This window comes from Aquila chrysaetos, chromosome 21 (assembly GCF_900496995.4).
Source record: "Aquila chrysaetos chrysaetos chromosome 21, bAquChr1.4, whole genome shotgun sequence".
In the NCBI taxonomy this organism is placed as follows: Eukaryota; Metazoa; Chordata; class Aves; order Accipitriformes; family Accipitridae; genus Aquila; species Aquila chrysaetos.
In genome coordinates, this window is record NC_044024.1 from 21,163,314 (window position 1) to 21,266,670 (window position 103,357).

The window sequence follows — 103,357 nt, forward strand, 5'->3', positions numbered from 1 at the left end:
GGTGCTACTCGGGAATCTCCCCCCTCGCTGCTGTTGTGGGAACAAGCAAGTGGTTAACTGGGATCCTGAGCAGCTCCAGAGGCTGGAGGATGACTCAGCGTTTGCACCGGGCTCTGAGAACTCAGTTGATTTTGTCCTTGTAGGGAATCGGTGTTATCAGCCTGGCTTTTGCACATGACAAGCAGTTTTTCGAACATTTTGTGCAAAAGTTCATGGTAGGACAGTTATATTTTTGGATCTCACAATGAGTGAAAATTTGGCAGAGGGAGGCAGAATTTGGATGGAGGAAATCAGACAGGGCTCCACCCTACGTCTCTCCAATTTGTGGGACTTTTGGACTTGACCATTGACGCCTTTGTGCTTTGCACACAGTGGACCTTTGTGACTGAAGTCCCAAAGGAGGCATCGATAAAAACAATGCTTAGGAGGCCTTTGGGAGAGTCGCATTTCTGCCCGAAACCCCTTTAACACCCCTCTGGGTGTCACTGGGAAGGGAGAACCCCCACCCTGTCCCTTCCAGCTCACACCAAGTGCGAGGTCATCCCAAATCCCACCGAAAAAATACCCCTGCGGGATGATGATGGCAAAACCTCCATCCAACCAGGAGCTCTGCTGCCACGTCTATATCCATCAGATGCACCTTGTTGGAGGGGAAAAGGCCTGTAATTAGATTGCACTGTAACCTTCAAGAAAAACTGCTTTTTGATGACAAAAATGATTAATTGCTGTCCCTTCTGGGCAGATCACATCTGTCTGTGGCAGCGGCCAGCAGTCGGAGCCATTCTGTACTCTGCGGCTGAAGGGGATCAATCAGTAGAGTGGAGACTGGTAGTCATCCAAGGGAGGAAAAAAAATCTCTTTTTTATATATATATATATGTGTGTGTGTGTATATACATATATATACACATACGTACATAGGTATCTTGAGCTTGAAACCTGTTTTCTGCTGCCCCAAAAGCACCTGTTTTCCATTCAACAACCCTTTGCGAAATACCCTGAGATCTCGCACACTCCTGCTCGTGCCTTTGTTTGCATTTGATGTGTGCCAGATGGGACGCCGTGCGGATGACGCGGGAAGTTAATGACGCCCCAGATAATGAGGTTTCACCAACAAACTGTTCGTCTGTGGCAGCTGGGTGACGGATTTTCCCCAGACTGCGGCTAGGCGAAAGCAGGTATAAAACACACAGCCCTCTCCCCGGCCGGCACTGTGGTTGAGAACTTCACGGAGAAGCAAGTGCCAATTATGAAAAGACGTGTGCTTTTAAAGATAAACCAAGCTCGCGTTGCAATTTCCAAGGTGACTCTTTTATTCTCGAGCCACGAGCTGAAAACTGTTTCGAGGCAGGCTGGGTGGGATGCAGGGGAGCTCATTCCTCCTCCTCGTGTAGCTGCTCCCCCGCGGAGAGGGTTGGCCTGGGAAGAGAAGGTGCTGCACTAAAATCTGCTAAAGCCTCAGCAGGTTTTAGTGCTGCTCCTCATTTGTGGTGGCATTTGGCTGACGGCTGCAAGAGCTGCTCTGGCCGCGTAGTCTGTTTGCTGCCTGGGCAGGTTGCTGTGTGGGAAGGGGTCGGGATATGCAAAATCTCCTCCAGCAGCACTACAAGAGGTTGTAAAATATTTATAGCACCAGCAAGCCATGCAAGACCGGGATCCGTCATGACACAGGCATTTCTCTTTCCCAAATAGAGGAAGAAATCAGCATTTAAAAACTGCAGCGCCTGCTAAGGTTGGCTGTTGGGATGGGGTGCTATCGGGCAAGTGCCGCCAAACTTCAGGTCTTCTCCGTATCTTTATCATGGCCTTAAATATTGCCTGGAGGTGGTCATTTGTTTTTAAGCCATGTCATTGATCCCTTGGACAGAAGCGGCCAGGAGCATCTCCCGGAGGCACCACAGCCCGCACTCGCAGAGCTTCGCCGTTACCTGAACAATCCCACTGAAACCTCCCGAGTCCTCCAGGAAGGCGCAGGACCCGCCTGAATGGGTAAACGCTGCGTACGGTGATGGAAGGCGGCAGAGCTGAGCCCCGCGAGGTGAAGGTGCCGCTTTCAGCACCAACACAGACTCTGGTTTTCCACAATATACCAGTCCTGCTCGCATGTGATATGCAAAAGCCGGCCACAGCCACGTAACTATTACTATTAATCATTTTCTGCTAGCAAATGCAATTATTTGTATGAGTCTAACAAACACCAGTTCTCACCCTGATTATTTTGCTCTGAATAATTCATTTGCCAGCCTGTTCAGAAATGCACAATGCAACTGTTTTCACGTGTGAGGATTTTCACGGCGGTTTCTTTAGCGCTTGCGATGATGGCTTGGCCCCACGTCCCGCGTTCGCACCGGTCCTGCCCCGGACCCTCGCCGCTCCTCGCGGCTCCCGGCACCGCAGGGTCACGCCGTGCAGTGGTGAAGCACGGCAGCGGGCATCTGCACCGCCTTGGCTGTCGTACCCGAAAACACCTCTCACCCTGCAAAGCCCTGAAAGGTGCTGGTCTGTGTGCTGAGGGCTTCTCTTTTCTCCCACCATGCCCAGATTTGCTTTCATAAGGTCGTTCATGGCAGCCTTGCTCTTACTCAGGACCTACATACATCTATGCATATATATATATATGTATGTATGTGTGTGTGTGTTTGTACATGCATACAGAATACACTAGAAATTACTGCTCTTCTGACTTTGCATGCCTCTGGCACATCAGGAGGCAGTCCCGTTTCTCCAAGTACTGCCACAAGACATGTCCCACAGCCGGCACAAGGGCAGTTGCCAGCATCAACAACCAGCTCCTGCCCCATTTCCAGCAGCTTTTCTCCCACACGTGGCCAAAGACTCGTTTCCCTCACTATCTAGAATACACTGGGGCTGTAATAAATAAATCATACGTATTCAGTCTATACTGAGTGCCTTACTCCCAGATTACTGAGGTTGGAAATCGTGGTCTGCCCATGCACCAAAGCCCGTTTCCATCGGGACGGGACAGCCCCGGGTGCCCAGCGGATGGCCTGGCTTTGCTGCTGGTGATGCTGGACCCCAAAGCTGCCCCAGCGAAGGGGGATTCGCCCATGCTGCAGCCCCGCATCACCGGTACATCACTGGTACATCACCGGTACATCACCGGTACATCACCTCCCAGGAGCCGCGGCAGGGATGCGGGGAGCTGGCAGCTCCGTCGCCCATCGCATCACCAGCACGGTGGTGGCCTCCGGCCGTCCCTCGTGGTCTGCCTGATGTCACCCCAAGAGCATCGTCCCCGTGCTCCCCTCCGTAAGCCGATGCATTTTTCTCCCTGCGAATGAGCAGCGTTTGGAGATGTGCAGGTGCCACGCTGTGCCAGACACCCCCGGAGCCTATTTTGCACCACATCCCTTGAATCTGGGGACATTGCTGCTGGGCAATGTCATTGCTCCCCTGGGAGGTGCTCGTTTTGATCGAGGTTTTAACTGTGAACCATCCCCTTCAGCAGACCAGGTAATTCACTGTCTTCAAAACACAATAAATTTGGATATGGGCTGTCTTTTAGTTATAGACCTAACAAAGAGTTTTGGGCAGATAGTTTATAAAGGACGGCAATAAAACAGACTGCGCGGTTTAGATCTTCATAAAACTGCGATGCCTTGTGTCTGATTTTATAGACAATTTTTATTAACTTAATACCTTTGTACCAGAATGGTCTGACAGGTTTCTTACGGCCGAGGGCTCTCCCGAGCGTGTTCAGTGCTCGATGGCGGGAGATGACAAACCCCTCGCAAACGCGTCCTCTTTCCGCGGGTCGGGGCCGGCCGGAGCTGCGGGAGAGGGGCCGTGCCGGGAAGCGCTGCTCACCGTCCCTGGCGGCACGCCGGCCGCCGGCGAAGCCTGGCATCGCGCGCCTGGGACAGCTGGTGCCTGAAAGCGCCCGTAATTAGAAACGGTTTGCTAACAAATTTCATTTCCAGCCGTAATCAGCAGTACCCAAACACCCATCCCAAGCATCCCTCTGCCCCGGGCTGACTGCCTCACGTCAAAAAGCGTTACCGAAAAATAAGGAAAGATGTCCCGGGCTATGCTTTGTAGCTGTGACAGAGAGGGATTTCCCAGCCGGAGTGTGCGTGGGGACGCGCGGGTGTGGGACGAGACCCCGGCAGACCCCCGGCCGTGCTGCGGGTGGGAACCCCTCGGGACGCTGCCCGTCCCGGTTTCTCCCTCCAAGGAAACAAAATCCAGGTGAGAGCAAGGGCTCGCAGCGCGGTGGCCTTCTGAGTCACACTTTGTGCACAGATGTGTTTATCTGCTACTAATTATCCAAGTGATTTGCATCTTCTCTAGGACTCGGCACAACTCCCCTTTGTGAGTGAAGCGCTACCTATTTTTGCCTCGCTCGTTAAGTTAATTGGTTCAGTGGATGAATTTGCGGTGCTCATTTGGAAGGACACTCTTGTATAAGACCCTGCACCCTCTGCTGTGGCTGTGAGATGGGGGAAATTACCTCCAGGAGCATTTCCACCAGAAATGCCCATGGGGCTTATGTTGTTTTTCTCGGAGAGCCTTCATCCCAATGCACGGCTCCAAACGGGGAGGACGGGGCGGCCGTGTTACACGCGTGCAGGGTCAGTACGAGGTCCATCGCATTTAGCTAAGGGATTGTAGCATCTTCTGGAGTTTTGCTACCAAAAAACCGGAGTGAGGGAAGAAGCAGGGCTGCTGCAGGTGCACAGTGCCACTGCTACAAACAGCCCCCAGCAAAGGCAAGTCTTATCCCTAGCTCATCATCCCAGGCTGATTTTTCTGTGTTCAGGAGAAATGCAAATATGGATTTAAAAATAGTCATTAACACCACCGGTGGTAAATATTTAACCCATAAACCTTGTCCTTTCTCCTCCCTCTGTTTCCCTGGGTGCATGTGCAGTGAAGGTGAGCTGGCAGGAGAAAGTGCAGATTAATGCAGGTCTTGATAGATCATTTTAGTTGCTTTACTAAAGCATATTTATATCTGATTTATTTATGCCCTGCTTCAGCTGTTTCACTGCCTAAGTTGGCCCTTACCCAGTGACATGTGCTGGGTTTTTCTTTTACAGCGGGGTTTTCAAAAGTTTTAGCATCCCATGGGTGAGGTCAAACTCTTCAAAGCTGTCTTTGGGACACAGCATTAGAAGTCTCCCTAAAAACCTGCTCCCACGTGGACCACTCAAAACCAGGGCCTGGCTAATGGTGGACCATAGCTCTGGCTGCTTTTCCTAGCAGAAATTAAGACAATTTGTATGTCTGAGTTCTTAGGAGGCCATGACTTGGAAGTAGCGTTCAATGAATGGAGACAGTCTTGAAGAGCCCCTTGCAGACCTTATCTGCTCTGCGCTTCACTGATTTTTATTTGCTACACGAGCTGCTGGCTAATTCAAGCCAGAATTGTGGCTTTATTTCATTCTCTAATTTTTATCTGCAGCTGACGCAGAACAGCTCCACATTCAGACTACTGGAACAAGTTTTTTCATGACATACATGCCTTCAGTCCTGGAGGCTTAGATGAAGGACCGTGCTCCCGTTGCTGTTGATAGAAAAAGCCACCTAGTAGGTTTCCTATGGAAGCAGCACAGAAATGGGGATAAAAATGATCAAAACAGATAACAAGGCTGCGAGGGCAATGCAATGAACAGAGGACGGTTGGTTAACAAGGCAATTAGAGCATCTGGGAGCAGGAGAGGGAAAGCTGTCCAAAGGGGTTCCAGTCTCAGAGATTCCTGGTGGACCCTTTTAGAGAAGTTATTATGTCTGCAGAAATTCAAATTTTCCCCGAATAGGTGGAAGCTGCTCCTCCACTGGCCCAGGTGCTCCCTGTGCCTCCCTGCAGTGGGCTGGTGCGGGACGCTTAAGTGGGATAAAAGGATTTTCCGGCAGCCAGCGATGAGCAGCTTTTCATTTACCCACTCAGGCATGTTCAGTGCTAAAAAGGTCACATCCAGCTTCAAAACCAGAGTGACGTGGCCCATATAAAGAGATCATTTGAGGGTTTTGCTCTGCTCTTTCCTGCATGTAGGACAACGCTGACAGACGTGGGAGCGCAGTGGGGTTTGATCGGGACCCAAACCCCATCCCAAGGCATCAACACCACCATCGCTGGCTGCTGGAAGACGTAGCCGGTGTCATTCTCCCTTGTACTCCAGGGTTAAAAAAAGAAAAAAAAAAGGAAAGAGAGAGAAACCGAGTTCTCGTTTTGTTGCCATAGCAGCCTTCTGGATTATTTAGACTGATAGCATTTGTAAAAATTCAACAAAGGGTAGAGGATCTCTTGGAAATGGGAGCAGATGTAACATTGCGTGCCATATGCCACTGGGAAAAAATCTATTGGCAAAGGCAACATCATCAGAACGAAAGCCTAACCCATATTGTGCAGTGGAAAATGTCACTTTCCCTAGATTACAGGGTAGAGCTATAAGCAGAGAAAATTACGTTCACATATATAATTGCTAAAAGACATTCTCAGCGAAGAGCTGAGCTGCTGCTGTGGGAAGGTGGGCTTTTTTTCCCCTCCAGAACTTGATGAGCCGCCATGTGATACAAAGAAAAGGTTGTTAACATTAAAAATTAATTAACCCTCACACGCAGCTTAATGGAACTCACTCCGGAGAAATCCTGCCCGCACAATAGATGAATTATAAGGGTCTCTGCAAGACTGGTGAGTAATAGCACCCTTAGAAAGCCGCTGGCTTTATACCCCAAGCTGCTGGAGCAGCAACCGCTGGAATAATGACGGTGCCTCTCGGTGCACCAGGTCTAACCAAAGAGCTGCTAAAAGGGGTTCGAAAGACGCCGCTGTCCTGGCGGCGCTTTGGCGAGTTCTCCTGAGCAGGGGTCGGGGCAAAAGCCTGCCAGAGAGGGGGAGCGGGGGGCTGGAGGCTGCGGGCGATGGGGGGGCTGCTCCCCGGCTGTACCCTCGTCCCGTCGCTCCCAAAAAGCCCCGTATTTCTGGCTAACGCACGGGTCGTGCCAGAAAGGCACCGGACCATCCAATACTTGGGAGGGTGGAAGCCCGGCGGGGGAAAAGTTGTAGTTCTCGGGGGTCTCTTCTTGTTGGGATGTGATGCTGATGAGGAAAGCCCTGGGCAGCTGCCTGCCTCTGGCATTTCCCACCAGCAGCTTCAGGGGGCAAAAATTCCTCCTTTCCGTAAGATTTCTCGTTGCTGGTGTTTGCTGGAGGGTGGCAGGGTGACTGAGCACCCCCACCCCCACTTCGGTGTGCTCTCCTCTGCTCTTCATTGCTCAGAAAAAGGGAGAAATTAATAATAATTTTTTTAAAAGGGGTAGAAAATTGTTAGCCCTCAGATTTTTTGGAACGGGAGGCAATTCCCTGGGGTAAATGAGAAGCGGGGGAACGGAGGTGCTGGTTTTCTGCCTCGACTGCCGGTGAGCGCGGGGGCCTGTCCCAGTGCTGGCGGTGGCCGGGTTTGTCCTCCCCATGCCCAGGCATCACCCTGGGCACCGTGTTTGGGGGAGGAATGGGGCTTTTTCTTCTGTCTGCTTTCAAGGGGAACATTTCTACCTGCTGGAAGTCTTAAGGATAGTTTGCAATTTGGAGCGTAGCTTCGGTGCCGTTGCAGCCATTCTCCCTGTGCCTCCCCGGGAGCAACCGCCTCACATCTCCAGGACCGTTCCCTGGAGCTCCCTTTGACGGAAAGGCAGATAAGCAAGAGTTCCCATCACCTCTCACCCCAGGATGCGATAATCAGCCCTTCAGTTATTAAACCCGAATGCAAATATTGTACATTTCACCAGCAAAATAAATAAATGGGTGTAGCAGCAGAGCCTTACCGGCCGGCACTGCCGAGCCCCGCCGCGCACCCGCTCCCTCCCCATTGCATTCGCCGCACCTGGGGCCATTTGCTCCTAAACCGGGTCCTCTGATTCCCTGCTCTCATAGCAAATCCGCCCGCTTCCAGGCACGATGCGATTTCGCCCGGTACACGAGAAAGCGTGAGCCGATCGGGGCTTTCGGAAGCCAGGCGGAGCGGTGGGAAACCCCGGGCGAATGCCGCGGCCGGCTCCGTGCCGCCCCACGCGCGGTGCCGCGGGATGAAATGAGGGAAATCAATAGCTCTGCTGAAATCACCAGTCTCTGCATGAACACAGCCCTGTGTCAACTGGGTGCGGATGTGATTAGTTGCTTTGTCCTACACATGTATTTATAGGAATCAATAGCTATCATCTAACCAGAGCACACCTTAGCAAAGCCTCATAAATCATTTTTTCCTTGGAAGAGACAAAGAATGGAAGTTTTCTTGCTGCAAGGAACATCCTGAGCACCCCAAGCAGGGGGGGGCTCCGGCTCTACCAGCACCCCACGGGTCCCCTCCTGACCCTGCACCCCGGGAGCAGCAGGGGAGCAGCCTGGGACCTGCTGGGACAGCACCTGGGGCTGGGGGGCAACTGGGAGAGGAGGTGACAGGGACCCCGCTCCGCACGCCAGCGCGTCCGTGGGCGGCAGCCGGGGGGACAGACTCTGCTCAGCCTTCCCAGGGGCTCGCCGCACGCCCGGGGCTTTGCAGGAGCTTCTGCTCTGCTGCAAGTGACCAAAGCCCCGGTTTCACTTCCCCGCTTCCACAACTGCAAAGACTTGTCCTAAAAAAAAATTATGATTTGGAATGAAGAAATCACAATTAAAAACCGCTTCAGTTTGCAGAGGCGCCAAATCAAGTGCTGTTGCGCTGGTATCACACCGGTCCGCCCTAGATATTTCTCTCATAATACTGATTTTTGGAGCTTGGGTTTTGCCTGGACAATGTCCCCAAATGCAGTCTCAGCTCAGGTGACGCTCCTGCCGTGTCCTTCAAACAGCCGGACTCTGAACAAAGCTGAAGCTGGGCAGAAACCAGGGACAGCCTCGGCAGCCTGGCAGGCACTTCGTGTGCGGGGAAGAATAAAAGATTAATCCCCACTTGGGCCGGTGAAGGGATGGAGCTGCCGGTCGGCACGAGCAGGATGGATGGGAGGTGGGAAATTTGGGGACGAGCAGTGAGGCGGGTCTGAGGAAATGCTCACGGTCACTAGAGAAAAACCTTTTTCTCTGCAGCAAAATGTGCTTTTTATCCTGCCTCGGCTGTTCAGATGCGTCGTTTCATGTGTCTGTTCCCAGGGATGCAGGGGAACAGCAGCATCGCAGAGGCTGACGCGTCCTGGCAGAGCAGACCCCGTGGCCTGGCACCTAAAAGTGCCACCACCCCCCCACTGTGGGACTTTTTGTTTCCCAGGGGACATCCGCAGACCTGCGGGAGGGCTTTCGTGGAACCCCCGCCAGCGCCAAATTCGGGCAGGTCTGAAGGATGCCGGGCAGGCGTGGTGGGCTGCCTCAAGTTCTGCCGGGCGCTGGGAAGATATTGAACTGAATTAAATCAACTCAGTGGAGCGATGCTGGGAGCTGAGGTCAAATAAAACTACCACAGCTTTTTCTGGAAACGGGGATATTAAAAGGGCAGGGGGTTAAGTTGAGGATAATTGGACAGCTTGTCCTAAGTATATATATAAAAAAGGAGATGTGGATCATTTGCTGCAGAGGAGCAGGGGGAGAGACTGGAGCTCTTCCCTCAGCCCTTGCAAAGCTTTAAACAAGTGAAAGATCCTCACGGAAAACTTCCTTTGGTGGGTTTTAGCCCCTTTTTCCCTGCTTGAGAGCCAGCTACACACACACCACCTCTTCAAATGGTTTCTGAGCTATTCCCATGTGCTCGTGCATAAATAGTGCTTTTACAATACTCACCTTTAGCAAGTGACTTCGCTGACAGCACTCTGCGGTGCTTTTTGCCGCTTCCCGGGTCTGTGAAATGTGGCCGAGGAAAATCAGTGGCGTCTCAGTCCAGGAAACTCCTGGGGATGCGTGGAGCTGGGCACCCCCAAATTGAGGATGCTCGTAGCCAGGGCACGGAGACACCCGCTGCTCTCCGGTGTTTGCCTGGTGTTAAAGGGATGCTCTGCAAGCTGGAAAGCCTCTTTTTAGTTACAATAATGAATTCATTCTGAATCATCATCCCTAACTATGTGGTTAAAGGCTTTTCCATGGATGGGGCAGGCCCTGGAATGGCCCTGCGCGGGAAGGAGAAGGGCTCAGATCCAGAGGAGGGACCGGCACGTCCCCGGGGCTCGGCCGGCACGGGGGGACCCTCGGGGCCCCCCATCAAGCGATCTTTGGGGTAACCTGCCACAGCAGCTACATGCCGTGGGGCTTAAAGGGCATTTATGGTCACTTATCTATCAGTTCCTTATTACCAAAGGGGCTATTAAATGCCCAGACCTTCCTGCCGCTGCTCGGGCGGTCGCCCCGCACCGTCCCAGCCGGGACGTCCGTGCTGGCAGCGTTTGACCTCGCAAGCGGCAATAATTGCCGTGAGGGGCCGTGGCTGGAGGAGCCGCCTGGCACCCAACGCTCGTGGTTGTACCAAAGCGTTTCGGCGGTACGATGTGATTAGGAAAATGATGCGCAATGCCGTCTTGCATACCTACGGCTCCGATGGGAGCAGGGAGAGTTGACAAGGAGCCTGTCACCCCTTGCTTACTGCTGTTGCAATTTAAAAAAATAAATAAATTAGAATGGTCATGTAATTATAGCAAATGAAGACGTACGTTAAGCCGGAGCAGTGGGAAGTAATTATTTGGTAGCCTTCAAAGCACCAAAGCAAACAGAAGTGGAGGGGAAGCTTGCTGCAGGTGGGAGCAGGGGATGCGGCAACCCTGCCAGCCTGGAGGCCAGCAAAAATTACCTTGTCTGCACTTTCCAAAAGAAAAAGTTGCTTTATTAAATTACCAGCCTGTGAAAAATGTATGTTATGTTCCTCTCGAGAGGAGAGAGCCACATAAAATTTGAGCTCATTTTGACAAGACACCTTCAGCGAGCGTAAATCACTCGTAGGTTAGTTAACCTCTCTTCTTGGGCAGTTCTGCAAGTTAAATGACAAAGTTTCCCCTCATCCTGAGGTCTTTTATAAAACTTGTAACGGGTCCAGGTATGCTAACATCTTTTGGTTTTTATAGGGCCAAAGCAGCATGGCGGCTTTATTGCCTGGAAGCTCTTTGCCATCAGCACAGGACATCACTCGCTGTTTACCTTGTTTTGTCCTCAAATTCAGAAAATTAAAAAAAAGAAAAAAAATCACAGAACGGAAAAAGAATTTTATCAGCCGTGGCAAACGACGCCGTTTTTGGATGCACACCCAAAGCAGCAAATTAGGCATCTGCTGATGCTCTTCCATGTACCACGCGGAGGGGACGGGGCGCTGGATACGGCCTCTGGCAGCGAGCAGGGGCCGAGCAGCAGCACAGGAGGGAGGGAGGGTCACGGCCGCTCCACCGAGCACACACTGAGCACGGACAGCACCGCCAGAACCAAACTATGGAAAAGAACTCAGAAATCCCCCCAAAACTCAGAAATCCCCCAAAGCCTCAGAAATCCCCCCAAAGCGGCCACAGCCCCCTGGTTTTTATCCGCGATAGCAATGGCACTAAAAGCTCCCGGGGCTGGGAGATGTGCAGCCCCCCCAGCCCTATCTCCGATGGGGTATCGGCCTCCCGGCCCCGTGCCGGCTCCCACCTGCACGGCTCATCCCTGCTGAGGCGTCGAGGCACTAAAGACGAAATGCTTTGCAGACTGCTCGGCAGCTATTTTAATTCAAGGCGTAATTATTCGAAATGGCAATTATGCGCTCGGCGAGACTCAGACACAGACGTCTCCAAACTCCTGTCTGAAGGGGAGGCTGCTGAGCGCCGCGGGTTATCGTCCGTGGCATCCCGCGACTGTCCCGACATCCGAGCGGGTTTTGCCCCCTTTGCGGCCAGAGGAGGAGGAGGATGAACGTCCCCGTTGGGTTTGAGCCTGGGAAGCTGCCTCAGGGATGGAGGAATCTCCTTTTGCTCCTCAGCTCCTTCTGCAGCGTTTTGCCTATGAAATCACAGTGGTACCATAAAAAAAAATCTTTATGAATTTAGGTTTGGTTTACTCATGTCTTAAAATCTGCAATGTAAAGTCATTTTTAAGCCCGCTTGTAGCAATGTTTCTCTGCATGCGGGACAGAGAGCTGGGGCTGGGCCTGCTCCCCCTGCTCGTCACCCCTACAGAAATTCAAATAAAAGGGGGAAAAATATCCCCCAGCTTCCAACAACCAGGCTCAGCAAAAGCGGGAATGCACTGTCAACATGGGGAGGTGATCTTACGAGATGCTGAAATGTTTTCTCCAGTCGACTAATAATAAAAGCTAATTTTGCCAGGCTCATTAGAGCTACGGTGCTAACAAGAGTGGGGGATGAGTGCCCAGCCCGGACACGGGCAGTTTCTCGGCCAGGCTGGCAATGCCTCTCGCATCACATACAGAAAGTCCAAGTATCTCTGTGATGCGTCGGAAAAATGATGGAATGCGTCCTTAAAAATAAATGGTGTCAAGGAAAGCTGTGCGACAAAGCTGTTAGCAATAAAGGAGTTATGAGAGGAGCGGAAATTTGCCATTCAGAGAAAGATAACCTTGCAAATACGCTGTATTCCTGCCAGAAAAGAACAGAAACAACACGCTCCCTGTTCTCCCGCCTAGCCATCCCTTTCTACAAAATGCAAAGTTTCCTGCAAGCTGTGCAAGGATCATATTTTATCTGCTCGTTCCCAGGTTCAGCTGAGGTTTCCATAGGAGCTTGCTGAACTGTCGCTGCCTGCAATTAACACTTGCAACTATTTTTATAGCGGGATCTGAGCTGGGTGTTTGAAAGTCCCTGGCTAGAGGCTCAGACGTTCACTGCGGCGAGCGTGGCTGCGGGAAGGACATCGCCCCGAGCCCGCAGGCTTCCCCCTGCCTTTCACCCCCCCGGTTCTCACTGAACCCTGGAGAGCTGCAGAGCGACGCGGATGGGTACACGGGTAAAAGGGAACCAGGGCTCCGCTACTCCCTTTCTCTGCAAATCTTCGGTCTCAGCCTAACCCTTAGGCACAGCCCCGCTTGGCACCCTAAAACCAGGGCTCAGCGTGGTCCTCGCACCCGGCGGCGAGCACGGCCGAGTCTGCTTCTGCCCTCTGAATGGCATCACCAGAATAGAGCAGTCTGTGACTTCAAGTGTCTTGAGGTTGGAAATTTGTCCCAAAAAGCTTCCAGGTGTTATTTGTGCTGCAAGGCAGCCAGAAATGGGGGGCTGGAGCCAAAGGGCTCTGCAGCAAGCTGAGGCGGGGCAAAGGCTTTGGGGTGTGCTGCTATGGGCTCTCCCAATAGAGAATAAATGCTTTCAGGAGCAGAAGGAGGCTGTGTGGAAGATAGCTGGGGAAGGCTATGAAGAGCTGTCCTAAGGACAAGATCCCGATTTATTTTGTAGCTGAGTAAATGCAATGTGGCTTCACTGAGCTCCCCGGCATTACTCCTGTCCCTGTAGCCCAGGACAGGCTGCCCACGGCAAATATAAATGTGTCCTCTTGTGACATGTCCCATCTCTGCATGGTCTGAGATATAGGACACTTTCTATAAGCAGAAACAACAGTCTGGACTTGAAAGCTCTTGAGCTGTGAAGTCTGGAGTTGAATATACCTTTGGCATCCCGAGGTCTTCTCTGCAGGTACCAGAAATCTGCTGGTGTTACCTGGGCTGTGGTGAGCACGAAACCTACGGTGATGTCTGGTGCTATTGCCCACGCCGAGGGTGTGAAGCACAGCATTTTATTAGTTAATTCCTGGAGTGAACCAAGTGTAGATGGCAGGTCGTCTTACGGGTTACTTCATAGCCACGACAATGACATTTTTTTTGCCTCTTTCTTTACTGCATGCTCTGCAGAGCCAGTGATCACCCACCCTGCCCCAAAGGGTACTTGCTGGAAAGCCACAGTCCTTCTAGCAGATGTAAGTCAAAAAGCTTTCAGTATAGATTTTTTTCATATAAACCCAAGAGAGGCTGCTTTGCCAGCGGAAAGAGGCAAGAGTGAAGCCCCACGGGATGGGAGGAAAGGCTCGGGGCTGCTGCGGGCATCGCTGTCCCGCAGGAGACCTGCAGACACCGGCCTCCAACAAATTTAATTTGGGGTGGGGAGGGGCTATTTTTGTATTTGCGACATTATTTCACCCCCCTTTGGTGGCAAGAAGGGGCTCGCTCTCCTGCCTCAGCAGCTTTATTCCCTGGAAGCCATGATTCAATGCTTCTGCTTTTTAAGCTGCTTGGGAGAACGGGGATAATTAGTAACGAGGCACACGTGTTAAGAACATGCAATTATAACCCATTGGGTTATAATTTATGTCTTATCCTTCTGTGCAAAGTAATTAATATAGTAAAAGATTATTTATACCTAAGTGCCTAGAAGGCAAAGTTAGCTTTGCAGCAGTGATGAAACCCAGCTAAACGACTGCCCCCTAAAGAGGCTGGAGGCTAGAAACCCAGCATGGACAAGGAGAGAGATTTCAGAGGAATTCCTGATTGAACAGAAACCGATGTTCTGGAAAGCCTCTTTTTCTGGGCACCTTGAAGTGGAGGAAAAATGCTGCTGGAGGCACATGGCTGGTCCCTGCTCTGCTCCCACTGCATCTCCTCCTCGGGGAAGGGGCTGCCCATGCCCTGTTGGACGGGTGCCTTGACCCTGCTGAGGTTTTGGGCAATAGGACACTGAGATTTATTAAAGAATAATTTTAGAGACCTTGTTTCCATCAGGTAGCTGCTTTTTCTTGTCTCCTGGCCATGACCCTGGAGCAAAAAAGGCAAAAGCTGGCTCGTCAGCAGGCTCTTCCAGCAACCACCAGCAAGGAGGGGTCGGGCAGAGTGTGCGGTGTGGGGCAGCCGGGACAGGGGACTTCAGCCAGCCACCAGTGCCAGGAAAGGAAAATGAGACCAGATCTCAGCTCTAAATACGGTCATGCCTATGCCTGTGCAACAGTTTGAACAAATTAGCAGGGACTGATTTTTTTTCCTGCGGATGTGCAAGCACTTGAGACCCCACGGTTTAATGAGTTTTCGCTCCTCGGCTCCGTCCTGCAGCTGGCTCCCACCAGCGCAGCAGCAAGATGCAGCATCAGTCTGACGCGCACATTGAAATTGCTGCAAACTCCTGCCGGGTCACAGAAATAGGGAATTATTAACCCTGAGTGCCCCGGGGAAGGTTGCAACATGCCCAGGGAGCTCTTGGATGAGGTTTCCTTGCCCCGTCCCTGCTGTTTCTGGAGCTGTAAGCCCCTGGATGAAGACAGCAGGGATGAACGCAGCCCATCCCCATCCAAGACCCCCTCAGTGGCTGCTCAAAGGCAGATTTTGTTTGCCTTGGCTCTCTGTTTCCATGGCAATTCGCTTGGGAGAACCACCGCTGAGAGAGCATCCGCAGGGGATGCACCTGGGAACAGCATGGGCTGCAGGGACGGACGCGGGGCGAGACAGGGCCACTGCGTCCGACGCAGGCTGCTGGTGGGTTTGCCCTTTAAATTACGGGGAAATAGCACAGCCTTTATAATTCAACTTCCAAACTGCTGCTTTTCTCTTGTGCTGGCAGGATTTACAGCTCCGTGTTCACCCCCAGCTCCCACCAGGCGGGTTTCTCCTTTACGCGTCTCATTTGGGCATCGAGGAGCCGTTTTAACCAGCAGGTCCCAAACCAAAGGATCAAACGCTGCTGCCAGCCGCCAGCACGGACAGACCTGCTGGGCAGGAGCACGAAGGCAGCGGCTCGGGTACCAGAACAGCTGAGCGGGTTCACCACTGTCACCATCCACGTCTATCCAAGGCAAAACCTGGATGCTCAGGGAGCCAGGTCTGTCTGGAGCAGCCGTAACGCAGCTGAGGACGAACGCAAAGTCTCCTCGGGGCTGTGGCCTCGTGCAGAACCCTCCGAGCAGCTCAGGCAGGACGGCTGCAGGTCCTGCAAACAGGTTCGAGTCTACCTAAGCTAAGAAAAAAAAAGCCTCTGCAGGAGGCTTGGTGGCCAGAGTTGGCACGAGAGACCCTCAGCTGAGCCGTGTTGGAGCGAGTGTAAAAGGGCAGGGTGTTTGCAACAGCCCCCTTGAAAATGGGAAGCTAGAGAGGTATTCCAGGGTTTGTCATGCAAAATAAAGCTGTACTGGGAAAATAAACCTCAACAGCAGAAGCCACATTGTACACCGCTGTACCCAGCAGCGCTGCTGCCATGAGGAGAACGGAGCTCGAGCCTCCGCCCAAAATGCACTTACGCAAAGAGTCGTTCCAAGCGGCGGTGGGTTTTAGCCCCGTTTGGGAAGGAGTAGAGGTTTGCACGTCGCTCAGTGTGCGCCCATGCCTGCCCTCCAGCAGCGCCGGTGCTTTCAACCATCTCCAGCCCTGCGGGACACCCCTCTGGCACGGGGGCTTTGCCAGGTCTGGCAGCAGGATCCTGCAGGGGAGAGGAAAAAAAGGGACAAAAAGGTGTCTGTCCTGAGACAAGCTGGCCCTGTGCAGGCGGACGTGGTGACCGGGGTGGGGGGTTCGTGGCCCCCATGGAGGTGGCAGGTCCCCCCGTGCCCCGGCTCTGCAGAAGCCTGTCCAGCCGCGGGCTGCTGCTGCTGGAGTTACCCCGGGGCAGGATGGATGCGGTCGGATGCTCTGGGGAGCCTGAGGACGGGTTCCTGCTCCTAGATCCGAGCTGAGCATTTCATCCCTGGAGCAAAAACGGGTATGAGAAAGCAAAAAAAATAAGTCATTTACCAAAGGCACCCTGGTGCTGGGTCCCTGCGATAAATCTTTTTGTACTTACACTCACCGCTTTAGGACAGGAGCTGCTCTGGATCTTGCTAGAGATCTGCATGGGGCACTAAGATGGCCCGCAGCCATATAGTAGGACTGAATTTGCAGAGAAGGAGCCCAGGGGACAGCTCTTCTGCCCCTCTGACAGAATCCGGAGCTCGGGGCAGACGGCTGGGGAATAGCCAGGCTTTGCTTTTTTTTTTCTGGCACAGCCTATACGCAGAGCAATTGCCAAGAACCCTTTGGCAGTCATTCACCCTCCAAAAAAATTGCATTTTTTTATGGACGTGAAGGACTATTGCCCTTTGACAGTGCTGTAAACACTCAGGTGTCGCTGCCGATGTCGGTGCAGATTAAACAGTCGTGTCCATCTGGCCGTCAGTCTGCCTTGGCAGTACTGGCCCTGGGATGCGGCGCTGGACCGGTGGGCAGAAGCCTGAGCATCTTCACCCATCTGAACAGCGCTCGCTCCTCAGCGTGGTCCATCGCGGCTCTCGGAGGTCCATCACGGCTCTCGGAGCTCATCGGCACCACGGTGGCACTCAATTTTTTCCTTAATGGCAGCAAGACCTCATGCATATATATATCTCATCTGGGGTACTTGTGCTCCTCCTAAAGGTCACTGTAATGAATTAGGGGGATTACTTCTCCCTTCAGGCAACATGAAAACTTGGGGAGGCCTCGTGAAATGCATAAAGCTGATTCTGCAGGGAGAGATGAGCATTAAGCAGCGCAAGAAGGCTGTGCCAAATACTAGCAGCGAAATTCATATTTAAATTTCTTTCTGGCACTGTAAAGATGGGGAATTCGGCAGCGGGCTCTCAGGGACCCCGGCTGGCGGTGATTTATGTTGCTGCGTGATGGAGCGGGATTTGCAGAGACACAGCCGTCGCCTCTCCCCCTTCCTTTCTCCTGCTCAGTGAGGACGTAGTCAGGAAGGATGAGATACTGAAAGCCGTCCAGCTCCGTGTAGTGTCTCTGCTCAGCTGCTGCCCTGGGCTCAAGTGCTGCTCGACAGTGCTGGTGGCCATGGAAGGTGCTTGTCGGCAGATGCTCCTCACGACTGCTTCCAGAAATTGCGTTATAAAACGTAGTGCAAAGCGCTGTGATGAAAAAAAGAGTAAAAAGAGCCCTCCAAACACCGCTCTGCCAGCAAATGCCGGCTCCGGAGGCCACCTCCCTGGAGCACGGGAGAGATTTGTGCTGCGGAGCTCAGTGCCGGTGTCTGTGCTGGAGAGCGGGGAGCCCCGGGGAGCTGTGGCTGCGTGATGCTCGACGCCGTTATTGGCAGAAGCCACACTTGGTGTGTTTCGCCGTCGCTGGAGCTGGATGGCGATGGGGGCTTTGATGTGCTGATCCGGCCGGTGGAGCATCCCTGGTACCAGTGCGGTGCCGGGTACCCTGCCCCGGCTGCGCGCACGAGGGGAGGACTGGGCATCGAGGGCATCCCGGCGCCCTGCCCAAACTGGGGCGTCCCTCAATCCTCTGCCCGCTGGGGTGAGCGGCCTCGGTGCCACCCTCTCCGTTGGTGACAAAGCACCTTCTCCCCACGCCGGGAGGTGGATCCGCTCCCACCGCGTCCTCACTTCCCACGAGCGCTCCTGCGAGCAAGCGTTTTGGCAGGGCTGTGCGCGGCGATGGCAACTTTTCAGAAAATACTGCAGAGTATTCACATTTTTCACTCCATAATCACAAATATTCCCCTTGTAAACCATTGGAAAAAGGCTCCTTGAAGCTGACTACAGATGGAAAGCAAGAGAGCCTCATCGTGGCCGTTCAGGTGCATCCTCAAACAATGCGGGGGAAAAAAGGAAAAGCATCTCCTCCTCCCTCTGCCCTGGGAAGGGGCCCTTTGGATGTGGGATTTCCCTTTCTGCCCCCAAACACCAGCCCTGGGCGCCTCGCTGCCACGCTTGGGTCTTGCGTCCCTTGCAAGGGGAAAAGAGAGAAGGTTCCCCCAAGGACTCGCCTTTCCCGAGCCGTCGGGAAGGGGTGAAACATACCTCCCGTCTCCGGACCGCAGCCGGCACGCTGCCGGCGAGTCACTGCCTGAGCGGCGAGACCGCCTGTGAGGCGTTTGCCTGTAAAAGTTATTAAATCATCGCTCAGCACCGGGTCTGATGTTTCCATCAGAGACGGCTTTTATCCCTATTTGTGCCAGGGAAGCTGTGCTGCTGCCCACTCCATTTTCCTTCGCTTTCACCTATTTACTCAAAAATCACTGGTTTTTTTCCCTAAATCCCCAATTCCTGTGCTCAGCCAGGCTTGAGCAGTGAGAGCTCAGATCCCAGAACGGTTCCTTCCCCGGCGCTGGATGGTCCCCCAGGACTCCTCCTGGGATGTGCCCCAGCATCCCACCGGCCCCAGGGATGCCTTCTGCCGTGCTGAGTTCCAGATGGATCCCGCTGGGTCTCCCCTCGTCTCCTCCAGCCAGCCCTCTGAGGAAGGGCCACGTTTTCCTTTTTCTCTTGGAAATGGCCGAAACAAAAACTCAACAGCTTTTTCAAGGCCATGTTTTTCAGGAGCAGGTCTTGGAGCACCAGAAAGACCCCCAGGTGCCCAGAGGCTGGTGGCCCGTAGCACCCCGTGCCCTCCCTTGCCATGTCAGGCTGTGGCATTTTTTTCCAAAAAAACCCTGTTTTTTCTCCAGAAAAGAAATAAAACAAAAAATCTGTTAAAATAGCCAAAAAGGGCAATTGAGAGCTATTTCTGCAGCATCCCTGGCCTGAGCATCAGCCAGCGCAAGCCTCCCCCAGAGGACTGGGGACATCCCGCTGGCAGGTCCCTGGTCCCAGGGCAGGATCTCCACCTCACCCTGCAAGGGCTGAAATTTTTAGTTTTAGGGAGGTAATTTCAATTGGGTGGAGTTTTTTCCTACCAAAAAGTTAAAGCTCACCACAGACTGGGGGTACAGAGGTTTTGCAACAGCTGTGTTCACTAGTGGCCGACTTGCGGGGAAACGAGGCACAGGCAGCCTCGTCACTGCTGATTAGACCGTTGCTCGGTGTATAATTAACCTCACGCTAACAAAGTGTGCCACAGCAGCAATGATGGCAGTGGGTGGCCCTTTCTGTGCCCCTGTTTTCATACTACCAAGATGGGGTTTCTTTCTTGTATTGGGTTTGTGTGGCAAGGTTTTGGTAGTGGGGGGGCCACAGGGGCGGCTTCTGTGAGAAGCTGCCAGAAGCTTCCCCCATGTCCGACAGAGCCAATGCCAGCCGGCTCCAAGGTGGACCCATGGCTGGTCAAGGCCGAGCCCATCAGCAATGGTGGTAGCCCCTCTCTGATAATGTATGTAAGAAGGGGGGAAAAAAAACCAACCCAGCAACTGCAGCCAGGAGAGAGGAGTGAGAAGATGTGAGAGGAGCAACCCTGCAGACCCCCAGGTCAGTGAAGAAGGAGGGCAGGAGGTGCTCCAGACGACGGAGCAGAGATTCCCCTGCAGCCCGTGGGGAAGACCATGGTGAGGCAGGCTGTCCCCCTGCAGCCCAGGGAGGGCCACAGTGGAGCAGATCTCCACCTGCAGCCCGGGGAGGAGCCCATGGTGGTGGATGCGCCCAAAGGAGGCTGGGACCCCGTGGAGAGAGGAGCCCGGGCTGGAGCAGGTTTGCTGGCAGGACTTGTGACCCCATGGGGGACCCACGCTGGAGCGGTCTGTGCCTGAAGGACTGCAGCCCGGGGAAGGGACCCACGCTGGGGCAGTTCGTGAAGAACGGCAGCCTGTGGGAAGGACCCACATTGGAGAAGTTTGTGGAGGACTGTGTCCCATGGGAGGGACCCCACGCTGGAGCAGGGGAAGAGTGTGAGGAGGAAGGAGCAGCAGAGACAACGTGTGATGAACTGACCACAACCCCCATTCCCCATCCCCCTGTGCCACTGGTGGGAGGTGGTAGAGAAAGCAGGTGTAAAGTTGAGCCTGGGAAGCAGGGAGGGGTGGCGGGAAGGTGTTTTAAGATTCGGTTTTATTTCTCATTATCCTACTCCAATTTGATTGGTAATAAGTGAAACTGATTTCCCCCAAGTCAAGTCTGTTTTGCCTGTGACAGTAATTGGTGAGTGATCTCTCCCTGTCCGTATCTCAAGCCAGGAGCCCTTTGGTTTATGTTCTCTCCCCTGTCCAGCTGAGGAGGGGAGTGATGGAGCGGCTTTGGTGGGCACCTGGTGTCCAGCCTGGGTCAGCCCACCACCTTACTTCAGCCTCCTTTCAGACGAGGCGTCCCAGACAGTGTCGGTGGTGCTGAGCTCCGCACGGACCCGGCTGCTGGCCCCGAGCGCACGGATGCCACCGCGAGTCCTCGCACCCAGGGCCAGCCGTGACGGTGTCAGGGGACTCCCAGGGCTGAGCTTCGGCGCTGAAAGCGGAGAGCTGGAGGGAGAGCAGCGCAGCCGGCACCCGCCTGGCAGGGCGGCGGGAGCACCCTTCATCCAGCCCTCCAACAAGATGCTTAATCGCAGGGAATCTGTGCAAACCCCTAAATTTCCCAGCAAGCACCCAGCTTTCTCCTTTCCAAGGAGGAAATTATTGACAAGAGGCCCGTGGCAGGAAGAAGTGAAGCTCAGAAGAACAGCTGATGTTTTAAAGGAAGATCTCTGACTTAAAATAGAGTATGTTCAGCATCCAAGATAATCACAGTGGGCATCAAGGGCCTTAGAGGAGGTTCAGCTGGCAGTTCAACAACCCCAAATCCCCCAGGCACCAGCAGGACGAGGCAGGGGGATGCCGGGGTGAGCCGGGGTGCATGCCCGGGACCCGCACCCAGCGTGGGAGAGCCACCGCGGCGGAGAAGCCTGCAGGCATCAGCTCCCCCGTGACACCATGTTAGCAAGGAAAAAAAAGCTGTTCAGGTGCGTGCTGCCTCCGGTTTAGATTCCCAGATCCCGGCCTTCTGTTTGGTTTGTTGGTTCAGGTTGGGGTTCAATTTGCCCTTATACCATAGCTGTTTGGGGGAGCTGTGTGGAGAGAGGCTTTATGCAAGTCCTGCCCTCTCGCTCTGCCTTCTACTGCGGCCGCTGGCTGCTGCAAGCGCCTTATTTTGAGCAGAGAATAGCAATATGACAAACCGTGGACAAGGATAAACCCGTGGTTTTCCAATTCTTCCAAGATGCTGGAGCGGGCGAGAGCTCTCACGCTGGGTCCGTCCCCCATCTCGGGCATTTAATGCCGCAAAGTTGCTTTAAATACCTCCTCTCCTCCGGGGCAAGCGCCGTCCGCTCTCTGGCGGGGCAGGGGGGATGATGTGCAGGCGGCAGAGGTGTCCCACCGCCCGGCAGGGATCCCCGGCTCGCAAAGGACCGCAAATTTCCCCAAATCGCATCGTTGCTCAAACGCCCCTGCGCATAATCCCCAGCCCGTGCTCCTTCACAGCCGGCTCACGCGCGTGCTTTGCACGCCACCGCTCCGCGCGAGCGCTTTGCACGGCCGGCGTCCCTGCCTGCGGGCCGGGGGGGGCACTGCTGGCTTTGGCCCCTCTAAGGACCGTTCAGCCTCCCGGGAGCGAACCCACGGCAGGTTCTGCTGCTTTACGGGGGGAGCTCAGCGCAGGGCGAGCCGCAGCCCGTGGCATAAAAATCCTCTTTCTATTCACAGCCCTGCCGGGAAGCTTATTAGTCTGTTTTTTCCTGGAATAAATACATGGTAGAGCTTGTGGGCTCCGGCATGCGTGGTCCTACAAGTGAGTAGGGAGTAAATGACTCGGTGATGCTCCTGCTGGGCATCATCTTCCCGTCCTTCATCACGAGCTGGGTTTTTCCCGTGTGGAAACTGGGGCAAAGCGATCAGCCAGAGCCCAGCGAGCCTGGGATGAAGGATGGAGAAGCAGAAAGAGCCGATGTGCCTGGGACAGCCTGTCACTCCTGCTGGTCGATAAACACTCGGCAAATCGATCCAGAGGGAGAGGAAAGTCTGTTAGGTCTGGGGTTTAATGGCCCTATTTTCTCAGCCATGCCGCGATTGCTCCGACCCCGGAGTAATTGCTCCCCCCGCAGCCCCTCAGCCAACGCACCTCCTGCCCAGAACCACCCGCGCTCGCTCCAAAACCCACTCCTCGCCCGGGGGCGCGCAGCTCGTACGGGTCGGTGGCCGGGCACCGCGCGGGTCGGGCGCACGTCGCGGGGCACAGCACCCCGTCTCGGGGTGGATGCGATGGGGTTTGGTACCCAGGCACGGCCTCCGCTCCTGCACCCTCTGTTCTGACCAACACCCCCCTGCGCGTCCAGCGCCCAAATAGCCAGAAAACCACCGGGAAGGGAAATATTTTGGAATAACGTTTTGGAAGCGGCTGCAGGGGGAGGCTTCAGGGCATCGGTGGGCGGGCGCAGCAGGAATACGGCCACGGCTCGGAGCGCCGGCGGCGAAGTTTGTCCTCCCGGCCAACGGCACCGAGAGCCGCGGCTCCAAGAGGAGTCTCCAAAGGCGGCGGCTGCCGATGCAAGGGCAAAAGCCAAACAGCGCTCGGAGCTGGTGGCTTTGCATCTGGCTTCTGCTACAAAGGAAGTCATTAGCAGGAATAATCACACAAGAGCAGCAGCACGCTTGGGGGTTGAGCAAGTTTTATCATCCCCAGCGTGCTGGACAGGGGGACGTCCGCCTTCACGGGGAGCAGTAATAGCAAAAAGGAGATGAATGCAAAAAAGCTCTGTAAAAGGAGAGACCGAGGCTCCAGGCAGCGCTTGGGGAGTTTCCCTCCACAACGGACACCGGGCTGATTTTTTAGAAGAGATTAAATAATTCAGTGCTGGCCTGGCAGGGAAGCAGCACTGCAATTTTCTAAATCTTTCCCCTTGCAGAGCAGTGATAAACTGCCCCAGTTACTGGTGTGGGGAAAGGATTACAGCACTAAGAGCAAGATAAGGTAGATGAAAAGATCCCTGTGGGACTGCCGGCTGTCCCCATCACTGTGACCCCCTGTATTGGGTTTTTGTGGCAAGGTTTTGGTACTGGGGGGGCTACAGGGCTGGCTTCTGTGAGAAGCTGCCAGAAGCTTCCCCCATGTCCGACAGAGCCAATGCCAGCCGGCTCCAAGGTGGACTTGCTGCTGCCCAAGGCTGAGCCCATCAGCGATGGTGGTAGCCCCTCTGGGATAATGTATTTAAGAAGGGGAAAAAGTTGCCACACAACAGCAGCCAGGAGAGTGGAGTGAAAATATGTGAGAGGAACAACCGTGCAGACCCCCAGGTCAGTGAAGAAGGAGGGGAGGAGGCACTCCAGGCACCGGAGCAGAGATTCCCCTGCAGCCCGTGGATGCCCGAAGGAGGCTGGGACCCCATGGGAAGCCCATGCTGGAGCAGGCTCCTGGCAGGACCTGTGGATCCGTGGAGAGAGGAGCCCAGGCTGGAGCAGGTTTGCTGGCAGGACTGGGTCAGCTGTCCTGGCTGTGTCCCCTCCCAACTCCTTGTGCCCCTCCAGCCTTCTTGCTGGCTGGGCACGAGAAGCCGAAAAATCCTTGACTTGGTATAAGCACTACTTAGCAACAACGGAAAACATCAGTGTGTTACCGACATTCTTCTCGTGCTGAATGCAAACCATAGCACTATACCAGCTACTAGAGAGAAAATTAACTCTACCCCAGCCGAAACCAGGAGTGGGGGCCAGTCCTGGCCCCCATTACCTGTTGTCCCATTTGCTCCCCAGCACGGCGGCAGCTCCCCCCGCGCTGGCCCTGCTCTGCGGTCACAAAACTCCCCCCCGCCTGGGTGACATCTGCCTCGTCCACGAGGGAGCCGAATAATCCTTATAAAATTAAACGAAAGCACTTAAAGCGTTCCTGGGAGCTTGCAGGAGGGGCTCAGGCTCCCCTGTTCGTCGCCGACTGGGAGGTGGGCGCGCTCCCCCCGTGCCACCCCGCGGGGGGACACCGTCTGGTGCCGGCAGCGGGACCCGGGCTCCTGCCCGGGGACACGGAGCCTTCCGAGGACAGGCAAGGAGCGGCAGCCGCTCTGACTCATCGGGCTTGCACAGAAGACTCGCAGATGGATGTTAAAGGCATTTAACTTTTAATTTTTTATGGCGTCTGACAGTTTATTTTTTAATTAAAGCTGTGCTCGAGCAGGGAGGGCTGGAGCTGTTGTTTCTACGGCTGCTCTGCCCTGGCAGATGCTCGTGGTTGCATTTCACCCATCAGGTTTGGGAAAAGGAGCGGGATGGCCTCTGGGGGCACAGCCCTTTCCTATTTATTTTAATAAAAATGCTGAGAGCGACATCTGTACCAAGTCAATTTGCTAAGAAAAAAGGAGTGAAGAAACTTCTCCAGGCTCCACTGCCTCCAAGATACCAGGTAGGACAAGTCATTAAACCCCACCTTCTACACTTAGAAATGACATTGCACGCGGCGTATCCCTGGAACAGCCTTTCTATCGCTTCTGTGGGGAAACAGGATGAAAAACCAGCCCAGGGTGCAGCAGCAGCTGCAGTCACAGGTGAACAAGCGTTAGCAGATCCGAGCGGTGAATTGTTTGGCCGCCCTAAGCCCCGCTCCTGCCAGCCCGGCTCCGCATCCCGCGCTCCTGGGTACGGCCTCACCCCTCCTGTCCAAACCAGCAGCTACTGGGGAAACTCAACTCCTGATGCAGAGGCTGCGGGTTGGATCCAGCCAGAGCCAACCTGACCCGTTTCTGGGAAAGAGAAACCAAAAAGCTCCTGGTTTGGGTGGGCTGACACGTCGCGGTGGGGCTCGCTGAGTCAGTTCCTCCTTGCTTTGCTTTTCGCAAGAGCCCTGCTCTCTGCCAGTCACTAAAACCAGGCATAAAAGCGGACTTAATTACGTTAGCAAATGGCTCCCAGGAAATAATTGCCTCTTTTTATGGAAGTGACCTCATTAGGCACCGTTAAATCGGGCAGTAACGGAGACATCTGGTGTCTCTGACATCACTGCACCAGCAAGGGATGGGACGTGACCACGTCCGTGCTGTTATTCCCAGGGTTCAGCATTGGGTTATTTTTCTGTCCCTACGGTCTGATCCTAACGTGCGTGGCCACGTCTGTGCCGAAAGACACAGGAGTGCCCGGCGCTGGCATAGGCCGGTCTGTGCCGGGGAAATACGGGACTAGTTCCCGGTCCGGGAGACTGCGAGTCCCGCACAGCCCTGCAGCACGGTGGGCTTTAACAAAGGGGAGATGGAAAAACACAGATGAAACCCTGAAGCAGTCAGGGCTGAAAACACATCTAAATCAATAACCAGGCATCACAACATAAATGGAGACGATTAATTACCTCTTACTGCATTATTTATCATTGTAATGATTTGCCATTTTTTATAATGGTTCATCATTTTCTACTTGCTCCCTTCTGCGGTTCTCTGTCCTCGGTGTCGAGTGAACTTCCAGCCCTGGGCAAAAGTCTCACCAGGGAAAAAACCAGTCCTCCAAAGATGCTGCGAAAGCTCTTCGGTGCCCAGCAGGCCATCCTGTTTCTGACCCGGGGTGAACGAGCAGCCCCTTTTTTTTTTTGGGCGTGTGGGGGGTAATTGGTGATTGTGCCCAGCCGTGCTGAGCGGCGTGCACCGGGCTGCTCTGCTGCGGCTCTCGCTGCGTCCCACCCCGACCGACACGTGCTACACCTTCGCCTGCAAATGGTTCTCATGGGGGTGAAAAGAGGGGATGCACCTGGGGGGGGCAGAAAGAGCCCGGGCACCTGCCTTGAAAAATCTGAACCCGTATTTGCAGAAAAGTTGTTACCTGGGAAACTGAAGGCAGCGGGATGAGCCGGGGCTGCGGGACGAGCCGAGCCTTGTCCTTAGCTGGAGGTAGGATGCAGCAGCTACAGCAAATCGAGGGTCTTCATGTGAAAACCCACTGTCTTGCTGCCAGCTCCTGCAGCAGCTCAGTAACCTGCAGAAAGTAGAGACGGAAATTAGAGAGCAAAAGCGCCCGTGTATAAGTGTGAGCATGCAGGAAACAAAGCTGGAAGGTGACTCTTGCTTTTCCCCATCTCCCATCGCTGAGGCTGAAATAAGCCGTGATTGTATTTTATCAGAGAAAACTGGCAATATTTGCCATTCTATATGCCTGGCAGCTGCTGTGAGCGGTCCCCTGGGCTGGACGCCCTCTCCTTTCTTAACACAACAAATGCTATTTACTGCATCCATCGCCGGGGACCGCCGGGGAGGGCTGCGGTGCCGCACGCGGCAGCGCTCCGGTCGTGTCACTTCTCTTGACGATGCTCTGCCCAGCCCCAAGGGAGGTCGATATTTGCTGTTGCCTGGCTTGAAGCTGCGCCAGTCTCACCCGTCCGCAGCAGGACCAGCTGGCCCCTGCCCACCACGGCCCCACACGGAGCACCCAGCGAGCTGCTCCTGGCTGGGGGGGGGCCAAATCCAGGGTGTCCTGAGCTCAGCCCACCTCGGCACCCGCTGCAGAGAGACAGCCTGCAAGGCCTTCCTCGCTTGGCCGGTCACTCTGCCCTTAAAAAGATACTTTTAAGTTCAGCTGCAATGGCAAAAACCTTTTGTAGCCAGCTAGGAATAAAATGGGTGATTTAATTATTATTTTTCTCCAGGTATGCTGGGCCCCCGCGGGACACAGACGCCGGTGCTGGGGCTGATGGCAGGCCTGGGACGCGCTTTCCAGCGTGCCCTCCTGCTTCTCGCTCCCAAAGGACAGCGTCGGGAGCCGGGTCCCCGGGCAGAGGTGCTGCAGCCGCGGGGAGGTGCCGTACCCCTCCCCGCACGGCGAACCAGCAGGTAGCAACACAAAAAGGATGCTGAAAAATAACACCAGGCTCAAAGCGTTGTTTTTTTTCCCCAAGCGGGGCGCAACAGCAAGGGTCATCGGCAATAAAGCCACAGTTTTCCCAGCGAGCTCCATGTCGGCAGCCGGGAAGAAGCTGCGCTGCAAGCGATTGCCATCTAGAGGTTTTTGAGAAACGAGTGGCCTCAACCCCACGAACACAACCCGAGCCCGGGGAAGAACCCGGTCGGGGTGACACGGGTTGGCTCCTTCCAAGGCTGGAGGTGACCGTGATGCCCCACGAAGCCCAGCCCAGGCGATGCGCTCCGGCTGGGACGGGGCGAGGAGGCTGCGGCGGCGGCGAAGGGGCTGACTTCAGGCTGTGTCGGGTCGGACGGGGAAAAAAAAACGGACCGATTCCGGCTGGATTCGGCAGCCACCCGGGATGGACCCCAAAGGGCCGCGGGGAGAAGAGACAAACTGGTAGAAGCCCTGGGTGACGCGGCCACAGCCCGTGTGCTCTGTAGCAGGGATGCTTTTGCGCTTGTGCCCGAGCCACGGACAGCTGGTGGAGCTTAATATCTCTGCCCAGGGATGGCTTGCGGGCTCTGCTTCATGGGATGGCAAAGATGCTCCAAAAAAGATCAGGTTGCAAAGCTGCAACCCCCCAGCAAAATGCTTCATTTCAATATTGCATCACTTCTAAAGTTTCTTTTGCGACACCGGGGCAAAACTGCATCCGTCCTCCTGCGGTCTGCCTTGCCTCTCGTTCTCAGGTTTTGACGTGCTCTGTGAGAGAAGGGTGTGGGGTTGGTTTGGGTGTTTTTTTTTTTTTTCAGCTAATTACATTTTACATTTCCCTGCTTCTTGGTCTTCCAGCAGAGCCCCGGGCTGCTCTCCCGGGGCAGCATTGCGTTTTGTGCCTTCTGCAGACCAATATTTTGTAGCTACGTGTAACCCAACAAGGCACCAATTGTTTTCAGAGTGCAAATGAATTTAATAAGGGTCTCAGCAAGTTTTTGAAACCACGGTTGCCTTGTCGCACCTCCGGCCCCTCGGGCTGCATTTTCTTATCGATCTGTTCATCGCCTGTGCTGAGAGCTCTGTCCATCACCGCCGCCAGAATCCAGCCAGCAGCACGGAGCGGACACTGATAGCGCTATTTAGGTGATAAATGAGACGTGCCCCTCATTCAGCATGTTTATGAAGCATGAAATACTCATTTTTTAAAGCACCAATGTCTAGGAAAGTCAGCAGTCGGTTCCTTTATGTCTCTTGCCGTAGGTAGGTAGCAGTTGTGCTGAGCTGCAGGCGGAAACGCCCTTGCAAGCCCAAATGCTGCTGCTAAACTTCGGTGTTTTACTTGAACCTCTTTGGAATAAATGCTGCTTTCCAAAATCCCAAACGCCAGCTCCAGCGGGCGCTCTGCCTCGGAGCGGAGAAGCGCTTGCTTCGAAGGTGCTTGCCCAGCGAAGCACAAATAGCTGCAAGTCAAGATGAGGTTCGTGTCGCTGCCGCCTCTGTCCGGAGGGATGCGGGGACCCGTCCCCGGGTGGGCGAAGCAGAGGTGCTGGGAGAAAGCTGGGGGTGGGAGAGGAGCCCGCGGCTCGCAGAGGAAACCCAAAATGGGAACTGGAAAAATTGGCAATTTGGGCATTTTTTAGAAGTACAGCAAAGCTGGAGGAAAGGGAGGGGAGGTTCAGAGGAGGAGCAGAAATGATGGGAAGCCAGAGGAATACCTAAGTATGAGATAAATAATAAGAGGAGATCAGACAGCCGCCGGTAACAGTGCTCTGAATTAGCCAGAAACTCCTTGTTTGGGAAGCGTAGCCACTTTTTATATCATCTCTCACCAGGCTGGAGATTTCCTTCTAAATGATGTTTTTCTGTGAAAATCAGGAGGGGAACCAAGAAGGGATTTTTTTTTTTTTTTTTTGCAAAATGTGCTGGGCTGCACCACCCTCCCCTCCTGCCCGGGCTGGTTCAAACACACCAACCCCGGGAGCTGCAGCCCAGCTCGAACACAAGGCACCTTTCCAGGGAAATCACCGCTCCTGGAGGGGTCTCGCCTTAGAGGCTTTAGGAAATTTTACAAGAGAAATTTAAGCTCTCCAGAGAAGTTTGGGACTGGGCTTAAAACCCACCGTAATTAAGAAAATAACAATTATTTCAGCACAGCTCTGTGCCTCAAAGATAAACGTTGCTTTCTTTCCCCAATGGCCCCTATGCAAAGGGGGGGGGGGGGGGGGGAAGGGAGGATGAATTTAGCCGTGAAAGCTGCTCAAACGCTTTGTTGGAGGTTTATTTACTTTGAGCGCTGTGGATAACCACGATGGCCCACTTAAAACAAAGACCAACAATACACAAACATACACACACGGAGACAAAGCGCCAGTGAAATGTTTAACGTTAACCCAGAACAAAACTTTCCTGGAATCCATCCCCGACCTCCCCAAACATATGGTTTCATTCCTCCCTTCACATGAAAAAAAAAACAAAAAGGAGAAAAAGGCACAGCAGGCACAGACGGGCGTCTCCAGCCGTGCCGGAGCAGCACCACGGCAGGGGGGGCCCTCGGGGTGACCTGTCCCAGCTCGGTCCAGTCTCTCTGACAAGCTGGACACTGGAAAATGTGCCTTTTTGCTGGTGCCATGCCTGAAAGTTGGCTAACGGCCATCAACATACCTGCCCCGCGAAGGAGGGCAATGGGCTGAGCGCGGCAGAGCATCGTCTTCTTGGCAATGCCTTGCTCAGGCAGCGTGCGGCCCCAGCGCCCTGAACCCCTGGTTTATAATTATAAAGAATAAATACATGTGCTGGCATTGAAGCCTGATTTGCTCAGCCTCTCCATAAAGCATTTTTTTTTTCTATCCAGACCTGGGGTGCCTTTTTTGAAGACTCGGCAGCAGCATTGGAGGGTTAAACCACCAAACTGCCACGCACGAGCGGAGGTGGCATGGCACAGCTGCTTATCCTCACTACACCGGGCATCTGAAATAAAACAGAAATTCAGGTTTCGTTATCTTAGTAGGCTGTGGGATGGGCTCAATTTGGATTTCAGGTTTGTAACCGTAGGGTGTCACTCAGCAGCATTCATTTAGGGCTGTACGTGGAGGAGAGCACACGCTACCCACTGTGGCCGCACAAGCAACCTAAAACGGTTTTCACTCTCCAGGTTAAACCTGAGTTTCATTTCTAACGCGTGGCTATGCCGGCCGTTGGGTCTTTAACTGGTATTGTTTCCTTAGTCAGCTTTAACCTCCTGATTTTCCACTGGCGGGTAATTTGCAGTTGGCACTAATGCAATTACATGGCAATTCTTTTTTCCTTCTAGAATTGGGATGCAAAGATTCTCATGTGTTCTCAAACTTCTGGAAACACTCTGGCATCGACGTGGAGAAGTTCCTACCATGGAGTGAAGGCAGATGCTGTTTGCCACGGCCAGCAAGAGCCTGCGGCACCCGGGGAGAGCCCAGGGCAGGGTGAAAGCTGCTGGGGCAGCAAGGGCTGGGGGCTCGGCGGGGACGGGACCCCACCTGCAAGGGCAGCGAGGGGATGGACCTGCCGGGAAGGGCCGATTCCCTGCAGCCGGCGAGAGAGAGCGGCACCGGGGGTTTATCAGCTGGCCCCGGAGCCAGGCTGGGGAGCTGGCAGGAGGGGTGGGCGCTCGGGGACAGGCACGCTGCAAGGGGTTGAAGGCTTTGGAGGGGGTCTGCAAAGCAGGCTGTAGGAGGGAGAGGGCCTCTCGTGTGTGATTGAGTAGATTCGCGTTAGACAAGCTGCTCTGGAGCATATTGAAATGGTGTCGTGTCTTCCCGAGCTCCTGCTGCCGCCAGCCTTTCGTGTCTGTCCCGTACACCCCCGGCTCTGAGAGTGCTCACCCTTCACCTTAACCGCGAGCTCACCCTGTTGCCACGGCCAGAGCGCGGGACTAGGGAATATACCCGTTTTCTCCTGTTCTTCTTTGTCTTCTCTTTTGGTTCTTGGCTCTGAAGCACGCCAAGAGGTCGCCCATCCCAGCGCCATGGCAGGCTGGGCTGCAGCGCCTGCGGTGGGTGATGGCACGGTGTGTTAGCAAGGGGCTGGAGCTGGGGCTCTCCTCTGCTGCTGAAAGACTTGCTGAGGGTTATCGAGTCCAGAAGGAACTCCCTCTCCAAACGAAGGACTGGGAGATCCCTTACTTCAGCATCCTGCAACCCCCCACGTCACTCCTTATCACCGAAAGGTGCCTTTTACCTTTCTCACTACAGCACGGCAATACTTTACTATCCAAACCCCCTTACCCTCTCTGCGGGTAGAGCAATAACAACGTCACGAAGCAACAAACCTGGACAGAAAGGCTTTCTCCCAGCCTCTTCGGGACCGAAACATCAGCACCTTGGCCCGGCTCCGGCTGGAGGACCTCCCGCAGACGGCACCTTTCCTCGCCCGCCTTGGGACACACGCCGAAAGCACCCGAAGGCAAGTGGCCTGAGACGGGATCGGCACGGTCGGGAACGCGGGCAGAGTCCCTGAAAACCTCAGCCTCACCGATCCGCGGCTGCCGGTGCGCTTACCCCAAACTTTTAACCCTCCGCAGCCGAGTTATCCATGATGCAGACTTCGAAGAAGTAAGATCTGCCTAGAGAGAAAGGCTGGAAGACTTAATTAGCTGCCTGCTGGCACTTAGCAATTACTGCTGTACGGTATGCCCCAATTATGGTACTATTAACTTTAGTTCTCTGGAAATTCAGTGATTAATAATACTAATAATTCTACTGACCTCAAAGTAATTGCAGAACATTAAAGGAGAAAACTGTTTCTAATTAAGCAATTCCCAATCCTTCTGTTTTCTCTTTTTCTAAGCCTCTGGTGCCCTCTCGGCTGTCCCGGCATGGGGCTTGCTTGGCCGGGGAGCCGGGACGTGCAGCGGGGCAGAAACTGCTTTCCCCCACCCCCCAAGAAGTGACATTCCTGGAACTCTTCAGCATTTAAAAACCCAAAGCCTGTGCAAACCATAATCCCGCGCTCCGTAAATGACTTCTGATGGCAAGTCTTTGTTTCGCTGCCTGATTAACCCCCCTGGAAAAAGACCCGGCAGCCTCCCCCCGGCCCCCGAATCTGTCGCTGCGGGTTGGAAAGCAGCAGAGATGCTGGAACACCAGCTCAGCACTGGGGTCTTTCCATCAACTCAGGATTGAATCACGGAGCTGAATCGAAAGGGTAAATATTTCCTTCTAGGAAAGCTCCTGAAGATGATAAAAGGGTCCGGACTGCTCTCGGCTTTGTGTGGGGAAGGTGAAGGGATGGGAAGGAGTTGAATGAAGATGGAAGTTTATCTGGAAAAAAAAAAAAAAAATCAACTGACCTACCACGTTTCCATGGGCTTTCCCAGAGCAGGACGGGCTGAAGGGATGCGTCCCGGAGCACGCAGGATGCCAGACGCAGCGGTCGCACAGCCCTCGCCAGAGGTTGCCCCTTTGATGCTGGTTTGCTCCAGGAAGAAAAATGCTTGTGGTTTCTTGTTCCTTCTGCTGCAGCCAGCGCCGGGGCTGGGGTCTGGGCTGGGACGGCCGGGCAGGGAGCAGAAATGCAGCTCAGGAGCTGCCGGGAGTCACGCTGGGAGCTTTCGCAAGCAGGGAAATAGGCAGAAGCGTTCCTCTCCTCAAACCGGGAACAGCCTCTCCCTGTGGGGTGGTCACGGAAAACCCAAACCCTTTCAAACAAAGGAAACAAAAAAGCCCGCGCTGTTTGGAGGTGAAGAAAGGGCTCGGTCCCTTTGGGGTTGCTGCCGCGTAGCATCGCTGCCGGCTGGCAGGGCTCCGACTCAGCCCCGGGCAGCCCCAGCGCGTGGCTTCTTCCTGCCAACCTCCGAAAATGGTAATTTAATAAAAATTGATGCTAGGTCTCGTGATCTGAATGCGATGCCTTTCAAAATGAGAAACGAATGGAAGTAGTCCAGCCCCAGTCTGCGCTGGGTGCTTGCAGTGATGCTGCGTGAGGCCTGAAGCAGAGCAAAAAAGCAGCCTAGGTGAGCCCCGTTAACACTGAAACCTAATGAGGAAAAAGGCTGTGTGCTGCTAAGCGCTTCGCTCTGGGCACTGCATCTCAGTGAGGACCAAGCCCAGTCGTGCTCAGCGCATGAACAGCCACAATCGCCCTGTCTCCACACGCCCCTTCGGCAGGAGGCAAATCCCTGTCCTGTCCTCTTGTGCTTCGACCCATCAGCGAGGGAAAAACAACCAAACAACCCCCGAAATACTGAAATACAGAACTGAAATGCTGCACACAGGTGGTGTTCTTCATGGTTTTTAGTTCTAAAATGCAGCAACAGAAAACAGAAGGGTAGAGAAATAATGAAGTTCCAAACCTGACCATTTTTTGTTTAAAAAATGACTGGGGAGGAAAAGAAAATTTCATCTTGTACAATGAGATTCTCAAAATTACATGACAGTTTTCATATACTATATGTATTTATATGTATATGTCTGTGTATGTATATACATAAAGGCCTTATCTTTAAAAGGTTAGTACTTCCCTTGGCAAGGGATCAATGAAAATTTTCCTCTAAAGTTTACCTCCAAAATACAACGTGAAGATTCTCTCATTCAAACATGTCACTATATGTAAATATGACTTTAAAGGCACCTTTATGAGGCCAGTCTTTCGCTGCCCTTTTATATTACTCTTCCTTAAAAAATTCAGAGGAATGTTCCAGAATACAGAAAATGCTCACATTTTGTTTGTCTTGGGGAGCAGGAAGGGGAGGCAGAGAGCTGCCTCTAGAAAGGTCCTGCATTATTATGGAATTTTGCTTTTCTTCATAGGTATTTAAAAGCAATGATAGGCAGCGCTTTACAATAAATAAAATAATGCAACTGGTAGTGCAACTCTTGGGACCGTGCTGCGCTCACAGTGTGCTGGGAGCAGCGGGACTGACGGGGAAACAGCTCACCACCAAGTTGCGCTTGGTGAGGATTTGGAGCAAAGGGGCTTTGTCATTTAAAGGCTGAGCCAGCTGAGAGTTAAAAACAAAACAAAACAAAACAAAGCCCAACCTTTTAATCTTTTTCTCCCCTTTTAAGCCCCAAATCTTGGCACGCCGAGTAGCAGGAGACGGGATTGAAGATGTCTTTACCACGCACGCGTCCAACAGCTGCATCGTGCGGAGCGGGGACCAGCGAAGGGACAGCCTCTGGGAGATGGTTATGTCCGAGCGGGCTGCGCACCAGGCTTCCAGGAAAGCTCAGGGGACAGGAAAACCCAAGTCATCCCCGCGCGGCTTCTCGCTGCTCCCCACGGAGCTCCAGCCTCCTCTCCCGGCAGACAGCCGGGCTGAAGCCGCGCTGATCGGCTCGTCGTGCTACCAGGGGCGTTGTGAAACGTCCAAACGCTCTGCTCGCACCCGTGTGCAGATGGGCCACAGTTGTTTTGTTAAATAAGCCGGCTATTAGCAAGCTTCTGTAGCTTTTTTTTTTTTTTTTGTCTGGCCAGGTTTTTTTGGTCGTCTTGTTTCTACTCTGGCATGCCAGAGAGATTTATAGAAACAACATCAAAAGGCCTGAAAGCGTAGGGGATGCATGTGCTAAACTGACCACCGGCCCCCGGACTTGTCAAGCTGGTATTTATTACAGCACCGGCAACCAGGCGAGGCGACAACTATGTTAAGATCAGATTCAAAAGTCAACAGTGAAAACGCATCAAGGCTGACCACTTTCAACCAGCTTCCCCGTAACCCCTGCTCCTTCCCTCCGACAGCATGACGAGAGAGGAAAGATAAATCGGAGGCAACAGAACGCACCAAAAATTCATGAACAAAAAGCACATCGGTCTACTGAAGACTGTGATGTAGAAAATACTCACATGACTGCGGGTTACTCACGTGGCATTACCCTTAGATGTCTGAAAAAACGGTCCAGCCAACAAAGGAGAGATGACTGGCACTGTCACCGTGGCTCAAAGTTACGGTAAGCAAGTGCTGTTAATACGATTATTAAGAAGGTGTGAGAGTGTGCAGAGTTGTGCCCAGCTGCAGTACCGGTCAGAGGAAAAAATAAAAAGTGATGCTTAAGGGAAGAGACAGGAATGACAATTATTTTATCCTGCAAAATCTCCCATGAGGAGTTGAAAACTTAAAGATGGAGGCCAAGCAGCAGCGAGGACTCGATAAGGTGAAGATTGGTTTTGTTTTATAATCAATAAAGCTTTCATACTAAGAAAATTTACTGTAAAGCAAGCAAATCAGTGGAAAAAAATTGGAAACACAAGATCCATTCTTTAAAAACACAAAAAATATTTTTATAGCTAGCTACAAACATAACGATAGACATTTACAAGTTCTCTTGGTGCATATTTAGACTTACTTTTTGGTTTTCTTTCCTAGAATTAAAGCTGCCATAATCTTCAAAGACTTTAGGGCTGTTTCAACAGTTGAATTACAAAACAGCTCAGTCACAAATTACAAAATAAACTTGATGGTTTAAATAAAGAGGAAAAAATAATCCACATGATTCACTTCAATATAGATTTATATAGGAAAGATCATTCTCTTGACACATTTTCTAAGGTTGTGAAATGGCAAACTTCTAGTGTTTTAATTTATGCTTTGCTATTTTGGATCCTAAAGAGAAGCAGCTAACCGGTCACTCATTTCTCCCCTTTTAGACCACAACTCTGCTGAAAGGGAAACTGGGTTGAAGCCATTTGCCCCCAAAGCTCCTCCTCTGCAAACGGAGGAGACCTACATGACAGGACGAGTCCTGAGCGACGTCTCTCGGGGATGAACCCTGCTCCAGGGTCAAAGCAAAAGGGCAGCTTTTTCCCCGCTCTCCCCGGAGGCAAGGCTTGGAAGCTACTTTGCTCCAGACTGTTCTCCAGTTATTTCAGCATCTCCATTGCTGATCCCGAGCAGCGCCCGAGCTGAAAGAGAGCGAGTGTTCAAATACTTCAGAACGGGGAGCAACACAGGTTCTGCTCAAGTCAGGAGGGCAGGCGGTCGCCTTTTTCTCAATTCTCAATCGTTTAGCACAGCCCTAACGGTATAGCTGGGGCAGCACAGTGCAAACCAGGTGGGTTTCAATGCTTCTGAAAGGTAAGAGATGATGTTGGAAGTCAGAGTCTAAAACCAACTTAGAATAAGATCTTTTTGAAAAGAAATGTATTTTCTTCATAAATACAGTACAATTACATTTTACATTGTCTTTTTACTTTCTAGACATAAAAATGCTAGCTTTTAAAAAAGAGTTCCTATACAAATACATGAAAAGAGACCCCTCTCCCCATAGCCCCCGCCCCTGGCACGGAGCAAAACCATCGGCCACGGCGCGAAGAAGCACAGTGAATCCCCAGCTAACCTGTGCCAGCCCTCGTAGGGAGGGAGAGAAAGCCAAATTGCCCCCCGGGGTTTTGCTTGCCCTGACTGCACTGAGTTTGTACCGCCACTTTTTTTATAATCAATGGAAAAAGCACATTGTCTGGCCGCGGTTGTCGGGATTCACTGTACGGGTGTCACGGCTCACGGGATGCGGTTGTTACACGTCTCACGCGCTGCTGGTCATCGGTGTGGGCTCCTGGAGCAGGAGGTGTCCTTGGAAACGGTGCTGGCCTAAAACTCTGCAAGTCCCCTCACTCAGGCAGCCTCAAAACCAAAGCAAAGCGAATGCCAGTTTTCAGCTTCTCACTCTACAAACTTGCCAACAGAGGCAGAGACCACACATAAAGAATTTCAGCCCCCTGACAGTACTTGCTGACCTCAGCCACCCTTTGCAGACTCACGAGGAGCAACTCACAGATCCCCATGAGTCTTCAGACCACAGACAGATAATTGCTGCTCTAGACCCCCCAAGAGTTGCCAGGTAGGAGCTATTTTAAGTTAATAATGACATACAGCCAGATGGGAACAAAAGCCTCTAGATCTCAGGCAGTTCCCTGAACCGTCAAATCCCAAAGGAACTGCTCAAGGGAAGGACTTGTGAGTTTGGCCATTCTGTAAGCAGTGAAAGGAAAGAGGAAAAATAACTAAACTTGCTTTTCTTGTTTTGTTCTACAAGGAAGAATATGTGGCTTTCTTTATAAAAGCTACAATTCTGCTTCTAATACCCGAGTTTAAGAAAAACTCTTAGTCTAAAATTTTGGTTTGCAAAGAAGGTCATTGCAATCATTGTGTTAAAAATCACTTTCTAATAGAAATAAGCTCTACAGAAGGAAAAGGAACTAGGTGTGCAGTTTGTCTCCTTAAAGCAGTTTCTGTTTCAAAAACAAAATAAAAATCTGTACAGAGAGACTGAAGACTATAGTACACATCTTCCTCAAAGCAAGCAGCTCTTTTACATTCACATCAGGATGGCTCTGAGGAAGCTCGAGGGAAAGAATACATTCCTGATGGCTCCTAGTTTGTCAGCACAGAAAAATTACCTCAAACTTCCATGTCAAAAGTTCTGGGGGTTTTGCTTTTGCAAGAAATCAAAACTACAAAATAGGGCACAGAACCTGACCTAAGCAATGTAAAACTCCACCATCTTCTTCCAAATTTACTTCCATGGGCACAGAACTGTTAAGGCTCCTGCAATCCTGATGGCTTGGGCTGTCAGAGACCACCTGGCTTCCATTTTTGGAGGAGACAGTTGCTGTCCATAATCTGTATTTTCTTCACAGAAAGCTATTATGTCCTTTTTTCTTTGTAAAAATAGATTACAGTGGCATTCAGTTTGAAAACAATGAGCTGCAAGGAGGATAAACAAATTATTTTTACCAAGTATGGCTGAACAGCCAATATAGATTGGGAAAAATCAGTTTTCTAAAACAGATTTTATCTGTAAAGAATCCAAATTTTCCTAGACGTTTTAGAATTAATGTGAATCAAGCGAGTTGGAAATGTTTATCAAACCCTGCAGTTGCAAAACTTCTTTCCTGCTGCTGAGAAGTACTTGTAAAGATGGAATATCATTTTTCCTGACTTTAAAAGAACAGAAAAGCACTCAAACATCCGTCCCCCTCTCTCACGCAGACACTCAATGGCATTTGATCTCCCTTATTGTTCATTCTAAGCCCAAACCACAAAATATAATACAGAAAATCATGCTGAAATGGCAGAAAGATGGACACCTTAGAGTTAATGAGAAAAGCTTCTCCTGCATTTCCAACAGCTGCGGAGGAGGAAGAGAAATCACTTCAAATCATCCAGAGTGGGCATTACTTCATATAATGGGATGGAATTAAGCCAAGAGAAGTAAAAGTAAGACATTCTCAGGGATGAGAATGAAGAGGCTGTGAACAGTTTGTCTAGAAAAGGGTGGAGGACTAATTCAGACAGATTATTAGGATACACTTAGGGAGGGACTACCACAGTGCCCAGAAGGATGCTGTCCCCTATGGCAGAGACAGTCAAAGCCTTAGAGCGCAGCTCTGAAGTGTCTTAAGTAGTGGTGATGGAAGGGAGTTTGTGCTGCCTGTTAGAGCAGTCACTGGTAACGCCAGGCTAGTTAGACTTAGTTCCTATCTTACCATATGCATTTTGCCATCTCCAACTTGTGTGGGTCTAGGAATACAGCCTGAAGAACATTAACAAGCAGCAAATCTGCTAGAAATGATTGAAGTGTTTTCCTTGGTTTTTTAAGCGATTATCACTAGAAGACAAAGAGAATCCAACTCATGGCTGATCTTTAGGCACTGCTACGTCACCCGTGCAGCAGACAGAAGGGACCTCCTTTCACCTCCCAACCCGCCACTGTGAAATTCATGTTACAATCTGTTGATCTGGTAAGGCCATTTCAATTGGACACTGTATCAGTCGTGTCAGCTAAGTAGGAATTGAGGACATTCACTAACTGTTCCAATGATGGATTGCTGATTTTCCTTATTTCTGGGGTGAAATGATCTGAAATGAAAATCTGGCTACTTTAATGTTGCACAGAAAGCTGAGACTAGCCAGGTTCCCAACGTGTGACCACTGGCTAATTAGGTATTTTAACATTCAAGTAAGAAAAAGTAGTTTTTAACAGAAATTAATATTGAAGTGTTTTAATAAAATGCAAAGACAGTAACAAAAAATACTCATTTACTTCTATTGGTCTTAATATCTCATTATAGCATCTGCAATCAAAGCATTGCTGCATCTGTGCTAGTTCCCAAAAATCTGAAAGTGAACCTGATGATTTAAATGTGCAACTTTCTTCTGTAATGCCTCTGGGACTTTCTTTAAGCTGCTCTCTCCAGTTAGATGAAGAAAAAAAATATTTTGGAAGGAGAGAATTTGCCATCTGAAACTTTACACAGAGCTTCTCTTTAAAGCTCTACCTTTGAAGCTTTGCTATATGAAGAAGAATCTAGTATCTCCAAGAAGGAGAGGCATACAAAGTAGAAGGGCATTTGAAATATAGAAAAATCTGCTACAGAGAAAGATCTCCACAGATGCAGTAGATTAAGTTGCTAACACTGAAAAGCAACAGGGCTTGCCACTTGCACTATGGTAAATCTGGAGTTCCACTAAAGCCAATGGCATTACAATGGCAGAAATCTGATCTAACAGATCAAGACTGAGCCTGTAAACTCTCCTTTTTTAATTTACATAAAACATGAATGCAATATATTATTTACTATCCACTGTATAAATTATTGAAAAAGTACTTAAGTATAAAAGTGTGGCAAATCTTTCAATGAAACTAAAAATGTGAAATGCGACATTAATCACCGGAGTCATTTTTTTTTAATAAAGAAATAACACAATTTGGGAAGTTAAAAAAAAAAAAAAAAAGTTACCACACTGAAAATGAAAATCTTTCCAGCCTATGAATGTGAAATAGCTATTCTGAGTTCTTACACTGAGTGTAAAGAGAAAGTATAAAGAGAAATCTCCCTTGATCACAGCTCAAATTTATAAAAGTTTCTCAGAACACCTGTATTCTAAAACCATTAAGTGATGGTCACAACTAAGTCCCTGGTTCTGATCGTTTTAAGGCCATTATGCTTACCTTACTGTGTTCAAGCTAGACATTTAACCAACAGCTGTGAGAGCAGGTACTTCTGTTTAAGAGACTTTAAAAATACTGAAATGAAGTATCAGATGTAGTGCACCTAAGTTCTTGTTTTTTCTCCAGATGTTACCAGATCCATTATTTAAAAAATAAAGGGGGAAACTTTCAAAGAACAAGTGTTACGGGTTTTTTATAATTTAGAGCAAATTATAAATTAACCTGTCCATACTTTTGAGACATAATATACAAGAGCAAACAGCTGAGTGTTCTTTTATTACTCAGGTATGACAATTTTTTCCCAACAAAAATGTCTTTTAAAAATTTCTTGCTACTGTATCCCAGCTCAGATCCTGGTACAGCCTTTCAGATGAGGTATTCTACCATCTCTCCATCTGGGAGGTCCTGCCCCATGGTCTGAACAGGGGCTTTTCTTTCAAGAGTGCTGGAGTGGAAAAGTGGCCCATCTACGTGATGAGGAAAAACAAGAGACAGACAATCAAAAGCTGTAACTTCAATGAGGTTAGAAAAATGATGTTAACATTTTAAAAGTCATCTTCTATCATTGGCCGAAAGACAGCTCACAACTTCTTATTTTGTTTTAAAAAATTCAATTCTTCATGTATATAGCCAAACAAATAAAGATATTTTATCAAATTCCCTTTGGGTATCTCCCACTGGTACACAATGGCATATAAAACTGGAGTGACTGCATTTAAACCAATGTAGTCAGCGTAGACTTTCACCACAAAACCTGTTCCCCTGTCTCCCTCGATACCCATTAAATAGCATAGCATGGGCAAGATGCACAGCAGACCAGCCAAATTCACTCTTCCATAAAGAACAACATAATTGTAATGTGTCTGTAAGTAGAAGAGGCAAGGTTGTGTAATCTGCATTGATTTGGCAGAGTGGGCTGGAAAATGAGCAGCTCTTGCCAGCTCGGAGCTCTGTGGGAAGCAAATTCAGCTTCTGTGACAGTCACTGTCAACTGGATCTACTTGTGCCAATGCTGAAGTCGGTCCTGCGACTGGGACACTATAATAACGAGACAGCTCTATCATGATAGTTACCTTTCCTTCTTCTTCCCCACCCTTACCTGAGCCCACTTTGCTTTGAATACCCACTAAAATGCAATGGCCAGTTTCTATGGCCCATTTTCATACACTGTTTAAACCCCACATGCTACTCGCAATTTACTTCAGAGTAGACACTGACTCAGAGACTATCCAGGGATTTGCACATAACTGCTCCAATTCTTAAACCTTGCTATACCTCTCCACCCAGTGTGTCCATGCTTATGCTACCACTCTTAAGGCTTTTTTCCTTCAGGGCATATGAGACCCCTCAGAACATTGTCAAGCTTGCCTCTGAAACCCATCTGTCCTCATAAAAACTAAACCCACTTTTCCGGAATGGAAAAAGGGATGGCAGGGCCTGCCCCACAGAGCAGAACTGTTGGCAAGACCATGGCAGGGGCCCCTCTGGGAAAGCAGCTGAGCTTTGTTACCTGTTTTGTCTGCGCTGTAGGCCAGGTTGGTACTGGGGAGTCGTCCTGGTGTAGGAGCTGCAGTGGAAGGTGCAGCTTTGCTTTGTTCATTCCCCCGGTCAGTCTGGGTGCTGCAGTCTCTGCTGCCTGTTTTCGAGTGGGCTGACAGCAACGGTGTGGAAGGAAGGACAGGAGAGGGGGTGGAGGGAATGGATTCAGAGCGATATTCTGTTCCCAGCAGAACACCTTTGTGGAAAAAGGGAAGGAAATTTCACAATCCCAGAAAACTAACCGGTATCAGTTCTGCACCCCTCTGTAGTACTTGCTCTAGGATCTGGAAAGTGCTCCGTGCTTCAGCAGACACCACTAATTTACCTTTCTATAGCACCTTTCAGCACTGGTTGCTGAAGTACCTGAAGAATAGCAGTATCCTCATGTTGCTGCATGCAAAGATACGCAGTGGGCACTAACACCTTATTTCCCTGTCTCTAACCAGTGGCCCATCTATGGCAGGATAAATCTGCACACTCTGAAATCAGCTACAACAGATTCTCATTTACATTTCAGGGTCTTTTAGTTTAATAGGGAGGGCCTTTGAGCCTAACTTCCTCCAGGAAAAAAAAAAAAAAATCATCTACGATCTGCTTTGTTACAATGCATTTTCTCTGAACAATGGTGTTGAGCCATTCCAGACAGGAGTCATGTTAGTGCAGGCACAACACTACAGGATAGCAATCCTGATTAGTATCTCTGCTCCTATTCAAGGAGACTTTACACCTTCAGACAGCTGTAACAACCCAGCTGAAAGCAAGGGCTTGGGAACTCTGAACACTTTATCTCAAACATCCCTGAAGTCAGGTACCAAATTGGGAATAAAGGCTTACATATTTTAATGACAGAGCCTGGACATCAGAAGTCACTATTTCCCAAAAGTGACTAAAACAAACAGTTGTTCCAAATGTCTCCCATCTTGCTTGCAGTCAGGTTTACTGCACGCTAGGCCAGCTGATCTGTCTGTCCAACACACCTTCTTCCTTCTGCTGCTCCTGCCTCCCCTCTAAGCAGTGACTCGAATATCTGGATTGCCACTGTTATTTAAAAATTACCTAGGCTGCCTTTCCAGCTCTTGTCCTCCCTCTTCTCTTCCAGAATGGGAGTGCTGCTCAGTGTTGACGAGTGGGACAGCAAGCCCGAGCCAGCATTCGAAATGGACATCAGTGACTTGGCAGGTCTCATTGAGGAGAGCTGGTCTGTCTTACCAGGCTCCTTCCGGGAGCGCTGCTGCAGGACTTTGATCATGGCATCCTTCTCAATGATCTGAGCGTGCAGAGTCTTAATCCTTTTTGAGAAATACAAAGAAGAACAATGTACTTGTACTCCTGTCTCCTTGGACTGAGGCCTCAGTGCCCCCATGGCTGTGACTAGGACTCCCTCAGGCATTTGGGGAGGCAGAGAGAGGATGCCAGTGAGCTTACTGCCCTGAATACTGGCTGCTCACTGGCCCACCAGAGCAGATCATGCATGAGACTTTCTGTATACATGCATGAGAGAAAGGCACTGAGATACCCACCCACCTTTGGCTACTGGAAGTTGCTCTAAACAGCCACAGAAGGGGCTTTGAGACAAAGCTGAGAGTTATGGGCAGCACATGAGAGCAACAGAAAGAAGAGGATTAACACACTTTGGGGAGCCTGCACTGGACCTAACCCCAGGGAAAACAGTTCTGTGAGACTGTTAAGAGGTGGCTGGAGCCTGGGGTCTGATGAAGATGCCCTGAAGAGAGAAGAACAAGAAGCTAGATGCAAAAAATCTAAGATGACTTTTTTGCATTAGCCCTCAGTATCAAGACAGGTTTTGGATTGCTATGTAGATACTTTCTTGGCCAAATGAGCGTCTGGCATCCTACATCGTTGCTATTGGTGAAGACACAAGAATTTCTGGTTCTGAGGCATCTACCCAGACAATTAATTTAAAATCCCTGTCCTAAAGAAGCCAGATAGGACCAAACTGCATTTTACCTTCCCTCCATGTCGAGACACCTCCTGTTGGCAAGCAGGATCTCCTCCTCCTCCTTCTGAATGCGAGCTTCCAGCGAGGTGTCATAGCTAGGGTTAGGCGAGTGGCTGATCACTGTCGTGTCCCTGAGAACAAGCAGTAGAACAGATGAAGGACCAGCTAAGTTTGCTGCTTTCCTCCTAACAGCACAAAATAATTGCTCAAAAGTAACAAACAAGAATATCCACTTTTTTTGAGTTGCGGCTGGCTCAGTGTCTTCCAAAAATCCAACTCCCAGCCCTAAAGAAAGAAGGATTACAAAAATATGCAAGTCATTACAAGAATACTGTATACAATCTACTGTCCATCGCAGGCCAGTCTATAATCTAACTGATTCACTGTACTGTTGTAAACTGATTGATGAGGAAATCCAAGGACATGGGGAGGGGGAAGGATGGTATAGAACGCTAGGCACTTCTCTTCAATTGAAACAGTGCAAACTTTGCTTCAGCTAGAAAGCTTTTTCCCTTCCCCTTCCAACAGTATCATACAGGGAATCTGAGTATCAAAGGGAACTAGGCATGGAAGTTTCTTAAGGAATCCTAAGCAGCTTGGTCCAAAAAACTTGGACTGGACTGAAAACAGACTGATTCCACATTGTGCCTGATGTTAACACTGTGATAGTTGTTCAGTCCACTAACCAAAACATAATGAGTATTTCATTCTACTTGTTGCTGTTCAGTCAGAACAAAGTCACTGTGCTATGCTCTGTACCACTCTATGACTCATAACATTAAGATCATGTTACTGACATAGCTATGCATTAACATAATTAGAAAAAAACAAACACAAAAAAATTTGGAGTTACCAAGAGCTCCAATTCATTGTAACAAGAAATCTGTTCTCTCAGACCCAGCAGGACTAAGAACTGTCTGGTAAATGTACCTTTAACTCTGCAAAAGTTCAGATCAGGAACAGCAAAGCACCAATGTGAAGGGCATAAGAAGGTCATTCACCAAAGAAACGTAACCTGACCCAGATTCCTGCCTGTGCTGTGAAGCATCCTTCCTGCAACCTCAACTTCTTAAGGGATGCTATTTTTCACTATCAAAGAAAAGGGAAAGAAATTCGTGCACAGTGTAGATGAGGTTGCCACTGAAATTAGTGGAATCCCTCACAGCCTATATTTTTGAAGTAGATACTATATGTGCCAACTGCATATAAACTTGCAGAAGCATTGACACTAATGGAATACTCTCTTTTAGGGGAGAAGCAGCTAGAAGGAAATGGAAAAACAGAGGTTGGCTCTTTCCTGACTGGAAGGCATTCTTGTTCATTTAACAAAACTTGGAACAGGCCTAACACATCCCCTCTCATTCCATGATAAACAATAGACCAGACCCCTACTTATCAGCACACGCTGAAAATATAACATGGCCTCTAAGGACAAGCAGTAGCAAGAGCCTTTAGAGAATCTCTGGGGAGGCGGAAAACAGTGCACAAGAAGAATCAATACCCTAAAATAACAGCTTGCTTCTGGAGCAAGATAAGATAAGTCTTTAAACACTAACACAGCAGATCTGCAACTTTACCTCTGTAATTCTAGTATGATCTTATGAGCTAGGAAGCCAGTTGCAATAACATCCCTATTTGAATCTGGTTCATTAAACAATCTAAAATAAAATCTGCCATCAAGAACCAGAAACTAGCGAGCAATGAAATTATATGTAAGCAATACCTAACACTAAGGAGCTGCACTCCAATAACAGCTCTTGTTTATCAACTAGCTGAAGCACTTGGCCATATTTACAGCCATAATAAGTGTTTCTGTACAGTTGTCTTGGAATGTGAGCTTGTTACCAAATTTCAGACACCCTTAGCTTCCCACCCCCACAAGGAGTGCTCTCCATGCACAGCAGAATGTTTTGAGCAGAATTTCCTAGTAGATGTTTCTGGTTAGTAACCATGCTGAGGACAATACCACAAAGTAATTTGCAAAAACATTCTGGAGAACAAGTAAGCCATTCAGGGTGAATGATGTGAATCACCAAGCTTACCCCATCTCACATGACTTCAGTGAGGACTGATTCCTGTTTAAAAAAATAAAAAACCAAAACCCTTCTCATACACCTATTTTTGAATCAACAGCTTCTAGGAATGGCTCAGAACAACTCTAGTCTGGAAAATGGCTCCTGCATGTGGAGGAATCTTCCCCTGGAGAAAAGTTTCTAATTGCTGGCAATTGCACAGCTCCCAGGAAAAGCAGCCAAGCCCCACTTGCATGCAGAAGTCTGAGAAGCCATTCAGACCACAAGGCAAGGTATCATGGGAGGGTGGTATGACAACATTCCTTGGTGGGAAATGTGACATTCAACTGGAAAAAGAAAATAATCTCTGTACTATGAAAAGTCTCATTTACCTCTGAGCAGCCACAGTTGCAGCTGCATCCAAAGCAAACTGTCTCATCACACTCTCCTCCAGGTATTTCTGTTCCCACTTGGTCATATCAGCTTCCAGAGCAAGAATCCTTTCTTCCTTCTCGCGCAGGAGTTCCATAAGTGCCGTGGCGTTGTACTCTGAGACGTTGGCAGTCTGAGATGTACCCTGACGCTGATTTCCAAAAGCAAAAAAAAAAAAAAAAAAGTCATCTCAGGATGCATCTGTAAGACTCAGGGTTGGTTTGTTTGCTTTTTGTCTGAAGGATGGAGGCTGGTCCAGAGCAGCACTGGCTTGACGCAAGAACCCCCCAGAGTGAAATGCAGCAGCCTATGCCATCTTGGGCAGACTAGGTGATGGTAACGGTCTCCTTTAGAGCTTAATCTGAAACATCTCCAGGGGCAGTTCAGCCTCACTCTGTCATAACCAGGAAACAAGTTCATATAATGCAAGAAAGGCTCCTTCTATTTTCCAAATGTTGAAGCTCAAAAGTCATAAAACATCAAGCACTGCTCCCAAGAAAGACAGCTTGACTCACAGCACCCACACTAGAGTGCTTCCTGGTGCCATTCCAGAGCTGGTCAATACTAACAAGGAAATATCTGAGACGGAAAATACTCCTAAGGCCTTTTGCCATGTGCAAAGCCCCACATGTGCATCCAAGAGCTAGATCATGCTATTCAGGGCTGATGTCTACAGCCCATCCATAATGCCTAAAGTAACACAGACCTACTTCTAACATTGTTCCAGCAAGACGCTAACTAGCAGACAAGGGTTATCACACCTTTAAAAAAAAAATACATACAAAATATTTTTAAAGGATTTGGTTATTAAATCAATATGATCAGTGTATACCTGTGGATTAAGTACCTGGGGATTAAAAATTCAGTTCTAAAGCAAGATTTGGAAGAGAGGCAGTGTTCCCTTTCAAAACAAGAAAGAGTGGAGATTTGCTGAGCTAATAGCTCAACGGATAAAATGCATAGTTTTATATGGAAGTCTCTTCTGGGATTAGCAGGATATTTGACTTAAAAATTAAAAAAAAATAGTTCAAAAGAAAAGAAATTGGGCAGACAAGCTACTTTACGTTCAGCTCAGAATTCTTAACCGTGACAAGAAAGCTATTTTTTTGTGTTGACTCAGGCTCAATGTCAAAAATTGTGGGGTTCAGAGTACCTACTCTTCCAAAGGTAACACAGAAAAGTTTATCAAATTACTGTAACTCCTACTCAAACCAATACAAAAATACAAATAAGATTTAAATACCCATTCTTTTGCAGAGGTGGAAGCTGGGGGATAAACATAACCTGAAACTAAATGCGATTTAGAACACAGGCCTGCATCCTATATCCAGTAAAATTTACAAACCTGCCAGTTCACCTATGTTTGACATAGACTGAAATAAAACTAAAACTTCTCATCCAGTTCATAACACCACTGCACAATCTACTTCTCATTCATTCTTTTCACTGAAAAAGACTCACGTTACAATCGTAAGCATATACTCTATGTGAAGCTCCCATCCATTTCCATCAACTGCATTTATAGAATTGGTTTTGCTGGTTTTGTTTGGTTTGGTTTTTTTAAATGCAAAAGCTTTTTGAAGGGCCTCTTTTCAGGCCAGTTGTTAATGAATTTTATATAAAATCTCAAACTGTGAGCAATATTTTTTAAATTATTTGGAAGTAAATATAACCAGCTTACTTAAAGATAGAACACCATCTAGCTATATGGCTATGTCTGAATCTTGTCATGTGACAAATCCCCTATTGCTCTCTTATCTAAATTTTCTGGTTGGAACAGAGAATTAAATTAAGTAAAAACAATACAACGGCCAGCAAATCCATGATTCTAGCTACCTAAAGAAAAATTTGTTAATTTTACAAGATAGAGAAAACCACTGCCCTTCTTTTATTTGTGGTGTGGGGTATACTGTACAATCCTACAAGAAACCTAGTATGGCACAGGGAAACAGCAGGTACCTGCTGCATCCGGAGAGATTCCAGCTCTCTCTCCAGCCGGGTCCGCAGCCTATGTTCCAGCTGTTCCCGTTTCTCACACGCTGCCTGCAGCTGAACCAAGGCCTGCTGCATCTTCTCCACCTTCTCAACATAGACCTGCTTCTTTTTGAGCTGAAACAAAGGAAGAAAATGCAGCATAAGTCAAATAATGAGAACAAGTGAGTGAACTTCTGGCTTTGTAAACACTGCAGAGCACAGAAACACCAGCTGGGAAGAACATGTCCAGATGACTGCTGTCAGTGTGCCTCAGACTCCTACTCTGGACTCGACACTCAGGATATTACAGGTCTTTCCCACCTCTGCTTTCCTGCTAGGTGTATTTGTTCTTTTTGTCCTCAGCGACCCCATGGTAATGATGGGGAAACTGAGGTAATTATCTGTTGCAAATGATTGAGAACAGCAATGGGCTAGAAAGGGCATCTGAGTTCATAATAAAGACTTAAATGCCTTGACATATTACCAAAGTAACTGTAGCAAAGACAGCATTTAGAGCTGGTCCACAAGCTGGGAACATTTTTCAGTGCAATATTGAAAATTGCTGGCAGTGTTTTTATGAGATTAAGCAGAAACTGAATCAAAACTTGCAGGATCCTATTCCAGTCCCATAACTATAAAATAATGAATAGGATCAAAGCATACACTAGATGTGGCCTGTGCTCTCTCCATACTGCAGCCAGGTTTATTCTAGCAGTCTGGACATGCATGTTGGTCATCTTGGCCCAGTGTGACCTGAGAGGTCCTGCTCCGTTTCTTGCCCCTGAGCTTCTGTCCTCCTCCATCACTCATCCTGCAAACCAAGCTGCTATCCTGCCTCAGGGTAAGCAATGAAAACTACCATGCTGAGACCCCCAATAACTGTCTTAGCAAGGTTAATCCACAGTTCAGGCAGAATAAAACCAAACTAAAATATGAATAAAAAGAAAGAATAAAACACACCCAGGGCCCAGCTCTATTCTAATATATGGAATACTGCACACCTATGGACATAATTTTCTGTTAAGGAGAAGACTAATAATCACAATTAGCTGGCCTTCTGCAGCAAATCTGGGGCATTGGTTTTTTAGCTATGATTGTCATAAACCCTGAAATACAAAAATAGCAGGAAGAAGGCAACTTTTCCCAACAGTCAGAGCCAAAGTCTAGAGAAGCACCACAATGCAAAACACAGACTCCCTTATGTGAGTTCAAAGAGCTACTCTACAGCTTCATGGAAGAAAAGTCCACTGAGGGATATTAAAGACAAAAGACACCACTTTTGGCTCAGGAAGTCCTTCTTGGAAGCAGAAAGTATTCTGGGAAAGTATTGCTGTTTGTTGGCCCCATTCTGATAGCGTTCCCTAGGAATCTGCTTTAAGTTTCGGCAGAGACAGGATACTAGGCTTGCTGGGCTTTGATCTGAACAACATGAGCCTTTCTTATATCGCACCTTCCTTCCAAAAAGGTCTTATCATGTGTTTCTTCAAAATTTTCTCTTTTCACACTCCTGTTCCTTGAGGCAATCTAGAGACTGCAATGTGAATAGCAGAGAGAGAAAAATCTCCAAACACTAGTAATCACAGACATGGTATCCTTTTCTTCTCTTCATAAAGTCAGCAGGCATCTAATCTCACAGCATGAATGTTGCTGCCCTAGAGGATTTTCCCCAAACAAGTATTTTATAATAAAAGTTACAATAAATAGTGAGTAATCCAGCCAAAGGCCTTCCCACCAGTGCATGTACAGTAGAAAGGTATTTTTATTCTTTGATTGCTCAAGATTTCACGCTTGTTTGGAATGGGAGGAACAAGAACATTTTAATACAACTTAATATTCCACTGCTGCTCTGCAGAAAATCAATACAAATGTTATACTTAATAGATCTTTTTATTCCAGATCATAGTGCTTAATTACACTGATTTAAGCTTTCTCAGACTCCAGTAAAGTGTAGATTAATGCACTAGTTTTACACTTAGATTAACAGCAGCTCAAAGTAGTTCTGTAACTAGCCAAAAATGATAAACTATGAGTCAGCAGCAGAACCTAGAAATGGAAAGCACTCAGTATCTTGGTTTTGCATATGAGCTTACTGACCTGGACAAGAGTAAGGAACAACCTAATAAACTTGCTAGAGGCAAAATATCATGCATCGAGCTGAATAATAATCTCTTGAAAATCGGCTCTCGTCCCCCACTCTTCTGTGTAAAAAATTAAGGAAGGAAGGATGGATATCTGGTCTCTTATTACCTACCACAAAGCATTTAAATTTCTGAAAAGTTTTTTAACACACAGGTAAAATTCTCCTTGCAAAAGTAGCCACTGACAACATTTTACTAGTTTCATAATTAATAAACCTGAGTATGCGTATATGTGGATTAACGTTTTGGCCTGCATTCAAAGAATACCAAGAGCCCAGCCAAAAAAAGAAATTAGGACACAGAAATTCCACTGAAACATTCACTTTGAAAGTGCTCCCATCAGCCAAACCTGCAGGTGAAATGTTGCAACACAAGCTGTTGCCCAACTTAACAGCACTGCCTGCACATGCCTAACTCATACACCAGACCTAAAGTACAGGCACAGCTTGTTCAGTGGCTTTTCATGAAGACAACTTTTTTTTTCTCCTTCACAAAATACACTTCATCTTCCAGCATCAGGAAGAATTAGGAATATTAGAAAATTTGGGGGGAGGTGGGGGGTGTGTATTTTTTTTAATGGCTTAAAACCAGAAAAATCAGGAATCCCTCAAATAATTTTCCATTTTTTGGAACACAGATGTTCAGTAAGCTTTAAAGGCATGCATGCGCTCCAGACAACTCAGCTTTCCTAAGGTGTCTTTTGACACAATTATCCTTTATATATGAGATTGTTTCATTTCATGTACTCGCTGCACTCAGTCAACTCACTGCATATTCTGGCAGTGTCATTTATTTAGAGCTCTGCCATCTCTGCTACTGCAAGTATTTGTGAGGAACAATTTACCTTTCTGTGAACCAGAATTCTCCACAAGTGGTAGCACTGAAATCTAATTTTTTTTTTTTTTTTAAATCTTTCTGACTTTATCTGTTATCTCAATGTAAAGAGGATCAGGAATCATTCTTCAAGCACAGAGGGATTTCATTACCATAAATTGAGAGTATGATCATGTTTTCCTAAGATGGGAATTGGAAACAGTTTCCTGAGTATTGCCAGGGTGCTGCAGACATAAATGAGATGGGAGGAAGAAAAAAAGGCAGCATGCTGAGGCTTGTTCTTGGTCATTTGCCATGGATTCCCCACCCTCTCTCTTCCAGCAAAGAAATGAAACTGGCTGCTTGGTGCCAAGGGCCACAGTAACATCTACCACGGAGGAGATGGCATCAAAGGATGCTGGAATTCTCAACAGGCCTTGCAGTGAACACGTGCTCTAGATAAGAGTTCATTCCTGAAGCTTTACAAGGATGCAGTCACGCCCTTCAGTATATAATTTTAAATAAATTTGACAAGATAGTAATTTTCCTTTTGATGGTACTGCATTTAACTAATAAGCAAGCTCATGCTCACATAATGTATTGTAACTGTTTTGCCTTGAAGGGTGCTCTGAAAATGCAAAGCATTTTACTCATAATAGTATCTTTATTATAACACCTCTTTAAGACGGTAAGATCTCAAATAACCTCAGTGCACGTCTGGAAGCTCAGCACAACTGTATCCCTTCCCGGCATTTCCTACAGCACACGGCAAACTTTAATCATGTGCATACCTTCTCCAGGTCAATCCCTAACTGCTTTGGAAAATGTCCTAACCAAGTATCAGAGGTCAGGCTTTAACTCAACAAGATTTTCTAATTAAACCATTGTAAACAAGAGCAGTCACTGTCCAGTTCACATCCACTACAATGCTTACATAAATTCTGCAACAGGACCGAAGACAAGAAAAATAAAGAAGGCAAGGACTGGCTTGGGACTCTGCAGAAATCTAGTATGCAAAAGTGCGAACTGATGCAGAGAATATCCCTGAAAGATTCCCTGGCCTCCTGATCAAGTATTTCTATCTTCATTTTATTTCCTCTATCCCTTGTCAAGATTGCTTTCTGCAGTTGAGAGCCAGCTGGGAGAAGCAGGATACGCTTGGGATTTGGAGGCTTCCTTGCTCACAAGAGTCTGGCTGACCCGAAGAGCAATCTGTTTCCAAGTTAGTCGGAAAGATTTACTGCCTGAGAATGTCCGCACACCAATATCCCCAAACTGCAGGGCTTCCAGTAATGGAAAATGAATCAATCACTCTAAACATACAGGGATAAAATGATTAAACAAATTCACTAAACCTAGAAAACAAACTAGTCCTCAGAACCTTTTCGCAGGAAAATTTCCTAAGACAACTTAATGCCTGGCAGCAGGCAACCTGCAGGTTTCTCTGCTACAGAGAGCACTTGCATGGTCTAAAATCAATGGCCAAGGACAAAGCGTTCCTGTCAGAAATAGGGACGTTTGATTATTACTACAACTGCCCAGCAGAAAATGGATTAACATTCTAAAAGCCAAACAAAACAAATCCTGTTCCTTCATCTGATTTAGGCTTCGACAAACCATGCAATCTCTTCCAGGGATTCCAGGTCCTTGCAGAAGAAAGGCTCTGAAAAGGCCATGGAGTTTTCATGCAAGCAGCACAGGGAGGAGGGGCGTACAGGAATGAGGAATTTTCACTGTCAAGTCACTAGAAGCAAGGGAGGTAGAAGCTGTAACATCCTCCAGACTGGAGCTGCCTCTGCAGGACAAACACAGTCCTGGACGTAGCAGGTGAGGGGGAAGGAAGGATCTTCTTTTGTAAAGAGATTCATCACTTCCAGATGCGTTACTCAGCAAAGAGTTTTTCTGGGGAAGAAGAGAAGACTTCCTGCATAGCTAGCAATGATTCAGAAACTCTCCCAGGCATTTTGACAAACCCAGCCATTACCCTCTTCATCTTGGACAGCTCCTATTTCAGCAAATTGGTAACACTCGTCAGCATCTGCTTGTCTCCCACCCACTATTTCTGATGTCTTCAAAGTCCTTTGTTTAATATATTCAGGGTGTTTTCATTACATTCTGGTTTATCCTAAAGCTGAATCCATTCAGATGCAGCTGAAAATGTGTTTCCCCACAAGAATTTGCCTGCTATGGCAGAAATGTAGTAAAAAAAAAAAAAGACAGCAAGCACGTTTAAACTACGTCTCCCTCTTGCAGTTGGAATATATTCCTCTAGGATGCCTTTGAACCCTCAGTTTGTTTGAATTCAGGCCCAATAAGGCGCCACTGGCCTCAGCAAGAACTCATGCTGAAGCAATTTGGTAACACTATCCTCTTGCTAGGGAATAGTGTTCGTTGCACGGGAATGTCATAATGTCGTCTCTTCGTTTGTTTGTGTTAAAGTAAGTTATAACTCTGAAAGCCACCTCTGGAAAATTACTAACAGGCAGAATATGAGAGGTAGCGACAGGGCAATAAAAAGCCAGTTCTGCATTGTTACAAGAACACAGGTCATTACAAACATACACACATACTAGTTACAGGGAAGAGAGGGAGTTTTCTTTCCTCTCCACCCTAACCATTCATGAATGATAAGCCATCCAAAAAGTGTCTCCTTTAAAAGCAACTCTGTCCTGAAAGGAGTAGTTATGTAGCTCTGAGATTCTAAGTATTTAAGCGAGACAAAGCTGTGGAGACTAGGAATATCTTTTTATAGACCCAGAGAAGTGACTGGAAAAAACCAGACAAGCCTTCAAGCACACAAACTCTCCTTTGGGTCCCTTCCCTACAAGCCAGAGCTCTGTTCTGAAAGTATCTCAGACACAGCATATAAAGTACAATAGATGTCATTTGGAAATGAATGTTCCTACATTTCCCCACAGACAGAACCATCACTGTTATCAGAAATAGTGTGCTATTTCTCTCCACAATAGCTGAGTGGGAAATGAATATAGTATCTTAGCTCTGATATCTGGTTTATGTTGAATTCTGATGGCTGAAAGATCTTATCGCTTCTAAATACAAGCCACTTTTAGAAAAGATATTTCATTCAAACTTCTTCCCTTTCCCCAGCCCCCAATTTGCACCCATTAGAGAGGATGTCTGGCTTCTCTTTCCATTGCAAGGTGTGCACATGAGGATGGCAAAGAGTAGATATAAATATCTTCTTAGTGGTAGTCACTATTTTTCAAAGCTGTCTCCTTAAGGCACTCATTAAAACAGTGGCTTGTAAAGTGGTGGAGCAGAGGAGTAGAAGTTACGCTACTATAAAAAAAACCCACAAACTTTTTTCAAGTTGAAGTGTGGTCTTGCATGGTATGAATTAACCAGGGTAAGCAGAAATGACCAAGTTCAAGAAAAGTTCTGGAAATTCCTTTTCTTTTAAAAAGTGTAAAAACAGTAGTGATTGTACCCTCTACATCCAGCAGTTGTGGTTAGATAAAGTATTTGGCATCAAACTCCCTCCTGCAATATTACAAACCTGGTAAGGACTCACAATACGCCAGCGTTTACCCCGAGTCTCAGGCTGGTCAGGACGGTCCTTTCTGTAAACCCAGCATTTCTGCCTTTGGCCCAGAGCAAAGTGAAGTTTAACCATCTGCTCTGTTTGCTGAAGGCTCTCAAGGTGTATGCTAGTAGATGTTGGTTAAATCATGGTAATGTGACTATTTTAAAAGCTCACACATAAAGGCCATCTGTGACCATCTACTAGCTGCAAAACTGCTGCACGCTGCAGCCATTCAAATGTTTACATCAAATTTGAGACCATCATGGCAATCCATGCTCCAAAATGAGAATTTTTCATTGCTTTAGCTGCAAATATCATTATCACTAACCATTTCTGACTGCCATATATGTTTTTCAGCTAACATGCATCTTACCTCAAATATATTCAACTTATCTCAAATTTATTGCATGTAATGAAAATAATTTGAAGTTTTGATTTTAAAAAACACAGGCTAATACTTCACTAGAAACAATTTTAATAAGATGCTGACTTATGCATAACTGTGGAACATGTACTACAGGGAAGAATGAAAATGGACAAGTGAAAATAGGGGTTAATAACTGGGTATCTTTATGTAGAGTAGAGAAGTAGTCAAGTTTAAATATTACATATAAAACATATACATACTTAGCAAGTCTGTTTGTAGACATATTTCAGCTTGTTTTAAATACTCATGATCATCCACCCTTTTTAGCACTTTGCAGAAATAAACTCCACACTATCGAAAACTTTAATGGCAGCTTGTTCCAAATTTGGAGGGTCATTTCACCCCTGCTAACAGTCCAGGGAAAGTATTCTATGAATGTCTACTTTTGCTTCCAACTGCTTCACACTATACTTCGGTATCTTCAAGATCATTCCTTTCTCCATCACATTTAGCATCCCTTTATCTCTTTCTTCCCTCTAACTTGGATGCTAAAATCCAGTATATATAAAAGCTCTCAAAGCTCTGTAAGAGTAGACAAGTGTCTACATTTTACAGACAGGTGGTTTTGTCCCAACTGGCAATTCAGGCAAAGGATTTTAAAAGAATCTGGAAGTTCCAATTCCAATGCAACATTTAAATTCAGCTGTAGTGATATATGGCTTATAGCTCTCGTTAGAACGGAAATATTCTTTTCATAAAGGATCTGGTGCATATAAGGCAAGGTAACTTTGCTTAATAGGAAGTCAAAACGGAGGGGGGGGAAAAAAGCTGAAAACTTACATTACAGGATGCAACAACTGAAATATGCACACCCCCCTCAGGCCCTGAAGCAGAGTGGCTGCCAAACCTTAGCATAAGAAACTCCACCCTCTTCTGCAGGACTAGTTTGGAAATTCCTGACAATTACAGGGACTAGTAACTCAGATTAAGCTGGCAGGAATAAAAGAAATAATTGACAAATTGTCCATATATCTTGGTCACTGAATGTCACTAACTCAGGCTGACATTTACAGTCCCTTCTAAATAGTGCTCTGAGCACTGAGCAGCTTGCTTGGCTGTCTTTCGGAAAGTTACCAAACAGCTCGGGGATTTCAGAAGTTCCCACAATTTAATGCTAATGAGGCAACAAATGCTTTATAATCCCAAGTATTTCATTAAAAAGTGATTTGGGAAACCTGCAAAAGTGACTTTTTACCCCTTCTGTTTCCCCTTATTCCCCCTCACCTTTAGGAAAAAGCAGAGTTAATTCCTGCTCCCTCGCTGAGACGCTTCCATATTTATCTACAACAGGAAGGGTGGCACTTCCTGCGCACCCTGGGATTCAAGCAAGGGTTGGATGCAAATGACCACAAGCCCTCATGCAGGGCATTTTACTCTATACCAGCATTTGTGTGGTTTTTAAGCTATCGTGCAATCTAGCCCAGAGTTACTTACCATTTTATTATTCTACCTAGGCAGAAATACTTTGCAACAGCACTGAACCCAATTCTTCTAGTAAAATGAGAGAGGTTTTGAAAAGAAAACATACAATTATTATTACCCCTAAAGGTTTCAACTTTACTGTGAGGGAGCCAATATTAGTGCCTACAGAGAGGTTCAACCTAGCCAAGTGCTCTGTGTGCTGGCCCCGGCTGACCACAGCACCTCTACACATGTTGACTCCAAGTATGCGAATAGTTCCAGGGAACTAGTCCTGTGTACTTGAAGTTAGTCACACGTCAGACTTTTAGTGTAATAAGGTGGTGAAATCTGAGTGAAAGCCAAAGAGCTCCAATACACTGCAGGATCAAATGACAGCATAGTTTTAGAGCCAAAGAGAATCATGTCACGTTTAAGTTACCCTATAACTTAATGCTCCCTGTCCCCCTGAGCAACAAAGGTGCAAGTTAGGCTTGCCAGGAGATGCTGCAATTTTAGTGAAATCAATGGACTTATCAACTGTGCGCAAGGCTGAATGTGGCCAGTGATATTTAAGCATTCCTCTGACTCTGTTCTTCTTCTTTTATTATTATAATTTGTATTGCACAGAACCTGGTTCCCCAGTGATGGACCACAGCCTGGCAATGCTAAGTGCTGTACAAATGAAAGCTCCCTGCCCTCAAAGCTCACAGCCTGATTCTGGAACTGGAGACAACAGGAGGAAACACACACGTAGGGCAGGCCAAGTAGACAGTCTCTGGGTTGGTATGAACAGCAGTAGGCTCTTTGGCCTAGCCCCTGTCAACCATGTTGTGAGCATCACAGCAAGGGATGCTTCAAAGCAGCCTTGCCGCTGTTTGCAGTGAAGGTGAGGACAGTCTGGGAGAAAGCACAGAAGTGCTTGTTTGGGGTGGGGAGGGAGGGTTGGTTGGAAATTGAGAAGGACAAAGGTAGAAGACATCCTCTCAGCAACCAGGGGAAGAAGAAAAACGGGGTTGGGTAAACCATGAGTGGCCTGGAAAGCAAAGAGGAACTGCCTGAATTTGATGTGGTGGAGAAAGGAAAGTGAGGTGGAGCACTGGGGAGAAAGGCTAATAAGGTATGATAGCAGGTAACCCTGCAACAACATCCTGAATGAGCAGAGCAGACCCAGGACAGGAAGAGATTGAGGGATGGCTTCTATGAAGCCAAAGAGATTAAAAGAAGGGTACTGCCAGGGGAAAAAATTAAGGACGCCAGGGAGAGAAACACAAGAGGGTTCAGGAGAAGAGCTACTGAGGCAAATACAGAGCTTAGAGAAGAGCAGGCTAAAATTAAGAAGGCAGCTACACCTGTACCTGGGAAAGGAGGAAGGCAGGCGAGACAAGATAGGAGGATATTCACTTTGTATTTGATCACTCCTCCTCTCTTGGCACAATGGGATCCTGAATGGAGAGAGACATAGAAGCAGACAAGGGGAGGGTTTGAGGAATGTCTCTGAAGGCAGCAAGATGCAGGTGGATGTAGGCACAGTGCTCAACTGAGGGTGATGGTGAGTGGTAGTAGGCAGGAAGATGGCAGAATTGAAGGAGGAGAGAAAAATCTGCAGTGGAGGAAGTGTGCTTGGTCATGAGATTTCCTCCAGAGGCTCTCTATGGAGGAAGAGTAGGAGTAAAGGAAGCAGAGGCTGGGAGTGGGAAATGGAGCCTTTGAGAGGAAAGGAGTAGGCGGGAGGAAAGAGGACGGACACTATGACGCAGAAGGGCAGTGAGGTGAGAGCCATGTGTGAGTGGCAGGGACAAGGCTACAAAAGAAACTGCTGTGAAAGCTGCCCAGCTAAGCAGCTCAAATGCATTATCCCCTCTTGGGAGGAAAGGGAGAGAAAACAACCAAGGTCATGCTCAGCTTATTACAAATGCTGGGCACATGCGGTGATCTGCACTGTGCACCACGATACCCTGGTGTAAGTGGAACACCTGGCAAGGGGACAAGCTGCATTCATTTGATATTAGTTAAAAGTCCATCCAGATCTGAATTTCTGCCAAGTTCAGGAGGTTGCCAGGGCTGGGATTTCAGTTCCAGCCCATTTTTATCAGTTGAAACAAAAAGAAAATGAAACATGGCTGCTTAGACAAAAGCACTTCCAAGGAAATACGGACTTGGGGCTTATCTCTGCACAGTTCAGTGGTTTAGCTAACCAACACAAAGCTAAGCTGATATAAACAGCTTTGAAGCAAGCAGATTTCCTTATAATTTGCACAAGACAAAATCATTTCCACAGTCACTTTTACTGGAACCCAAGCTACCCTAATTTCTCTCTCCCAGCATCTTTACCTCCTCCTCCAGTTTCACCACCTTGGCCTGAGCATTGTTCAAGGCCTGGTCTCGGATCTCGATGTGTCTTCGTTGGTCCTCATTGGTGGAACGTGCAGCAGCCAGTTCTATTTCCAGTTTCTCTTTTTCCCGCTGTGTTTCCTTGTCTATCAAAACAAAGTGAGAGTTATCAATGGACAGCACTTGCCTCTACCCAGCTTTCAGGAGTCTTTCACTCCAGAGGTGAAGGAAAGATTGTACTGGAACTTCTCCCAAGAGAGAGAATGCAAGTCTAGTGCTAAGGGGGGGGAGGAGGGGGGAAGCGCATGGCTTTCAAGGAAGAGAAGGACTTGTAACCCTGAAAAACAAGCATGGTACCTTCAAGTTACAATTGTGCCACAGTGCTAGTGAGAAGGAATAGAAGGTGCATCACTCAGTACAGTTAGGTAATTTGCTCTGATTATGCAGATGGTTAGTGAAACTTGGCACCTCTTTACCTCTGAACTTTCAGTGGTGGAAAACAAACTGGGTAATTTTAATATCCCAGGCAGGGAGAGGAGATGGCAGACTTCTGTGCCTGAAAAACTTGTGTTCCTTTTTTTCACACTGACCCCAAGAACAGGAAGGCTGTTCTGCCTGGGGCAGCTGTCCTCCTTCTCAAAGTAACACCCCATTGTCCCACTTTGCTGGCAGTACCATCAGAGGAGTCAGAAAACAAGTGAACGAGAACTCCTCAGTCTTCCTCTATTGCCCTTAAAAACGACCCCCTGGGCCAGAACTGAGGCACATATATCCGTTCTGTCACTGCTCAAAGCAGACCTGCAGTTCAAGAAAGCTTTTTGCCCAGCACTGAAGGCTAGAAGGAAGGATAAAACCTTCCTTCAGTTCATGTCTGGTACTTTAAAGCCACCCCAAGCACAGCAGCTAGTCTTTTTCTGCTGCTCTCCAGAAAGAGCAGGACCTAGTGGGAGCAGCCATGCTGTGTGTTTCAGGAACAGGGAATTGCCTTCATAAAAAAATAAATAGGATAAAATAATTGGGGACTGAAGAAATTATCACACAGGGGTGTAAAGCGAAGCCACAACACAGAGCTGATGTCCTCTGTATATGCTGTCATTCCCAGCTCAAGCCAACCAGCTACAATGATAACATTAGCACACTTGCTGGATACATAACCACAGAACACTCCCTGGAGTGATCTACACCCAGCACTGATGACACCAGAGAAACTGCATTCCAGAAACCAATATCCCACGACAAAGGAATGAGGACAAGGAGTGGAAGGCTTGAAAAACAGGAACTAGATCCTGGGTGTTAGGACAGACTGCATATGGAGTACACAGGCCCGTTTGTGCAAGCATGTGCATAACTATATTTACAGGGCCACAATTATTCCCCTTCTTCTGCCAGCAGAGAGCCAGGAGCAAAGCTTTAGCAACACAGAGTAGCTAAAGATTCCCTTCTGCTAGGGAATCAACACAGCCCACACACAGGTTGCAAAACAAACCTGTCCACCAACAGCACCCAGAACTCTGCAGAGCAAACCCTGACTGCAACTCAGAACTAGCCTGTGACACAAGACACAAGGACAAAGGCTAATGTCACCACCTGCCTATTCTTTTCCCCATCTCTCCCATCCCAGTATTTCTCCTCCACCCAGCAAACGAGTTGCTGACAGTGTCAGCATGCTAAAGTGTATTGCAGAAAATGGGCAGAGATGAGACAGGGTGGCATTATGCCAGCAGGTATCAATCAGTGCCAGCAATCTGTTAATCTGTAAATGCTTGCAGCGAGGCTTTTGGAGGTTTTGTTCCAGACTTTTCCCCAAATGAGTACTGCTTCACTTGACAAGTGCCTACAGCACCCCTAGAAATGCTGGGACTGACGAAATAGTAGCACGATGGTCTCCATGTTCATCCAAAAGGAGAAACTGAATGTGAGGCCTCAGAGCTTTGACCTTCCCACCTCTCTGGGTGAACCTATGAACCTCGAAGTCCACCCATCCAGTTTGAATGAGAGACTAAACGCACAGACTTTCCACTACCACCAGGAGTTTTGAATTCACACCCCAACAGCCATCTGCTTGCAACATAAGCCACAAGGAATAAGCTAAAGACAACATGAGAGAGGGACACCAGCATTTGTCAGAGTAGAAGCAGTGCACGTTACACCACAGAAAATCTCTGTTTTGCAATTTTATTGCGCTACCTTTTTATATAACAATTGGAGAAAAGTGAGCATTGTCAGAAGGGTGGAGTACACTATGGGATGACAGAAAAGTTGGCTCACCGCCATCGGCCTCAAGACATTTCAGTACAAAGGAAAAGCAGCATTTCACATCCGTCATTTTGGTGCGCCTTGTGATAAATCCACTGCTGTGGACAGAATTCGTGACCCTTACCCAGCCCAGCATACTGCAGGCAGTGTTCATCCCCTTTATTTTTGCTGAACTGGATATGGTAGTGGCAAATTAAAGAGGAAAGAGATAGGAGACCTACCAGGTTCCAGTCCCACTGGCCCTAACTCATGCCAGGACCCTTGTCAGCCTGGAAAGGTTTAATTCCAAAGCTTTCAGGGGACGAAATAGGTGGACAAGATATCTGGTACATTATGGGGTAAACATTAACTTTGCAGTTTAACTGCAAACTACATCTGCTCCAATATCTCTACTAAATGCCATCAGATGGACTTTACATACTGACAGAAAAGGAATTCTTGAATCCCTCCTCCTTTCTCCACTGCCAGTTTTGGACTGTCACTGCCCTGATTTCTGTCCCAGTAGAAAAGCAACAGATCTGAACTATGCTAACCTGATGCATTGTTATCCTTCCCAGGATGACTGGAGCATTTCTACTGACCCATAATGACTGCATAACTCACTTTGTGCAAAGAGTTGAGAGATGGTTTTCCGATTGTCTTCAGACCCCTCAAATTCCTTCTCCGCAAGCTGCTTGTTGGCTGTCTCCATACGTTCTGCAAAATTTTTCAACAAAAGGAACACTAAATAATTAAAAACTTTCAAGCATTAAGTCACGTCTGCTCAGGACATTTCTAATGCAAACTAGGGGAATGGATCTCCTAATTCTACACAGCCAGAAGTAAAAAGCCTATCAGAAACTGGCACTCACTTTTGCAATGTTTATAATTATGTCCTTGAGAAAATATTCTCAATGAGACAAAACAGGTTAAATAAAGTTCCAGTGAAATGACTTTAAACAATTATAACACATAGGAAGTTTCTTCTTCAATTTTTACAAATGTTAAAAGACACCTTATTTTTTCCACCAAAATACATCGCACCATGCAATTAAATGATTCCCTTATAATTCTCTACTAAATCTTAATAGCTAGAAGATTAAGTCACTGTTGTCCAATTACCTGACTTTAGGGAAAAGTGTAAAACCCCAAAGACAGCTTAACAGTTCTGCTGCTGCAGGCTGTTAGAAATTTATATCAGTCTATGAAAATAAGAATGAAATGTTTATGCTGTGTTTTATTATCAATGAGATTAATGCAGGCCTTTGCGTACTGTCCTTCTCTGGGCACTGTATGGCCTTACTTCTTGGATGCAAAACAATTTCTGGGAACACAGTCTTAGTAAGAGACTAGAGGCAGTGAGAGCAGATGACATGTAAGATAATCAGAAGGCTTTCATGAAAAAATTAAACTTGCAGTTTAAAAGACTGATTGTGCACCTTTAAACATCTCAGACTGCAGATGTTTTTTGCCTTTCAAACTTACACAATGCTTAAACTTTTACCCATGTTAAGGTCAAATACCATTCACCATCGCTCTCCACTGCCAGCCGTCATACTGCCTCAGCCTCTTAGCAAGAACCAGACACTAATAACATCTCGCTCTGGAAAAGGAAGGGAGATCCAAAAAAACAGATGCCTACATTGATAAGAAATGACAAGACCTTCAGGAAGAACAGACAGTCTGCAGTTTGTATGTCAGTGCAAAAGGGTCACTGGACAGGAAATAAAGTGAACATGCCTGGTGTGGGATTAGGCAGTCAGCAAAACGTCTTTCCAATTGTATAAACTGAACAAATTGTACAAATTGTGTCTAGGATATAAGACAAGAGAGAACTCCAGGCTTGCATCTGGTTTATGGTATTTGGCTTATCACGTTTCTTCTCAATGAGAAACAGGCTGGAAATGAGAGACTACAGCACTCTCCCAAACCTGTCTTTTCCATACTCTCAGCAAGCGCTTAAAATCTCAGACTACTGAATATACCTGAGTATCCTGTCATATTCTAGTTGTGTCAACAGACACAGTGAATTCTGCAGCAGAACACTGTCCTGCCAAGTAAGTACAACAATTAAAAAAAAATAAAAAAATTGAAGAACAGAAGTTTTACTTCATTCACCTCTTAGATCCCTGTTGAAATCATGAAGCCTACGAATTTCTCCTTCCAGTTTGTTTCTCATGGCCTTTTCCAGGGCATCCCGCTTAGAGGATGATTTCTCCAGGTTTTTGTACGCCTCTGAAACTTGCTGAATTTCTGTTTCCAGCTGCAGTGGAAGTGAAAACAAGCACTTACTATTTTATCACTAACAATTCTTTTCATTCAGTCTCAGAAAGGAGATTACTTTCTCTCAAGTTGTCTTTATTGAAAGAAACCTACACCTATACATTAAGTAAAATGCCAGTCTCAGGTTTGTGATGGATTCTTCTGTATAAAGAATACCAATGGCTGAAACAAAGATCTGGACTCTCCTTCCAGACTCTAGCTCTGTTTCCCCAATATGATCAGAGCATAGGTACGGCAAATTGAAGAAGTGTAAATGTAATCTATTTTTTTCTAAGACTGGGGCAGTTTGGAACTACTGTTAGTTTGGGCAAAAAGCATTTATTTAAACAGCTAATGCGGTATGAAGTTGAGTAAGTAACATAAAACAAGAAAGGCAGACAAAACTATGTGAAAAAAATGTTAGTGACAGATTCTGCATTACTGATGAATTCTGCAGTTTTGTAATTGTTATGGTCCAAAATTCACAGTAAAACCTCCTGATGTTCTATGTTTACACTTCTACAACTTAGTTGTATTTTTAAATATTCAATTTACTAAATGGGGGAGGGAAACATTTGCAGTAAAATAGGTTTTATCCTTCATTCTAGCCTTCAGTATAAAGCTTCTCTGATCACCCAGAGCAGGAGATTCACTTCCAACTCTCCTTACTAGGCATGGTTTGCATTGCTATGGAAGTATGGATCCACATAATAGCAAACCTCATAAGCACTGCCTACAGCAAGTGATCAACAGGGGAGTGGAGGGAAGTGCACTTTTATCCTTCATTATCAGGAAGCTGTCAAACTTTCTCTAAAGCATTTCCTGGCCAGGAACCTTCCAAAAAAAATACAACAAAATGAACATACGTCCCTGAAAAGAGGTAACATAGGGAATAATGAGTGTGGAAAGCCACACTGGTGACCTGAACTCAAGAAAGCGTTTTAAGCAGTCACACATTTTTATGGCCCCAGAGACTGCTTAGTGCAAAGAGCACAGCAAGGCCCACAAAGTCCTAAATTGCAAGTAGCATCAGCCTTTCCACAGCTGCAAGGCAAAAGCAAAGCTGACCTGCTGCACAGCTTAAAACCACTGGTCATCAAGAAGTTATTTCTATGAGGCTGCAATGAAAATACCTCTACACATGCATGTTAATGATGGGTCTCCCTGGGATATTTTTTTTAAAACATTTTAGTATCACGTACTCTACTTGTTTCATAAAGCCAAAAGTGGCAAACAGCTCGATCCAAACCAAGGTATTAAGTTTTCAGGGAAGTTGTGTGGTACTGAGAGAGTGACAAAGAAGCGTTACAGTCCTCCAGTCCAAATGTCTTTAATGTAGCCATAGCAGCAGTACTTGCCTTGCACACTGTCCTGCCAACCAGTTTTGTAGCAATGTCCCCTGTTGCCTCCTTGAGTGACTATGGTCTCATGTCATTCCAAACAGGCCCTTCCTGCAGTTTCTAAAGTGTTTTAGACTGATGGGAAAATGAAGCCTGCTGCTATCCTGGACATAAGAACACTAGCTTTAATTTAACCAAAAGAGTCAAGCAGTCAGCCTCTTCAAGACAGCTGATGAGGATGCTCTTTTGAGCACAGTCAATAAACTGCTAGAATAAAACTGAAGGCTTTGATTCTATCTTCTGACAAAGTTAAGCTGCTGCCCAAAGGGACAAGATACAGACTAACCAGTCTGCATATAAAAGACTCTAAAGTAGATAATCAATCCCTTAAGCAAGGAATGTAACAGTTGCAGATTAGATGATTCAATTATGGATGGTACTAGACACAGGAGAGTGCCTGAAATCCCAAAACACCCACCTTCTGCAGCCGGGCTACTTTCTCGTAACACCCATCCAGCTCCTGTCGTAGAGACCGGTTCTCTTCTGACAGGATTTCCACCATCTGCTGAGCCCTGGAAACTATGGCAAAAGGATCTACTTGCATCTGCTGATATGGGGAAGGTATCTGCTGAGCCCGGGACATTACTGAATAGGAATCGCCTTGCTGCTGCTGCGGGCCTAGGAAGGGCTGGCATAGTCGGTACAAATCTCCCTGATGGACTTGGTTTGACAGGAATGGCTGCTGGGTCCGTGGCAGAATGCCAGGATCTCCCTGGCTTGGAGTCAGAGGTTGCTGATGCTGGGAAGGGGACAGTCTGGATGGTGGTGGAGACTGAAGCAAAGTCAAAGATCCCAGGGATGTCAAGGAAGAAGTTGGGCTGTGGTGGTGAGGTGGTCTCTGTTGTAACTGCAGCTGCACATCGGGGTTCTGCCTGGAAAATAAAGAGCAGAAGCTCCATCAAAGTCATGCAGAAGATGGTGCACAAACCCACTGACAAGGCGTGGGATGACCTGTGTAACTCCTGTGCACAGGTCTTCCCACACAAAAGACTCGTATGTGAGGTTTTCCTCATTTTTCTAAGTTTGTTTTAAAAAAATGCTTCAAAATCAATTTCATTATCAGAAAATATAGTCTAAGTGCACAAAGGTCTTTCCTCGAGTCTGTTTTGTACAGAAACACTAAGAGAAACTCCATCAAAAACTACTGACCAAAATTATTTTTGTAACTTTTCTCCACACTTTGTGGATGAAACAGCTATACTGAGGACTGTTAGGAATGGGCTCTTTTGTTGTGTCCTGAAATGTGCCATCTCTCATGGAGAAAACAATGAATTTTGTTCAGCAATTCAGGACACAGTGTTAAAGGGATTGGCTAAGCTCTGTGCTAGTATGCCAGCACCACTGATTCGAGCTTTCTGAAATACCAACCAACAAGCTGCAGCCTGGTCAAATGACACAGTTAAAGGATCTGAAAACCAATGTAAAAGTCAGAAGCAGCCTTCTGATTAAGAACCACCCTCATTCCTATGCAGTAGGTATGTTTACTGCTCCTAACAACAACCTCTATAGGATATCAGACAGATCTAGCAATCTATAACATGCTTGAGTCTATCACAGAACTAACTCCAACCTACACCAGCTCACATTTCCCAGGCGCTGGAGATCCCCAGCTCAACTTCTGCTGGATTAGCCAAGTAAGAAATCTCTCTTAGAAGATTGTGTGGATTTATCGTGCTTGGATGACCTCAGGAGGCAGGTTTTGCTTCCTCCTCCAAAGACATTCAACCTTTAACTTCTCTGGATGTTCTTTATTCTAACAGTTGAAGTCACTCCCTCTCCATGCTGCAGCCAGTCTCTTCTTAAGCACAGACCTCAGCCTGGTGCAGACCCAGTCTGGCAGTTCAAGGCATTCTGAAACACTCCTGTTCTTCTGATAAAATTTCCCACCCTTTGGGATGCAGTTTAACCCTGCAGCTGGAAAAGCACATAATGTTGTTCCACCTGGCCATAGCTGCTACAGAATACCCCCACGGCTGCCTGCATTCACAGGAAGGACCCTACACACTTGCTCTGCTGAGTGCAGTAGGGGTACTCGATGTACAAGACAGCCTGCAGCATAGCTCTCCCACCACACCAGGAGCATTAGTGGCATGTCAATTGACAACAGCAAGCATGAAGCTGAACTGGGAACTAAGGGGTTACACAACGGGCTTCTCAGCCGATGTGCAAACACTCAGCATCATCCTTCCTGTTCTCTGCAGAAAGAACGCATCAACTTTTCATACCCGTCCAAAGAGGAAACGTCTGCATTACTCACATCTGGCTGGCAGTGCACGTAGGAGTTCGTACATCTCAGCCCAGCACAGGGTTTGCTATTTCAATATCATGCATCTTATGTCTCATCTTCCCTGCTTTCCAGCAAAGAAGGTGCATAGAAACCTCCAAGCTGATGCTCAAATTCCTTAACGGGGAAACAAATCTAGCCTTTGTCACTTAGGAAAAAACAAGTAATTACTGCTCTAGTTACTGTTTCTCTCATTCTCACACTCAGGTGACCCTGCCAGCAACACCATTTCAGGAGCTGTATTTCCCCAGAAATGATCACATGCAGCATGAGGATCTCAGGGTCATGCAGAAGAGAGATGTGCAATTAGTTTCCTCAGGAATGTTCAGTTTAGTAGCAGCAATTTGGTTCTTCCCCTCCTGGGGTCAGCTCTACTTATCGTTGCATTTATTTCATTACCTTTATTTGCCAGTTCTCATAATGAAGAATGAGGCAAAACCATCACATGTCATGCTCAGGGTCATCTGGTTTGTCTCGGGTGGTTTCCAGCTCCTTTCTTAGCTCACCCAGTTATGTGCGGAGTTAAAACTTTGCATCTTCAGAAACCACCCGTCTCCTTGAGCTTATTCTTTACCTAACATCACGCACCTCTGGTTTAATCAATTAGGGAATAACCTTGCTGTGACATTTAATCTATGATGACCTACAGAGGTTAGATCAAAAGAGATACATTGCCAGTCTGCCTCATGGATGCAAAAAACCACCTTTCCAATTTTGAACCTACAAAATACTCTCTTCCAGTCTGAAAACAACCTGAAGCAGTTACTCAGAGAGACTGACTCCACTGATCTCAGTGTGTCAATATTGTAAGCCTAATGAGGACTATTTAGATGCCAATGTTAACAATTTGAGCTATTTGACTAAAAGCATCTCGTTATTCTGCCATCAGAGACGCATGGGCAAAATCTTGCTATTTCTGCAGGACATGAGCACTAATGAAAGGAACACAAAGATGGCCAAAGACAAAAAACAGCAGCAGCTAAATTCTGAAGGGACAGTCTTTGTACCGACATGCCTGGTAATGACATTTTTTTTAGACCTATTGTAAGGAACAACTCTAGGAAATCATGGCCGAGTATTTCTAAACAAGATACATTTCCAAGACTTCCAGCATCTTGGCCTCACATCCAAAGCCTCTCATAATCTTGAAATTATACCATTCTTGTGGGTTCAAGCTAAAACATGGGAGCTGGGAGCCTCTAGTTCTGTTGCATTACCAACAGCATTAGAGCTTCCAAAATGTCACAAATGTGTTTATATTCCCAGCAATATGAGATAATGCAACTGGGCTAATACATCCTATCTTTAAAAAAAAAAAAAATCCTAGTAACCTCACAGTGACAACTAGACCTTTTAAGATCTTGTATGCAAACTTTTACACACACATTCAAAGAACTTTTTAGCATCCCCACTATTTTCAATTTTGTCTTATAAAATACTTATATATATTTTGTGAGTTCAAAATACCTATCTCTGAGATCCCTCAGATTAACATGAGAATTGCGGAATTTATTTCTCTGGTAAACCAATTTTGGACTGAGAGATTCAGAAAGGTAAATGAACGCAACTGGACTTCTCAAGATTTTGAAGCCAGACTGCAAAATTTTAAGGTACAAATCACTAGTGGGGTCACCTAACAGAATTGCTAATAGAATCAGAGTAGAAACTTCCCTCCATGAGAGAATCAGTCCTTGGGTAACCCTGCAGTAGTAAGCAAAATTATATCCGAACTAACCACTTCATACAAAAATGCAGAAAGACTCTCAAAATACATGGAAAACAAATTTACGCAATTTCCTTCCATTTGCCTCAGTGTCATAACGACCTGAAAACCCCAAATGCAGAGCAGTAATTCCCACAAGTGTTTAAGCATAATTTTACGGGCCACTTCATTTTGGAGACTGTATCGTGCAAGAATCTCTGCTTCCCTTACAGTCCCTGGCGTGTATCAGAGGAACACACCACGCAGGCCAAGTACAAACCTGGATTTATGGTTCTGCAACTACAAGGGTCACATTAGCTTTTAAGTCATGAAGACAGAGAAATGGAGTAAGGGCAGCTCTGCAAGCAAACCTAGCTGTCAGGAGTCCTGAGGCTGCCAGGATTGCAAACATCAAGTCACGCAGAAGAGCTGCGGGTAGAGCAACAAAGTGGGGAGGGCAGAAGAATGAAGAGATCAGGAAAGGTCTCTGGCTCGTTAAAATTTTTTCTGCTTTCCCAGCTTCTCCTGCCTGTTTCACATTCAAGAAGCTACAGTTCCCCTCTCTTGCACAGCCCTCCTGCACAAACTGGGAAACGTTGACTGCAGGAGGGAGCAGACTCCACTTGATTAGACAGCTGAAATCAGACCAATGCATTTTTGTTCTGCTTCCTAGTCATACCTGATTATCCCCCACTTTGATGCTGCTCAGGGGAACGCAGCGCACAGAAGTGATTTACTAATTATGGGACAAATTCTGCAGACCTCCTTCTCAAAAAGTTTCTGTGAAGTCAATGGGATTAATCACCACAGCAGGAGCTCAGTCATTTGGGCTCCGAACAGAGGATGGCGCTTGAATCAGAGAGACAGCAAGCTTCCTCTGCACCCAAAACTGTATCAACGCGAGCCCCTTCTCCCTCATCTCTCGCTGTTCTGCCACAGGAGACCTTGCAGCTCCACAGAACGCTGAGCCCAAGGCACCCATCTTCTCCTCTAAGACCTGAAAGTTTGTTTTCATCACCAATGCTAAAGGGCAGTTGAGGTATTAGGGAGAGAATAGGATTGTGGAGCTTCACATGCAGCCAGCGCTCTTCTGAACTTTCTTTAAAATTTCCAAATAACAGCATAGATGCCTCTGGCATGCCCAGTATTTACATTAAACCAACATCATTATGAACATATACGTGTTCCCAAACTTACACCGCCCAAGAGCAGGTGAGGCAAACTGTTTGCAGACTGGTTTAAACTTACCACACAGCCCATTCCTTTCCCAGACTGGGGAGGGTGAAGCATGAGAATGCTGTGAATTCCCCAATGTTTATCTTGCTCAACAAGTTTTATTTAACCGCATCGTTAGGTCACCCTCAAATTCCCCCGAACAATGAGGGGAAAAACCCGCAGAAAAGGGTGTGGCTTCACGAGCAGAAAGAAGGGGCTTTGTTTCCTTGACGCACAGTTCAAAAAATGCACACATTTACCAATCCAAATTAATCCTGATAAACACAGAGCTGCAGCGCAGGAAAACTGGAGTCTCTGAAAATACTTTATCACTCCAGCGAGGCTGCAAAGACTCTCGTTAGCACTGCCTGGTGCGAGGAAAATGCACTCACCAAAGTTGTATGCCTTTAAAACCCTCACACCATTACCCAGCTGCACCTTTAGTAACACAGAAGGTTTCTTGTCTAAATGACAGTTTCTCTTAAAGTGTGTGGGAGAGGGAGGGGGAATAGAGGACTTGCTCCCTTCCTTTGCTACGCTGCTCTGTAATTTATGGATTAGTCTTGCAATTGTTCTACTGCTACAGCATTTGCTTGCAAAGGAAACCTCTTCTCTGTGCAGCTATTTAGGTTAAAAAGTAACCTCATTAGATTCCCAATGCTTTGAAGACAAATTTCAGTTGCTTCCCCTACTGGAAACCTTGCCAGCTGAACCTTTCTCCTCCCCCCTCTTCCCCCCCCCATGTTCTTTCAAAGCAGCCAGGATCCATCCAATACAGACAAAAATCACCCTGTCTAGAGGAGCTGACTGTTGGCGTGTTTTCAAATACCTCTCCCTTAAACAGCAAGCAGGCTATGTCTCAGATTCACTATATATGATATTGTGAGTATTTCTGATGCAGCACAACCATCAAGGATCTGTTTCCCTTTCCTGTGTGCACAGAGATTTGAGGGCTTTGAATTTTCAAAAACATTTGCAGCGAGCTTCTACAATCATTACCCCCCCTAAACCCTTTACTTCCCCTTTTCCTGGCCTCTTTATTATTTATTTAGCCAGATCAAAGGGCCTTTTCATCAGGCTTGTATGCTGCTGAAGTCATTTCAGATCACAAACAATGGTGGACAAACTCTGAAAATAGCTCCCCATAGGACCAGTAAGGTTCTGAGCAGATTCAAATTCCCCAAAGCTCAGACTCTGTTCCCAAATACAGACTGGTTTCTTCTTCATGCTCCCCTCACAACACAACACAGTATGTGCAAACATGAATGCACAGAGACCTCACCATTTACTTATGTAGCAACGCCCTCCTGTTGCTCTTTTGTATTACCCTTTTAGCTTCAAAATGAGGCCAAAATCATTATACCAAATCTCACCTGGTCTTAGACAGAGATGAGATGGTAAGGAAATAGGTAAAGTAAAGCCATATTTTTAGACCACCTGAATAAAACTTCACCTTCACTCACATGGACATCAGTGTTTGGCTCAAGCCAAATCTAGCTTCTAATCTAGAGGAAACCAGAACAGGCTGAGATTTCAAATGATGCAAGGAAAATCAGCAAAAGCTAAACAAGCAAGTCTGGGATGAGGCACAAAGCACACTCCACTTTCCACTCCTACACTTTGGTTCACTGAAAATAAAATTTTAAAAACTCTAAAGGAAGGTCAGGTGATTTTTGTTACCTGCACCATTATTGCTTTCATTCACTTTCTCCTTTCCTATGTGGCATTTAGATGCAGTTTAAATCTAAAAAAAAAATCTTTTGCCTGGGCAGATGTAATTAAAGAACAGCTTATGTCTTGCAATAAGTAACTGCAAGTTTCTACAATGAATCACACCATAACTTTGGCTTTTGTAGCAAACCTTCTGTAAGGCTCTGGCGCCTCAGCGTTAAACTTGCCCGTGCCATAAAATCAAGGTGGCTTGTTTGGGGGTTTGTTTGTTTGTTTGTTTGTTGGTGTTTTTAAAAAGAGTCAGGCGTCTCTAGGTAAGCTACTGAAACGGGTTACAGTCCTTCCAGACACAGTCTGTAGCTGAACACAGTATGTCATCTCACATAATAAAGATGGGATCTTTGCTGAAAGAAAACCTGCCTCAGGAGCGAGGGCAAGGGACTGAGTTTTATACTGTCCTTCCTTATGTGGCTGTCATGGAGTTCGTTTTAAGATCTTGCTTACCTGACTGACCCATACTCAGGGGGATGTTGATACCTCATCATAGGCCCATCAGATCTTCCCTGCTGGCTCATGCGATGATCACTATAGAAATGTCCCGAGTCCTGAGGTTTGCAGTTCATAGACGGGGTGGACACATTTTTGTAAGGATACTCTGGAGGAGGACCCCGCTGCTCCATTCCTTTCATGTTGGGCTGGGAAGGGGGCTGCACTGAGTTCTTGTAGAACTCATTGGAGCCAGAATTTTTATAAGGGTCGCTGGACTGCTGAGGAGAGAGTGGAGAGAGGGGGGAGAGCGGTGCGCTCGTGACAGGCGCATGGGCCTTGACACCGCTGGTGGCCAAGGACAGCTGCATCAGCCTCTCGCTCAAGGAGCGGACGTGCCCTTGCTTGAGGTCCTTAAGTCCTTCATCCTGGTGGACCTTCCCTGGGCTCACCCGCTGAACCGTGGGCCGCCCTTCAGTCCTCATCTTTTGGTTGGTGACCCCTGTTACATAAAACGCTGCCCCGACACTAGCATGTGGCTGGCCCCTGAAATACTGCGACTGGACTTTGGCTTCCTCATAGGTCGGGAGATCCTCGCTGTTCTGAAGTCGCGGGGAGAGCTGCTTCTCCATGATGCTGTTGTCCACCTGTATCTCCTGGCCCTGGGGCTCCTGACGGGCAGCATGAGTCACAAGCTGGTGGTCCTGGGAGCTCAGCCCTTCGTTCTGAGATGCTGGACTCCCAGTGCTGTTGAAAGGGGGGGCATTTCCTGTGGCTTGCTGGTGTAAGGCAAGAAGGTTACGGTTGTCATTTGGGTTTCCGTATCTGAGCTGCTCCTGCAGCAGGCGTTGTAAAACTGTCGTAGCTGCTTGCTCTTCTGAATTCCTCATCTCAAACTGTGGTGCCTTTTGGGTGGAATGTAAAAGCTGCCCTTGACCTAAGGAAAGGAGACACGGTTATTAGCGCCTGAGTGGATCAAGCAAGAGACATTTAAGAGCAATGGCTTGAAATACAGAAAAAAAGCAGGTTAGATTACCAAAGGTTCCCATAACAATGGGGGTCATTAAGGCCCTTGACCTAAGAAGGACTTGCATGCCAGGGGGCAAAGCCTCGAAAGGTGATGAAAGGTGACTTGCAAGTTTATAGGAATATCAATCGACTGCAAGCTGTAGGGATGCATGCCGAATACCTCAGACAACAAGGCTGCTTTCAGGCAGAAAGGAGACCTATAATTCACAGGATGATGGTAAAAATGCCTAAGACCTGTTTGCTTTACACTTAGGGCTAGCAACAGTGAAATACACTTCCCATATTCGCAGGCAGACAAGGATTAAACAGTGAAATCAGCAATTTGTCAGTTTTAAGGAGAAGAAAGAAAAAAAAAAAGAGAGGCCCATTGAGATAGTATATGGTTCAAAGGAAGTAAAGAAATCTCTTAGCTTAGATCGTTTAAAGCAATTAATGAATACCTCGTTAGCCAGCAGGTTTTCAGAGTTATGAAATGCCCAGAGTGAGATCAGCACCTAGTCTCCCTGCTGCAGAAAACACTACGTACTGGTGCAAGTGAGGACTCTGTAACTTCCTGCTATACAAAGGCAACCAAATCCTCACACATCTAAATATCATCAGCTGAATGCATGCAAATGCAAGAGGCGGAAAAAGAGTTGTCTGATCTAAGGAACAGAAAAAGACCTCTGAGTGGCAGGAAAAAACACTGTGTACCAATGAGAGAAACACAAAGAGCCAATGTCAAGCACATCCTAAATACAGATTAAGCCAGTGACCAACAGTGATTATACTTCGCTCAGTCTCCCAGTGGAGTCAGGAATTTGTCATGGAAACTCAAGCCCATGGGCCTTGCAGGAGTTGCAATATCCAAAATTAATGATACCTTTGAGACATTTAACTAAAAGCAGAGCTACTTTTGAGCTAGAGCAGCTCAGAATAGAGAGTATGCTTTACTTGTTGGCTAAGATGTGGCTCTGCCCTGAAAGCAGAATGCCCACTGGTATTCTAGCACTTTATTTGGACACCTTTTTTCTGTATAACATTGTGCCTTAGCAAAAGGTAACTTGCTCCCAACAGCTTGTTCCATGGCAGAACCAGGGATGGACTGCAGGATTCAGGAGACCTGAAGGGTCTGCTTTGTTCTGCGACTCCACAACCACCCAGTTTCCTCCCTCAGGCCCACCTACAACAGGAGTCTACCCCTGTAACACAAGGCCTCAATGCATCAGGCAGACAGAACCCTTCTGCAAGCGTTAATGAAGAGAAAGTTAAAATGCACCTCATTCCAGGCTGCCTCACCAAACTAGGAATTCAGGCCTTGTCAACTGGCCTGGACCATGATTCTTCTGAAATCCTATTTGAAGTGGCACATACCTATTTCCTTCACTTTGACTTCCTTGGTAAGGAGGAGCAGTTCTGCCACATGGGAGGGACACACACAGCCTTCCTCCCGCAAGTCCAAAATCTCCACTCAGAGATGGCTTCAGTCTCCTCTTCAGTAGGCCAGATCACTTGATACTCTCCTCGCTTCCAAAATAATTCTGAGGAAAGCATTGAAAACATCATTTTAATCAGCAGATGAGACCCTAGAAATAATAAACCTTGGCCCGTATTTCAGATTTTTCTTTTGTAGCTTCTTGTTTTCTCCCAGAGTCCAACAATTTTGATCCCTTTAGGATGAATGAACCCCCCTATCCCTAGCAATCTACTCCAGCTGCTGCTTTAATCATGACAATTTCTGCTCCAAGATTAAATGTTGCCAAGTAATGCTCTGTCCCATCTGTGCCTCCAAGTGAAACAGTGATTAAAACCCGCTAATTCTTTAACTCCATTGTTTTATTTTTTGCTAAGAATGAAAGCTGCAGCACAGATGATGATACCCTGTGCTTATGGCTCCTTTTCCAGTGGTGCTGTATATTTCAAACTGTATCAGCAGAAATCCTTTGATGAAAGGTGATATGGTTAAATGCTTTATAACTTCAACAAATTATGCCTTAGAAATGACTGTGAGAATGATCAGTATACGAATATTAGCTTTATTTTACAGACTGGGAAAATAAGGGGAAGAAAAGGACACTGACAAAGTACATGCCAGAAATATATTGCAGAGCACAGCTCTAATTCCCAAAACATTCTTTAATTATGTTACTTTTCTCTTTCAGAACATAAAGTACTAAAGAAACTTTAACCATTGAGGGGAGAATCAGGAGAACATAGAATAATGTGTATTTAGGTGTGTTATTCAAGAAGCAGTTAAATCTACTACTGAAGGTGTCCTAAAGAAAAAGGCAAACGATGCAAAAGAAGTGGAACATATTTGTGCACTCAGTGTGCTTATACTTTAAGGGCAGGCAATTAAAACAGAACTAGTGAAATTAAAAATATTCATTCAGATGTATAATTTAACTTAATTTCCTGGAATGTTGCAAAAAATAAAGTGAACAGATGTAGTGAAGGAATGCAGACGTGGATACTTCTGTCTCTGTCTTATTATGGCACACATCCACACCCAACAAAAATTATCTCAGATCTGCAAGTTAAATACTTGAGGTGTCAACAGCAATTTCAAGGCACATGAACAATATCTAACTAGAGAACAAGGCTGTGTTGTGTGGTATGGTACTTCAAGATGGTGGTTGAAAAAAACATCTAATGTCAAATTCTTAACTGGTGACTTAGCTCGAGAGGGATATATTGAAAACAGCTGCCAGCAAATATGCAGTAAAGAACCTTTAAACCAGGCATTAAGATAGCAGATAACTAGAGCAATTTCTAGCCTCTTTTCCCAGTGTTGCACAACAGAAGTTAAGGATTCCTTGTCCCACTCATACCAGTATCATCACTGACTCTTCTTTTTTTTTAACAAAGTTGCCCTAAGCAACCCTTTTTATTAGAGCATAAAAAGGCTTTTATTATGCAATATGATGCTGCCTTTCCACCCAAAGATTTCTTTTGTCTCAACTGGAAAAATCTAAGGGTGGGGGTGGGGTTGTTTATTTTTTTAATACAAAGATACAACCCAGCTTGAGATTCTGCCTTTCTGCCTTAAAGATTTTCTCAGCAGACAAATTCAATCTGTGCATGTTTAACTCCTTCAAACGTTCAAGGAAATAATTCTGTACGCAACCATTTCACACACAGAGTTTCACTTCACAGCAATACAGGCTTATTCTGCTGATCCGATGAAGGGAAGGCACAGTTCACACCGAAAGTATTTGCTGGAAGTGAATACTACTAATTTTAGTGTGGATGTAAATTAGAAATCAGCCTGGAAATCCAAAACGAAAGGTAGACTGAGATACAATATGAAGATATTCTGGCCAACAAATCCACTTTCTTTAAATACCAACTGTTAGCATTAAGCCTCTTTTTTCCAGCTTTATCCCATTATTTTTAATTAACAAAGAAAATCTTGTGCAACTAACTTGGGTGGCAGCATTCCTGGAATCTGCTTTCTAAGCGAGCTGGAAACTCATGGCAGAACCAGTGAGTTAACTTTTTTATGTAAGGAAACACAAAAATGAACAGTACAATCGGTACTGAAGCCCATGTGTTATTTATTTGGACACCAAATTCTATTTCTGTTAGGGTCTTCCAGCAATTTCAGTTTTCAGTGTTCCAAAGATGGAAATTAGTGAGGTGCACTGGAGAAGTTGTTATGATAGAGCTGGAAGGAAATCGGAATAGGTTCTGTAGACATTTTAAACACACATGTTTGGGGGTTTAGCCTAAATCTATTATGATGGATGGGGCTGAATTCAGACTACCAACAACTCTGCAAAACTGTACTGGCTTATGGATTGGATGGTGCACTCTTCATAACCATAAAGCCTAGAAACACCTTGCTTTTCAAGTGGAAAATTCAGTTTTAGACCAATTCTGTTCCAAGGAACCGCTGTGAGGTAGATTTCCCAGACTGAACCAATTTTGCAGTTTGTTCCTGAGCATCGTAGCTCTACCATCTTACTACCTTATTCTAACTTCTAGTCTGAAATTATTCATGGTAACTTTATATCTGTATGTTCTTGAGTGACACATCAGAGTCTAGAACTGGTAGAACTAATACAGGAATTGCAAATAGTGTTGCATGTAACCATGCTGAGATCAAGAATGGGCATAAAGGGGGAGGTGGCATAGGTACTATTTAAGGAAGAAAAGACCCACGTTTGCAGGGCATTGTGTAAAAACTCAGTAGCTGAGGCTTCTGTCTTAAACATCATGTAATTATACACAGGAACCTTGCCAGTCCCTCATGAGGAAGAAAGATTAATGAAGAATTTAAAATGATAATACTGCCAGGCTGTAAGGAACCAAAGCAGCACATTTCTGTACAGCATGCAAATATTTTTCAGCATTATAAAAGTAAACAAGCTTAGACAAGTGAGCTACTCACCACTGTTTGATGAGTGGCTATAATGCTATAGCTCAGTTAACCTGCATGGAGCAATAATAACCTCACAAGCGAAGAGAAGCATCTTTCTTTAGCTTGTGAAACTTAAGAGGAATGCAAGAGTCCCTGTGAGGACAGCCTGTACATACTTGCCCAGAATTACTGCTTAGCCAAGAAGCTAATTAGCTTATGCATCAGGTGGGATGGGAACAGGTTCACCACCTCAAAAGGGCTGGAGTACAGTTAAGCACTTTCAGTTTTACTACTAAATTTTGTGTCACTCATACACAAAACAGTCCAGTGACGGACTTCAAACTCAAACAGTAAATTTTGGTTAGTAATTCTGTGTTTTTCTTAAAAGACGTTCATGTGATACTGCTTATCCTGGTTGGCAACAGGTGATAGGATGCTATCAGTTAGATGAAGTCTTTGGTTGTTTTTTTAGGTGCAGAGTTATCTTCAGACATACCCGCACACTGTAATAGAGGAGGGGAACACAAAACAGAGATACCATAGAGAGGACTGGCTGTGAGGTCCCCAGGCAATCGCAGAGACCAGCTCACATGCTGAGTCACCCACTGTTTAATAGAAATACGCCTTTGCTACATGGCCTACACAAAGCCCAGAAAGCTGGTTGCCTGATCCTGCAAAATTCGCTTAACATAAGTGTCTATAAGACCACTGGAAACATGGCTATTCTGCACACACACTCACTTTGAAGTGGCTAAGAGCACCAGACTCAAATGGGTGAGGTCCAAAATTATTTAATGAATAGTGCAGGTTATCATTGAATGCTCTTCATTTCATTTCAGTCCTACCCAAGGAGGAGGAAGGGGGAGAATGCACACTAGGATAGTCCTTGAGAATAAAGGCTCCCAATGCCTGGCGCCCACACCCAAACCTGCAAGGCGGCACACAACGAATCCCAGAGTTGTGATAGCTTTTTAGCACTTGCTCCTAACCAAAAGACTCCAACCATAAACACTTCCCCAGCTTTCATTCAACCATCCTGTCCCTGCTTGCCTAGATCTGCTGACTGTGGCTCAGGTGATCTTGGAGGGTGGCACTGAGCAGGTGCATGGAGCAGTGCCAACATTACTCATCTTCATACCAGAAGGACAGAGTCACTGGGCAAACAAGAAAAACTTCCTTCTTTTAACTAAAAACAAGAACAATGTCACCCGGAGGGGTGCAAATAATACACATACCCATTATATTAGATCATCAGGCAATTATAGCGAGAGGCCACCAGAACACCCGAAGACTGATCACAGTTCTAACAACTCTCCGGGCCAAACCAAGTCCACCTTCAGCAAGGACTAGACTGCCTTGCAGAGAACCACTAACCATTCTCCTCAAACGCTCATGGTATTGGGATTTGGGTGCAGAACAGCACAGAAAGCCTGGCAGGCCTGAAGAAAAAGCAGCAAGTCGCTTGGCCTGACTAGAGATAAATAAGTCAAGACACCAACACAGGAAGACCCCCCCTCTAAATAACATCTCTAAGGAAAAAACTGAAAGGACCTTACTTGACCTTTGAATTACTGCTCCCCCACTATAAAGTATCAATTTCTTCACAGGGAAGTACCTATAATCTTCACCAACATAATTTAGGGTTTATATTACAAAGGGAAAAAAAAAAAAGAGAAGAATAAACACTTACAGAGCCTGGTATAAATAGGAATGCTTCATGGCTTTTAAGCATTTTGATAAGAATGCTATGGAATTTCAAGTTCCTCCACAAAATTTCCAAAGTAGAGGGGCAGGAGGATTTATTCTGAATATACTGGTCTAATAGCAAAACCAATCTAGACATATTCATCCTGCTATTTTTACTGGGAATATCTCTATGTGAATACATCACACCATTCAGTAACTTAAACTATTACGCAGCACTACTCACACATCTGCAGAGAGACAACCCTTTAGTGGCATGTACTGCAATTTCTGCATATTTAATGAAACACTAATTCCAGCACAGGCGATGGGAGCTCTGCTACTAACTTCATAAAGGCCAAGATCTCACCTTATAGATGTCTTCCTGACAAAACCAGATCAAGCTCACACAGGTTTAGTCACATCAGGTCTCATTTCAGAGGACTGCCTCCCAGACCATACCGAGCAAGATTCATCTGCTTCAAACTTCACAGATTTCCAGTAATTACCCTTGTAGAATTGGGGAATTGTTGTAAACCCAAGCTGCAATTTTAATTCAAGATCAAGTTTTGTTTTGTCTTTTAAGAATGCTCCACTTCTTGCTGCTGCTAGCACTCAGGCAGCGCCCTGTTTCTGTCGTCAGCAGCCCCTGTCCCACAACTATCCCAAGTATGCCTCAGCACCATTTTCATTGCATTGTGTGGTTTCTCCATTCCTTCAGTGATTTAGTCCAGGCCTCTCCTCGGGGCTCTCAGATAATGAAAACCATGTGAGAGTAAAATGTAATCTTCAAACACGCAAACCAGTTTCATGTGCATTATCAGAATGGAGAAAAACGTTGACAGTGCATCATTTGTCCCTACTGATAGGATCAGGCTGTTTTAATTGCTGGTGAGATAAAAAAAGATTAGAATCACCATCTACATTAAGAATAAAGTAAAAATTCGAACCTAAAAGCTTAAGTCCTGAAAACAATGGAAATACAACCCCCAAACAGATATATCTGTTTTATGCTACCTTAAGGTAGCTTTTGCTCATATGTCAGTTGTGACATCCTGAAAATTTGTATTGTAAGTTGACACACATAAAAACTGCAGGTGGAGAAGGGCATAGAGAAGAAAGCAATCACTGTGGCTTAACTTCAGCATGGAATTTTCTGGCTTTTTCTAGCATTACCACAATTTAAACTATTTTAAGCCCCCATATGGAGGAGCTCTTCTTATTTCACAAAGCAGTTTTACAGAATTTAATGGGACTAGTCACAGGATACGGAAAGCAAGCAGGCATGGCCTCTCCTTTTTTAAAAGGGCTGCTTTTTTTTTTTCTTTATAAAAAGAAACAGTTAAAATGCAGGTAACTTGCCAGTTGTCAGTCAGCCTAACAGAGCTCATTCAGAGATGCTGTGGCTCAAGGAAGGGAACAAACCTAATGCAGTACTGGAACAACCCAGTATCATGAAGCAAGCCCGTTTTGTGATCTCAATGGGTAGCACGGGTTGAAAAGACGGATCTGCATTTTTTTTTAAAAAGTAAAACCCAACAGAAGATCCAGACCACCAAATTTTTAGAAAGCAAGGATGTTATAAAAGTGGTTTTGGTGTTGTTCTTTTATCATAACCACCTGGGTTTTTCATGTGTACCTTGTAAAAACCTTTAATGACTTGTAAGATGATTAATTAAGCCTCACCACCACACTGGGAGGAAGATATTAGTACGTTCGTTTTAGTGCTGCACTGATTGGCTAAGTCCTGGCCTACGTTTATGTTTTTGTTGCCACAACTATGTCACTCAGGGAATTGATTTCTTTCAATGTAACTATTCCAGCAACCACTCTAAAGCAGATGCAGTTACACTAGGAAATAATTGTTTTTAGGTATATTACTTAGGAAACCTTGTGTAAACCATACCAGTAAAACTTCTTCCTTGCTAATATAAACTTCATTGCTACTAAAAAGATTTTCCATAATAACTGGAGCAGCAAATATTTTAAGCATAGATCCTGCCTAAATGGTTTGGATCGACAATGTAGGCATCCCAGAACTTGTGCAAGCAGGAGGCAGGGGAACTTTCTGAGTATTTTCTACAGCTGGAGAAGATACTTCTGCAAGGTATCCCTAGCAGCTGCAGAAACAAAAGTTAGAGCTACACAATATTCCCCTAATGAAGGAAATCTCCATGTTTGTTTTGATGGTGCAGTGTCAGCAACTAGTAATGCACCACGATCTTACGCCACTCAAGCACCAGGATGTGCTGAAACGAACTTCACTGAATATGCAGAAACCAAAGGTAACACATTGCTCCTTAAGCACAAATCCAAAATAATTAACCTTGCCCCAGCTCTCATTCAGAGCTGTAGCCAATGCCAAGAGTGCTTGCAGCAGGAAATGCACTGAGCTCTCCACTGCCTGAGGAATGCGACTGCTAGGGCCTCACTCGGGCTGGAAAACCTGCTATCCTGTGTCTCACAAGGCAACACATAGCTGAAGTCCTCCCTCAGAGCTGTCTGCCTCCCACAAGCACCATCTTGGGCCCCGATCTCCATTTCAGCCTTTTGAGATTGCTCCATGGAAACATCCCTTCAAAATGCCACCTGAGCAGTTTGGGATGGGGCCAGTGGTCTCCCATACGAATTTTCTCTTGCCATCCCTACTTCCCCAAATCAGAAATGCACTGGTCTTTCGCCAGGTGGTAAATCCACTCTTCTTTCCCCATGGGTGCTAAGATTTTTTATTACTTTTTCTTTTTTTAAACAAGACCTGAGTGTTCCACACCCGATCCCAACTTGGCAACAGCAAAGGCTGGTTTTTTTCATGTCACTTTGGAGTGCTCTTTTCTGCCTGCTCTCTACGGTCCCCTGATCTTACCCAAAGGAAGGGTGGAATAGACTACATAATTGCTCTCACTCTCTTCAACCTTTATCATTCTGCAGTAAAAAGTGTTTCAAATTTGTTTGTACCTATTACAAATATCAGCATTCAGTTGTGATGATTTCAGTAAACTACAGATTACCAATTCCTTGTGAACCTCCACAGGCTATCTTACACTGTTTTTATGTTCTGTGTCTCCAGAAATATGGAGGACGTTTCAGCTTTGTTTCTTTTCAAAAATACAATGGGAAAACTAGGAAGATAGGTTTTCCCACCCTGCTTTTCCCAAGCCCCACAATAAGACAGGCTAGCCCTAGTATGAAGCAATAAAATTTGTTTCAGCTGAACACAGAACCACCCAAATTAGAACAGCAGGAAAAGTCCACCAAACCCTGAAGTGAACAAAGTCACTGAAATGTGGAATTACTTTCCTTGAGGGTTACAGTAAATAATCCTAAGAGATTAATTCTTTTAAAAAACAAGTTGTGTAGAGACACAAAGCATTTTAAAGCAAACAAACATTACTGTGATACAACTCTTAGACAAGGTCTTACAAATGCTAATTAATACATTAAAACAAAAACTTAAATTGGCTTAATACATAAACATTCATATAAGAGAACTGCTCAACAACATCTGGGTCTACAATTAGACACTGTAAGTGCTTTGCTAATACAAATAATAGCAAGGCCTTTAAAACCCAATTTTATTAGATCAGTGAACTTTTTTATGGTTTAAACAAAGTCTTGGTTCTATATTCTAACCAACAGTGATGAACCTTATATAGTCCAACAGTAGCTATCAAGGAAAATGGCCAAAGATCTCGCCAAACTCCCAAAGATTTTCAAATATTTAGTATTTAAAAAAATTAAAGGTTATTTTAAGCTTAGACACAACCAAACTAGACAACAGTCATTCTGAAAGAGGATGAGAAAGTAAAAAAGCAACAAGTATGAATGGCAGTATTTATCTCTGAACCCCTTCTGCAGGACCAAGAATGCAGACTGCGTGCCAGTAAAATATGAGACGATTCAGCTATCAGAAACAGGAGAGAGCACTCACTTTTGCAGCACCAACCTAGCAATATGGGAGCTTCTCACAACAAAGCATGACACATCGAACCACCATCATGAAGGATGACCACAACTCCTGATCCCCAGGCGCCACAGGAGACTCCAACACACATTCTTCCCTCACTTAAGCTAAGCACCTCACATAACCACTACTCTACTAAGACATTATTTTAAGGCTTTGAGAACTCTATGTTTCCACAGGCCTTTTTATTTTGTTTTCAGTTTTTTGTTTTGTTCACAACTTTTTCTTTTCCATTCCTATTCATTCACCTATTTCCTATTCATTCAACAATTCATTCCTCATTCACCTATCTTCTACCTAAATCAAATGGCTGGTTTGCCCTGAATGGCCATTTATACACAGGTAAGTTTCAAATATATTCTTACTTAAAAAATTACATCCAAGTGTCTAGCTAAACACAAATTTCATCAACCCTGAAGAACTCCTTTCACTTACAGGCACAGTAGGCAAGTAAGACAAATATTATATTGCATATTTTAAAATGAATTGCTCCTAGGAGCTCCTTTACATTGTTATTCCCCAAAGTTGTTGAGATTTTTTTTTTCTGCCTTGAAGATTACATTTCAAGGCTACTCTGGAGAGCCAAGTAAAGTGCAAGATTTGGATATTTGCTGACTTTAGAGTTCTTCATAAAGTACAGTATTTTCACATGGATACAATTTCAACATCAGATCTGTTCAAAGCATGAACCAAATACTTCCACAAAAGCTGAAGGTATGGCCTTACCGAAGAGGCTGCAGTATGCAATTCTTCTTGTGGCCGGCACTGCATTCCGGAGCTGTTTGGGAATACACTCCTGTCTAAAAGGGTTCAACAACTGAGAAGCTCCTGCAGCCAAACTGGACTCATAGGGCAGCTATGTGCCTGTTTTTTCATAAAGACAATGATTTAAAGCCTACAATATGATGATGCCATTTATGGCGCACATATGGAGAGAAGATCAGGCACAAGAGGTAGACGAAAGTCTAATCTAGAAAGTAACTACTCATCAGAAAGTAAGACAAGCAAAAAATTCCTAAAAGCAGAAAATGAGCTTATGGAAATCGGTTGTGGCCCAGATTCAACACAATGGACTAAATAATTTTGACAAATCCTCTAGTGCTTCCTGAAACTCTATAACCCCAGCAACAGGCAATTTGGAACACTCCTATGAAGAACCAAGAGATCCAAGTCCTCTCTTGTATTTCAGTGGATAGAAGAGGAGAAAGAGAGCCTTGAGCCTTATTGCCAATCACCAAGAATGGCCATTCTCACACTATTATAAACATTTGGTCTCCATGGAAGGGGGATACCTAGCAGCAAACATTGGCAACCAAGGACATTCCACTCCCACTATATCGTCCACAATAGCAAGGAGAAAAAAAAAAAAAAATCCATAAGGCTGTTTCGATTAGGAAACCTTTGAGAAGACTTCTTCAAAAGTGAGTGTCTGAAAAAACCTTGAAATATGGGAATGTGCAACAACAGTTAGATGGGGGAAAACAGGCATCTTACTTTACTCTGAAAGCATTTACACTTTACCCCAAAGTGGGAACACCTAATAATCCAAGAACCTTTTGCCAAGAACAAGGTCATAGTTTTCTTTTTAATTCAGAACAGGACCTAATACACACCACATTCTGCACCAAACGGAGAATCTCATTATTTACAGGTGTTTGGAGCCAGGTTTTCGTTTAATACAGACTCTTAACATGTAAGAACTTTCTTATATTGGGCTTTGTCTTCCCGTCGGGTTACAGTTCTGCAGCTCTTTAAAAGCTGTCAGTAAGAACGAAGCAAGAACTGCAAAACAGAGTTCTGTCCCAAGAGAGATATGAACAGATAAATTCATTCACAGCTAAAAGTACTTACACATTAACATACACTTGGACTGTTGATAATTCTAGAATTAAAGACTTATCTCTGTATATACATTAATGTGACAACAACCTAAACCTACATCAGATTTTGCTCCATGTTAAGAAAATAAAGCCTTTAACGAGCTGAAATTTTACTTCAGCTGTTCATTCATTGTAGCGACAGTGAGCCCTAGTCACGGACCAAGACATCATTGTGCTGGGTGCTACACAGAATTAAATGGTGCAAGTTGTTCCATCAAAAAAAACACCACCACCACCACCACCCCAAAAAAATCACATTACACTCAACTAGAGACAAAAGGAAGGGATAGAAGAGGGAGAAGCATTTATGCTTTGAGAACTTGGGGCTTGCAAATTCTCAATTTCACTGTCATGGTTAGGCAAATGCGGCAGTAAAGCAATGCAACCTTATTTCTAAATAAACAAAAAGATTGGTCAGTCTGCTGATGAAAGACAGGATAAAGAGAACAAGAGAACTATTAAATTATCTACACTTCTGGGATTCTTGCTATTCTTTTGCAAAGTGAATGGCTTATGCTAATCAGGATGCATCTGAAATACATCATTCAAGCCTTCTTGTACAAATATAGTTCTTATTTATCCAGAAAGATCCCCACCAGCTGGCAATGTTTGCATACAATGTTAAACCCAACTTCAAGAGCCCATGCATTATGAGTCATTTTACATTTAAAAACATTAGTTTTCTTAGCTGTTCTTGAAGATGGTGTATCTCATGAGAAGAATTTTAGTGGAATTCAACAATAATACACTATGTTACTGTCCTACTTCCTCTAGCACAAAGAAGTTACAAGTTTTCTGTTGTTTGGTGGTTTTTTTTCCTCTTAACGGTGCTTTACCTACAGAACATCTTTGGAGAAGGGACAAAAGGATTTGCACCAATCCCTTCTATATGAATCAAATATTTATGCTATGGCCTCTTCAAGCACTTTCATCTAGTAACCTATGGAATGTGATCTCCTGACCTTAACACTCAAGCACGTCTAAATCAGCTGCCCTTTGAGCTGTATTACAGACTACAGAGAATTTTTATACATTTGTATTACAGGCATATGAAAACCTTGTGGCCCAGCTGCAGCATTCTGTGCTACAAAGCATACGTTAGTCCAAAGTCGCTCAAGCATGCTTCAGGAAAGAGCAATACTTTCATTCTCTCATGCTTATGGCACAATCTGATGTCATGTGTCACCACAAATAGGTAGAACGATGAACCATGCTATCAGTATATTAACCAGCCATGACAATTTAAATATGTGTCATGCCAAACAATACCACAATTACGAGGTGCCAGCACCACTGCAATCCCATGTCCCACTATATGGCCCATTCTGCCTACTCCGCACTGCCCAGCTTCCTTTCTGCCTCCAGGCTCCTCCCCAGGACAGGCAGCGCTGCCTGCAAAACATCTCCAGAATCAGAAAGACAACAAGCTTGGGGAAGACTGGGCGCCCCTTTCCCTCCTCCTGGAAATCCTAGCCTTTCCTCAAGAAAGTGCTAGAGCAGAAACAAATCATTCTGTGTTGTGTTTATGGCTCCCAGAAATGTCTTAAGGACCAGGGTTATGTTGCAAGTGTCCTGGAGAAAAAGAGAGGGAGACCAAGTGCCCTAGATGAACCTGCAACTTCAACTATGGGACAAATTTTTCCAGGGTCAGCTCATGACCCTACTCCTAGGAGGAGCAGTCACTGAGGTAACCCTGGGGAAAGTCTGACCCAAAGATTTAACAGGGTCATGATCTGGATGGTACGGTTCATGTTTTTCTATCAGCTCTGAAAAACCAACGTGATGTGGCCTATCACTCACACAGGAGCAGCCCAAGGGTGCAGGGCAAGCTCGAGAAGATGGTTCCTGCGTTCCCACCCTGATATGGCAGAAAGGCTCAGTTCCCAGAAAAAGTCAAGGGTAGCAGAAAAAAGTGACACAGCAGCCAAAACCTATGCCATGTCCTCTCCCCCAAGATGGATGCTGGTCAGTCACCTGCCCCAGTCCTGCAGGGTGCCCCGCTGGCTGTTGCACCTCACCAGAGACTGAGGCACCCTCAGTTCTCTGAGGGTCCATCAGCTCAGAGCACGCTGACTTGCTGCCCCCCCTCTAAGGCAGGAACAGGACACCTTTTCCACCTTCTTTTCCCACAGATATCCCTCCAGGGAAGAGGAAAGAAAAAAAAAGAAAGAGGAACAGAGACCACAACAGACCAATATGTAGCATTTCCTGTATCATCTACAGGAAAAACCCACGCAGTGGGGAAGAGCATGATGTCAAGGCTGGTTTCAACACATAAACAGCCAGATCCTCCTGCCGGGGGATGCTGTGTGTTTCCACAGGGAACAATATAATTCTCCCTGCAAAGACGAGTCCTACTACCAGCCACACAAAATTCCACAGGTCCTTGCCTTGCACAAAAGACTGGTAGCAATGAAACATGGCCGTGAGGAAGTGGGTATGGGGGTACAGAGCTGGGAGAGAAGGAAAATTAGAAATTCACAGCAGTATTATCACTTGTAAAGCAGCACACATTCAGCGCTTGGCCCCTAGAGAAGGGAGTATGCTACAAAATATGCTTCCCTGCACAGAGACTGGGCCTCCATCCAGTTATTATGTGCACATGTCCCTGCTGCGTTTTCAGTCTTACTTTAAAAAAAAATGTTAAAACAAAGAAAACATATCCTCATACTCGCTCTGTACAGTGCCAAACATGTTCCTAGCCATGTTCAATTATCTGTTAAGGCGTGTTAATTATGGGTTCAACACTTTTACACCTTGTGACACAGCAGTAAAGCACTTAATGTGAAACAAATTCCAGTGTGAAACAAGGAATCTCAACTGATTGTGGAAGCCCTGTTTGCACGCGTGCATACGTAAATGCACATACATGCTTCTCTGTGAAGCATGACGAGCAAAGACAATCTTAACACGTGGATTACAAGCACAATGACTGTGATTATTTTGTCAAAAGAAAAGAGCACCACAAGAAACACGGCTGCTTTCAAACACAGCCTGACACAAACCCACTTCAGCGACTTCCACAGAATTTTACTTTATCCAATTACACACAAGTACATCACTACTAATTTTGGCTATTTACTGCCAGTGGTAAAAAGAGTGGACGAACATTTTTGTTTTGCAGGAATTTTGCAAGATGAAGAGTAACCTTTACAGGAGAAATGATGGGCAAAAGCTGACAGAGAAGAGACCCAGTCTAACTCCCAGGTTTAGGCTGCAAGAATGAATGCCGAGTCCCTTGCGCCATGCGCTATGAGTCTCTTACCTACTGATCTGCTGAAGACAAAAGGGTTTTCTTCTTTTCAGAAACTGGACACTTGGAGCTCGTTGGGTCAGTCACACAAAGCTTCCCTGCTGCCAAAGGTATTTTTTTTCCCTCGGGTTTTTGTTGTTGTTGTTTGGTTTTTTACCCCGGAGAGTAAAGGGCAGAACAGTGGATTCAGCAGGGGCAAAGGGTGGAATTCGAGACTCAACAGGCGGACTGCAGAGCTCTCTCCAAAAGATGTTGTATTTCAAGGCGCTTTCATTCGCAAATCCTTCTTCATCCCCAGTGTCAATAAAACTGGAGGGGGGGGGGAGTAAACTTTTTAAACTGCAGAAATAAACCGGACTCCACAGAAAGGGGAACGTGATATGAACTGGATTTGTGGCTCGACTTTTTCTTTTATTAAAGATAAATATACTTTCAGACAGGCAATCAAGACAGATGGGTAAGAATCCAATACGGCCAAACAGGACCTGCCCGCAGTCCCTGGAAGGAGGATAGCGGTATCTCAAGAACGGCAGAATAAACAAAAAGAAGGGACGGTCTGCGTCCCGGCGGAGGTGGCCCGGCGCAGCTCCGCTGTCAGTGGCAGCGCCGCCCGGGGCACTCGCAGCGCCCGCGGCCCCGGCAGGGAAGGGCGGCCCGCAGCATCGCGGCCGGGGGGAAGCTGCTCTGCTCTGATCCGCTCCGCGCCTCCTTCTCCGCGGGTTACCTGTGCGCAGCGGGGCGAGGCGGGTACGGAGGAGCCGCAGGGCCGGACGCGGGGCTGGGGCGGCAGCGTCCCCCCGGCAACACGCTCCCCGCGGCAGCAGGCTCACACCGACGCGCACACGGCGGCAGGGCACGGTAGGGCCGGGCCGGGCCGGGCAGCTCCGCTCCCTCCTCCGCCTCCTTCCGCCTCGCTCTGCGGCGCGGACGCCCCGCGGGACGGCGCTCCGCCAGGGCGGGCAGGAAGCGCCCCGCCGCCCCCGCCCGGAGACCGCCCCCCCCCGGCGGCCCCGCCTCCGCCCCGCCCCGCCGCCGCCCCTCACTCCGCCGCCCCCGGCGCGGGGCAGCCCCGGCCGCTATCGGGGCTGGAGGGGGGGCTGCGGGCAAGCCGGTCCCGTCCCGTCCCGTCCCGTCGCGGGAGAGCAGCGCTCGCCGCGCCCCGCGGGAGCCGGCGCCCACGCAGAGCCGCGGCAGCTGGCCCCAGTCTGCCTGTGCTGCGGGCACCGAGGAGCTCCGGCCTGGCCCCGCTCGGCCCGGCGGCAGCCCGCAGCTCGGCACCGGGGGAGGGGGGGGGGGGGCGCTCGGAGGACTTCATACGACCGGTCCCTTGGCCACCTGCAGAAGCGTTCGCAGGGGTTAGCCCCAGGTCTCAAAACCATTCCGCTAAGTCAGTGGAGTTAAATGGGTTTATACCAACGTGCACCGGCCAAGGATCTGACTCACCCACTTTTTGCTGGCCAAATGCTGAAAATAATTGAAAGCGTGGCAAGAGCTGATCGTGACTAACAGCATATAAGCAGGATATTAAAGGAGTTCCCTGTATGTCGCGTTCTGCTTAAAACTAAAATACACATCGCGTAGCCTTCCAAAGCTATCACGACGGGAAACGCCCACAGACCTCTACTACTCTGCCACAGCTGGATCTAAGGGTTGGTGCGGAAAGAGGAGATGGAAGAGACTTCAGTATTCTCCCCAAATGCAACCATGATTTTGCTGTGTTTCATCATTTCACCGCATGATAAAAGATGGTGGCCACATGCAGAGATGGTTTTTGTTCAAGGCTTTTAGTGCCTCAATCACCCTGCAGAATTTCAACTTAAATAGTTTGGCTTTAAACGCGTAACAACCTTTAAAGAATCTGTGCATGTCTCCCCATTCAAAGAAGGCCAGTAAAATGATCCCAAAATGCTGATAAAGGCTTAAGCTGGTCTCCCTGTTTTGGCAGATCTCATAGCACTTGGGGATGGCAATAATGCAGTCACCTCTGCAGCGGTACCAACCTCTGTACCAGAAAGGCAAAGCTCTTGTTCTGAAATGGGGTAAGAACTTTAACTTCTCCCAGCCTGATGCCTGTAATCAGGGCAAATCCCCAGTCTAAACAAGGCCGGAGATAACAAACTGGTCCTTCAATAGGGACGTATTTGTGTACAAACAATGGTACCTTGCCTTTCTCACAGTCCACCTCCTCCTCTGGCTTTTGCATACAATGCACTCGAATCCTCCCCCTGTGAGGTCACCCCGGTCCGTGAACTCCAGAGGACGATCGCCAAGTGACAGCTTCTACTTTTCTCCTGGCTCCTGTTCACTAACTTGTGATTTCAAGAAAGAGCAAAACAAAAAATCAGAGAAGTTGTCACGATGTGTCCACAACTGATTTAATATGCTGAGGCCCGACCATGCAAATATTAAGCCCATTAAGTAGTCCCAGTTTGGTAATGTTTGGCCGTAAGATGACACCATTTTCCAAAAGCACTAAATGAGCAAAACTGGCCATGTGTCAAATCCTTGCACTGTGAAACTTGGCCTCTTCACTAGGGCTCTTCGTGTGAGAAGAGATAACATGATTCAGCCATTTACCTTTTAATTGCTCTAAGCAAAGGAATCCTTTCCAACAGTCCCAACTCTTAACATTGAAAAGAAAGATCTGGAAAAAAATTCAGGAAGTCAAATTTCAGAAATCCCAAATGCAGCGTATATAAACATCTATTTTTTCCCTCATAACTGACATTCATTCATTGGAACATTTCAGTGGAACAAATGTAGAAAGACATGTAAACAGTTCATTAACATCCCATAACCTTACAGTTTGCAAACACACACACAAAAAAAAAGACAACGCAGAACAAGCTAATGAAGCACTTATTTGCTAGATTCTGTGGGGTAGAGTTGTAAGGGAAATATATATCTACAGTGAGTTAAAGAGTTATAAACTATGCTTCAGTCACACATCCTGTCTCCCTCCCACATGCTAAAAGAAAATAGTGCGGAGTAAAGAGAGAAGGTAGAGTCGTCAGGAAAGTAAAAATACTGTTTAATGCGGACACTGAAAAGCAGCTAGCCTTGCCCAAGGCACATTAACCTCCACTCATCTGCTGCTGTTTATTCTACAGAGCACTAGCACTGCTCATGTTTAACCCACACAATTGGAGATAAGAGCTTTATCGGAACTGGAAAAGAACAAAGATGCATGAAATTCACATTCTCTTCCTTAAAATATTCTCCCCTTGCATCCTCCCTTCACCCAGCTCCCCGCCCAGCCCAGTCCTCAGGAGCTCCAGCACACATCTGAACGGCTGCCAGTGGAGGAAGCGAGCAGTTTCCATACACACATCACGCCACAATGTGGGAATTCAGGAAACAACACAAGAAAGGGGTTCCTAATAACTGTTCCAGCGCACTCGGGCCAATTTATGCAATCATACAAAGGTCACAGTAGATGTGTTAAAAAGCACAAAAGATAAACGCCACAACGGCAACTAGTTCAAAGTAGGAAAATAAATCTTGGGCTTATGAAGTGTTTGGTTGACCTGGAATTGCTCCACCTACAATTTTTTAAGAGGTTGTCCTTCACATTCTTTAAAATTCCTCCATTTTAAAGTTCCTCCCTCCAGGAATCGCTGTAACTCTGCTGTCCTTTGTCCACAGCAGCTGGAGCTCAGGAAGCTGCTGATATTATCCCTCAAGTACAGAGAGAAATTACTGCTCAGTCCTGCGTCCATTCAGTGCAGCTGAGAGGGGTGTAAATTAATTTCCGTGGATCTCTGATCTTGGGCCAGTTTAACAGAGCTTTTCTTCTTGCACATAAAAATAAACTGTTAACAGTGCTCAGAAGTGCCATTTAGCTCTTGGGACCAGACAGTACATCCCTACCACCACCAAAGCAGGAGGTTCTTTGCCTAGTCTGTAAAAACGCTGTTGGGTGAAATAACGACCCTACAGTAAACAAACAGTAATGCAAGCAACAGTAAAAAAGACTAAGAAGAGGAGCTGAGGCCAAGTTTACTAGGTGAGCAGGAGCAAGGAATAGGTAAATATGAAAAGGGAGATTACTTTGTATTTCTTGCCATAGGAGCCAAAGTCAGTTTGACAGATACATTCACTGAAGAAAAGGAAGTAAGTGAACAAATACATTAGATCAAAACAAGATTAGAAAATTTCAAAACCATGTAAGAATCACAAGAAATGTGTGGAGAAGGCACCCAGGCACAGGAGGAACCCTGTGGTTCCAAAGTGGTTTGTCCAAAGTCATGCCAGGAGTTCAGTCTAGACTTGGAGAGTCTCCGAGAGTCACAGGCCACAGAACCTGCCTTGCTGCCCGCGTGTACGGTGAACTTGGGATGTACAGCATTGCAGCTTTTGCTGCCATTTTACCACGGGGGGGGGGAGAGGAGCCAGGGCCTTCAGGGTGGTCACAGCCATGTTTAAGTTGTATTTAGAGGATTTGATGTTGCTGCTAAATCCAGCCCTAAGCTGTAACAAACCCTGAAAGGCTCCCTCAGGTCCTGCCATTGGGTACGGCTGCAGACCAGCTATGATTTCTGAAGAAAAACAAATTCAATCTGACTGACATGAGATTGAGGCATGAATTATATGTAAAACCAGTTATCATTCACCAACAGATGGTAATGACAGGTATTCATAGACCAACAACACCAGAAATTACTACCATGAAACTTGACATGCATGGAATTGCTAGAAAAATTCTACTTTTCAAAACACAGGAGCAGTTATGCACTATTTATTCCTCTGCTCTTCACTAACTAATTGCTGTGTCTTCCTACACAAGTTTATTATTCTATCAATTCTACATAAGAAAACTTTAATGACCACATAACTTTTGGGAGGGAAGTAATTGCTACAGAGACTTTTGCATAGCCAACTTTATGTCCTGTCTATATTGTGATTTACACTGTGACATGGCTCCTGCTCATCTAAGGTTTTGTATGCTACTGCGCGTGAAGATTTTTAAAAGTATGTCAGTCTGGATGGTACCTCTAATGTAGTGTAACTCAAGTTCAGCATGGTTCCTTGGGTGAAGAAAGGGCCTGCACAGGAAGGGGCAGAAAAGGAACAGCTTACCACAGTGAAAGGCAATATAGAGGTCAGCAGTGATGTGTCACCCATGAGTTGATTGATCAAGTACCACCTGTAAAGAGAATTACTCTAACTGCTGAACCTTGGCCCCTTTTTATGCAGAATTTCGGAAGAAAGCTGTGTAACCAGAAGAGTGATGAACAACTGCCAACTATGGAAAAACAAATTAAATGTTTCAGCTCTGCTCTAAACGCATTCACGCCCCAGTCCCCTAGACTTAAATGTAGTTTTGGCAAAATAAGGACAGGAGGGTTAGTCTGGACAAGGGGATTTCCTTACAAGACACCGTTCTTCTCCCAAAGAAGGACCTGTAAGCCTTTAACTGATGTCTATTGTACGTTAACAACCTTGATGTATGACAGTTGACCATCTCCCTCATTTCTCTGCACTCTTGCCTCTCATGCCTCTTTAAAAAGAGATGCCTCTTCAAAATCTGCTGAAATGAGTTAAAAGATTCCCTCAACTTCCAGTGGATTTGGATCAGAGTAAACTGTAAGAGTAAGGCATGGAGGCCCTGCACTTCAACACAGTCTTTGTTTGCTCTCGATGACTAAAGAATGTATGAAATCACAAGAGAGCGAGATGCACAGCAGGTTCTGCAGCAAAAAACAGACTTGATAATCCTGATATTTCAATGACCATAAAGATTAAGAGGGGAAAACCATGGCTGATTTGAAACCAAAAAGCCTAACCTCTTCAAAATCTCCGGGACTTATAATGGTGCAATGGTATTGATAAATATCATGGGGACAGGGAAGAGGGGGTGCTTTTTGATTTAAAGCTTTTGCAACTCGTTTTTAATGTGGATGTCGGAAGCAGACTCAGAACTGAGAAATGAAAGAGGCCCAACCAAAAGTAATCTTTGGCTGGAAGCAACCTTCCGTTGCCTGGGAAGGTTAAAAGTATGGTGTCAGTGAACCAATGAGCGCCATATAGATGCTAGAGCTCTAATAATTGTAGGAGCAGGACCAGCTTCCCCTACTACATAGAAGCTGTACTGAATAGTAAACAGATTACTTTGAACATGAAATGAAAGAAGAGAAATGAAAGGAGAAATAATGTTATGTACAAAAAAGGTCAAATGCATTGGAACAAAATCTATGAAATTCTGTTAAATAATTGCTTCAAAAAGTGACAATTATAATTTTTCTGAGCACATAGTTGTGCTCCTAAAAACGATCTTTCTCCTGTAGTAAACTACAAAAAGATTGATAATTAGAGACAGAAAGATATCAAGTTACAGATAATTGATTAACATTTCATTTTCACAGAAATGAAATACTAAAAATAGAATTATAGAACAAAGTCTGATTAGATTTTACAATCGATTTCAGAAGCTGCTGACACATTCTGGAAGAGCACCAGCACTCTCTGCTGGTGATCTTTGTTCAACACTTATCTAGAGGAAAAATGAGGAATGAAAATGCATTATGTGTTCGATATGGAATGCCGTTTTTTGTTTTAAATGGATGATTAAATAGATCCCTATCAATTTAGCAAACAGCAACTCTAGGAGCTACTTATGTTTTTGGAAACAATATAGTTATTACTAAGAAGTATATTTACTATGGGCAATCATCATTCACTGGAATAAATTTCACTGTCACAAATAAACATCTGATGTTGAACGCTTCTTTCTGCAGAAGGCACTTCTGCTGTGCTGTAGCACAAAGACAAGCTGGTGTGAGAAGTTCCCATGATGCCAAATCCCTTGGCTCCACCCTGACTTTCCATCAATTTTAGAGCTATGCCAAGAAAAACAGCTCTTCTTAAAAAAGCCCTAGTACAGCACCAACATCTTCCTCTACCGTAGTCACAGTGGAAATGCTACTATGTTTTAATCAAAGCAAACCTGCTCCCAGCGCTGTCTCTATTACACCCTTTGCCAGGAAGCTGGAAAAGCTTTGACTCCCTCTCCCCAGCATGCACCCAAGCCTTGTCCACACCCCTGGTGGATTACTTTACTGCATCTGAGCCAGAGACTGCACAGGGACAAACAGATCAGGAGCAAAAAAACAAAACCAAAGCCAAGTACCTAAGTGACAGCTGTCCCAGTTTCCAAACTATGCACAGATCAGGCATCAGTAAGAAGGGTTAAAGACTGGCAAATTGAATCCATGTGCAGCTCATGAAAGTGTGGGAAACAAAAGAGACAATGTGAGTTAAGGACAGAGTATTCATTAGCAAAGGGCTCAAGTTTCTTGGCTTTTGCCGGTCTGCTTCCCAATGGCCATTTTTCAAGGTAGCTTTTTGTTCTTTAGTTTTGAACGTAGTCCTGGAAAGACATTATACTCTTTCTTAGCTAACGAACTAAAGCCCAGTACATGTTGAACTGCTTAAAATAATTTGTCTTTTTAATTCCCCGGGGGCAAGAGGGGAGAACAATGTCAGAGATGGGTTTTTTCTGCTGGGCTACAGTGGGCTTCAGAGCTTTATATGACATATCTGATCCAAACACCTCAGACGCCTTCATAAATATTCATTTACACTATGGTATTAAATACATAAAGAAATCCAATGTTTAAAAAAAAATACATGAGACTTCATAATGCAGCCCTATCTATTTGAGTCAGAGTAAAGCCGTTACTGGAGAACGGCTGCGAAGCTCTGAGCCACTGCCTCAGCTCAGCTCTGAATTGCTGGGGCTGGACCTGCCATCCCTCCCTTTCAATGCCTGCAAGGCACTCGGGAACTTGTTAATGAGGATGGCTTCAAAGTATTTGGGATGCTGAAGAGATTCAGTTTACAGCAGCAACATATGTTGGAGAAAGGGGTCCCAGTCATTCACAGGGAGAGGCCTGAGGTCTCCAGTTTTTCTGCTTGAGGAGCACAGTCAACCCTCGTATCAGGTGGAGTGTGCAGCCACAGCTGAATTAAATGATGTGGGAGCGTAAGCGGTACCAGTGAGGGCCCAGTGCACCCAAAGCCCTGTGGTAGGTCTATACCCCTCCATCACATGGGAGACATCCAGAGCAAGACTGCAAACCCCCTGGTGCCTAGAGTCGGTATTTTGAAAGCAGCTCCGTATCTGGTAGGACAGATCCACCTTAGGATCTGCTTCATAAGGTCCCTACATAGAAGCTGAGTCTTGAAAATCTGACCTTTGCTTCTTCAGAAAAATCTCAATTTTGGTAATCCTGGGGTTTAGAGGGGAACTGATTTGCTGCTCAATCAAGAAAAAGCAGCAATTAGGGTGGAGTTCTGGAAAAAGCAGTTAAAATAGTGGGTCAGAAACTGAAACCCAGGGTCTATTTCACTGTTTCAGTCAGTAGGTATCTGTATATTAAGTGTAGCAAGATACACAGCATTTTACTTTGACTTTTTTACTTTATGAAATAAAAAATGGGAAGAACAGCTTCTGAATTAGAGAAACAGCTAAGAGCCCTAAAAGGAACAAACACAGTGGTAAAAATAACTGAGTTTTAACATAGTCGTAAGTCAAAGTCAGAACTAATTGTTCTAATGCATTCTGCTCCTGACAAATGTCAACTTCAGAAGAGCTTCACATCTACAGAGAGTCCCAAAGAACTTTTTAAGCATTCAGGGATCACCAACACTTGGCTGAGTGGGACAGAGTGACAGCCAAATGCCAAGCACAGCACTCCAGAACACTGCATGAGGAACAGAGATTCCTGCCTAAGGGATCGGAGCAAGTTTCCCACTGGACAAAAGTGGGAAGTTTAAAAACAAAAGTTTTTAAACCTCAAGTTTTCTACTTTTCAAGGAAGTTAATATTTTGGACATGACAGGACCTCACAAGAGATCACTGATCTACAAGGAATGAGAAGATGCTAAAAGCCTTGAGAACTTGAGTAACTATAGGAAATTAACATGATTACTTTTTTTTAATATTATTAACTATACATGCCAGACTGCTCTTAAATATTCTCTTCCCACATTCATACCCAGACCTTTACCTTCGTACCATACAAATTCCGTATTCAGCTCTGTCCCTTGATCATTAATGCAGACTCCTAAGCTTCAGACTTCAAAGAAATGCACGCGTAAGAGTCACAGGCACAGGACTGGAACAGCGTCAGAGCCTCCCTGTGCAGGAACCTCGATCTTCTGTTTGACTTCACTGTACAAATATCTCGTTCTATCAAGACTAGGAAATTCAATGATTTATGTAGGGCTTCCCACAGATTAAGTTAATAAGGGAACCCAACAGTGCCTCATCTCCTTCCGCCTTCCAAACACTGGTAAATGAAAGGAAATGGGAATGTCTCCTGGGGTAAGGGTAAGACGTGAGCGCTCTACAAATGTGCAAGGGAAGAAACCAAAGACTTCATTGTGTGGATATGCACTTCTCCAGGAACCCTCTTCCCTTCTCCTCCCTCCCATAAGTGGCATATGATAGTGTTCTTAGGGAAACTTGGTTCAATTGCAAAGCCTCATCCACACCACACCACACCGATTGTCACCTAGAACAGTGGTGTTTCAGTTTTCTTCCTGCTTTTTGTTTTATATTTTTCCATCCTTTGTCCCTCCCCCCTTTCTTCTGTTCTCACCCTCCCTCTTTCTGCTGCTTAAAATGTCTGCACTCCCTGCTTCCTCATTTCTGTAGGTTCCCTTCTGTCATTTGTAGGACATTTCCAGTACCACCAGCATTACTCGGAGCTCCAGTCATGCCTTACTAGTCAAAGCTTCCAGCATATGAGACTGAATTACAGTTTAACACAATACAAATGAAGATATTATGGCACAGATAGATCAAGATATAGGTCTCTCCAAGACCCTAAGGGACTTAGGGACTCATTTTAATGTAACTTGCAACCAACATCCCTTTGAGTTACATTTGAAAATTACACCAGCATTCCCTGGCCAAGATTAAGCGTCATCCCGAGACAGTCAGAAAGGCAGTCTGGCCTTTTTCAGCGTTATTTGTAGCTGCTCGTATATCCCTAACTTTCAAGGAAATTACCCCAACACCAAACTAACACAGGTGCAGTTTCTTTAGTGGTAAGAAAGGTGCTACAGGTCATCAGATTCAGACATTTTTGTCAATGAGATGGTCTATGCTCGCTCTAAGTTAGACATTACAATGGTAAAGTGTGAGAAGCTGTTGTAGATACACATGCTTCAAAGTGCGTTCATCAGCCTTATGATCCCTCATAAAACCTTGGGCTAAAGTGACAGTACTGATGGTAGACAGTGTTACAGAGCAATGATTTACTTACTGAGAAGGTGAACTATAAAGCCAAACTCAGAAATTTCTCTGCCTAATGAGAACGTTGCAATTAGGTCATCGCTGAACACTGCATAACCACAAATCGGAGCAAAAACATTCCCACAGAATAAGTAATATGTGACGGCAGGTGTTTGGAATGAGAACAAGGATTTCATCCACGTAGCCCTACTGCTGAATTATGTAGATAAACAGTGGTCCTGAGATAGTCAGCTTGCAGTGGGGACATGCAACTGTCAGGAGACACAGACCCAGTTCAGCACTAGCAATCTAGAGCTTAAACTCCCAAACATGAAAGTTCACGTCCAGCTTTCATGAAATTTGACAAGGTGTTCAGAGCAAGTTTCGGGGTCAGAATTCTATTTAGGTCACGTATGAACCGGATCCAGGCCACAACCTTCTTTTTATCTTCTGGACTGCAGCTTGAGCAATGCTTCTAATTTCCAGTAACTACTCCTGCTAAAAAACTAAATCAGTTCTAAGTCTAACCTTGTACAGCTCAGGCTGTATATTTTGGTAAGCCTCCGAACACCAGATCTTTACTCAAATGACACGATAAGGGACTTTTAATAGAACACTCTCCAGACTGCTTTTGGTCACTGAAACTCCCTGACCCTCTCCCTCCCTTGGGTCCTGCACAGGCACGTGGAAGTACCTGCTGTTGGGGCAGACAGGTCAGGAGAGCAAAGATTTGTGGGTTAATGGGATACTGTTCTGATCAGGGAGATTAGGTTACAAGGCCGTGCCTTTGATGACTGGCTTCTTCAGTATGGCACTTTGGTTTACGACTGGGGATTTCTTTTAATTAGATTGTACTCTTAATTATTTATGACCTATATTATCTGCAGAAGCTGCCCAAAACCTAAGCCTTAATAAGGATAATTGGAATAATCATATTTTTACCTCTTTTGTAAAGCACCTTGAGCCCCACTGATGAAAAACGCTAGGACAGGATTAGATGCTTAATGAAAAATTATCATTAAGAAGTGGAACAAAAATGAAAAGTGAACTAAAATGGAATTTGCTATTTTATACTGCATTAGGGCTGAATTGAGGATCATTTATCAGAGGTGACACTCTGAAAATTTTAACCTGAAAACTGAATGGGGATCTTCTCTATGCATCTCACGATGGGAGATTCTAGGCGAGGATGCCAAGGGCCAGAGCCTGGACCTGAATGTCGTGAGAAGTCAGAACAGCCCCCCAAGAGCCTGCACTATGGAAGTGCAGGGATTCAGTCAGTTCTTGGCTATTTACAGCATCAAGGAAAAGCAATGGGTGTTTAAGATCACCCAAGTTCCTGTGTCCACCACAGCTCCTCCACGCTAAAGATTTGGCCTTCCAGCCCTCACCTTCCTCAAAAAGCAACCTGGAATTGAGGCAGATGGGATTTCTGCTTCTGCTTCAACCACGTGGTAAACATCACGGTGAATATTTATGGGCCTACCTGAATCAGTCTGCTAATGAAAGGCATAATCTTTCAACCTGAGGGCAGATGATGAAGTAGTAGCGGGGATGGCTAAACCCAGAGCCTCAAGGGGCTGGTGGGATCCCTACTGTCTACCAGGCAAGGATGCAAACACAAAGCTTTTAACTCTTTGGGGATTATCACCCTCAGACTGGCATTTTGTTCTCTCAGAGATCAAAGCAAGAGGACTTGGAGTTGCTTCTCCTTAATTCAGAGTTTGAGCAGATGCGGATCAGCTCCTGTGGGCGTTTGGGGCCGGCAGGGACAGGGACTCTGGCGGGATAAGGAAGGCAGAGCAGGCACCATCTCTTGCAGCTGTGGCAGAGGCGGAGGCCCTGGACCTCCTCTGCAGGACTGTAGGTAGCAAAACATCCCCTTGCATTACCTGGACTTGAAAATGGACCTGGGAAGGGACGGGACGGCTCCGCTCTCTCCTCTGCACCGACTCCTCCGTCCCTACTACCGCACACATCACACAGCCCCCGCTGCAAGCCCTCACAGTCTTCTCCCCGCCTCGCCGCTTGCCCACGACGAGACCCTCCCGAGACCACCGGGGGTGCCTGCGGTGACCCCCAAACACTGGACGCGGTCCCGGGGGGCGACGGGCTGAGCCGCGGCGCTGCCCCACACCCGCCCCCCTCGCCCGGGGAAGGGAGATGGTCTCCGTGAGGGCTGGGGAGAGACACGGGAGCCCCTTCCCCGGGCTCTGAGGGGGGACCCCCGCCTCGGGGGAGCCGCGGGGCCGCGCAGCCCCGTCCCGGGAGGTGCGAGGAAGGGGCAGCGCGGGGGACGGGCCGGCATTTACCTCAGGATGGAGGCGGGGGGCGCGGGCAGGAGCGGGGCGCCGAGAGGAGGGCCGGGGCCACGGCGGCCGTTAGGCGGGAGCCGGCGCCGCGCGTCCCCGCCTCGGCAGCCCCTCCGGCGGGGGAACCCCAGCGCCCGCTCCCCGCTGCACCTGCCCCCGAGCCCGGCATCCCAGCCGGGGCAAGGGCGGCCGCGGCCCCCCTCCTCGTCGCGGGGGGCCGGCGGGGCAGCGGCTAGCCGCGCTCCCCTCACGGCAGCCGGCCTCGCAGCGGCGGCCCGAGCCTCCCCCCTCCACACCCGCTCCTTACCCCGCGGGCGCCTGCCCCAGCGGCCGCCCGCTCATCCATCTCGCTCCTCTTCCCTCCGAGGTGACAAAGCCGGCATGGCAATGAGAGACACCGAGGAGCTCTGGGAAGTGCCTACCCCAGATTCAGTTATTAACTTTCACCAGGCGGCTGCAACTACGGCACCCGGCATCCCCCGCTGGGCCAGCGCCTGCAAAGGCAGCCGGGAAGCGTAGTCCTCCCGCCCCGCCGCCTCACCGCCCGCCGGCGGGAGCTGCCGGCCCGCCTCGCCCGGCCTCACCGCCTCAGCGCTGAGCGGGAACGCAACCCTGGCTGCGCGGCCCTGGGTCGGAAGGGAGCTGCCTCCGCAGGCTCCTTTAGGTTTCCCCGTCCCGGTCGATGGAAGAGAGGCGGTCCAGGCGGGTGGCCCATGCAGGCAGCTTCTCTCCGGCAGGCCTGGGACACGCAGGCATCTGCGGGCTAAAAGCGCAAAAGTCCTCTGTGAAGTACCGTCTGGGCTGTGAGGCACACCAAGGCGGCAGGCGTCAAGGGGAACGCACAGAAAAAAAGGGGACGGAGGTGTTCATCTTTCCCTCCAAGAGAGGGGGACGCCTTCCCCAGCATCATGGCGTCACTCACAAAATGGCCGCTGCCCGCAGGAGCCCCCCTCCATGGAAAGGCAGAGCCGTAGCAAGAAGTTTTGAAGTTTTAGCGCTTACAAAGGTACGTTTGCCACAGCTGGCTTCCTGGCCGGCCAGATTGGCAAATATCAAGGATGTCCAGGGCCCCCTCTGCCACACCAGGGCTGATGTCCCTGCACATGGCCGCCGAGTCACCAGTGCTACAGGGCGACTGCCATTTTTACAAGTAACTTTTTCAGGTACCATTGATTGCATGTTTTATGACTCAGAAACACTTCCTCTAGCTCCTGCAGTTAACAGTACATTGTAAATTATGCAGCGAGACACCAGTATGAGAGCTCACATATTTCGGCCTAAGAGGAGCTTATTTTGTTGACAACATATTTAAAGTCTTTCATGTTGAATGTTTTTGTAATCTCAACCATGAGGATTTAGAGCTCTTCACTTTTTATTTCACCTAGCTCTTATTATTAGCCCACTTATGTGCTAAATCTATTACCTTCATCACATCATGAGCTTTCTGCAACAGCATTGTCTTCCAATGTCTCTTCCACAATGTTTCTAACTAGCAATATTCCTTGCCCCAAAAACATTCTCAACTAAAGCAATAAAAATCTAAAAGCAGAACTGTCAAAGATTCATGTCTAGAAAAGTTGTCAGAACACACGCCAAAATAATCTAGGAAGACCAGTGTGACTCCAGAGGATGTAAAATTTAGTGAGAGAAGGAACCTCTAGATGCCTTAAGAATATTTTATCACTGCAATAGCCAGTTGCTAGAAACAATAGGCAAAGCTTAAAAAAAATATCTGGAAATTCTGTAACTCAAGTAATCAGCTGCTGGTCATCAAGTGTACAGCTCCTGCGGTCTCATGTTGAGAGGTTTCATCCGTTTTAATTTATGGCCCATAAAGCTGAGTATCTCTCTGGCCTTGCTGTACAAGGCTTGCTATGTTGAGCACACAGACCTGAACATTGCATTAGTTAAAACAAGCCATGGGGAAACAAAAGGACATTTGAGAGATATGAGTAGCAAGCATCCAAAGCCAGGTGGAAAAATGCTTTTAAGTGCAGACATCTGTGTTCATGGAGCATTACTACTACTTGCCATATTTGATTACAGATAGCTTTGTTTTGTTGCTTTCAATGAAGAAAGGAAAAAACCCAGCAGAGGTAGCAGTCACACACCAACCTTTCACTGTAAACACCAAGAAAGGAACTATGGAGGGAAAGTCTGTTATTGCTCCATGGGAATCCAGCAACACAGGGGTATAAGAGTGACACTAAAATGGGCCGTGCTGTCACGAGGCCTTGTTTGCCAGAGGCAGACAAGAATGATCTGTTCTAAAACATGGTGGAATGTTTGTTTTTGTAGTACTGGATTTCCAAAATCCATAGTCTTTTTGTGGCCGACAAGCTCACTCCTTTCTTTGCCTCGTTACTGCAGCTGTCGGAGGTCTGCACCCCTGCCTGGAAAACATGAGTAACAGCGAGAAAGCAATCCTAGCAAAAATCTGCATCATTCATGCGTAATCAGACAATGCTTGGGAGATTTACAAAGGAGGGAAGGAGGAGGAGAAAACCACAGCGCTGCAGTCATTTGCATTATTTCTAGTTTCTTTTCTTTGCAATAGTCAC

At 46.8% G+C, this 103,357-nt stretch overlaps 1 protein-coding gene across 3 annotated transcripts; it reads right to left on the reverse strand.

The window, feature by feature from the left end:
• Nucleotides 1–39,301: 39,301 nt before the first annotated feature.
• On the reverse strand, nt 39,302–101,303 carry AMOT (angiomotin). Of its 3 annotated transcripts, none has more exons than XM_029997021.2 (13): nt 101,104–101,303; nt 74,476–74,642; nt 72,112–73,030; nt 65,154–65,607; nt 63,192–63,336; nt 61,698–61,790; nt 58,839–58,984; nt 48,170–48,319; nt 46,171–46,361; nt 43,775–43,897; nt 42,863–43,095; nt 41,778–42,002; nt 39,302–40,734 (listed from the first exon to the last, which is right to left on the reverse strand). In XM_029997021.2, the coding sequence occupies exons 3-13, from the start codon at nt 72,981–72,983 to the stop codon at nt 40,634–40,636; spliced, it is 2,733 nt and encodes a 910-aa protein (XP_029852881.1). In that variant the 5' UTR covers nt 72,984–73,030; nt 74,476–74,642; nt 101,104–101,303; the 3' UTR covers nt 39,302–40,633. The 3 variants fall into 3 exon arrangements, with proteins under 3 accessions (XP_029852881.1, XP_029852880.1, XP_029852882.1); XM_029997020.2 differs by lacking the exon at nt 101,104–101,303 and adding an exon at nt 88,254–89,178; XM_029997022.2 differs by lacking the exons at nt 74,476–74,642; nt 101,104–101,303 and adding an exon at nt 88,254–89,179.
• Between the last annotated feature and the right edge of the window lie 2,054 nt (nt 101,304–103,357).

What these genes read in the sequence shown, in the direction of transcription:
- AMOT (XM_029997021.2), bottom strand. Translation starts at nt 72,983, where the DNA reads ATGAGGAATTCAGAAGAGCAAGCAGCTACGACAGTTTTACAACGCCTG. An exon ending in GCAACTGTGGCTGCTCAGAG is followed by an intron (nt 43,898 to 46,170) that starts GTAAATGAGACT and finishes GCTTGTTCTCAG; the next exon opens with GGACACGACAGTGATCAGCC. An exon ending in CTACAGCGCAGACAAAACAG is followed by an intron (nt 40,735 to 41,777) that starts GTAACAAAGCTC and finishes CTCATCACGTAG; the next exon opens with ATGGGCCACTTTTCCACTCC.